The following is a 144,179-nucleotide window of genomic DNA, read 5'->3' as shown; positions in this document are numbered from 1 at the left end:
ATCACAGAACCCCGTGCCTGGCTGTCTCTCTCTAGGTGATGTTAGCAGCCTTTGAAAATGGTTGTCTAGATTTACTCAGATATGCTGAGTTGTGAAACAATGACATTTTAATTCCAAGCTTCTATTTAAAAAAAACAAAAAACACTTTCCCTCATCAACTACTTGTACCTTGAGGTTCAATTTAGATTTTGCGCTTTTTGTTTTATTTTGTTTTAATGTCTTTGTTAACTCATGGATTTAAACATTAGATGTGTTTCAATGCGGTAATTCTCCCATCTTCAGTCGGTGGGGGCCTCTTCAGTGAATCCTTTTGATGTGGACCTGGAGACCTTTGGTGGCTTTCTTGTTTTCTGGTGGACACGATGTTTTAGATGGTGCATTTCCTGACTCAGACATGAAATCTTCCATTTCTCCCAGAAACCACGGATGGTTTTAGTGAGAAATCTACTCACTGGGGGTGACTACTGATCCGGTTTGGTCACTGTTTTCAGTCCTTTTCTGTACCAAGCTAGTCATTTCATATCCATAATTCCCATTCGAATTTAGGAATACAGTGCTTTTACTTAGCCTCATCCATCGTATGACCATCTCCTTTCACTCACACTATTTTGATTCTCAATGATATCAAAGTAATGACTCAATCTGACCTCAACGTAAAAACGTTAGTCTCAGAATAACAATGCCCATGCCCGCTCCCACTTTTAACTTAGTGGTTTCCTTCTGTTATTGTTTCCTTCTGTTATTGTTATAGTTATTGCTATTATGGGTGTGTTTCAATATGCAGGAAGGCCTGTATTTTCCTGGCACGCCTTTATGGTTGGCAGGGAATTGACAATGCTTGTGTAGATTTTCCTGTGATTGTTCATGCTGCTTATTTTTAAAAATAAAACAAAACAAAGACTTTTCCTGAATCGCCAGGAGATAGCAATGGGCTGGCATAGCTTTTTAACTTCGAAGCCCTGATGCTTCCTCTTTTGTTGCTTTCACAAAGCGATGAGCAATTTAGCCTGGGCGCTTTAGAAATCAGCCCGCTTGTCTCCCCTCCCCGGCCACCTGCGAGGTGTCTTCTCCTCTGCCCCTACTGTGTGTCCTGCTCGATTTGGTCAGATTCAGTCCTCACGAGTTTCTCCTGAGGGAAGGAATCTGGGTGTTGGGGGAGCTCTGTTAGTTTTGAGTTTATAGGGTTCAGACTGTTCCAGAGCTGTGGGATCCTTGGGTACTGAGTGGGTATCGGGTTCTCAGTTTTGCTTTCAAATCTAGTATGTCTATTTCTGGGAGAATTTGGGGGAAATACAAAAGCACTAAATTGCCACCGTCTTCCCAGACTCCTCCTTAAATGGGCTTTCAACTTTCTAATGAGACTTAGAACAGGGTCAGTTGTAGAAAAGAATACAATACATCACTGTTATTGTGGACAATAGAATCATTCACTAAAATTCAAAGTCAGTGTGCTTCCTGGTACCCAGGATTCTCTAGAAGGCTGTCTCCAAAGGTTCTGGTCTGTACTCTTCTCTTGAGGTGATGAAATAATTTTCCTGGCCACCAAGCAAATCTGGCCGATATTCCCCTACCCTCTTACAGAGTAGCATATGCAGTTCTGATTACCACACCATGAACTCAGTAAGAAAACTGGAGAGTGAAAACAAGGAAATGGTGATGAATTAGGCTCCCATTGCTGCTGTAGAACATTTCCAAAAATTCACTGGCTTAAAACAGCACATATTTATGATCTTACAGTTGTAGAGGCAGAAGCCTGAAGTGAATGCACAGGCAGTTCCTTCTGGAGGCTCCTGGGGGAACCTCTTCCCTGTCTCCTTCCAGCTCCTTGAGGCTCCTGCCCCTTCCTCCACCTTCAAGGCCTCCGGGCAGCTTCTCACATCTTCCTCTGACTCTGACCCTCCTGCCTTCTCCTCAGCCACCAGCAGGGAGTTTATGGGTGGAATTCAGACCTGAAGAAAGGGCCTGGGCGAGGAAGGAGATGTGGAGCTTCTGGCCAGGGCGGGGGCCCTGGTTCCGGAGGAGGGTGGGGAAAAGGAGCCCAGGGGTCAGCACATGCCAGCTGCCCCCGAGCCCGCACCCCTGCGTCGGCCACTCGCACTCCTCCAGTGAGTTCTGAGTCTAGGGCCCAGGACCCGAGTGTGACATGATTTGAAAGATCCATCACTGAGAGACAAGAGAATGAAACGACTGTTTCCATCAAAGCGCTGGCAGCTGAGATGGGTTCACACTCAGGTGGGGGCAGACTTAGCCTGGGGGGACGGAGGCCACGGCAAAAGAGGCAGGGCTCCCGGTCCTGGTGCGGCCGTGGCGTGCTGGGGCCGCTCTGCGAGGGGAGAGCGTCCCTCTGAGCCCCTCCCATGGGCTGAGTGTTCAGGAGAGGGCTCTGGGTGGCAAGCTCCTGCTCGGGATGTGGGCCCAGCAGCTCCCAGCACCTGGTCCCTGGGGTCCTCCTGCTGAGGGGTGGTCTGAGCGCCATGGCCCTCAGAATGGAAGTTGCCCCGGGGTCATTTCTGGGTAATCCTGCTTGTTACGTTTCAACCACACTGTCTTCCGCCTGTCGAAAAGTTTTACAGAAAATGTTGGTCTGGGGCTTCCCTGGTGGCACAGTGGTTAAGAATCCGCCTGCCAGTGCAGGGGACACGGGTTCGAGCCCTGGTCCGGGAAGATCCCACACGCAGGCTCAGTAGTTGTGGCGCACGGGCTTAGTCGCTCCGCGTGCACAGGCTTAGTTGCTCTGCTCTAGCCGCGGAGCAGCTAAGCCTGCGCACCACAACTACTGAGCCTGCGCTCTAGGGCCCGCGAGCCACAACTACTGAGCCCATGTGCCACAACTACTGAAGCCCGCGTGCCTAGAGCCCGTGCTCCTCAACAAGAGAAGCCACTGCAATGAGAAGCCCACGCACCACTACCAAGAGTGGGCCCCACTCGCCGCAACTAGAGAAAGCCCGCGCACAGCAACGAAGACCCATGCAGCCAAAATAAATAAATTAATTAATTAAAGAAAAAGAAATTGTTGGTCTATTGGGTAAATCCACCCCCACGACCCCAGACCATACACGCAATGATGCATTAACTTTAACTTTCCAGAATCTCCCACTTGTAGAGATTCACAGGTAGCCTTTGGCTGGTTTGTTGTTTTACAAGGGACATGACCCAGCTCCCTGGCGGTGGCCAAGGGAACAGAAGAACCAGCCTGTGGGCTGCCCTTAGCAGGAAGCCGCCAGCTTCTGGGCTGGGCTGATTAGAAATTGGGTCTTATGTTGGGTTTGACCCCAAGAATTGAACCCACGGAGGCAACTCTGCAGACTGTTTTCCACTGTGAATTCTGGAGATGAGCTGGAGATTATTGGGCAAATAAAACTGGAAAATTCCTGATACTCTGCCCCATTCAGCAGGGCAGAGTTTAGACACCTCCAGAAACAGAGCAGCTTGGAAAGACTGTCCCTTGAACAAAGCGCTTCCTTCCAGGACTGCAGGATTTTCTCCTCAGCTGCCCTTTTGTATCGCCTCAGAGATTGTTGGGACTTGACATTCTAATATCCCACTGTCTGGATAGACCAAGTTTATTTGTGCACTCACCTGCTGAAGGACATCTCGTTTGCTTCCAGGTTTTGGCAGTTATGGATAAAGCTGCTGTAGACATTTGTGTGGGCATAAGTTTTCAATCCCTTTGAGTAAATACCAAGGAGCATGATTGCCGGATCACATGGTAAGGGTATGTTTAGTTTTATAAGTAATCACCAGACTGTCTTCCAAAGTGTCTGTGCCCTTTTGCATTCCCACCAGCAGTGATGAGAGTGCCTGTTGCTCCACGTCCTTGTCAGCATTTGGTGTCAGTGCTCTGGATTTTGGCCTTTCTAATATGTGTGTGGTGGGATCTCATTGTTTTAATTTTTATTTCCCTAATGACATATGATGTGGAGCATCTTTTCATATGCTTATCTGCCATCTTGATGAATTTTAACATAATTTCTAAAATTCATAGAGGGGAAAAAAGGTGATTTTGGTTAAAGTTTTCTGGCAAATGGGAGAAGTAACATATATGTGTTCGTATGGCAAGTGGTTTTACCTCTGAAACATTGATACAAAAACTCCACAGACATCTGCAGAAGGAGTTTCCATAAGGAGACCCAGCACGTTAAGCTTCAAGTATTCTGACTTTGGCTAACAGTGAGAGGCTCCTTTGGTGTAAAGAAATAGAGTGCAGTTGTTTTAACCTCACGCAGAAGGAGGCTTTCTGTAAAGTCTGTCCATGATGGACCTGGACTGTTGAATAAAATGTTCTCTTTCTTTAACCGATCATCTCTTGACAAGTAGAAATATATATAGATATAGATATTTAAATTATAAACATCTCTCTCTATAAAATATCTATATCTATATCTATATAAAGCACAGACACCACTGCTTCAGATTTGTTCAGACTGGTTCAATGCTGCATTTCAATTCTTGTGTCAAATGCTGGTTTAGAAAGATTTTTGGTGACATGTGTAATCTATGGTCTAATGATCCAGGCTGACTGAATGTTGAGTCAGTAAGAATTTCTCATTTCTTGTTACATGATGTTCACTTTTTTGAAAGCAGATGGTTTTTTTTTATAGAGAAAGAAGGTAAATGTCACACATTTCAATTTAAAATGTGAAATGAAGTATATTTTCTTGCTAATGGACACAGCAACGTGGGTTTTTTTTCTTTTTCCCAATCAACCAATTTTATAGAGCAGACCCATTGTTTCTGTTGAAGCCCCACTAAGCCTATGTACTGGACACACGGTGAGTCCTAGGACCTCATCACCCGTCCGCCTTCGCAGCCTCTGCCGCATACCCTGCAGCCAAGGCTCTGTGGCCCGTTGCTGGGTGCCTTCCGTTTATTAGCCTCAACTTAACTTCGCACGATTTCCTCTTCCTACTTCTCTGATGCTATGAAACTCTTCTCTTTTAAATTCCATCAGCACGTTTTGTCTATTTCTGCACCCGCGCATCTGTTTTTGCTGCTCCAACACGAATGCCAACCTCTTTCTCTCCAACAATTAAAATAGGGCCTGTGCCTCAAGGTCGCTACAAGGTTACCTGCCCGATGTGTGCACAGCTTCTACACTGCTTTGTCATCAGACCACTTACTAAAACTGCTTCCATTGCTTAACCCATCCCAGCTTCAATTTACCATAATTCATGCACAGAATGTCCTTAGCACCCACTGCTGCCTCAGATGCCTGGATCAGCCGAGGCCCCGAGCTCACGGCACCTGCAGCTCCTCTGGTCACAAGACGGAATTGGCTCAGACACGCGGCCCCTCAGGCCGTGAGGACTCCCAGGAGGGCAAGAGGACGGAGTAACAGGGTGGGCTCAGGGTCACAACAACTCCAGTATCCACGGCCTTCAAGTGGACAGCTGAAGAGAGCCTGGAGAAGAGCGTGTGACCAGCTCAGAATATTCGTCCCGGGGGGAAAGGCTGACGACTGGGCAAACAGCGCCAGGAGAAGGCGGGAAGGACAGAGTTGGGCCTGTTGGGCACAGCCGGGGCTCTGAGCTCAGCCACGCGGGTTACTGGAGGGTGAATGCTGGCTGCTGTGCGGGGCTGGGTGCAGGGAACAGGGCTCCAGGCTCCCAGAGGCCCGTGGAGGCTCGGACCCCGGGAATTGGCCAGACTCAGGACTTGCTGACAGACTGGGCTTGCGATGTAAGGAGACCGAGTTTTTTGCTTTTGTTTTTGTTTTGTTTTGCGGTACGTGGACGCCTCTCACTGCTGTGGCCTCTCCCGTGGCGGAGCACAGGCTCCGGACGCGCAGGCTCAGCAGCCATGGCTCACGGGCCCAGCCGCTCCGCGGCACGTGGGATCCTCCCGGACCGGGGCACGAACCCACATCCCCTGCATCGGCAGGTGGACTCCCAACCACTGCGCCACCAGGGAAGCCCAGGAGACCGGGTTTATAGAAAGTTCCTGATCCTGGGGCCTGAGCCAGTGCTGGTCTCTGTCACACTGAGCAGGGCAGGGCAGGGGCAGGCAGGGGTCCTGTGCTGAACCTTTCCATCTGAGCTCCCGGTCAGAGATCCAGGTGAGACGTCCAGGCAGAGGTTGGGTATGTGAGCCCGGAGAGCAGGGCTGAGCATCTAAATGTGGGAACCTGTCAGCATTGTGGTCATGCTTAAACTCTTGGGATAGGGTGCGACCCCCTGAGTATGGAGACAGACAAAAGAATTTCCATTAGTTCCAGGAGTAGCAGAGGATCCAGCCAGGTGGCCAGGGGCACAGCAGGAAAACTGCAAGTTCCCAGAAAAATCACTTCAAAACCTGGTTTCTGAAAGGTCAGCAAAAGTGTCCAAATACTGTTGCAAGGACCAGGCAGATGAGGCTGACATCTGCCAACAGGAAGTTGACAGGGACTTTGTCAAGAGCATTTCAGAGGCGCCGCCGCCACCCCTGGGCTGGAAGCCTGGTCAGCAGAGTGGGGGCGGGGGAAGCCACGCAGTAACGGAGGACAGAGGAGTGAAGTGGAATCCGGAGGCTGACGTGTGCTCGTCAGAGGGGGTTCTGATTGATTATTGTTTTGCTTTTAGATCAAGACCAGCATGTTTGCATGTTGATGAGTTGACTCAAGGAGGGAAAGAAAAAACAAGCCCCAGGTACGAAAGGCCGCCTGGATGTGCGTGGAGATTCTCTTGGGAATGGGCAGGCCCCACCTTCACTCGGGGCTTCCTGTCTGGTTCACTCGTTTGATCTGTTGTGGGAGCCATCGTCTATGGTTTGTTTTTCTCAGATGGGTCCCTGTGGCTCTCTGCTTGGTCCAAATGCAGGACGCAGGAGCTGTGCCATAGGGACAGCCACCCCACGTGCTGGGCACTTTGCTAGCACAGGGCTGCATGGTTGTGAACCCGGACCGAAGAGTCCTTCAGGCGAAAACATACGATCCCATAATTGGCCGTGTCAGGTGGCATTCACAATGAATGCCAGAAATAGCCTGTATTTTTAGTGCAATCAGCCACCTCATACCTTTTTTCTTAAACCTTAAAGGAAACAGAAAGGCACACACAGCCTCAACATTTCTTTGGTGCAAGGTGTTTGTGTCTGAGACCCAGACCACCCAGGAGGGAAGTGTTCTAGAAAAGTGAGGTGTGCTTATGTTTTCAGCTGGATCAGTGGGCTCCCTGTATTGTGCAATCAACGGGGAAACTGAGCTTGAGATCCCAGAATGAGCATCTCGGAGACGGGCATCTCACCTGGGTACAATGCACCGACCCTTCAGCTTGCAGAACTATCCTCCCACTTCAACAATCTTGGCTGAGGGAGGCCCGTCCTTGGTTTCTGGCCGCTGTGAGCCATGTGTGCCCTGCGCATGAGTAGAAGAGGAGGGTCCTGCTCGCCCCCGCGTGACACATCGGCCAGCCCACTTTACAGGACCGTGGACGTGACCTGGGGTCCCCGTCCCCACCGCAGGGAGAGTCAGCTGCTCCTGGGCTTTCAACCTGTGTAGTGTCTGAAAAGGGACTGTGTTCGGAGGAATTGGCTTCTGTCCATCTTCCCTGACAGACAAGCTATGTCTAAGTCAGTGTGGCTTTTAAGGCCATAAGCTTTGGGCGCTGTGCCAAAGTCCAGCCGCATACCCACCGAAAATGCAGCACACGCTGCAAAGAGAGGGAGTGACTTTGCCTTAATAGTGCTTCACGGGCACCTGTTTGTGGGCTGATTCCCAGGTATGGTTCCTCACTTCCTGTGGGATGAGGCCGAGACTCCTTCACATCATCCATCATCTGGTCCTGTTTTTCCACCTTCAGCTCTCTCCTCTCCCCACATCCCTGCCAAACACTTCCTATGTTCTAACTTAGTATTTTTTAACTTATTCACAAAGATTGCTCTGCACTAACAGCAAAGCCTATGCCTACAGTATTCTTCTTTGCAGAAGGTTTTGTTTCTGTGACAGAGTCGCAAGTCTGCACTCTCTCAGATTTTGTTTCCCTCTGCATACAAAGTCTGAATACCTCATTACTGTCTGGTGAGCTCCTATTCATACTTCAAAGCCCAGTTCAAATGTTATCAGCTTTGAAACCTGCAACCACTCCACCCCGAACCAGAGTTGTTGCTCCACAGCCTTTTGCTGTAGAACTGATTATATCTGTGTATAACTTTAGGCGTTTTTGTTAACGTCTTTGCCTTCAACATTATGTAGTGAGCACCTCAGTAGAGGGACTAGCTATGATATGCCTGGGTGTTGCATATCACAGTGCTAGCACCAAGAGGGTTTACTAAACATGCTCTTCTTTGTCCAAGGAAAGAAGGATGAGGGAGGCACAGCGCTAATGAGTGCCATGTTCTTAGTAGGTCATGTTTTAGTAAAAGCCAGCACAACTGTTCTGGTGAACTGGCAGATGGTCCCCCGCCCTGCTTCCTAATTAGAATTGACAACTGTAGGGGCACCTGCTCTGCTTGTCTGTCCAGCACCCTCTTTCTCTTCTTCATAAGGGCACCCTGTTTTCCTCTGGGGACTCACTCCTCTCCAAGGCGTGTAACTTGGGTGACACTCTTGAGAGTGTGACTGGGTGGGGCTGCCTCACCTTTTGTCTCTAGGGGAGGCCCACAAGCTAGGCCTCTCCTGGGAGGGTCTCCCATCCCCGACTGCTGAGACGGGTTCAAGGTGGGCACCTGACTCTAGCAAGACCAATACATATTATACCCACATCTGCTGGGATTATTGAAGGAAAGCCCCTCTTTTTCTGATGACTGGATGCAAAGCGCATGAAAGCCGCAAGCTTTGGGAGTCATTGTTGCTGCCACATGGAGAAACCAAGCCAGCAATGAAGCCTACTCAGAAGGAGCGACCAAAGATGGGGACAAATTTCCAATATGGCCGCCCGGATCCAGCCATGCCTGACGCTCACACCTGGGCCTTGGGCTGCATATCCTAAGCCGTTTTGAATTGGGCTTCAGTCCATTGCAATATATGATGTCCTGGCCATTCCCTGACGAATCTCCCCGTCAGAGAAGAACCGACTCGGTGGCAATGTAGCGATGGCAGATGCTATGCAGGGAGGAGAAGGGGGAATTCCTGCCGAGGGTCATTGTCAGCTTCCTGAAGGCTGCGGTCCTAGAACCCAGGCAGGGGCATGTCCTCACGCAGCAGTGGTCAGAGCGTTCCAGGCCAGCCACGGCTGGGAGAACAACACCCAGTATCAGACGCAGGAGAACACTTGCCGAGCCCCTGCCTTGCACCCATGCCGGGCAGAGGACCCCGGGCCCCAGGGTGCTGCTACCCTTCTGCTTTTGCCTCACAGACTGACCGGCTCTTCAACTTGAACTTGCTGGAAGGTGCAGTTTCCAGAACAGCGACCACTCCCGGGTCAGCCACCAGGTTACAATATTGCTGAGAGCTGGATCACACACATGCATATGTGTACATGTATACATGTTTGTGTACATAGTAATATATAGCCTGCGTCTCTGACTCTGCCTCTCAAAAGGCAATTTCCTGTCTCCCGATCTCCTCCTGGCTAGGGGCTTGGCTGCCCACATGGCTGCTTGGCGACCTCAACACAGGCCTACTGGCCCCTCTGCCTGATTCTTGCCACGTTTTCATGGGATGTGACAGAAAGAAAACAGCTGTTTGCTCTAATGAATTCTCCTTGGCAAATGAGAGATTACTTTAAAATCAAAGCAGCCAGGGCTGATACCCCAAGTGGAAATAATTAAATTTCATGCTAGAGAAAGATTAGAAGCCCTTATAGAGGGATGAGAAAAAAGACTTTAGAAATCCAAGTTCAAGAGCGTTGTAAAGAATATGGAAGTGCGCTCATGCTGCAGAGATGGGTTCTGCTTGCGTGTTTAGGGTTTGGTGCATCCCACACGGGCAAGGGCACCAGTTCCTTCCAGCTAGACTGTACAGTCAGCACTGCTGAGGGGAGGGAACTGACCACAGACACAACAAAGTGGGGACGGATGTGGGTGGAAATCTGGGCTCAGGGAGTGAGAAGTAGGCACCACGTCTGAAGTGCTCATGTCGCCATGAAGTGTCAGCAGGAAGGGCCTCTGGCTGGGTGAGGGGAGAGACGGTGGGAGGGGAGTTAGAGAGTGCGAGGAGAGTTAGGTAGGCGGCCCGGGCTGGGACAGGGCAGGTGGGCACATCCTCAGGGCCCACTGCCCTTTTCCTGACTCAGCATCCAGTGAAAAGGAGGTGATGAGGGCTCCGAGCTCCCTTCCCCGGCTCCTTCAGATTCCTGGTTATAGCCTCATGGGGGATGCTGTAGGCAGGAATGCATCTTCCCAGACTCTGAATCCTCTGTAGTAAACAGTGCCCAGGAAATCAGCCTGAGCTGGGGGGAATCAGAGCCCAAGTCATTATAATGACAAAAGATTTCAGAAGGCTCGGAGGAGCACAGCTCTTCTCCACGTGAAGGAGCCTTTCTGATTGTCATGGACCACTAACTAGCTCCGTGTTCCTCTCCAAAGCCCTGTAATCCTAGAAATCAGAACTGATAAGAAGACTAAGGCAATTGCTAGGTAGTTTCAAAGGCTTGAGGAGGCATGTCCAATAAACCAAGGATGCAGATTCACGGGAGAACATGGACACGTGTGGAAGCTGTGGACCACAGGGTATTGCAGATACCACGCAGTGGGAGGTGACTGATAGCCACTTTGTGGAGATTAACTTGTCAGTCAAGATGTGTGTTGACTTTTTGACCTAGAAATTTTAGTTTTTAGGAAACTAGGCTAAGAAAATAATTAGAAATACAAATATTCATATTTGAAGATGTTCATAACAGTGTTACTTATCATAGAAAAATTATTAAAGGTATCTGAGTTCAAAATGATGAACTGGTTAAATATAAATGCAATGAAATGTTATTAGTCATTAAAATTGTTCTGGGGCTTCCCTGGTGGCGCAGTGGTTGAGAATCCGCCTGCCGATGCAGGGGACACGGGTTCGTGCCCTGGTCCGGGAAGATCCCACATGCCGCGGAGCGGCTGGGCCCGTGAGCCATGGCCGCTGAGCCTGCGCGTCCAGAGCCTGTGCTTCGCAACGGGAGAGGCCACAACAGTGAGAGGCCCGCATATCACCAAAAAAAAAAAAAAAAAATTGTTCTGAAATTTTTTAATCTATGGTGTAAAGAACTTTAAAAATATGTATTTATTTATTTATTTTTGGCTGCATCGGGTCTTAGTTGCGGTGCGTGGGCTCTCTAGTTGAGGCACGTGGGCTTAGTTGCCCCGAGGCATGTAGGATCTTAGTCCCCCGACCAGGGATTAAACCCACGTCCCCTGCATTGGAAGGTGGATTCTTAACCACTGGACCGCCAGGGAAGTCCTGTAAAGAACTTTTTTTTTTGGCTTTGTTTGGTCTTCGTTGCTGTGCGCAGGCTTTCTCTAGTTGCAGTGAGCGGGGGCTACTCTTCGTTGTGGTGTGCGGGCCTCTCATTGCAGTGGCTTCTCTTGTTGTGGAACACGGGCTCTAGGTGCGCGGGCTTCAGTAGTTATGGTTCGCAGGCTCTAGAGCACAGGCTCTGTCGTTGTGGCCCATGGGCCCAGTTGTTCTGTGGCATGTGGGATCTTCCCGGACCAGGGCTCGAACCTGTGTCCCCTGCATTGGTAGGCGGATCCTTAACCACTGAGCCACCAGGGAAGCCCCCAAGCATTTCTTAAGCTATTTCGTTGCACATATTCTCTAAAATCAATTTTTTAAGTTCCCCATATATTTTGATAGAGTTTTGATTGAATTTTCATTGAATTAAAAGATTTTGGAGAATTCACTTACAAAATTGAATCTTTCTATCCACGAAATCGGATAAAATTTCTAACCATGAAATGTTTCCCCATTTATTAAATTCTTCCTTTATATCTTTTAATAACTTTTGTTGTTTTCTCTGTGAAGATCTTGCACATTTGTTAGATTTTGCCACAACTATGAATGTTATAGATTTTGCTGTGACTATGAGTGACGCAGTTTAAATTATAATTCCCACCTGGTTATCGCTACTGTAAAGAAATGATATGAGTTTTGTGCATTGCTCTTGTCATCTGCAAATCTTGCTAAATTTTTATTTTTTTATTGTATTTTTTTATAAATTTATTTATTTTGGGCTGCATTGGGTCTTTGTTGCTGCACACGGGCTTTCTCTAGTTGCGGCGAGTGGGGGCTACTCTTTGTGGCAGTGTGCAGGCTTCTCATTGCAGTGGCTTCTCTTGTTGCGGAGCACGGGCTCTAGGCATGCGGGCTTCAGTAGTTGTGGCATATGGGCTCAGTAGTTGTGGCTCACGGGCTCTGGAGCTCAGGCTCAGTAGCTGTGGCGCACGGGCTTAGTTTCTCCGCGGCACATGGGATCTTCCTGGACCAGGGCTCGAACCCATGTCCCCTGCATTGGCAGGCAGATTCTTAACCACTGCACCACTAGGGAAGCCCTAAACTTTTATTAATCTGAGTAGTTTATTCATAGATTCTCTTGGATTTTATAGGTAGACAATCGTATCATCTGCAAGAAAATGATAGCTTTGTTTTCTCTCATCCCTTATAACTCATGGTTTTTACTGCAAAGCCTTGTCTCCGGTGAACTGTTGAGAAGAGTAGTGATAACTGACTGTCGTGCTTGTCCCTCACGTCCGTGGCTCTTGTACATTCCCCATCTGCCTAACATCTTCTCCCCGCCCAGCTGGGCAGCATGTCTCCACCTGGCCTCCAGCTGACTCCGGGCAATCAGCATTCATCTTTGAGGGAAGCGGGTCTGCTGAGCCAGCCTGGTCCTGAAGGCCTGTGGGGGCAGGGACAGGGCTGAGCTGCAGAGAGACCACGACACCGCCTGGGTTTGCTGTCGTCCCCTGCAGGATCCCCTAACTCACACAGGGTGACGGTGGCCACGCCCTCCCCGCCCACCTCCCCTTGGCCGAATCGTAGCTAAAAGGCTGGGTCATAGGCCAAAGAACTAGCACGCAGACCGGCCTTCAGTTTTACCTCCCGCCATGTGAGAGGGGTCTCAGCTCCCCCTTCTCAGGCCCATCAGCCCAGGGAACCCCCCTGCACCCCTACCTCTGGGGCAGAGCCAGAGTCCACGACCAGTTCAAATAGGGGTAGGCATCCCCAGCCGAGCGATGCATGGATTTGCCCAGGACCTCATCCCTGATGCATGACGGGTCCCCGAGACTCTACCGCTTTCTCTTCCCTGCCCTGCTCTTTGCCTTCGGTGTGTGGCAGGGACAGGATGCTCAGGTGGGGTGAGGGGCAGGCGAGCCTGGGGTGTGGGAGACCCTGGGCGTTCATGCTTCCTTAGCTCCTTCCCCTTCCTGCCCCTGATTCCCAAAGTTGTAAAACTAGGTTCCACTTCCCAGCTTCCTGTACAGTGATGTTGAGAGAGCCCAAGAGTCCGCTTTTCCATATTTTCACCTCAAGACATTTGAACAGTTGATACTTTAGCAGCAGAAAATAAGCCACCACATAAGCGGTAAGTTTCTTGGCTAGAAAACGAGCCATCAGAGAAAAAATATTTTTTGCAGAGAAGAAGAAATAGTGGGTGGGCTGAGTTTTCTATCTTTCGCATGGTAGATGAGTGATTATATGTCTGCACAGTGGCAGCTAACATTTTCAAATAGGAAGGCATATGATTAAATCTCTTTTGATGTTATCTGCAAATTGTTTCTCTGAGCTCTGCTTCCAAAGGGTAGCTCTCCAATCAGAGTCAGAGAGGATTATTGTGGAGTTAGCTCTCACTGTCTACTGCTTAGACAGGTGACTTCTTTAAAGCGCTAATTAGCCCTACATGCAGCATCTTGTATCGTATGTGACCTTCAGCATTTTGTTCTTTTCTAATTAGAATCATCTCTCCTCATGCTTCTCCAATAAGATGGAGAAACTGTTGGGAGTTCTTCTCCCAAGGCCCCTGTGATCTGCCACGAGGCGTGGACAGGCCTGCGGCTCCCCTGTCCCCGGGCAGTTCATTCTGTCCCTGATGATTTCGTAAGTTCATTTCCACTCAGCAAATTTACTAACCCCTCTCTTGAAGTAATAGATTCTTCGCTCTTGACGACTTATTATTATTGAAATGGACCTTAAATTAGGGTCAGGGATCCCTAAACCTCTAACGGTCACTAGTGAGCAAAACGAAGGTTAAGGTTAAGGTTAAGTGAGGACGTGTTAGGTACGATGTCCTCACACCTTCGTTTTGCTCACTAGTGACCCTTAGAGATCAATTTAGAGACTCTTGACATTAGGTCCTTTTTTGAAGGGTTAATTAAAGGACATTACATAAACCACCTTGACGTGCTTTAAAAAACATTTCCATCCCTCTTTTCCAAGTGAACTCCAGTTCCTGGCCGGTCCACGGGTGACGGCTGTGCTGTGGCATCGGCGTGGGGACTTCTGACAGCTGTGCTGACGAGGACAGTGTGTGGCTCTCGGGGACACTCACAGTGCACCGGGCTCTGCCCAAGTCCGAAGGAGACTGATCACCGTGCACTCAGCCATCACTACACTGCTGGCGGGGAGGGGAGGGCGGGGCAGGTACCACTACGGTGTTTTGCAAAAGAGAAAACAAGGAGGCACGGGGCTTACGGGTCTGCCGCGGGCGGGCGAGCGGGGGCTGAGCCTGTTGGTCTGGCCCCTTCACCACGGTCTTGTGAACAGTTTCCACTGATGAAAACAGAGGCACTGTTGGGTAGATCCTGCATCCTGATGACGTCAGCTTCGGTCATCAAACCTGTGTCTCCTGCTGTTCCCCGTCCTCTGTAAACCTCCTCCCATCTCGTTTTCATTCACTGGGAAGCTCGTTCGTTCCTTCGGCAAACATTCCCGGAGCACCACGTTAAGTGTGGGTTCTTAGAACTGTGTCACAGCTCCGATGGGAAACAGGACAGGACTGCGCTCCCCCATGGAGATTACAGTGCAACTCGGAGAGGCGCACCTGAAGTCACTTGGTAATGAATTAAAGGTTGTAACTGCGACAGTGGCTCAGAGGGACAGAGGGGCTGGCCTGAGAGTTCCGAGGGCCGAGGGGCACCAGCAAGAAATGCCTGTGCAAGCTGAGTAGATGGTGGCGAGGAGTGGGGATGCAGCGGTCCTTTTGGTGGGAGCCTGGAGCACCAGTGGGGTAGAATTCACAGATGGCGCAAGTCGGGACGGTCCTGCTTCCGGTGGGCGGCGTTGGTGGCTCGGCGGCAACGCTTGTGCCTTTGCCCCCACACTGGACGATGGCACAGGATCATCTGCCTGTGCAGAACCCTGTGAAGACCGGTAACCCATCTGTGGGCATCAGGGTAAGGCCCCAAAGATGTCCAAGTCCTAATCCCCAGAAACAGTGACTATCTTAGGCTAAGCGGTAAGCGTTGCTTATCAGCTGCCCGTGAGGTGGGCCGTCAGCCAGGATCACCCAGGTGGGTCCAGTGTCATCAGGGTCCTTATGAGTGAGTGCAGGAACCAGGGAGAGGGGGGCGGGAAAGTCTCGGTCAGGGCTGGCTTTGAAGGGGGAGGGTCCCGGGAGCCGAGGAAGGTGGGCAGCCTCCAGAAGCAAGAAAAGGCAAGAAATGGGTTTTCCGTGGGACACGGCTCTGCCAGCACCTTGATTTTAGCTCAGAGAGACCCCTTTCCGTTTCTGAGCTCCAGAGCCATAAAGTGATCAATTTGCATGTTTTAAACCATTAAGCTTTGTAGTAATTTGTTCTAGCAGCAGTAGGAAACTAATACTATGATTTTTCTTCCTGAATATTTCGTCTACCACACTGACTTGAGTGTGAAACAATAGGTTGGACTGTGAAAATGCAGCTAAGATTGACCTGACCTTCAGCCAGTCAGGCCCAAGCACGTTTCTGAATAATGCCCAACTTGGCGTTTACACCCTCCCGTTTAAAAAAGTGATTATAATAGAAATATTAAAAGGGCTTCCCTGGTGGCACAGTGGTTGGGGGTCCGCCTGCCGATGCAGGGGACGCGGGTTCGTGCCCCGGTCCGGGAGGATCCCACATGCCGCGGAGCAGCTGGGCCCGTGAGCCATGGCCGCTGACCCTGCGCGTCCGGAGAGTGTGCTGTGCAATGGGAGAGGCCACAGCAGTGAGAGGCCCGTGTAGCAAAAAAAAAAAAAAAAAAAAAAAAAAAAAGTGTATCTTTGCTTTTCTCTTGGGTTTTAGATAAATATATGTAGGATTTGGCATCTCTTATTTCATGTTTCTCCTTTTTATTCAAGATGAAATATTCCCAGAAATGTCAAAATGACACAGACGTGTTCAGCGTTTGCTGTTTCCAGGCCATGGGGCAGGCAGAACTCCTGGCACCTGTCTTAGTATAAAAACTGGAGACCCAGGACCAACTCCAGGGTCTGTACTGGTTTGGTTGTTGTCAGATTATATGATCTAAGCATGACAGTTTATGTTCACTTCTTTACTATGGCTTATTGGTTTTCTTCCCCCCTCCAATTTTTTTTTTTAATGAAATTGTGCTTACACAGATTACTAGTTTTATAAAAGTACAAAAGGGCTTTCACCTAGTTTCGGAAGAATAATACGATCAGCGTTGTAGGGGCATAAACTGTTGCTACTTAAGAAAGGCCGAGGACCACGCTTCACACTCCGGCCCCCGTTTCTCAGGTCACACAATCTGTTTCACCAGCTCTAAGGTGTTCCTGACGGTAAGACTCATCTTTATTTTTCTAAACCAAGAGAGAGAAAACACTTCCAATTAAACTCTGATGAGCTGCGTAACTAAAGATACATTCTGGCTCCAGAAATGTTAAAATGTGAAAACACAGGTACCCGGAATTGCGGAAACACGGTGGTCCTGAGAGGGGACACATAGAGGCACCAACAGGAACGGGCTGGGCCCCGGGACAGCCGGCGGGGCGACCTGGGGCACAGGACAGCGATCCCACGGGTGAGACATCCGCCAGGTAAACGGACTTTACCGGCCACACACCTGAAGGCACTGGAGGGGCAGCTTCCAGGGTGCAGCTTCCCCTCCTGGGCCCCGGCTTTCCCGCATGGCTGAGGCTCCTCCTGGGAGCAGTGACCATGCCAGACTGGCCGCCTGTCCGGTCCGTGGGCCACCTGCCTCATGTGCCTTCTGTGGTTTTAGCTCTGGTTCCCAAACGATGGTTTGAAAACCCACTTTACCCCACAATTTCTCATGAACACGTACTTGATATTATTGTACTCAGAATTTTTGCGTATTGAGAAAGGGCATAATGACAGAAAGGTACTATTCAGTAACATTTCAGAAATGTGTGTTTTATTATCACAGATACATCTAGGTACATGTGTAGACAAGAGGCCACGCGTGAAAGACGTTTGATTTTTGGACCACGCTGAGTAGAGGGTCCTTATGAAACACGCCTCCAAAATGTGGTTTACGGCTGAGCCTGGGGTGCAAGCTCTCGGCTTCGAGTGCCCTTCAGAAGGAGAACTTTATGTATTTATGTATTTTTTATTTAAGTATAATTGATTTATAATACTGTGTTAGTTTCAGTTGTACAGCACAGTGATTCAGTTACATGCATATAACTGAATGTATATTCCTTTTAGATTCTTTTCTGTCGTGGTCCAAACGCAGGTTGGAAAAGAATTTCCAGACACAAAGCAGAATGTAGAGGATGGAATTTATTAGAGGGAATGGTTGCTGCCAGAACACCGGCCGACTTCCTAGTAGTCGGGGAGAGCCGCCCCTGAACATGTGCTATTAGTCGGTTTTTATAGCCAGAGAACAAAAGAATGGTCCGAGGTGAAAATTTCTTTTCTCAATTGGTCGAGGTACATACATATACCTTCCTTCTATAGGGTGGGTGTGGGACAAGGCAGATGCCTTTCCTTATTTGGGATGAGAGAAGAACAGTCCTGTTGCCCAGGTGGGCTCAGGAATTTGGTTCCCCTCGCAACATGGCACGGAGGGCAAGAGAGTCTGGTGGGGTGTGTAACACAAACTTTTTCAGGCTGGGCTGTCCTTTGTCCTTGAAACACCATTGTCCTTGGAGCACCACATTTTCCCTCATAGGTTATCGCAGAACACTGAGTAGAGTTCCCTGTGCTACACCGTAGGTCTTTGTTGGTTCTCTATTGTATATGTAGTAGTGTGTATCTGTTAATCCCAACCACAAAAGCTGTATTTAAAACCACCCTGCGCCCTCCCAAGCTCTAGCCTGAACTCCACCCCAGCCCCCACCCCCGCCCTCGGCCATTGTGCAGCTAAATACAATCGCTTACTGTGTTTTAAAGAGCGCCAGATGCCTCGCTGTCATTTATTGTAGTCACATACGTGGGCCTTTGCTTTCAGTAATATTTAAAGCTGTGCCTAATTAGATTTAACTCCGTTTGCTTGAAGATGGATTAGTGCTCCAAACTCCTGTGAAGTCTGGACTTTTATTTATCCGCTTATTTTAAAGGATGGAATGCCTACCTCACACTTTTAGGTTTTATCCCCCTCTTCCCACTGGAGATTGGAAGGAAGACTAGCAGGAAAGAGTCTGCGGTGAAAGAACTGTTCCCCCAGCCCTGTGCTCTCCGCGGGGGTGTCTTAACCTCATCTCAGGGCCCAAGGGGATTGTTCAAAGCCCCAGAGCTGCCTCCGGAGTCGGGAGTCCGGTGAACTGACCTATGAAGCAGCCCTCAGGGTGGTCTTTTTTCTTTTTAAAAAATCTGCTTTCGCTTTATTTGTTTCCATTGGATTTGGATGGCCCATAGGGGAGGGTGAACGGAGAGGCACACAGCATGCTGGCGGGCATGCGAGCAGGTGGCCCAGCACGGGCTCTGTCCCTGACCGAAGGTCTGGCTGATGCCGAGGGCTCGAGCGGCCAAGGGCCTCTGCTGAGAAGTCTGCTCCCTCAGAGGGGGGCCGACGGCCCAACCCAGAGCCCAGGAAGCCGCGAGCCCCAGGGGCCACGGGTGGGCTCGCTGCAGCTGGGAGCTGCCCGCAGGGAGAGCATTTACCCGCCACCCAGCCTCCTCCACTCCCACCCGGCCCCCCCCACCCCCCACCCCATCATCAACCCCCTTTATCTTACAGCTCGGGAGGTCAGGGTCCTACTACGTGTTGGCAGGGGACGGTTCCTTCTGGCGCCCAGGGGAGAATCCACGTCTTTGTTTTTTCTAGCTCTCGAGGCTGTCGGCACGCCCAACAGGCAGCACCCACAGCAGGCAGCCAGTCGGGGAGCAGGGTGGGGCCCCAGGGCTGTGCAGGGCCGGACCTGCGGGCGCGAAGGAGGACGCAAGTCTACAGCCTTCCAGAGTCCCCAGGCCCGGAGCTGAGATGCGCCTGAGCTCAGGGCATGGCCTGCCAGTCTCCAGGGTCCAGGCTGGCAGGTAAGCAGCCTGGATGGTGCCACCCCTGTGGTTTTCCAAGTAAAACGCGAACAAATTGAAAATCAATGATGCCTCTTAGACCCCTCAGAGAACTGAGATCACAGGGCAAACCCAAGGTCTCACCTGAGGTGGGGCGAAAACAGAACTGAGAGGCTCTTGTGAAGGTCACGGCTAGGGCTGGCACCGTCCAACCTGAGGTGTAATCACACTCCCCCCGACGCCCACATCCCCGCCCCCTGTCCCCCACACCCGTGTCACTGCCCCCCAAACCCACATGCCTGCCCCCATGCACCCTCGTCCCTTGGACTGGGCTCCTAGGCACAGGAGAGGCCAGTGGAAAACACTGCACATCTTGATCTCAGGTGGCCGTGGCCTGAGGCAGCCTGAGGCAGGATTTCGGCTCCCAGCCAGAGATTGAAGTCGGGCCGCGGCAGTGGGGGTGCTGAATCCTGGCCACTCGACCAGCAGCCAGTGACAAGGCCTGGCCCTTCGGCTTTGTAGAAATGAATTTCCACAAAGAGATGGAAACGAGTGAAACAAGTAAAGTGTTTATTAGGAGGAAGAAGAGTACGTGTGGAGAGACACATGGATGGACTCAGAGGGTCGCGCCCTCGTGGTAGTTTGAATCGCTTATATGCGGCAGTTCTTCCGGGTTTCCTCTGGCCAATCATCTTGCTCTATCTGGCTCCGAGTCTGTATTTGGTTTATCTCAAGGTCCTGCCCTGTGTGTGCGTGTATCTCTTAGCCAAGATGGATTCTAGCACAGAGGCCTATGGGTAGGTTGACATCACCTACTATGGGGTGGCGCCCCCTCCTGCTGACCCCCAGGAGCCTTTCTGCGCGTGTGTAATCGGGAAGTCTCCTTGACCTCGAGAATGAGGAATATGAGGTCTCGTTACCTCTTATCTGGGCTGGGCTGAGGTCCTCCTCCCTCCTGCTGCTGACTTCGTCTTGGAGTATCTGTCCAGGGTGACAGACCCCAGCTGCTCAGCCTGGGGCCATCTATCTCCTGCCTCACCAGCTCGCCCCACACCCACGTCCTATCGACAGGGCTCCGAAAAACAGGGGATTCCAGCGAAAAACACTGCACGTCTGAGACCTTGTTTAAAGGGAACTGCTTCTCCTATGTCTCACTTCTAAACGGTAAACTGTTTAGTTATACGTTTAACAAACCACCTTGTGAGAGCCGTAAAAAGAATGGAAGTTCACCTGCAAATCCACTTTAAACAGCATGGTGGCATCTACTCATCAGCAATAAGGAAACGGTACTATATTTCCATAGCCATAAACCGCTTTTCCGGGGTTGTCGGGAGGTCTTCCCTTCTCACCAGGAATGAACGCGGTGCCACCTCTGCGGCCTTATTCCCTGGCATTGACTGTGTCACCCAGGGTGAGCACAGGACTGGCACTCGCTCACACCCCCTGCCCCAGGGACTACACCGTCCCTCCTGGCTCTCCTAAACCCTGTCCACACCGGTGTACATAGTCCCTTTATTAAATCCTCCTTCAACTAGCCCAGTTCGAACGTTCCATCTTCCCTATGGGGATCCCGCTACATCTGAGGAGGTAGAGAGGGATCTAGGATGTAATACAGACCTCTTTCCACTGGCTTTGTCAAGATAAATGCCCGTAGTTGCTACACAAAGCGTGTGGTCTTCTGTACCTTAACCCGGATGGTATGAATGCGTGAAATTTCATTGAGCCGTCTCACCTCTTCTGGGGAGACTGGCGGGAATGCCAAAGCACAGGTTACATTAAACCCCAGGAAGCCCGAAGAGCCAGAGAATTCTGATTTGCTGCACTTTTGGCAAGGCCCTGCTGTAGAACGCTATTTTCTTTTTATTTTTGCACTTTTCTTAACCAAAATACTGTCTGAAATACTTTTACCATTTTCCTGTTGCCACTGTGAAAAGCACTGTTGGGGAACTGACACTGGGTCAAGCGGGCAAGGGTAATTTAACATTTAGTTTTGTTTTAGAAACCGTGGTCCCGTTCTCTTGACGCCACTCCCTGGAAAAGCCCTCGTTTGCACTCGGAGACCAGCATTGCACGGGACGTCGAGCAAATGTTTTCCACGCGCACACAGTGTTTACAGAGCAGGTGGGATCGCGTTTTGATCCTGTCCTCTTGTGTCACATTTGGCGCTGACGCTGGGCTGAGTTCCAGACGCAGTGGACGTCTGCGTGAACTGGGCCTGGCCCCTCTTAGACCTCAGCTGTTCTGTGAAAGTTCGTGGGTTGATTATGAGATGCCAGCCTCTCTGCTGTGTCCCCTGTGGAACGTCAAACACATGACAACTGCAGACCGCAGAGGTCGGGCCCTGTGTGCCGTTCCCCGCGGGGTCTCCCCCACCCAGCAGCGGGGTTTAGGCTGCAGGATGGGGAGCCCTCTGGCACCGCGGGGAGCGCAAGTTTTGCCCAGATTTCTCTGATTCAAACAGTCATTGTTTTCGCTTGTTTTACACATTAATTGAGAGCCCAGTCACCGGAACAAAGAGTTTGAGGTCTTAACAAAAATAGGAAACAACTGATCTAAAGCAGGGGCTTCCAAATCTGGCTGCAGAGCATCAACGGGCAAGACTTTGGGTGACAGAAGTGTGTGGGTTTTACCGTGATCGAAGCGAAGAGAATCTCATGGGGACGAGACGGCAGCTTTCACGAGCTCGTTGGGTGATCCTCGGGCACACGTCCTGGCGAGCTTGGGAAACGTTCGTCTGGACCGGCAGTTGAAACCGTACTGTGCCTTAGAATCTCCTGAGTAGCTTGTAGATTAGCAGCTGCCCAGACCTCAGCCCCAGAAATTCTGACTGAGAAGCCACAGGTGTGCCTGGGATGCTGCATTTAAATAAACGCACCAGACGATTCTAATGTAAGTAGTTTGAGGGCTGCATTCAGAGAAACAGGTGAACACAGTTAACGGCACATGCGCCCCCATGGGGGACCTTCCCTCTTCCAAAGGTGAACGTTTCCTGCATAGCTATCTGAGGCTTAAAAACAGGGCTTCTTTTAAAAACAACTGTGGTTGTTTCCGCGTGGTGGAATTATGGATGGTTTGTAGATATTTATTCTCTACGCTTGTCTGTATTTGCTAGTTTTCGTTAAGCGTATAGTATATTCCATCTACTGTATTGTTTCAGTAATAAAATAATAGTGATCAATAATTTTAAAATATGATAAAGGGGCTTCCCTGGTGGCGCAGTGGTTGAGAGTCCGCCTGCCGATGCGGGGGACGCGGCTTCGTGCCCTGGTCCGGGAGGATCCCACGTGCCGCGGAGCGGCTGGGCCCGTGAGCCGTGGCCGCTGCGCCTGCGCGTCCGGAGCCTGCGCTCCGCAACGGGAGAGGCCACAGTGGTGCGAGGCCCGCGTAACGCAAAAAATTAAAAACAACAAAAATGATAAAGAGGAATACAACTGAAAAATCTGTCTCCTTTCTAAGCAACAAGTTTAGAAAGACATTCTTGCCCATTTTTTAGAGTTTGGTTCTTGATCTCCTTTTCCATAGTACTCACGTCATGTGTGTTACGTAGATTTCCCAGGGTAGCTCATTACAGCCTATTTAACCAGCAGCAGCTGACACGAGTGTTTGATCTTTCCATGTGTGCTGTCTGCTTTATGAACCGCAAGCTGTGTTTCCCTGCTCCACCTTTTTGTCTCCTATTGTCTTTTTATTTTCTTCTGCCTCTTATTGTTTGTGCTCATATTTCCCTCATTCCTCATCCTCTCCCGCCATCCCCACCTTGAATCTCTAGTTAATACAGGAAAAGCTTCAGGCAAAGCACAGACAATGGTAGCTTTACAAGGCACTAATCCCATTCATGAGAGCTCTGCCTTCGGGGTTCAAGCACCTCCCAAAGGCCCCACCTCCTAATGCCATCACATCAGGCATTAGGATTTCAACTTGTGGATTTTGAGGGGACAAACTTTCAGGCCATAGTAACATCAAACTTTATCAAGTAAATAAGCAACATAATCTGGAAATATCTCCATTTACCAACCCTCCTGGTATATTCCTTCAATTCTGTTGTGAGAGCAATAGAATCTTCTGGTCTAGAACATGAACATGCATATTTAACATTTCTTATATGAAGGATGTGTTTCATTGATTTGTTCATTCACTTATTTATTCAGCAAGTATCTAAGTGTCTAGTGTGTACCAGGCACTGTCCTGGGAGCCGGGATGCATTGGTGAACAAAAGAGAAAAAAGAAAATTCTGCCCTGGTGAAGCTTACATCCTGGGGTGATTAATAAATTAATAAATTTATTAATACATTAATAAGGGTGAAAAATAGACCAGTGTGAGGGGGGTTTCTGAGTGTCTGGGGGAGGTTGCAATTTTAACTGAAATACTAAGGTAGGTCTAATGAGAAGGCCACCTGTGAGCAGAGGCTTGATAAGGTAGGAAGCCATCATATGTAAACGTATGATACTTGCAAGTCACCCGAAGGCCCAGCTTTCGCAAGATCTTGTGCAGACACTGTCTACCGGGCAATTTTCCTTCCATCCCAGGATAAGACAAGGGAGAGCAAGGGGGCCCTTCACTTGTAACAGCAGGAATCACAGCAAATCTGTGTTTCCTTCTTATAAATGCCCTATTAAGGTTTTATAGCTCTAACAGCTATTGTAGACAGCACAATTGTCCTTCAGTCAAAGGAGAAACATCTATATAAAGTAGCTTATTTATTTTCCTCTCAAGATTTTTCTTTAAAATACGTGCAATTTCCATGGACCTATGAGGCTCTCTGGCTTAGAACTCTGGCTGAATATTTTCCATCAGTACACTTTTCCTCCTGGTAGGGAAGGATAATATCTTGAACTATGAATCCCCCTGACTTCCGTTTATCTACTCCCTTCTATGTGACTTTGCACTAGTTAGAACATCCACGTTGCCTTGAAAAGAAGTAGGAGTTTCAGAGCTGGAATGAGAAGCAGAAGAAAGGGTAAATGTTTGATTTATTTTGCTGCAACAAGTCAACATGAGGCAGTGGAGCCGAGAACCAGAAAATAAGCTCCTGTCTCTAGACTTTGCTGCATCACTGGGGCAACTTGACAGGGTCACTTAAGCAGCCACGCTAATCCTTGGGATTTCCATCGGCAGCTGCCTACACATCAGACCCATGGGTCACAGAGACAAGAGACCCCAGCTGTGCACAAAACCTCACCACGTCCCAACCAAGTAGCTACACTGGGGACCCTCCACTGCCCTCCACAGCTCCGGACACGTGTAAGTTCCCTCCTCGGTTTGGTTGTGCCTCAAGATTTCCCCATTATATCTCTAAAATATGCACCCGGGATTGGGCTCCCTGCCTAAGCATGGTCCTAGCTTTGGCATTTGCTTTTCTTTACTTCTGCCCACTCAGACATAGTAGAGAAGTTCTTCTCGGAAGAATGACTTCAGCAGAGAAGTTGCAGGCAGTTATGTGCCATACCTTAGGTATTCCTCAAATGTTAGGCTTTCAGTGATGCTACACCCACCAGTGGCTCACGTCACTTACGTTGCTCTGGGTTTCATGTTGCAGCAAAAGCAAAGAGCATTTTAGAAAGACTGAGCAAAATTGTTGGTATTTTTGCTGTTCTTTGCTTCTCCTGTCCTTGGAGGTGGGTTGAGACACCTGGAATGAGGTTCTGTGGGCCAGCAGATAGAAAAAAGGTGAGCCGTCACGGCTCCAGGAAGTGACTCCTCTGTTTAGACATCTCTGTGAGTGTGGGTCCTGGTGTGCACAGAAACAAATTCTGGCCCTTGTACACACCTACTGTCCTGGCTGTGGCTGCCTTTATCAACTCGGTCCCACAGATGCAGACTCCCTAACGGCGCGAATTCATCCTCTTTCTGTCCTGCCATCCTCAGCATTTCAGATGAAGCTGAGGTTTTCATCTGAACAGAGAAGCTAAATTTCTGTATTCTGGTTATAGAGTTCCACGTGTGCATTAGACACTTTTTCCAACAGATGAGAATCATTTCTGTTGACATTTTCAACCATTCAATTCCACTTGCTTTCCTAAATTAGATTTGCTTTAACTTCATTTTCTCCCAGACATTATTGGAAGAATGATTATGGAGCCCATTAAGCATTTCATCATTTTATTGCTAATAGCCAAACCAGAATTAATTTTCCAAAATTATGTAGCACATTACCATAATGATTTACTAAAACCAAGGTGGATTTAAAATACTGCCTTTCTATTGTTTCTGTTTTCTTTTCTTTTTCTTTTAAAAAATTTTTTATTTCATTTTATTTATTTATTTTGGCTGCGGTGGGTCTTTGTTGCTGCATGTGGGCTTTCTCTAGTTGTGGCCAGCAGGGGCTACTCTTTGTTGCCGTGCATGGGCCTCTCATCGTGGTGGCTTCTCTTGCTGTGGAGCACAGGCTCTAGGTGCGTGGGCTTCAGTAGTTGTGGCATGCGGGCTCAGTAGTTGTGGCACACGGGCCCAGCTGCTCCGTGGCATGTGGGATCTTCCCGGACCAGGGCTGGAACCCATGTCCCCTGCACCGGCAGGCGGATTCTTAACCACTGCGCCACCAGGGAAGCCCCTGTTTATTTTCAATTCTATCAAAAAGCAGTAAACTTCTGCTGACAAAATTGCTTGGAAAAACCCAGTTGTTCATCAGGCAATGATGCTGTTTTCCATTTATTAGGTTTCTACTGTAGCCCTGGTGACGTGGCATCCTTCATTTGTATGACTAGCGACCCTAACCAGAAACTCGGAAAATTCTCATGGCTGGACATGAGAGGATCTGCTCATGCCTCTCCTTTCGAAGAAGGGTCCCCTTAATAGACTTCGTTCATCTCACCCAGAGGCTGCACCTCTGTGCTTCCTCCCAGGAGGGTTTGGTCAGTCGTCCCCCATTCAGCAGAGGCACAGTCATGATGGCAGGAGACGAGGGTGACCTAAGGTGACTGGAAGTCTGGGCCAGTCAGAGAGCAGCCCAGCAATGCTGTTGCTAAAAGGCTACAGACACCTTAGCGACCACGCCCAACCCATGGTGGTCTCGCATTTGGTGGACGTGGGGATCTGGGACTTCCAGGCTCAGAGGACAGCAGACACAGAGACCATCTGCCGTGTTAGGGGAAGAAAACCATGTTTGGCATGGGAGGCTCAGCTCCAGCTCTGCCTTTCCTCCACCAGCTGAGTCTTGAAGGTGTGGCCTTATCTACAAGGACAGATTAGGCTCCACGCGGAGTTCTCTCTTGGTTCTAACAATCTATCGAAGTTTATCTCATTGCTTGGATCTCACAGAAAGCAATTTAGAAACAAGAGGAGCACTTGCCAGCATGGAAATAACCATGCAGAGGACGAGCCAACTTCAATGCCATATCTGAGGTGACTCTGAAGGGGACCTGTTCCCAGTGTTCCAGCTGTGGTCGTGTTGTGTAGATCAAACGATGTTGGCTGGATGGGCAGCTAGCCTCTCCCTTGCCTCTCCACCGAGAGTTCTACTTTCAGGGCTCTGTAAAGTGTCCGACCCTAGTCCCTGCCTTCAGAGAGCTCCTGGTCTTCACGCAAAGCTGAGATGTTTTTATAAGTCGAGGGCAGGGCGAGCTGGGATTTAAGTCGCTGAAAGAAGTTACAGGAAACTGTGGTTGTCTAGAGACTGGTAAAGACTCAAGCACTGGAGGGCTGGGGGCAGGAGGTTCACCTAAAACAGGTCTCTCAGGGGGGCGCCTCCCAGGGAGGTGGACACGCAGTGATGGCGTCAGACAAGCCAAGTCACACCCTGGATCCCCGTCTGCCTACTTGTGGGGTCCCGGCAAGGTTAGTGAGCTTTCTCGAAGCCTCGGGGCCTCATCTTCAAGACACAGTAATAACAGGAGGATTGACCTTTCAGGGTTATTTGGAGCATAAGGCAAGCAGAGTGCTTGAGCACAGCCTGAACAGTAAGTAAAGGTGAGCCATTTACACCATCACTGCCGTTATCAAAGCTGTCATTGTTATCAGCATATAAAGAGAGGGTTGGTCTGAGCCTTGAGGAGTGGGGCCATGCGGGCAGGCTGAGAATAACTCGGGACTTCGTGGAGATGCTCCCTTGAATTCGTGGATGGAATTTCAAGACACCAGAACTGGGAGAGACTTAGAGATTTACCATTTTTGTTTCTAGATTGAAGTGCCTGCTTTCTGAGATTTACATTAGAGGAGAGGGAGCATGGCTCTAAGAGATGTCACTGAAAACGCCTGCCCTGTTAGAGTCCATATTAAGTTATGAAACGATGTTTTTCCCCCTCACCTGCCAAAGTGAATTTTAGTATCTTCTTATGACTGCTCAGGCTAAAGTGATTTCCCTGCACCTGTGACCCCCATCAAAGCTCACTTGTGCGAATGACCTGGCCCTTCCTTGGGGCCTTTTGAATTTTCATTTAAATGTTCAACTGCTAACACTTCTTACACGTATTTCCTGCCTCCATCACAGAGCACAAGCTCCTAGTGGGCAGGGAAGGTTTCTACATTTCTGCAGTTCCCACAACTCTTAATATGATTCTGGGTGTGGGGTAAGCCCTCAACATATTTGCTGGTTGTTTGATTTTTAAAATTCAATATGTTGCATAAAATTTGGCCAGGAATACGTCAGATAGTAATGTTCCTCCCAAAGAAAAAATATGTATTGGCTTATCGAGGTTTAACATACTTCCAGTGAAACGCTCGGTGATATTTAACACAGGCATTGTTTCATCCCAAACCACACCAGACACTCTCATCACCCCAGAAGGTTGCCCTGTCCCTACCCTGGCCCCGCAAAGCCACCACGGGCGTGATTCTATCGCATTTCACACGAATGGAGTCACACGGCATATACTTCCGTGTCTGCATTCCTTTACTAAGATACTATTATTGACAAGTGTCCACGTTGTCGCACGTATCAGCGGCTCATTCTCTTTCCACGGCTTGAATATCCCAGTCTGTTCGTCCACTTCCTTGCAGACAGATATCTAGGTTGTTCCAAGGAATAAACTGCTACAAACATTATTGTACACGATCCTCGTGGCCATGTTTTCATTTATCTTTTTTTTTTTTTTTTTTTTTTTTATGGTACGCGGGCCTCTCACTGCTGTGGCCCCTCCCGTTGCGGAGCACAGGCTCCGGACGCGCAGGGTCAGCGGCCACGGCTCACGGGCCCAGCCGCTCCGCGGCACGTGGGATCTTCCCGGACCGGGGCACGAACCCGCGTCCCCTGCATCGGCAGGCGGGTTCTCAACCACTGCGCCACCAGGGAAGCCCTCATTTATCTTTGATAAATACCTAGGGTGGAACGTGCTGGGGCATCTGTATTAATGTAAACATGTCCATGGGTGGAGTTAGAGACAGCCTTGATACTGTGCAGGGCCCAGTGGGGCTCCTGGGCACAAAATCCTTCCTGTGTCCCCATTTCTTTGATTATATAGGAAACAGGCTTCAGTCAGCCTCCATGACCTTCCATGAGTTCCATGGGGCAGATTCAAGCAGTTGTTAATTAGGGAAGGGAGGGGGTGTGAGACAAGGGAGGAGGAGTCAAGAGAAACAATAGAGCAGCCTTGGGGCAGGGTCCTGGTTCCCCGTCAAGGGATACACAGAACAACGTCTTTGAGCTGTTTTGCAGGTACTGAAACCCCCACCACGTGGGAGAAGTTAACGGTTACTGGCATGCTGCCCACAGAGGCCGGATTCGGCTTCAGCTCTTTGCCAGGTGAGCAGAGAGGGTTTGGAGCTGGGTGAGGAGTTGTGGGCTTGCAAACTGGCTGCTCTCGGGGTGAAGCCTGATGACGACACGTCTTGTCCGGCAAGTACAGAGTTTCAAAAGTGGAGGGACGAGATGCCTGCAGGTGGCTGGGCAGTCAGCCTTCCCATCCCTCTGTCCCATGCTTACCACGTGCTCCTGGCCACCTCTTAGTTCAGGATCCTAAGATTCTATTCCCATTCCTATTTGAAAGATAAGGAGGCCCAAGACCGAGAGGAGATCTGAAACAAGCCAGCAAACACAAGCTATCTCCTCTTCTGCCCTGGACCTCGCTGCTCGCTGGCCTGGAGGCATCTGTCAGAGAGGTGCTTTTGCCCCAGGCCTCTCCATATTTTGTACGTCTTTATGGCCATCACCCCATTTTCGCACTGCGTATTTGCCATCCTATATCTGCCTTGAACAATGAGCTCCTGAAAATCAGGGATTTCAACTTCACATCCTCACCGCCTGCCATGGTGCCCAGCATGTGGTCTGTGTGGTCACCCTCATGTACCTACTGCTCTACCAAGTCTGCACCAAGGTGACAGGGTTTTGTTTGGTTTTTATTTCGCACCCCAGTATTATCGTTGCATAGAAAATAGAATTAGTCTTCATGTGTTGTATAAAGATGCCATTAAACATCTTATGTGTTCCAGACAGGGTGGAGCATGGAAAAAGAGACAATTCCCTGAGCCTGGATGGAGCAAAGCTGAGCTTGTCTCCAGAGGATCAGGGACACACTCCCCAGCGGTGTAGCGGCCTTCAGGATGCATGGGGGCCCCGTGCTGGCCGCACCCCCAAGCCCCCGGTGAGGCATGGAGACACCAGCACGCCTGTGACCAGTGGCTGCCCCAGCACACTGCTACCGCGGACCCCAACTTTGGGGAGGGGCTGCAACAATGTGTTTAAGTGTCCCCAAATCCTTGGATCGAATCACAATTGGATTATTTTTAGGAAAAATAAAGAACTCGAAATTCTCCCTCATCCCAGTTGATAGACTTGTTAGATGAAGGGACTCCAGCACAGTCTGGTAGGTAGGCCCCTCCTTCTGGGTCACTGTTCCTGAGGCTGCGCCCGCCCCACGGTGGCTCCTCCCTCGCCTCCAAGCTCCCTCCCCTCACTCCTGGGGCTCCACAGCGCCCAGCCACACCCTGTCTTTGCGGAGCATCTTCCTGCCCCTCTGCTGCTTTCTCCTCCCACACTGATGAAGTTTCTAGAGGGCCGTGAACATGCTCCTCTTTACAAGCAGAAAGCTAAGTGCTCTCTCAGAGATATTTGCTGGACGGAATTGACCTGAACCACTTGGGGGGCCCCTGCCTTTCTCTGCGGATGGCTGTCACTTTGCTTCCTCTCAATCCAGCCAGTGGAACTCCTTCACAAGGAGCTATGTGGACGTTGGTGCCGGGGGGGGGCTCTCGCCCTGGCAATGTCGACCACAACTCCACTTGCACTTGTCTTTGGCCCAACAATTCCAATGGTAGTAATTTACTCCCAAACACACAACCTCACAAATTTTAAAAAGAAACCACAACCGCCCACGAGTACAGCTACTCATTTATTTTTAACGGCAAAATGTTGGAAAGAACCGAACGCTCATCCATGGACGATACCTAAAGCTAGGGAAAGAAGGGGGCGGTTCTTAAATTGGGGATATGCAAGCAACACTGCTGACCTCTGCCCATAATCACTTTCCCATTATTTTAAAAGCATGTAGTCAAAGAACACTATTGTAATAAGCACATGAGGAATAATTTACAAAAATATTTTTCTAATATATGAATACCTACTATATTTTACACATTTTACAAAAAGAAAAATACTAAGATCAAATACTTACGTCCTGCTCACCATACCCCAGGTACTGTTTTGAATGTTTGACCATGTTAATTCAATTTTCAAAAAGATCCTGTGAGGTAAGCCCCGCTGCCGGCTCCATTTTACTTGCGGGAAAAGTGAGGCAGAGAGAGGTTCAGGCCTTAGTTAATGCCCACGCCTCTCGGCAGCCGGTCCTGCTCCGACCCGGCCGAGAGCTCGCACTGGCCAGAACCGGGGGCCCTGCTCCTAGCCTGCCCTCCGGAACCCCACATTCTTGTCTCCTAAATGGGAAAACCCCACTAAATCATTTATAAATACAAAGTACTTGGGCCTTAAAATTCAGTATACAAGGTAATAAGGTGCACATGGGGATTGGGGGCAAATCGAAGCTGCATTCCCGAAATTCAGGTTGGGTTGTAAAGCTGAGCAGGTTGGGGTGAGCGGATTGGAGTGTCTGTCTGCAGTCGACCCGCCAGTAAGGACTCAGGTGACCCACGCCTTCTCTGCTCCCTCAGCACCTTGGGCCTCTCGGCGCTCGGACGCGCCTCCAGCCCCACGGGCCGCACCCATTGCGCACGCGCGAATGGCGGCACGGGGGTGGGGGGGCGGGAGCGACGCCCACTGCGCACGCGCGCGCCGCCGACTCAGGGATCAGCGTAGCAACACGGCCGCGCGGAGCCGTGCTGGCCAATCAGCGCGGCCGGGGGCGGGGCTTCCCCGCGGCACTCCAGGGTAGGCGGTGGGCTATTTCCGGCAATAAATCCCGACGGGCCGCCGTCAGGTGCAGGCTGCGGGTTGTCAGTGCGCCAGGTGGAACCCGGACCGTCGGCGCGCCAGGTAAGGACTGGGACGCCGCGCGCGCTAGGTGGGGAGTATGGGCGTCCTCGCGTCAGGTGGGGACGGAGGCAGTCTGCCCGCCACACGGCGCGGCCCACCAGTCCTCAACCCCACGCCCACCCTCCGTGTCCCGCAGCCCAGCTCCCCTCCCGCCCCCGCCTGAACCCGCTCCTACCGGGTCGGCCCCCTCCTCCTCCGGCCCAGGGCCTCCCGCACCACCCCTCCCCGGCCCGGCGTCTCCGGCGTCCGCCCTCCGGCCTCGTCCTCCCCAGCCCCTCCCGCGCGGGCATCTGCCCGGGCCTGATCTCGTCCTCCGGGCGTCCGTCTTCTGCCTCCGTTCTGCTCCGGCTCCGGTCCCTCTTCGGTTGCCTTTCTTATTTTTCTTGAGCGGACGCGTTTCAATTTTGCGTCCTTCTCTTCGCGGTAAGCTCCGTTTGGCCGCTTCTCCCAGCCTTGGCCCTGCTCAGACTCATCTTGAAGGAGTGTGGGGAATCGTGCCTTTTCCTGCGGAGCCCTCCTTTCTTGCCTCTTCCAAATCCTTACCTCCAGCCCTAACCACAAAAGACACGCTTTTTCTTACTCTTTCGTGTTCCACTTTCCCCTCTTAACGGGAAGGTTTTCCGTTTCCGTGAGGCATCTGTGATTATCTCCCAGGCCTTCTTGCAGTAAACCCATTTCTGATTCTCAGCCCTCGGTTTACCATTTCTTGATGGTCTTTCTGGATCAGATTCTTCCACATTTATAAGCCATATATTCATGTTTGACCCTCAATTATTTGGAAATCTTGTGAGGAAGAGAAAGCAATAGAAAAAGCCAAATGCTTATCAAATTGAGCATCAGTCATTCTTATCTCAGAACAATGCAAATTATTTTCTCAAAATTTATGATGAAATTTCCAGTATAAGAAATACTGGAAGAGAAACTCCTTTGCCAGCTTTTTTCTCTGAATATGAAAGTGCCTTTTATTTTCACTGTAACTTGTTTCACTGTAACTTGTATAAGAAATACTGGAAGAGAAACTCCTTTGCCAGCTTTTTTTCTCTGAATATGCAAGTGCCTTTTATTTTCACTGTAACTTGTTTGTTTCTTATCTGTTTGTAATGTGTATAGCCATAGCTCTTGCTCTACAGGTATGTAGTCTTTATTGTTCTGAAAATCAGTTTAGTAACTGAGGAGAGTACTGTTATACATGTAACCTTTTCAAATTTGTTAGAGCTGTTTCCTGTCATGTTTTCCTTGTCTTAGTGTTTTTATATTTAGATCAAATCTGATGATGTATGACATAAGCTAAAAAATGTAAGAAAAAAAAAAGACTCCTGCAGTTTTATGACATCTGTTTCTAATAGGGTGTTCAGGAATTGCTGTTTTAAAAATATAGTGGTAGAGCATGGATTGTGGATTGAGATTCCATGACTGTAAATCCCAGCTCCACCAAACTTTTTGCCTCAGTTTCTCCATCTATAAAATAGAGATTTAAAACTTTTAACTGCGGATTGCAACATTTCCTACCTTATACGGTAGTGTGAGGACTAAACGAGATAATAGAGGTAAATTGTCTAGGGTGATGCCTAACCCATACTGAGATCTAGTAAATGTTTGCTGCTGTTATCATTAGTTAACGGAAAGTTGTGCTTGTTGAAGGAAAGACATTTCTTGTCTTGTGCAGGAGTTTCCACTGGCAAATGAACTTCATGAAGCCCTGTTCTCCCGCAGTGCTTCACCCCCATGTCCTGCCATACAAAATAGAGATTGAGGGAAGATCTACAGCAGATGGCCCCATATGCTCTCTGACATTAGTTGGCATGAAATGTGCACAAAATTGCAGATTGTACCAGCTATTTTACAAGAGTAGCCACTTTTGAGTAGTTGCTCTTACACATTTGATAATTTTCAGGAGTAATTTCTAATTCTTATTTTTGTATTTGGAAATTATCAAAACAAAGGTGATTTTAATTAAATTTATAACATGATAGCAATTCAGATCTTTTAGCAGAACAGATAAATCCATTTCCCTAAAAAGTGATGCGTTGTCATCATTCCAAAAGTTTAACAGTATTTTTCGATTTGCAGCCTTGTTCGATGCTTCAGACTGGGACTATTTTTGAAAATTTGAGACCCAAACCTTTCACATTGCAACTCGTGTGTTTTTTCCTTTTCCCTGATGGCTTTTTTGTTATTGGTTGTAATAACTGTGCTTCCGGAATCTCTGCTTTAGTTCATGAACTAAAGCATAAAGTATAAAGATTACATATAAGTATTATGTAAGTATATATTATATAAGGTTATATATTGTAATAACCTATGATGGGAAAGTATGAAAAATAATATGTACATAATTGAATCACTTTGCTGTACACCTGAAGCTCACGCCACATTGTAAATCAACTATACTTCAATTTAAAAAAAGGTTATATGCAAGTGTAAAGCATACGTATAAAGATTATACACCTATATGGAATGGAATACACACATTTATTTTGAAACAAATCTTTTCCTCTGTGTTGAAAATAAAACTCTTGGAAATGTACTATTTTTATTTCCATGGTCCATTTAGCTGAACTTCACTCCTTCCAACCCATGGAAATATAAACACTTAGCAGCTGAAAAATTCAGGCTAACTATATTTGTTTCTCACAGAGTTGTTAAAGTCAATACGAATGATCTGTAGAGTTTTGGTAGTTGTAAAGGAATCAATGATCTTACAGGAAACCCCAAACTGACTCTTAACTTTACGGCAGAAACTTAGTGTAAATGTTATAGGGATTGCTTGTGAGGCCTGACGTTAAGTGATGAGTGGGCATGGTGTCTAAATAGGCAAGTCCAATGTGTGTCATCAAGTCTTAAAATATCTTGTTAGCTGAGGTGTTGGTAAGAAGTTTCTGTTGCTTAAGTAGTAGTTCTTTCTGTCTCTGTTTTCCCCTTCAGTCTGTCCTTGATACCCTGGCAAATTATTGTGAAAATAGCACTGCTCATGTTGCTGGATTGCTCAAAAACTTTTAATTATTTAGAGAATAAAGTCCAAACCCTTTTGATGTTCTGCATTCTCCTAGTCCCCTTTCCCTTCTGTTCTCTATTTCAGCCAGCCTATTCTGCTTATTCTCAAACATGTCACATGTATTCCTGTCTTCATTTTTTTTACCTACCATTTCTGTGATTGGTATTTTCTTCCTTTCTTCATTCACTTAAGATCTAACCATGCTTTAAGGCCAAGCTCATGTTCTAGTTTCTCTTCAGAGGTTTCCCAGGTGGTTTGCTTTTTACTCTGAGTTTCTTTTAGTTATTCTCTCTTTACCACTCATTTAGTTACGCATATTACAAGATTGCATGTATGCACGTTTATATATATATGTATATATTTAATAAGAAACCAATTTTATTAATTTAAATATATGAAGACTTCTAAATTCTACAAGAAAGGAAAAAACTAAAATAATAAATTTGTAGAATCGGTGAGCATACAGATCACAAAAGAAAAAAGGAAACATCCTGGGGAGAATTCTTCAACTGCACCAGGAAGCAGATAATATAGGTCAGCAATGTCACCATTTCTGCCTTTCAGATCAGCAAGTCGTGTTCTATAAAAATTGTCACATGGGTAATACATTTTCATCTCATAAAAGAAATATTAAAAATAAAAATGCCTCAAATAAAAAATAATGTAAAATCACTTGAAATTCAAACATGCAGAGATATTCACTGTTCACATTTTGCTATATCTGCTTTCAGATTTTTTTCTATACACTCATGTATAAACTTGTGCCTGCATGTAGAAATACACAGAAGTATCACATATATTTTCCTAAAACTTGCTTTGCTTTCACTTAATATACTGTGAATATCTTTTCATGTTAACAGATATTTGCACAATTGTTGTTAATAGCCATTTACAATCCCAGTGTAATAACAAATATACTGAACAAAACCTCCTTTAGATATTTTAATTGTTTATAGTTGTCACAGTTTGCTCCTGTTACAAAGAATTCTTCAGGGGACAGTTTTCTACATAACATCCCCCGTGCCCCGGTTTTATTGAGATATAACTGACATACAGCACTATGTAAGTTTAAGGTGCACAACTTGATGATTTGACTTACATGCGTCATGAAATGATGACCACAATAGGTTTAGTGAACATCTATCATCTATAGATACAACATTAAAGAAGAAGAAAAAATATTTTTCCTCATGATGAGAACTCTTAAGATTTACTGTTTTAATACCTTTCAAATATAATGTGCAGCAGTGTTAATTATCATGTTGTACATTACATCCTTAGTGCTTATTTATCTTATGACTGTTGGTTTGTACATTTTGACTACACATATGCATATATTTTAATATATTTTAAATAGACTTACATATATTGTGTGTGGAGGGGGTTTTCATTTGTTTTTTTAGTTCCTCAAGGGTTTACCGGTATACCCTTAGGGAAGGGACACATAAGGTAATAACACATTTAGTCTGTGTTTATATGTTTGTCATTGAAGTAATACTGTATTTGACCTATTAGCAATATTCTGCACAGTTGCCACTTGATTTTTTTTAAACGCAGTTTAAATATGATATTGAGAGATACTTTGGCAGTTGTCACAGGTGGTCCTCACAGACATTCTTCTCTGTTTGTGTTTTATGAGTCTAAATTTGCCGTTTAAGCATCATCTACTACATCATGGTACTTGCCTTCTTTTGTGAAAGTATTCTCTGGCTTCTGTCTGAAGCTTCGTGGAAAAGTATCAGACACCTGCTATTGGAGACTACCTTAAATAATCTGAATGGACTAGACATGGGTGGTGGCTTTTGCATTTTAGCGTGGTCAGTAATTGTGAAACAAGAGCGTAAGATGAGGCTTATCAAAATAGTTTTGAAATTTAAGGAATTATTTTTAATTATCTTCTAAAGAAAGAATATCAGTTAAACAATATATGACTGAAAACGATATGTTCTGATTATTACTTAGATTAGCAAGGTTTTGAGATCCTCTTGGTACAAAGGAAAATGACTTCATCATACGTTTCATGTTGAGCACGTGTAGTCGACACAGGAACGTTGTTGAAGAGTTATAATTTCCGTCTGAAATCTTTATGTCTCTTCTAAGCCAGTATAAATGCCTATTTAATAGCCTATTTTTTGTTAGTTATATTAAATATATTTAGGAGATGGTATTTAAACACTTTCATCTCTTGTGTACTCTGTGATATGATGTGATATGATACTTCCACGTTAGTGAAATATCACAAATCTACGCCGTTGGACATGAGATTAATATAACACATTACTCTATGGAAACTTTTTGTTGAGTTATCAACTACCTTTTTTTTTTTTTTTCCTTTTTGCGGTACGCGGGCCTCTCACTGTCGTGGCCTCTCCCGTTGCGGAGCACAGGCTCCGGACGCGCAGGCTCAGCGGCCACGGCTCACAGGCCCAGGCGCTCCGCGGCACGTGGGATCTTCCCGGACCGGGGCACGAACCCGCGTCCCCTGCATCGGCAGGCGGAGTCTCAACCACTGCGCCACCAGGGAAGCCCTCAACTACCTTTTTGTAGCTAAATACGATGTGTACTCTTTAATTCTTACCGTACTGGCTTCTTTATAACGCTTTCCTCTCTGTTGATCATTTCTTTCTTAAACCCATTCTTCTCTCGCCTTCCCACTTCCCCTACATCCATGGCTCTTCCTGTTCGGTGTCCTTTCTTGGCTCGTCTTCACCTGCTTGTCCCTTCAATGTCAGTGACCCTTGGAGTTGGCTCCTTGGTTTTCTTCTGTCCCCGCGCTGTCTGGTCTCTGTCTGGACAGTCTAGATGCGGGTGGTTTTCCTGCCTTGCTCTCCAGCCTTACCCTCTCCTCTGAGCCATTCATTCATTCAGTGATTGTTGAGCTACCGTTGTGCTCCGGGCAGCGTTCCAAGTGTTGGGATACAGAGTTGAACAAGACATCGCGTTTTCTTGAGGAAGGCAGACTGTAGCCATGTAAGTAATTTCAGACAGCATTTATTACCAGGAAGACACTATGCGCTGGCAGAGACCGAGTAGCCCTGAGGTCTTTGTGAAGCTCAGATCTGGTTGAATTGTGTCCCTGCGGAGTGGAGGTTCCTTTCTTGGCCGCTCGGTGTCCTCAGAGTGCAGTCCAGCTCCTTTGACTTTGCCCCCAGTGGCCTCTCCATTCTCACTTCCAGCCACTCCCCACTCTCCCTTTACATGGTCAGCCTCAGGCCGACTGGACTGTGTACAGGGCTGAGCATCAGTGTTTCACGTTCTGTTGCTTCTAATTTCTTGCAGGAGTTTTCTGTTCGGTGTCATATTCCTTTTCTTCCTCACTCCCTGACTGCTTGTTCTTCAGGCATGAGCTGAGATGTCAGCTCTGGGAAACCTTTCATGACACGTGCAGGGTTGGGCTAATAAATCCACCAGTCCTCATCCATCTTCATTTTAGTACTACTGAAGTCCTGTGTTACCGTCAGTGTTTCATCTCAGTGTCTAGCTGGCACTTAAGGCATGTGCAGGCATTTAAATATTAACTAAGAATTGTATTCATTAAAGTTAACGAATAAATGTTCTAAATGAAAAGAAACTTACATCAATTACACATACATTTTTAACCTAAATTATAGGAGAGCTATGCCATTTTTGGGCCAGGACTGGAGATCTCCCGGATGGAGCTGGATTAAAACAGAAGACGGCTGGAAAAGATGTGAACCCTGGAGTAAGGGACTTGAAGGAGAGAATAACCGGTGTGGCGCCAGCCACGGCACGTGAGTCGCAGCTCAGCAGAGCCACACCGTCCCCGCCTGACTCTTACGGCTTCACCTGTTGGAGCCCATGACTTACCGCTTGGCTGAGAGTCCCCCCCCGCACCTGCACAAGGCTGGTGTAAGGAAACAAGTTACTAGCCAAAGTCTGAGCCTGGTAGATCTCCTAGTGCCCACGCACAGATGCCGCCGTCTTCTTTTTAATTTGAAATGTTTAACCCTTACAGTAGTCCAAGAGATAGGTATTATTCTTATTAACCTCCCGTTACAGCTGAGGAACCTGAAGGAATTAAAAGGTGTAGTTTTGGCGGACTGCGTCAGAGGCCCATGGTGACAGTGGCTTGCACGAGACAGGAGTATAGTCTTCTCTGTCAGAGGCCTGAGTCGGTGAGGTGGCCTTTAGCTCTGCCATCCCCAGAGGGTAGCCTCGTCGGTGGGGTTCAGGGTGGAGTTCTGCCCCCACCTCCGCGTTGCGCTTGGCAGGGTAGAGGAGGAGGGTACCTGTGCCAGACCTCGCCGGCTGGAGTGGGAGCTGCAGGGCAGGCTGGGGGTTGTGGTCTTTCTCCAGATGAAAGTGAGAGATTGCATGGGTGCAGCAGCAGGCCCGCGTGGCCGTGGTGTGCTCGCCCGCAGTCCCCGGCACAAGTGTATTTGAGCATTTGGAGGATTGGGGAGGTCTGCAGACCTCTTCTTCCAAAGTGTCACGGGTCTAGGCACCCATGTTACTGCATATGTTTATCTCACATGTGCGTAACTATCAATTGTGTATTTCTAACTGACAGGTCATCTGTTTTTCTGATAGGAATTTGGTAACCTTTAGACTGGAGATTGGGGTTTGCGGTATTTAAAGCAGAAATTAATTTTATATTTAAGATTATAGGAAGGATAACACAGTGTTCGTTGAATTTATATTGTGGCATTTCTCTGCCATTCTGAATTCTAAAATGTCAGTTTAAAAAAAGCTGTAATGCATGACATAGAGTGTTACTGCTACTTCTACGCTAAGGAATTTGCATGTGTTTTTTTCCTCATGTACTCTTTATCTCCCCTCATTCCAAACATGTTGTGAGTATCAAAGAATACTTTTTTCTCATATATGCATAGAATTAGAGAAATACAGTCAAGACCTGTTTTCTTTGCATGATAAACTCCGTGTTCTCCTGTCTCCCTTCCCCCCTTCCCCACAGACACTCCCACTCACCCACTCCTATTCACACTCATTTGAAAATCCTTTGAAATATAAGTGGTGCTGGCAGAGGCCTGTCTGTGTGGGTGTCCTCACTGGGACAGAGGCTGTGTCACAGCAGCTGTGGACTCTCCACCGCGGGTGGAGTGAAGACACCTTGCTCCCATCCAGGTGCCTCGCAAGTCTAGGTGCCCTCTCTTTATACTAATGGTATATGTGATTACCAACCTTACATAAACGTTACAAACAGGATGGGACCGTAGGCAACTCACTCACTCCCTGCCAGAGAACATGGTGGGACCGTTGTAAATGAATTGTTCTCAGACCCTTGCAGTTGGACGTTTTGTTTTCATCTTTATCAAGTTCATCCTGAATCTTTATCAGCTTCATCCAGAACACACAAAGATGTGTGGAGCGGAGATGTTTTTATTAATTACCTTCTGTGAACGGAAAGTGTGTTGGTGTTCCCAGCCCAGTGCTTACTCCAGACCCTTCACAGTGAGGGACCAGGAGAAGCTGACTTTGCTTTGCTTGTCCACAGAAAGGATGCGGCCGTCCCCGCCTCCAGAGGGGGCTCCTTGGAAACAGAAGGGGCCTGAGGCCTGCCTGTGCTCCTTTGGTGTGTAGATAAATCCCTCCATGAGCCAGACCTGAGATGCCTCTGGTTTTGTGATTACACATGCTGTTGTATGTGCTCGGTCTGTACCGTATGTCAGGCATTTACTGTGTATTCCCAGTGCTGGGATCCAGCAGTAAACAGAAAGAGGCAAAACCCATGCCTGGAGGAGCTTGCATTCTAGCGGGACAGTCAGACGAAGGACAAAAGGAGCTCCGTGTGGTCTGTTCCGTGTCCTAAGTTCTGGGAAGGAAAAACCTGGGGTGGGAGGGAAGCCCGTTGGGTGGGGATGGTGCGTGGAGGTGTCGGGGGGGGGCCCCTCTGAGAAGGGTCAGCTGAGTGACACCTTGGGTACTGAGAGGGCGGCCCAGGTGGGGAGGGAGAGCAGAGACCCCGAGGCAGGTGTCGTGAACTCAGGAGCAGCGGGGACAGCAAGATGGGTGGGCTGGGGCCAGCGGGGGACCAGATGCCAGCGTGGCCGTGGCCGGTCATGAAGGGCCAGCTGGGTTTTCTCAGAGCTAGGTGGGGGGTCAGCGGTTTGGAGCAGAGAGGGGGGGGTTTGTTCAGGTTTGTGTTTTAACAGGCTCCTTCTGGCTTTTGTGTTGGAAATGGGCTGCACAGAGGTGGGGCAGAGCAGACAGACTCATTCCTAAGAGCCTGTGTAATGACCCAAGTGAGAAATGACCGTGGCTCAGAGAGGATGGAGGTGGCGGGTGATGAGAAGTACTCAGATACAGATGTTTTGCAAGTGGAGCTGGCAGGTTGCTGAGAGGCGGAGTGGGTGGGCCGTGGAGGGGGGCGTCGGCGAAGGCAGGCGGGTGTTCGGCCTGTGCAGCTGGGAGGGTGGCCGTTCGTCTGATGACAGTGGAGTCTGACTGTGTACCTTCCTGTGCACGCGCGAGATCCTCGGGGCTCCTGCCCGGGCGTGGAGCTGCTGGGTCACGGGCGGGCCCACCTTCCGTTTTCCAATGACGTGGTATCTGTTTCTGCTCCTGCTGTCAGTGCAGGTTCATCTGACCACGCTGCTCATCCTTTTTTCCCATTTTTTAATTTCTTGGAAGTAGATCTGGGCAGAGAAGAATAAGCTCGGCATCATTAGTCAGCAGGGAAGTGCAGGCAATCTGGGAAGACACACGTCGCAGCGAGCCTGAGATCACAGTGCGGTGTGGGGTCAGCAGCAGACCAGCTAGAAACGTAACGGAAGTTCCAGGGCAGTGAGACAGCCGAGGTGGCCTAGACAAAAGTGTGGAAAAGAGTTCACCTTCCAGATAAGGTGCCATGACACACCTACCACAGCGGCTACAATTAACAAACAACAGAGTGTTACAGGTGCTGGTGAGGGCAGTGCCGAGTGCTGGCAAGAATGTCCTCTCCTAAGCTCGATGGGAGTGTAGAATGGCACAGCCACTTTGCTGACTAGTTTGGTACTTTCTTATTAAGTTAAACATATAGCTGCCGTATGACCCAGCATCTCAGTCCTAGGTATTTACCCAAGGAAAATGGAAGTTTATGTTTATACAATACCTGTATGTGAACGTTAATAGCAGCTTTTTCCCAGTAATTGCCAGAGCTTGGACATCACCCATGCTCTTCAGCTCTCCAGGGGAGGGCCGCTCAGGAGCGAAAGGAACGAACCGTTGATTGACACAACGTGATGAATCTTAATTTCATCTTGCTTAGTGAGAAAAACTAAACCCAAGAGGCTTCATAGTGTGTGATTCCATTTATATGGCCTTCTGGGAAAAGAAAAACTATAGGGACAAAGGGGTGAAAAACAGACCAGTGGATGCGAGGGGTCTAGAGGTAGGGGAAGGAGTTGATTACACAGATGGCAGGAGGCTTTTTGGGGAGTGGTAGAGCTGCCCTGTAGGGAAGGCGCCGGTCCCTTTATGACTCTGCATTCGTCAAAACCCATAGAGTTGTGCAGCACAAAAAGCAAATTTTGCTCTGTGTAAATCTTTAAAAAAAAACAACCAACCAGGATGTGCGTGATGGAGAGCTGGTTACCCAAATGATCTACACTGTGACAAATGGATGTGATTGTGTTACAGATGAACCCCATAACCACACTGAGGTGGGTGTGGAAGAAAGGAGCTGACCTGGGAACTTGGGAAAACCATGTTGACAGGATATTGTCAGGCTATGGACAGACACTCTGGGTGGTAAATGTGTTTCTCATGCCCCAGAGTGTGGGTTAGCAATTCTGAAACTATTATGTGTACTAGGGTGAAGCGGGGTGAGTGAATAAAATGCAGATAATGACAGCCAGATCTCTCACTTTGGAGAAGGAAGTCACAAAATCATGCTAGACTATACCTTGTGCTGGACTGTTGGTGGTAGCGTCAGTGTGTACTCCGGCAGTTGTTGCTCTTGTGGGTGGGTGGGTGGGTGGGTAGATAGGGATCAGTGTGTAGGTGAGTTAATATAACATGTTCCCCAATTGTGTCTACTGGGAGGCCAAGAGCGGTGGTGCCCCAGTAGCAATGAGTACACGGAACACCAAGATCTTGGTTTTGAAGGGTTCCCGGAGAAGTGGTTGATTGCAGAGCTGGGGTAGGGAAATATAAGCTGAGCCTGGAGCATCTTGTGCTGTCCAAAAGTAAGGAAATACTTTAAAAAAAAAAAGGCGGGGGGGACGGATGGGAATATGTCAGATGTCGAAAGGGCAGAGGCCTGAGAGCAGTCCAGTGGCCAAAGCTGGAGCCATTTGAGCAAAAAACAAATATTGGTGGTATTGGATTCTAACTCAAAGGAGAAGATAAATACCCCTGAGTTTATGGGGATATAATACATGAATAAGTGGGGAAGAAGGGGCAGATCTTCCTGACAGAATAATTCCAGTTAGTGAATGTGGAAGGAATAGGGAAGTAGAGTGTCACCATTAGGACACCACAGTGATGATGGCTGCAGGCAGAGTCCACTGATAGATGCTGAGATTAGTGGCGAGATGTTTAGGAAAAACAATATTTGCAAAGCGTCCTCCAAAATATCTATGAATTCACAAAGGGAAAACGGTAGCTTTACAGTTGAGAAGCCTGGCAGATCCCACCTTAACCGAGTGATCCAGGTGACGTGACCAGGAGCAAGACACGGGGGCAGCGTGTACCCTGATCGCATAGGTCCGATGGGGTCCTGGAACAGTGACGGGCCACCAGCGGGAGGCTGGCGAGACACAGGTCTGGGGGCGAGTCAGCGGTACTGTGCCAGCATCCGCTCCCGGCTTTGGTCGCCGTCCTGCGTTCATGTGAGATGGTGGGGAAGCTGGGGGAGGGGACTTTGTTCTGTTGCTGCAACTCTTCTTGAAGTCTAAACCAGTCTTTGAAAGTTGCTTTAGAAAGTCACCATTGAGAACAGCAACAGGCAAGCCAGTGACTGGGAGAAAGTATCGTGTTTTGTAAGCTGTCACTGAGCTGTTTTCTGGGCTCCGTTCTACCTGCTCACACCTGCCTGTGACGCTGCAGCCGGTGGGCCCTGCTAGGCCCTGCCTGGGGAGGGGGCCAGGGGGCCTGTGGGGCGGGTCTGTGGCAGCTGCTGCCGGGGCCTTTCTGTACCTGTCCCCCCAGGTCAGCAGCACTGGACTCTCCCTCCCAGCTTTTCTGACATTTGCAGACCTGGCTCATCGTGTCCCTTCAACACCAGATGCTGGTGCCCCCCCACCCCCACCCCGCAGGTGGACCCCAGGCCTCAGGGCTTCTCATCTGAGCTCAGACTCCAGCACCAGCCAACAGTGCTTCCTCCTGCCGGTTCCAGCCTGTGCCCTTCGCGCTCCCCGTGCAGTGTGGTGTCGGCTGTGTGCAGTCACTACCTCCGGAATGCTTCAGTGTTCTTTTCGGCTTTTAGGTTACCTAGTTAACAATGTTTTGTACATATTTGTACATCTTCATTTTAAGTTTCTCAGTTAAAATAATTGATGTGGCTTCTGTGTCCTGATTGAACCCAGCTGTTATACTGACAGAGGCTTTTCTTCCAGGATTTTGGCAACTTAGTAAAGAGACAAGCAACTCAATTAGCAGCTGGGAGAATGACTTGGACAAACGTGCAAATATGGCCAATAAGACAAAGTTCAAATCTTTAGTTATCAGGGAAACTAAATTAAAACCCCAGTGATATGCACCTTCTTCTTGGTTTTGTTGTAAACCTAAAACTGCTCTAAAAAATAAAGCCTTTTAAAAAAGCCTCAGTGAGGTAGAACTATCCACCCACCAGAATAGCTGAAATTAAAAAGGCTGACAATAAATGGTGATGCAGATGTGGAGCAAACGGAACTCTCCCTTTCAGCTTTTCACCATTGAGTATGATGATAGCTGTGGGCTTATCGTATATGGCCTTTATTATGGTAAGGTACGTTCCCTCTGTACCCTCTTTTTTGAGAGTTTTATCGTAAATGGATGTTGAATTTTGACAAATGCTTTTTTTGCTTCTATTGAGCGATCATGTGATTTTTTTTTTTTTACTTCATTTTGTTAATGTGGTGTATTACATTGGTTAATTTGCAGATGTTGAACCGTCCTGGCATCCCTAGAGTAAATCTCACTTGATTATGGTATATGACCCTTTTAACGTATTGTTGAATTCACTTTGTTGGTGTTTTGTTGAGGACTTTTGCATCTGTGTTCATCGTTGACATTGGCCTGTAATTTTCTTGTGGTTTGCGTGTGTGGTTTTGGTATCAGGGTAATGCTGGCCTCACAAAATGACTTTGGGAAGTGTTCCCTCCTCTTTGATTTTTTTGGCAGACTTTGGAAAGGATTGGTATTAATTCTTCCTTAAATGTTTGTTAGAATTCACTAGTGAAGCTCTCTGGTCCTGGACTTTGGTTTGTTGGGAGGTTTTTGGCTACTGATTCAATCTCCTTACTCTTAATCAGTCTGTTCAGATTTTCTCTTTCTTCATTATTTAGTTTTGGTTGGTTGTGAGTTTCTGGGAACTTAACCATTTCTTCAGGGTTGTCCAGTGTGCTGGCATATAATTGTTCCTAGTAGTCTCTTAAGATCCTTTATTTCAGTGGTATGAGCTGTGATGTCTCCTCTTTCATTTCTGACTCTGAGTCCTCTCTCATTTTTCCTTGGTGAGTTTTGCTAAATGTTTGTCAATTTTGTTTATCTTTTCAGAGAACCAACTCTTAGTTTTATTGATCTTTTCCATTGTCTTCCTACTATTTTTTTCCATTGTTTTTAGGCTTTGTTCTTCTTTTCTAGTTCCTTGAAATATAAAGTTACATTATTTAAGATTTCTCTTGTTTCTTGGTGTAGGCACTTATCACTATGAACTTTCCTCTGAGAATTGCTTTTGCTGTATACCCTAAGTTTTGGTATGTTGTATTTCCATTTTCATTTGTCTCAGGTATTTTTTTTGATTTCTCCTTTGAATTCTTCTTTGGCCCATTGGTTGTTCATTAGCATGTGTTTAATCTACACATATTTGTGCATTTTCCAGTCTTTGTCTTGTAATTGCTTTCTTGTTTCATATCATCAAGGTCAGAAATGTGCTTGATATGATTTCAGTCTTTTTTTAATTTATTGAGACTTGTTTTGTGGCCTTATAATATGATCCATCCTGGAGAATGTTTCCTGTGCTCTTGAGAAGAATGTGTATTCTCTTGTTTTTGGATGGAATGTTCTGTATATGTCTAAGTCCATATGGTCTAATATGTCATTTAAGTCGCCCCCTATTGTTGTATTGCTGTCTATTTCTCCTTTTAGGTCTGTTAATGTTTGCTTTATTTAGGTGCTCCTGTGTTTACAAATGTTATGTCCTCTTGTTGGGTTGATCTGCTTATCATTATATAATGACCTCCTTTGTCTCTTATTACAGTCTTTGTCTTAAAGTCTATTTTGTCTATTTCTGATGTAAGTTTAGCTACCCCAGCTTTCTTTTGGTTTTCATTTGCCTGGACTATCTTTTTCCATTCCTTCACTTTCAGTCTTAGTGTGTCCTTGCATCTGAAGTGAGTGTCTTGTAGGCAGCATATTTATTGGTCTTGTTTTTTTAATCCATGCAGCCACTCTGTGTCTTTCAATTGGAGAATTTAGTCCATTTACATTTAATGTAATTATTGATTGGTATGTATTTATTGCCATTTTGTTAATTTCTGGCTGTTTTGTAATTCCTTTGTTCCTTTCTTCTTCTCTTGTTTACTTCCTTTGTGGTTTGATGGCTTTCTTTAGTGGTATGCTTAGTTCCCTGTCTCTTTATCTCTTGTGTATCTACTATAGATTTTTGTTTTGTGGTTACCACAAGCCTTACATAAAACAACTTGTATTTGTAATAGTCTGTTTTAAGTTGATAACATCTTAGTTTTGAATGCATTCTAAAGCTACATTTTTACTCTCCCTCCATGTTTTATATTTTTGGTGTCGATTTACATCTTTTTTTTTTGTGGTATGCGGGCCTCTCACTGTTGTGACCTCTCCCGTTGCGGAGCACAGGCTCTGGACGCACAGGCTCAGTGGCCATGGCTCACTGGCCCAGCTGCTCCGCGGCATGTGGGATCTTCCTGGACTGGGGCACGAACCCATGTCTCCTGCATTGGCAGGCGGACTCTCAACCACTGCGCCACCAGGGAAGCCCTAAATTTATATTTTTAAAAAACTTGTTTCATTTCTTCCCATTTATTTACAAAGAGTTTTACAAAGTAGCCTTATATGATTTTTTTTTTTTTTTTTTTTTTTTTTTTTTTGTGGTACGCAGGCCTCTCACTGTCGTGGCCTCTCCCGTTGCGGAGCACAGGCTCCGGATGCGCAGGCTCAGCGGCCATGGCTCACGGGCCCAGCCACTCCGTGGTATGTGGGATCTTCCCGGACCCGGGCACGAACCCGTATCTCCTGCTTCGGCAGGCGGATTCTCAACCACTGTGCCACCAGGGCAGCCCACCTTTTATGATTTTTGAAATTTCCTGTCTGTGTTTGTAATTTTCTTCTTGTCATTAATTTTATATAGTGTACTTTCTCTATTTTGTCTGATAAGATGTCTAGTGGTTTATCTTGCTGGTTTATTTTGTCCAGTGAACCAGCTTTGGGGCTTATTTTTCAGTTCTATTCTTTTACTATTTATTAATACCTGTTTTGTCTTTTTATTTTTTTATTTTTATTTTTTAATTTGGCTGCACTGGGTCTTAGTTGCAGAACACAGGATCTTTTAGTTACAGTATGTGGGATCTAGTTCCCTGAGCAGGGATTGAACCCGGGCCCCCTGCCCTGGGAGCGTGGAGTCTTAGACACTGGACCACCAGGGAAGGCCCCACCTGTTTTTATCTTTAACAATTCTGTCTTTTTGTTCACTTACTCTTTTTCTAGCTTTCAAGTTGTATGTTTATATCATTTACTTGTTTATCTATATATGTATTTAATGCTATGAAGTTTCCTGTCACAGTTGTCTTTCTCGGGTCCTGTAAATTCTGCTGTGTGCTTCCCCATCCTTTTACACGTGTGCGTATTTGCTGTGGTGTTTGTTTTGCTTTGTGAGCCAACCTCAAACACTTTTCCTTTAAAAGTGAGCCAAGCCCTGTCACACTTACTGCTCCGTTTGGCCTCAGTTCTCTGAATTTAATGTTTTGGATGTACAGTACACGTTTGCATCTGTATCTGTCTGTCTGTATTTATGCTCACCTCTCTCATACACACAACACAGAGTCTGGCCCCTTGTGTTTTGTTTTATTTGCTTTCACTGTTTTGATATTTAGGAAGTTTTTTACCTCTTATTTTCACGTTTATGCTAATACCTTTGTGTAGTACCCTTGGTTTCTTCTTTTTGAACACTGACTGTTGGCTCCGTACAGTGTGTAATATTGCAGTCAGCTGCTGACCTGTCTCCCCTGCCCTCCCCTACCTTGTTAGTCATTGTTCCCTGCTATGTGTCTTACAGCCATCATTTGCTGTGTCTTTTCTGTCATCGTGGACCCTTCGTGTGCGTGTAGAAACATGTAATTCTACAAGTACATACACGTTACTTGTTTAACACCAGCCTTCTTGCCTCTGCCTCTCTAGTCCTGGTGGCTTCCTGAGCTCATTCTGTAGTGGATTCTGCACTAATTTCCTGGTTGCAGTACTTCCCTGTTCATGCACCTTCATAACGTTTGTTGTGACCTTTACCTTTAAGACTGGGTTTATCTAAATGATAAACCCTTGGCTCACTTGAGTATGTTAAATACGTCCCCTGAACCCATTCCATTCCTGGCCTGTGATTCCTCCTACAGAACTGCTGTCAGGTCTTTGTGTCTTTCTCACGTTGTGGACGTGCACTCTTAGAGTAAGCGCGAGTGTGACCGTCATGAGGTGCTCGGTGGGTCTGTCATTCAGGCGAGGCAGCAGGTGGGAGGCAAGCCGTCAGAGCACGCCTGCGGGGCGTCGGTGGAGTGCAGAGGGTGGCCGCTGTGCCCTCGCGCCTTCCCGGCTCTCGCTCATGGAGTCTGCAGCTGCTGTGGTTGGACTTCTTACACGGCCCTTCTCCAAGAGAGCTCCGTCTGGAACCTCTGAAAGAGGGTGTTCCCCTCGCCAAGTTGCATGGGGGTGTCCCCTGCTTCTCCCGCTGGCGGAGCCGTGGCGCTGCCTGGGCCGCTGTCCACCTTGGTCTTCAGTATCCCATCCTGCCGTCTGCCTGCTGCATCATGTCTGCCTCCGATTCCTTACGCATGTCACATGAGATATTTAGGACAGAAGTGCTAACGCTAAAAACAAACAGGTTTTGCTTTTTTTTTTAACTTAAAAAAATTGGACCTTTTTAAAATATCATTTTTGCAAGAGAGGCTAATAATACACTGATGCAAAAGTGACTTTATATCAGGAAAACAAACATGAACATTTGGCCAGCAGGAGAAAGTAATATAACCCTGACCCTTTGTGGGTAATGTGAGGATAAAAAGCTAAGTTTAATAGGTGACCGACATACAACTGAAAACAGTAACCTGGGACTGTTAGAGCAGAGGCTGTGGCCCTGCTGGGAGAGAAGTTTCTTTCACTGAGAGAAACGCCCGTGCAAGTCAGCTTGGCAGTCAGTTACTGGTGACTGTACCTGAGGGGTTCCTCTGTTTTGTTTTTTGGTAAAATGATCACATTTTCTTTGTCATGTTTACTTCGGTATGTTAAATATTTCATTTCACTGAGTTTTTCTAGCCAGAGTTTCCTCTATTTAAATGGTAGAATTGATAGCCCATATGTGCTTTCAAGAGCAATACCAACTGAAGTAATTTAAGAAGATAGAGAATTGTATTAGTTTTGTAGTGTTGCCATACTGAAAACCCAGTGGTATAAGACAACAGAAATTTTTTCCTTGCAGTGTGGAGGCCAGAAGTCCGAAATGCAGGTGTCCGCAGGGGTGATCCCTTCTGGAGGCTCTTTGGGAGAATTTCTAGCTTCTGGGGTTGCCAGCAATGCTCGCCGTCCTTCAGCTCCAGTCTCTGCCTCTGCTGTCACTCGGCTGTTGTCCCTTGGCTGCTGTCACCCGCCACCCCCCCATGTCTGTCCTGTGTGGCCTCTCCCCATATAGGATTTAGGGCCCATCTGGTTAATCCAGGATGATTTTGTCCTGAGATCCTTCACGTAATTATATCCGCAAAGACCCTCATATTCACAAGTTCCGGGGGTTAGGACTTAGATGTATTTGAGGGGCCACTATTTAACCCAAGGCAGTAATAAATATTTCTGGTTTAGTACAGTTTTTAAGATTCTGATTTCAAGCAGTTGGGTGGGGATGGATGCTGCAGTTTCGCCTCCTGTGCAAAATCCTATAAATGATATAAGAGGTATATATTATCTTAAATACTGTAAATATATATTGTACTTGAGAAAAAATGGGGGGGCGCAACTCTCAGTGTCTTGGTGCACCCGAAAGGATAAGGAGTCTACGAGACATGCTTGCATGGTCTGTAGCTGAAGGGCTTCCCGGAGGGGAGAGTGTGGGGTGGTATCGCCAAGGAGGTGGCTGCAGCAGGGGGCTCCTCCCAGGGACAGCCTCGGGGTATTTACTTGAGAAATGCAGTAGGAGCGACCAACAGAACACATGCTGGGCACCCCTCCCTCCCCCAGGCCGCTGGAGGCGTCTGACGCCAGCACTGAGCAGTGATGTGGTCAGGGCAACAGCATAGGTGGCCGGAGTTGCCCGCAGTTCCAGACCTGGTGTACACACGGGCCAACAACACAGCCCACCTGTTGCCCGTCTCTCACTGAGGTCCAGGCAGGGGCACCCAGGCAGCAGTGCCTGCCCATCCCCCAGCCAGGGGGTAGTCCAGCAGGAGTCCCTGCCTTCTGGGCACCTTTAAGAGACATCGGATGCTGATGGGAACGCCCCGAAGAACTCATCCCTGAAGAAACACTGATCACACAAATCACAGCAGGACTAAGTATCATCCTGAGACGTTTACACCTGAAATGATAGCCTGTCTGGGATTTATGTCAAAATAATTGAAGTGGGTCCCCAGCCAAGAAATGGGTGGAGAGAGAGATGAGGTAAGATGGGTCATGAGTCGATGATTGTTGAATGATGAATTGCCAACCAGAATGGAGAGGAGGGTAGTAATGAGGTTAATTCCTTGTCTCTTACAGGCAACTCAAAACAGAGGTATGTGCCTGGGTTTTTTGTTTGTTTTGTTTTGAATTATAAAATTAGCAACCAGAACAAATGAAGATAGAAATAATGAAAATTTACCCAATTCTCAGGCGTGAGATTGGCAAGGGAGACGTTTCATTTTATACTTGGTTGGTTTTTTATTATTAGCACAAATTACCTTTATAAATATTAAAATGTAAATCATTCACAAATGTTGGTAATTTTTCTTACTAATTAAAAACTTTTGTGACTTGTCTTACAACATTACAGTTACGAACTGCCGATTAACCATTTTCAAAACCGGAGGTTTACCCTCCCTTGTCTTATTTCCTAGAATTGGGTGGAAATGGTTGGAAGGTGATAGCCCATCACAGAGTATTGCATTCAAGGCTGTGCTGACCTGAGAAAGGTCTGGGGATGAAGCTTAAGACCTGTTATGTGACTCTTGAGGAAAATGTCACCAGTTGTCTAATGGGTCATCACTAGGGTGAGGGTCATAAGGTGGGAAAAGGTCAGGTCACACTTGGACAATGTTAAAAGCTGCAGGCTGACTTCAAGGAGTGAGTTAGGAGAAGAGCGTAACTTCTTTCCTTGGCCCTTGGTTATTTCTTTCAGGAGATTTTTTTTTTTTTAATTGAAGTATAGTTGATTTACAGTATTGTGTTAGTTTCAGGTGTACAGCAGAGTGATTCAGTTACACATATATACATATGTATCTATTCTTTTTCTAATTATTTTCCACTATATGTTATTACAAGATAGTAAATACAGTTCCCTGTGCTATACAGTAGGCCCTTGCTGTTTACCTGTATGCCAGGAGATGTTTTTGATGGTTCTTCTCCACAGGCATCCTTGTCTTGGTTGGAAATGGACGTGGGGTGTGGGGAAGCCATGCACCTTTGGTGGGTTTATCAGAATAACATTCCCGAGAAAGAGGGTGACGGGGTGCTGGTGGAGTGCTGAGCGGTGGCCGTGGAGGGCTGAGAGTGTCGCCTTCGTTAAGTCAGCATGGTTGAAACGTATAGATGTCTGTGCTTCCTTCCGGTACGTCTGTCCCCTGGGCCTGTTGCCTCCCTTCAGATGGCCCAGCCCTCCCAGGGCAGAGTCAGGGCAGAGCACACGTGTGCGCTTGCCCGGTGCCCCTGGCTTGCCTGCGCCTAGCCGGGCACGGCTCCCTCTCCCGGGAGATAATGGGCAGCTCCCTCCTCGACTGGTGCCTGGTTTCCTTTCTGTGATGCTGTTTCTGGAGAGCAGTGTACTTCTGCTTTCCCTTGATGCCTTTGTGATTGTAGTTGGAAAAGCTGTTCACATTTGAAATCTTCTACCTTCAGTATTTGAATCAATGACAACAAACCAATGTGAGATACAGCCAGGATCAACCCATTTCTATGAATTGGTATTATTTAACGCCTGCCACTGAATGATAAGTTGTTTGTTTCTTCTAAATGCACTTGTGCTTGTCTTCATGATTTACTTTAAGTCTATTCTGATGGTCGTAAATGGATTCATTTGGGAAAATCAGCTGTTTTGATTAAAAGTGAATACAGGTTAGTGGAAGGAGCTTGTGTACAATTTTCTTGTCAGAGAGCGGCGACGAGGCAGCAAGCAGGGTTATTCCCTCGGCTTTGAGTATCAGTCCCTGGCCCTCTGCTAGCCAGCTCATCTCCTCAGAGCCCCTCCTTGCTGTCAGACTGAAAACAATCCAGCTGTCAGTGTGCTGAAAATAAAATCGTGTGCATCTTTAGTTTTGAGGGGGTGGACTGCTTTTTGCATAGTCTTACTTATTTATTTTTTACTACGAGGAAGAAATTTTTTTAAAAAAGAGTGTGTTCAAGTTGTTTAGTTATCACCTTATGATTTTATTTTCTTATTTCATCCAAAAGAAAAAAAGAAAAAAATGGGAAAGCTTTTAATTAGATGTATTTAAGTGGAAAAAAATGTTTTACTTCATCTGGCTTCAGTTAAGCGCCTTAGCGGGTAGCATTATTTGGTTGATGCTTAGTAAGGACATACAGTAGTAGTTCCAGTTAAGTCTTTGGAAGTATGGGGACAAAGAGAAATGTTGAGTTTACTCAGCATTGGGTCAGGGATATGGCAAATCATTAGTATTAGGTATCATGTTGTCACATTAACTTTTGTTAAAACTATAAGTTTTAAAGTCTGAAACTACCTTGGTTGAGCATTTCAGAATCCTTAGGCGATTCTAAAACTTGTGCATCACTTCCCGATACAGCATTCTGATAAGAACCAGGATAAATCTCAGGTTTCTCAAAGCAAGCAAAAAACATAGACATTAGTCTTGTAATTTCAAACCTGTGATTTGTTGCTTTGAAAATTAAGGATTGCTTTCAGAATTTAACATGATTAGTATTTTGGGCTCCTGAATTGCAAACCAAATATTTCTTTTTTCTTTTTTCCTTTTAACAAAAGAAAATCCAGATGAAGAAACCCCTGTAAAAATATTTTAATAAAATGTATCTTTATTTCAGTATCTTAAATAGTGAAGATGAAGAAATATTCAATAATGAAGAGCATGAATATGCATCCAAAAAAAGGAAAAAGGACCATTTTAGAAATGACAAAAATACTCAGTGTAAGATCATTTTCATTAATAATTTCATATTTACTTGTTGAATATGTTGATAAATTGAATTGCATTGACAGTGCTGTCTTATGACGTAAATGCTGATACAGTTATATAAGTAGCAGCACTGTATCCAGAGTTGCCCAGTGACTTAGTGGTCAAATATTTGCAGCTCAACCATTTAGTTGAGTAAGTCATTAGTAAGATTTGCTACAATGAAACCAAAGACAGGAAAACCTACAAAACAGCCTCTATATCTGAATGTTGAATAGCAGTCCTGAATTCAGGTCCATTCACTCCCAAGCAGTGAGGCCGAACCTTAGGGATCTTGACGTTGGGCTTTGGTGCAGGAGACGCTGCTGGTTCGGAGCAGAAGGTAGACATGGTCAGAGCTGTAGCCATGCAGGCGGATGGGGATGGGGACGGGGATGGGGAGGCTCTGAAAGGGCCCCTGTGCAGATGCCCAGACTTGAGTCAGGGCAATGAAAGAGGAAGAGAACTGTTTATTAGGGTGTATACTAAATGTACTTTTATAGCCATTTATGTTTGGATATGACTGCAGTCACTTGGTGACACTGTTTTCTTCCAAGTTACCTAGATGTGGTACTGTCATAAATCACCTTTCATGTAAAGATATTTCAGTACCTCTTACATTGATATTAGGAAACGAAGCAATTCTGGTTGCATTTAGCCAAGTCAAAGCATCTCCTATCTATATGATGTCAGATAATTTTGTTAGCATGTGCCACTGTTGAAGTTCCTTAAAATCTTCATTTTGTAATGATTCACCAGCTTTTAAAAACAAAGTTAATTTTTATTCTAGGTTTTTATCGTGAAAAATGGATCTATGTCCATAAAGAAAGCACAAGAGAAGTAAGTATTCTATTATAAATAAGAGTATATTTTGTATTGTTACTGTTGAATATGTGCTGTTACGTTAAATTGTTTCTTTTGCAATATCAGACCTGTGTCCACATTCTAAGAGGTGAAAGCATAAGAGGGTCGTTGAGACAGTGTTTTGTGTGTGTGTGGTGTATGTCAATGCCCCGTACGAATCTGAATCAGCAGAGGGCTGTTTCAGAAGAAGTGTGGACCCCCAGGTACTTTGATATTTTCTCCCCGGCCGTCCCCAAAAGCTGCTCATAATGAGCCTCTGGTACTAGTAGGGCTGTGTCTTGGCTCTCCTGTGTTTTGCGTTGGTGAGAACAGTTTGTAAACCCCTCATTTATTTTGTAGAGTAGCAGCTAAGGTGATGTTGGTAGTTAAGCTGGAATCTGCAAAAAGCAGTTCGAGCCCTGCGCGCCTTTCTTTTGCAAAAGGTCTGTTCACCTCAACTCTGCATGTTTCCTTTTTCTCTTGGTATCTGGGGAAGCTTGCTTCCATCTGTTGTCTGAGAAACTGCATTTGCCTTATTTTGCAACAATGGGGGAAAATATTCAGGGAGCAGTTGTTTAGCATGTATTATGTTAGCGTAAGTTAAAGGTTCCAGAAGTGTTAATAGTGGGTGTTCTGAAACCAGCTCAGCTTCCTAGAAGCCTAAGGATTAGATTCTGAGATAGAAAATTTATCCGACCTATTTGGCGATGGTTAACGTTGTTAAATGGGTATGAAACCACTCTAACCCGTAACATACACTCCAGTACACCATTGGAAGGTGTTTGGCGAATCTGACCTATTTTGAGCTTATGAAAAACTGTTAGACATTTGGACTTCCCTGGTGGTGCAGTGGTTAAGAATCCACCTGCCAGTGCAGGGGACACGGGTTCGAGCCCTGGTCCAGGAAGATCCCACATGCCGTGGAGCAACTAAGCCCGTGCACCACAACTACTGAGCCTGTACTCTAGAGCCCGCGAGCCACAACTACTGAGCCTGTGTGCCACAACTACTGAAGCCTGTGCGCCTAGAGCTTGTGCTCTGCATCAAGAGAAGCCACCGCAATGAGAAGCCCTTGCACTGCAACAAAGAGTAGCCTCGGCCTGCCGCAGCTAGAGAGAGCCCGCGCGCAGCAATGAAGACCCAATAGAGCCAAAAATAAATAAATAAAATAAATAAATTTATTATTTTTTTTTTAAAAAGAAAGATTGTTAGACATTTCATTTGCTGGGTGTCACCACACCGATTACAGAAGAGAGGTCGAGCTTCGGCCGCACACGCGGCAGAGGGGGAACTTGCTGTGAGTCTGCGGGGTGTTGCATGGGTCCTGGGAACCGGCACTGGCAGGCACAGGAAGGGGCCAGGACTCGGAGCGGGTCCCATCTCTCCCCGCATCACATCACGCCTTTGGGCTTCTCACCTGGGGCCCGCCAGGTGTTTGCTGCTCGTGTGCTTCAAACGTGTGATTTTATTTCCCCCCAAAGAAGAGGCTGTTGTGAGACGGCTGGCTGCCTGGAAGGAGCACCAGTGTTTGGAATCCTGTTCACTGAGAAAGAGAATAGTTACCGGCTGTGATTGATTTCAGGTTATGAATGATGTCCAGTTAATCTTGGCTTCCTCCACAGCTCCCAGGAAAATATTTTGTACTTGGTGGATATTCAATAAAAATACATAATGAATGTTTTAAATAAGTGTATCTTGGTGGCTTGTGCACACATTGAGAGTGTTGTTGGGATTGGGCGTAAAACCAAGTCAGCCCTCACGGTGAGTCTTCTGTCAGAGACAGGATTTCCCCTCCAGCTCCCCCTCTGGCCCTTCTCCTGTCCTCTGTTTGAAATGTGAGGCATGTTTGTCACCTCATGTTTTCTGTGATTATTCCCCACTTTGTCTATACCCACAACTCTGCATTGAAGATCTCTTTATGTTCTAAGTCTTCCAATACAGAAGATCGAGTTTAAAATGTCTCCTGAAACCTAGGGTAGAGATCTGTGCGAACCAGTATGGAATATAGGGCATATCACTGCCCACGGTCCCGTCCCGTCACCTCTAGCCCTTTGCACCCACACGCTGGTTTTCAGAACCCCACCCCACTCAGGTGCCCTCGGCCTTGATCCTGAGCGGCTGGGCGTAGGTCCAGGCCTGCAGGCACATAGGACTCCCCTCAGAGGAATCAAATTCCAACGTGTAGTTTATAACAGATGCTTCTTCATAGTGGCCAGGCATGATTTATGTATTTGTAGTTGCACAGCCTAGAATACATCCAGTTATTTTATGATTTTAGGCTTAATTTTGTCCCCCCCCCCAAATGCATGCCAACAAAGGAAATTGACAAATTTTTAATCAGTATTTATCCTTGTCATTAAGTGGTGTAGAAATGTCAATGCATAGTGTCTTGATTACACATAAATGACTTAAATTTAGCATTGTTTTAATTTTACTCTACTTTCAGCTAAATGTGGAATAGATCATAGTAAAAACGATACCCTTTGCCAAAATTAAAAAAGAAATTGTGCAGACTAATTCATGTTAACTGTTAGCTCATTTTGACTCATGACTCATTTGACAGATTTTCGCTTGTGTCTGTTTTTCCAGAGACACGGCTACTGCACTTTGGGAGAAGCTTTTAACCGCTTAGACTTCTTCAGTGCCGTCCAGGATGCCCGGAGGTTCACTTACGTGGCCAGAGTGAGTATTTTATTTCAGAGACACTTGATGACACTTTGGAGCGACTGTGTTTTGAGGATTATCATGTGAAATATTTAAGATGCTTTTGACAGCTGCGTACAGTTGTGCTTGTTCGCTGGTAGAGAGCCCCCGGGGGCGGGCGGCCGAGGCTCCGGGCTGGCGCTGGGGCTTCTGCAGGCTCCCGCGGGGGCAGGGGCACACTCCCCACCCGTCGCGCTGTCGGAGATGCAAAGAGGAGGCAGAAGTTACGCTGGGAATCCTTACCCGGTGGTTTCATATGCATTTTCTACTTTGTGTTTTTCACGGAGTATGATCCCTGCTTAATAGAGGGACAGTGGGTTAACAGAAAGAAGGACATTTATACCGAATGGAACTCCACAGAAGCCTTATTTTGTTAATGACATGTTTTTAGAGGAAATTTTTATCTTGGCCTACATTTAGGAAGGAAAGGATCTTGCCATATATTCCATTTACTGTCTCCTTTTATTTGCCTAACAAATTTATTCACCTTCTTACTATTATAGGCAAAGAGTAATTGATGGGTCACAAAGCTGTTAATTTTGGATTTTTGATGGTGCTGTAGGACTCTGGAAAGATATTCCTTGTAATGGCTGCTAGGCATTTGGAAGTGCTACCGGAAGGACAGAAAACTGGGTGGTTAAATGATTTTAAGCCCGAGGGTTTGGTTTCGTCCCGGTCAGAGTTTGCCGGGCATCCATGTGACCAGCAGCTGGGGTTCCTAGCCACGTGCTCCCTGCAGCCTCGCCAGGTGGGGGCTGTGTGGAGGCCGTAGTTCTCCCAGGTGCCTGCACACCAGACAGGGGCCTCCACCAGCTACCTCTTCCCTCCAGGTGACTGAACCAGGATTTGACTCCACTTTGTAGAAATGCCAAGATTTGGGTATCCAGGAAAATGTGTGTCAGCAGAGAGGTCTGTTATGCAGTAAGCGTTTACCCACATGCTTTTTGATAGTTCAGATCATGCTTAGTTGTCTAATACCGGCCGCTCTGGACCGCGATCCACACAAGGGATTTTACTCTTTGGGGCATGAGAGAGACTCTGGGGCAGGATGGAGACACGGGAGGGAGAACGGAGACGTGGGAGGGAGGACGGAGACGCGGGAGGGAGGACGGAGACGCGGGAGGGAGAACCGAGCCTCCTGGTTTCAGTGCTGGGCTTTCTGCTCATCTTGCTGCTTGGTTTGCTGACCAGAGAAGGTCGGAGCGTTCTGTGCTCTGTGTCCTCCTGAACCTGGTCACCTGAACAGCTTTGGGATCTTTGTTTTGTCTTCATGCTGATCTCTTTTTCACTGAGGAGCCTTTCTTCAGACGTTGTCCTCATCCTAGACAGTAGTACCTGGCAGATCGTAGACTTTCTCTGCTGGTCCTTTTGTAGTACGTGTAAAAAAATACGTAACTAAAAAGTAAAACGTGTGGTGTGTCCACGTGCTAATGCGTGAAGTGGCATTTCTCTGCATCGCCTCTAGAAACGGCCACCGGGGCTGGTGGCTTTGGCAGCTGCTGAGGCCACTATGCGAGGCCTGCCAGCACCACTGGGCCCTCCCACATGGCTGGCCTCTCTCTCTGTGGCACTTCCATGATGGCCGAGTGCTCCCGCCAGGTGGGGCCTCCCCATCAGGGATCCTCACCTCCTCACCCTCCTCCTGCCCCTGCTTCCTGCTCCTTCAAACCCTTCCCGAGGCCAGTTACCTTCCCAAACTGATCTGCTTATGTCTACCTTCTCCGAAAGACAGACAAATGAAGCCAGCCGTCAGTGACTCTGTGATCGGGTCCACGTGCCGTGGCCATGGCGACCCGTCCCCTGGCCCTAGTGACTCTTTGGGATTGGGTCCACTTGCTGTAGCCATGGTGTGCTGTCCCCTGGCCCTAGTGACTCTGTGATTGGGTCCACGTGCCATGGCCATGGTGTGCCGTCCCCTGCCCTAGTGACTCTGTGATTGGGTCCATGTGCTATACTGTCTCCTCTCCCTTCCCTTTCCTCATGTTGCCTCCCCAGCAGGCCTGATGCCCTCACTTGCTTTCTTTTGATTGTGCTCTGTGCCTCACCTCTGGGTGACATGTCCCCCGGCACTTGCTGCCACCTTGTCTGTGGGGGTGGGATCCCCTCTCCCTCAGCACCCCGCCACTGGGGTGGAAGCACTGCTTTTTTCTGTTAGTGCGTCATCGTGCGGTCAGTACCCCTGAATCGCAGTTGGCCTCAGTGGCTGGAGTGGTGTCCTTGGCACCTCTCTGCTGCTTTCGTGTTTACACCACACTTACCAGAATGGTGAGGGTCTCTTGCAGTTCTTCTCAACAAGACAGCTTCCCATAACTTGTGCTGTGTTGTCCAGACGGCCACTCATTAATATTAGAAGAGCTGTAGATGTACACGCAGTGGTATTTTTTATTTATTTATTTTTTTTGCGGTACGCGGGCCTCTCACCGTTGTGGCCTCTCCCGTTGCGGAGCACAGGCTCCGGACGCGCAGGCGCGGCGGCCATGGCTCACGGGCCCAGCCGCTCTGCGGCATGTGGGATCTTCCCGGACCGGGGCACGAACCCGCGTCCCCTGCATGAGCAGGTGGACCCTCAACCACTGTGCCACCAGGGAATCCCCCACGCAGTGGTTTTGAAATGACTGATGAAAGAGTTTCCTTACATTTCAGGTGGCATGCACTAATATTTCCTCTAAGGATTTATATGAAAAAAATTAGTAGAATGCATCTTTTAATTAACATTTTATATGAAATCCCTTTGTTTATCTAAAATTAGCATTTTAAACAGGCTAATCTATAATTACTACATAGTTTCGGCATAAAAATTAGTATTAGGGTTTAGTGTTCAGTATAAATTGTTTTAGTTGTCAAAATAAAAATAAGTAGTTTGGAATGGAAGGTTAGTCTTTATTCTCCTATACTTTGGCAGGAATGGAAATTTGCCATCTTCTAATTACACAAATCCAAATTAAATTCTCTCTTCCACATCCTGTATATGAAATAAGCCACTTTTGGTATAGTCTGTTAAAAAATATTTGAAACATCTTCATACCTAGGTTACTTTTATAAAATTTCAAAATTTTAGTCTGATTTGGAGGAATAAACATTGTTTTTCCAAGCTGCATTCACTCAACTTTTTAAAGGAGAATAGAGAGCTAATTTCATGTGCCGTGTTCCTCAGAACACGGCGCCTAATCTAGGGTCACTGTTGGATCACATAGGCGGCGCCTGGCGGCACCGGTGGGCGTCATAAAGAAACCTGTAAACGGGGGTTGTGAGCTGCTCCTCAGCACTGTGGTGGTCTCCCACACGCTCCTCGTGCATTCGGCCTGTTCTTCAACCTCATTCACGTTACATTTTGTCCATCTGGCCTCGGATAAGCCCAAGCACCACTTCCTGCTCTGGGCTAACACGTGCGTAAACACACACACCCCGCCTCCGCTGCTGAGCTTCCTCAGCACGCTTGTAGACAATCGTGTTCTTCACCACCATTCAGCAGAATTTGTGTTACAAATGCAATGCTGTATATTTAGTTTCAGACTAGTTGGTTGTCAGTGATATGGCTATTATGTTAAACTGCTATTAAAACTATCTTGTAATTCACAAAAAAATGCTTATTTATAGATTGAGAATGTTGTCTTGGCCGGGTACTGAAAAGCCCTTAGCATAATTTATTGAACTATTAAATTTATTTCCAGAAAATCAATAAAAACTGGTCTTTACTTACTAGTAATTTTTCTCTCCTTAACTGATTATTTGCAGTTATTATTTTATAATATGTGCTGAGAAACTTCCTTATTGGGGGAAAAAAAAATGACAGTCAAGATGTAGTTTAGATTTGGCCCTGGTGAGTGGACAGTTCTTAATATCTGGTCCATAATTGAGCTTACTTTTCATTCCTCCCATTTATATGTAATGTATAAGTAAATTAAAAGCATTTTTGGTCAGTTTTAGGACCTTATGTTCATTAAGGTAAATCAAAGACTTAAATTTGGTGGAATTCTGAAAATTTTAAGTAGAAAAATTAACCAAAGACATGGAATTATTAGCACATATGTAGTTATTTCGCCGCAAAGGGGGAGATTTATAGCAGTCAGAGTTGGTATTTTAAAAGGCCTTTGAAGTGGGCTTTTAGCTCGGTGTCATGATTGGAGACTGAGTGCCAGCATCTTTACCTCCTGTCTGTCTAGTAGTTGGTGCCCCCTGGTCTGAGGTGGGAGGGATGAGAATGTTGGTGCCATATTGCTGAGCACCCTTAGGAGAGGTGCACGGTCACACCCTGTAAGGTTGACTTGTCTTTCCAAACTAACAGTGTCAGGGAATCTTCTAATTCACATTCCAGCCATAGACCTTGTCCCGTCTGTCCGCGATACACACTGACGTTTCAGCAGTGCAGAGAGGTGGCGTCTGTCTGTGGTGTCAGTGCCAGCCCTTCCTGGGGGAGAGCTGGGTTGTGTCTCTCTGTGGGCCGTGTAGCTCATGCGTGGTGGCTCCCTGGAGTCCGAGGCCCCCCAGCACTGTGGGGACAGCAGCTGCGGGTGCCCTGGGAGAGACAGGGTGGGCGCAAGGAGGTCATGGCCTGGAAGGGTCGGCATCTGGGGGCGGTGGCCAAAGAGGCTGTCAAGAAACTCCCTGAGAGCAGCACAGGGCAGCAGCTGAAATGTATAAAAATGCCAGGTGTGCTGTGCTTCCTAAAGTAGGTTCCCCTTAGGGGAAAAACTCTCAGAATCGTTACGTTTATGTACCTTTATTTGGGTTATTTGGAAAATGAGTTTATACTTCATTCCCTGCCTGTGGTCAGTGAGCTTTGCTTCCGTCCGTGACACATTATTCACTTTATTTGGCTTGTAAATAGTGACTTTTTTTTACCTTGGTTACCTTAACTTCCTCACATGAACTTCCCTATAATTGGAATGTGTTACTCACTGACAGTTTGGTTTCTCTCGTCACAGGAGCATCAGGTTTTATCTGTGACAGTAACTCGGCCTCTTGACGGCCCTTCCAGCTCTCCTGAGGCTCCTCCCTGAGCTCGGGGAAGCCGCGCCCGGGAGCAGCACGGTGTCAGATGAAGCCTGTGTGCGCTGCGCCGTCGTATTCATAGCGTTAGGATAGTTGAACTCTGTAGCTTAATTATTAATATATTTGTTGAGAAGCATTTTAACAGACGTTACTACTCACTGCTAGCATTCACGGCCTGTTTATAGAATAGGTGCTGCCTGGCAGGGCCGGATCTGTGAGGTTTAATAATTGATCAGGCCTTTCCAGCGGTGCTGGTGAACCTGTTGTCTGTGACGTATTTAAGTCCCTTCTTGTACTCGGGGTTGTACAGAAGGAATCTACTAACCCCCTAGTCACAGTATGGGATCAGGAAATATTAATAAATACAGGGTGTGCTTAGGATGTAACAGATGCACTTATTAGGGTGCTTACGAGACGTCGGTCATGGAAGATTCATGTTTATACAAGGTGGGATCACGCAGAATAGTATTTCTCCATTCAAAACGTTTCACTAAAGGCGTAGGACTTTGCAGAAGCACATACGATATTCTGAAAGGATATTTCAACAACTGTATGACTTAGAAGGAAGTTTGGCAGTGGAAGCCGGATTTCTAAGAAGGATTGTTGGGTAGGGGTAGGGGATTAAGAGGAACAAACTACTATGTATAAAATAAACAGGCTACAAGGATATATTGTGCAGCACAGGGAATGCAGCCAATAGTTTATAATAACTGTAAATGGAGTATAAGCTTTAAAATTGCCAGTCACTGTGTTGTGCACCTGAAACTTACACAAATGAATAAAAGGATTGTGGAGTGACTTGGCCAGGAGGGTGCAGCAGGGCCGATTTCCTAGTTTTGCGCTGTGGCTCTTGGAAGTGAAGGGCGCCAGGGACCAACGGTCAGGCTTGGAGGCGGCCCCATGGACGCCAGGGGAGCTCTGAAAGGCCACAGCGAGTGCAGCCCCTCTGCAGCTCAGCCCGGCCCCCAGGGACTGCCCGCGTTTTGTCACAGACGTGTACGTGCAGGATCCCCCCCCTGAAGAGCCAGAGGCGAGGGTGTTGGTGGGAGCCGGAAGAGGGGCAGTGAAAAGGCCTGGTGACAGGAGGCAAAGGGGACGAGTGCGGATGCGCGACTGGATCTGCTGGACAGACCCTGAGTTCTCACTGTCCTTCGAGATGGCACACCTCTCATCCCTTTCTTTCCGTTTTTTGTCCTGTGTCAGGATTAACTGCGGGAGGTGGTGCTCAGAACGGGACCTGGCCTCGGGCCGAGGAGTCGGGCCGCTGAGTGGTGGGCCCAGCCCTGCTCCAGGTGCACAGGGGCCACCCCGGGAGACCCGACGGCTCACAGAGCACCCTCCCGGCTTCTTGACTTCTGATCCTCTGCCAGCTCGATGGGCTGGGTCACCGTGCGTGGCAGATGTTGACCTGAGCCACAGAGGGGTTCACGTCTTGCGCATGGGTTGCCTGCATGAAAAGTTTAGTTGTAGAGTTTTGCTTAAGTCTTTTCACTGTTCCACATTCCTATATTAGAGGAATTCTCATGTTTTTGAGGAGTTACTTCTAATTAGCGAGTCTGCGGGCCTGAACAGTGTCCCCCAAGGTTCATGACCACCTGGAGCCTCAGAACGTGACCTTATTTGGAAGCGGGGTCTTTGCACGTGTAATCAGTTAGGATGAGGTCCTGCTGGAGTGGGAAGGGCCCTAAACCGATGACTGTGTCCTTAAGAGAAGAGGAAACAGAGACACAGTCACAGGGAGGAGCCATGTGAAGAGACTGGCCCAGGGACTGCTCAACACGAGGAGTTGAGTGAGGCAAGGAGGTCCCCTCCCTGGGCCAGAACGTAAGAGGGCCCTGCCGACACCGGGGTCTGGACCTGCGACCTCCGACCCCTGAGAGTGGTGGCCGCTGACGTGTACCCCACGCGGCGTGGGGCTGCCTCACGGCAGCCGCAGAAACCGTGCAGAAGGGCCGTTACTTCTCCCCTGGGGCGCCGTGTGCTTTTCTCCTTGAGAGGAGTGGTCATGCTTGTTCAGGTTTTGTCTTCTGCGGAGGACCAAGCATACTTCTTTACACGATAATCAGATATTCTCGTACCGTCTCACTTTGAACGTGTGGAAAATGAGCCTGTGTTAACGGTGGGTTAGGTGACACGATTGCAAACTAGTCAGTGGAAAAAATTACAAGCAGCAGAACCCGGGAGGCCTTCGGCTTTCGGGCACAGGTTGGAAGGAGACCCTGCTGCCCCCGGAGTGCTTACGAGAACACATTTTGCTGAGGAATTGTTGAAATTGACTGACGGTGAAAAGAGCAGGGGGCCTCAGAGCAGACGGTTGTCGCGCACGTGGGTCTCCTGCAGACTTGCCGCTGGCCTGCATGCCCGGAACGCAGGCAGCGTCGGGAGGCCGCACGGGGAGGGCTGTCCCTGTGCCACTGAGGTCCCCCCGGAGGTGCCCGTCATAGCGACTCCGGGTGAAAAATGTACCTGATGCACCTCCTGCGTGTTAGCGACACCCTTTCCTTCTGTTCGAGGTAAGGGATTGGTGGTGGTGGGGTGTCATTTGGGCCCCTTACCTGTCTGTCAGCCCCTCTGGGAGGTTGTGCCTCCTCACCACGGGGCACCAGGTGCAGTGCGTGCGGGGCTGGGGCCACTCAGGTATTCATGTGACCTCTGCCCTTGAGCCGGGGAGCTGGTCTGCGCATCTTTACGCGCCTCCTTAGGTCCTGGGACTTTGGCCCCAGGAGTTTGTTTCCCAACATTCCTCAGTGTTTGGATGTGAACTCCTGTTTCCCAAGTGCTTCCTGGGTCCTTTAAATAGTGGAAAACAAGGGAAAGGACGTCTCCCGCTGGACCGACTGGTTATGTGAAGATGTTTAGCTTCTTCCTGATCTCTGCCAAGGACCACGTGGCGTGAACAGTTCACGAGGAGACAGGATGGGGGGAGACCATGGTCGTGGATGAGCTTCCAGGGACCCGCGAGGCAGCAGCGGGGCTGGAGGGTGGAGGGGCCAGACCTCTGTGTTGGGTTCTGTCTCGTTTTCTCCGTTTACTGACCAGGGATCTCCTCTTCCACGACACGTAACAGGATTTGTATCTGCCCCGAGGCTGCCATGACGAGTTCGTGGTGGGATCATACCAAGCTCTTGATCGTGCTCAGCTCAGGAGCGCTTGCTACGCTTGGCTGATCTTTTGAGGGTGGCTTAAATGGAGGGACAGCAGCCTTGCAGGTCCAGCTCCGTCCCCAGATTCAGGGAGGAGAAGCGGGAGAGATGTGCCTCAGGTCACAGGCGCTCCTGACAGCAGAGATGCGTGTATTAAAGGTCCTCTTTGTCTTGATCCTGTAAGCCTTCTCCTCTCGTGGAAAGCAGTGACTTCCTGACATGCGTGGAGACATTTTGAAACAGTGGCCTTTTGAGTTCAGGGCGACTGTTGAGAGGGACCGTCCGTAGACTCTCTGACCTGAGCCTTTGTGTGCCATGTTGCAGTGTCTTGGGTCACAGCCCAGCTTGGTCCCTGTCACGTGCCTACTCCCTGGGCACCCCCCCCTCCCTACATGCCCCCAGCACCTGGCACAGACCTGGAGCTGCTCCACTTGCCGTGAGGGGACGGATGAGCAGGTTGTTCTGTGAGTTGTTCTGGTTAGTTTTTCCATGGTAGACATTCTGCACAAATTCTACCTGAATCTGAACTGGCTCGTAGGAGACTCTAAAATAATTAATTTACCAGTCATTCTACTGAACCTACAGGCACCTCCTCTCTTCAAGAAAACTGGTATTTAGAAATTGAGGAAGTCCCTTATTAGAAAACAAATTCTTCACAAAAGGAATGCCCTCTGAGTTCCTCAGCACAAAAAGATATGTTTACATTTTATTTTTTTAAAAACGTCCTTCTTGTTGCTTCAAGAATTGGCTGTAGGCTTCTTACTCCAGGAGTTTCCTCTATTTTTTCCCCTTAAAAAGTGTTGGATTAAAGTGAGCTAGCAAAATATGTAACTGCTCCTAAGAACAAGATTCACGAAGAAGAGACCATGTGGGACCTCCCAGGGATGCCTGCTTCCAGTCGAAGGAAACGCTACTGGACGCTAACTGGACAGTTTGACCTCAAGAGAATTAAATTAGATGTTGTAGCTCTGACGTTTTATGGGATGTGTGTGTCCAGCCAGCAGGAGTGCGCTGATTAGATGGCATGTCCTCTGGAAATTTGAAATGTCACTAGCGCAGAGTCTGCAAGTGTCCAGTACCATCTTCATTTTTCTTTAACTTGCTGCATATTTATGCTGCCAACAATGTAACTTGTAGAATGTGACCAAACGCGAGAACTAAGAATTCTTTTAACAAAACTGAAATTATAGAGTGTGTAACAATTCAATTCACAGAAGGTAAGTTTTTCCTCCTGCCAGTATTAGAAGTCAGTGACTAGGATGAGAGTCAAATGAGGTGTTAATTCCCATGGAGGGTAGACAAGAGGGACAGTCCGAAAAGAGGTCACTTCTCACAGGCCATCTGCCCGAGCTGGTCCCCCAGGTGGGACCCTTGTTCTTGACGCAGCCTGCATTCTCTCTGCGTGAGATACCCTCATCCCTGGGGGAGGAATGGGGCCACAGACCTTGGGAGGACCTGATGGAAGCTCCTGACACTTCCCAGCGTTATAGCAACATGGACGCAGTCTGCGAACAAGCCTGGGTGCTGGCACTGCTCCGGCTTTGTGAACGTCTAGGTGAGAATCTGCTGTTGCAGAGTTTAGGTCTCATTGCTTTTTCATTAAATACAGTAAAACTGAGAAGACCTTTTAAAATCAGCTAATCAGCTTGCACATCGCTGAAGCCTGTGGAAGCTGTTTGCTGCGTCCTGACACGCATGAGGTGCACGGGACGCAGCGTGGCAAGAGTTCGCAGTGTTTCAGTCCTGAATCCGGTCCCTGTTACTGTGTGACTTTGGGGTCATTTTCCTCGTCTCTGGGCCTCAGTTCTCGCTGTGCAGCGTGATAATACAGTACGTCTCCTAGGGGTGTTGTAAGAATTAGGCAGTCACGTCCAGCCCTTCCAGTAGCGCCCTGGTAATAACGGTTCAGTGTGGAAATCTGCGTGAAGCCAGGAGTGAAGACGGCACGGCCCCTGGCCTCTGCCCATTGAGGGTGCCCTGTGCTGCACGAGAGAGTGACCTGAACACGAAACCGTCACCCTCTGTCCTTCCCACACACCCACACTGTCATCCTGACCACGTAACGCGTGCGCTCGGGCATTCCGGACGTGCCTGGGAGCTCAGATAGCTGAGGTTTTCTGTACTTTTATTTAAATCTAGCTTTAGTGTATTAGCATCAGAGAGTTCAGCCTGTACGATCTCTGCTTTTTTGAAATGCGTTAAATTTTCCTTTGTGGCCATTTTCATAGTTGATTTTTATAAATATTCGATTGACACATAAGAAAAATACAGATTCTCTATTAGAAGGATGTAAGTTTTTCTGCTTATTTATTCAACAAGGTTTGGCGGTTATATTATTTAATTCTTCCACATCCTTACTTGTTTAGAATTGTTAAATTTGAAGAGACTTATAAAAATCTCCCACAATATTTGTATTTTTGACAAATTCTCTTTAAGTTTCCAGCAGATTTTGTCTCATATATCTAGCTGAATAGAGGCTAATGCGTGGTTATATTTTCTTTGTAAATTGTCTTCTGGGGGCTTCCCTGGTGGCGCAGTGGTTAAGAACCCACCTGCCAATGCAGGAGACACGGGTTCAAGCCCTGGTCTGGGAAGATCCCACATGCCGTGGAGCCACTAAGCCCGTGCGTCACAACTACTGAGCCTGTGCTCTAAAGCCCATGAGCTACAACTGCTGAGCCCATGTGCCACAACTACTAAAACCCACACACCTAGAGCCCATGCTCTGCAACAAAGAGAAGCCACCGCACCGCAATGAGAAGCCCGCGTACTGCAATGAAGAGGAGCCCCCGCTCGCCACCACAACTAGAGAAAGCCTGCACACAGCAATGAAGACCCAAAGCAGCCAAAAAATAAATTTAAAAAAAAAATTGTCTTCTGCACTTTTATGTTAATTACCGTTTTAACCTAAAATTTCACTGTCATCTATTAACATGGTCACTCTTTTGTTTGCACATCCCACTGTGGTGGTTTTTCTGGTGGGTGCCCTGTGAATAACTAGCTCACCCACCGTGCCAACCCCACGCCTTCTGCCAGTGAGTTCAGCCTTTTTCTAAAGGATTTTTTTTTTTTTTTTTCGGTATGCGGGTCTCTCACTGTTGTGGCCTCTCCCGTTGCGGAGCACAGGCTTCGGACGCACAGGCTCAGAGGCCATGGCTCAGGGGCCCAGCCGCTCCGCGGCACGTGGGATCCTCCCGGACCGGGGCACGAACCCGCGTCCCCTGCATCGGCAGGTGGAGTCTCAACCACTGCGCCACCAGGGAAGCCCTCTAAAGGATTTTTTTACGTGGTATTAGAAAACTGTAGTTTTTGTTGATGATAGGAGGGGGTCGTTGGAATCTTATTCCCTTTTGTGACAGAATATCCATTCTCAGACTAAGACCTGGTGTCAGGGGTCCTCCTCACTTTGAAACTACTGAGGACCACAAAGAGATTTGCTTATGTGGGTTTTGTCTATTAATATTTACCATATGGAAGTTAAATAAGTTTTTAAAAAATTTCTCGATTTAAAAATAAAGAGTGCCTGTGTCCTCCCATGCCCATCTTCGCAGCGTCTGCCGTGGTGGAAGATGGCGCGTTCTCAGGGCTGGATTCAGCGTGTGCAGCATCCTCGTGGGGCCCCGGGACCCTGCACTGTACACGAGCGAGGCGGCAGTGGTGCCAGGGAAGTAGCTTAGATCTGGGGGTCCCGGGGGCTCCCTGGACGGCTCTCTGGCGGCCACGGCCCACGGGTTCCGCGCTCTCATTTTTCTTTGCGGAGCAGGAGAGGCATGTATTTGCATATTCTGGTCTGTTTCTCTCAGGTCCTGAGGGTCTTGAGAGCAGGGAGCCTGTCAGGGAAGGTTGGTTGTTACTTACTGCCCAGGGCCGGTGGCTCGGTCTGTTGGGTCAGCCCTGGGAGCCCCACCCCTTCCGGCTGTTGCTAGCAGTGAAGCTGGCCTCAGGTCTCTAATTTGGTTGTAAATGCAGGCAGGGGGAAAGGATCTGAGTCAGCGTTAAAGTGGTGCTGATTGTGATGCTGGTCGAACACAGAAGACGGAAGATGCTAACATTTTGCTTTGTGACGACCTAGAGGGTGGGAGGGAGACGCAAGAGGGAAGAGGTATGGGAACATATGTATAACTGATAAACTTTGTTATACAGCAGAAACTGACACACCATTGTAAAGCAATTATACTCCAATAAAGATGTTAAGAGAAAAAAAAAGATTGAGGAGCAAGGGGACTGACCTTGTAGCCTTGGGCTTCTCAGGTGTTCTCTGGCCAGGGCCCTGGAGTGTTATTTCTGTATTCACTGCAGTATAGGACACTTTTATGTAAATATACTGGAAGTTGCAGAATGATTTTTTTCCCAACAATCATCATGTGATTGTTGTATTTGTAATTTTTTTTAACTTCCACGGTCAACATGGCAATGTGAGTATGTGAGTTAGCACTTTCTTTTCTCCCTCTGGAAACTCACAGAGGCAGCTAGGAGGATTGAAAAGGAGGGATGGAAAATTCCTTTTTCAGAGAAATAGGCAGATGTAATTCACAGATTCTAAAATCTGTTTAAGGCTTACCCAAAGTGGCTCAAATTGGGCAGAAACAGTATGGGAAGAAGTGAATGGATGTGTCCAGGTGGCGGGGACTTGGCAGAGGCAGGTCTGGACCACACCACAGACACGTGTGGCCCAGGGCGAGGCCCGGCGCGGGCGGCGGAAGTTACAGGACGTGAGGGGACGCGGGGAAGTGGCTGACACGGGACTCCTGAGACCCAGTTTATACAGAGGGGTGGGCCATGGGTTCACCGAGGACTGATACTGATGAGCCGTGTTTGTGACAACCAGCTTTCCCCGGAGCAGCAGAGGGGAGGGGAGAGCACTGGGACAGAGAAGCGGGAAGGCTGTCCCGTCCTTCCCAGGCCTTCCCCGCCGGATGCCGGCATGGGGGCCGGTGTCGGGGGCTGAGAGCAGCCGAGCCACTGACGGAGCGGGAGCCTGGGACGGGCAGCAGCTGTGGGAGGGGCAGGTGTGATGTGAGGCTGTCGGGGAGGGTCCGGCTCGGCTCCTGTGAGGCTGGGACGTTCAGAGGAGAGGGCACAGCAGGGCGCTGGGTGGACCCTTAAAGATGTGCCGTCGTGGGGAGGGTGTCACGGCCTGCAGCCTGTGCTCTCCTTCCCTGTCACTTGGGGGCGTTTCCCTTCAGAGGTGATGCTCACCTGTAACCCCTCCCCCCACAGCTATTGCAGCTGATCGCAAAGTCCCAGCTGACCTCGCTGAGCGGTGTGGCCCAGAAGAACTACTTCAACGTTCTGGATAAAATCGTTCAAAAAGGTAAGGTGATGACTGATATTTTTAATAATCTAAATCTTAATTAGAAATTCGGTACAAGGAGATTGGATTTTTCTTTTATTTCCCCCCAGTGTTAATGGTGTCAGGGCAAGGGCAAGGGCTCGGGTTGGCTGCTCAGTTCTTCATGTTATTGTTGTTCTTTAAAAGGTGCTTTTGCATACAGAAGAACATACTGTAATGAGAAAGATAATTTTTTTGTTGTTTTGGGGCCACACTGCGTGGCATGTGGGATCTTAGTTCCCCAATTAGGGATCAGACCCATGCCCCCTGCAGTGCAAGCGCAGCGTCTTAACTGCTGGACCACCAGGGAAGTCCCAGAGAAAGGTAATTAATCCCTGAGTTTTAAAAAGACACGTACTGTTTCATGGGTAACTAGTCACAGCTCACCTTAGCTGTGTAGTGTTTCTATAATTAACAAGGTTCTGACTTAGTTCTTAGGCATCAGATAAGCCTGTAATTTTAATTCAATGTTTGTCCTGATTAGTTAGTGGCCAGTAATACACAGAACTTTGAGTTTATGCATATATATGCCATTTTAAATATCCATTCTCATGATTAAGTATAAAAGGAAACAGAGACTGACAGGTTTAAAGGCAAAACTGTAGACTCAACCAAAAATACATTATCAGACAATATTTTGAAGTTTTAAAATCTCATCACACTTGTGATATCTCAGAAATGCCACTTTGGAGTTGCAGTGAAATTAGAGCATAATTTTTTATTGTGGTTAAATATACATAAAATTTACCATCTTAGCCACTCTTAAGTGCACAGCTCAGTGGCGTTAGGTACATTCACATCATTGTGCAACAATCGCCACCATCATCTGCAGAGCTCACCTTGCAGAGCTGACACTCTGTCCCCATAAACACCAACCAGCACGACCCTCCCCCCACTGCCCAGCCCCTGGGGCCCACCGTCTACCTCCTGTCTCTGTGAATTTGACTATTCTAAGGACCTCATATAAGGAGAATCACACAATACTTGTTCATTTGTGGCTGGTTCTTATTTTTTGGCGGTATGTGGGCCTCTCCCATTGCGGAGCACAGGCTCCAGACGCGCAGGCTCAGCGGCCATGGCTCACGGGCCCAGCCGCTCCGCGGCATGTGGAATCTTCCCAGACCAGGGCACAAACCCATGTCCCCTGCATCGGCAGGCGGACTCTCAACTACTGCGCCACCAGGGAAACCCTGTGGCTGGTTCTTATCATAAGGCCTTCAAGTTTCATCCATGTTGTAGCACATCAGAATTTCCTTCCTCTTTAAGGCTGAGTAATATTCCATCGTGTGTATATATCACACTCTGCATATCTGTGTTATCTGTTAATGGGCCCTTGGGCTGTGAAAGCAGGTCATTCTTAACAGCGGGGCTTGACTGTATCAGTGCATTGTTTTTGTTTTTGTTCCAGTTCTCGATGACCACCAAAACCCTCGCCTAATCAAAGATCTTCTCCAAGACCTAAGCTCTACTCTTTGCATTCTCATTAGAGGAGTGGGGAAGTCCGTTCTGGTGGGAAATATCAACATTTGGGTTTGCCGGTTAGAAACTATTCTCAACTGGCAACAACAGCTACAGAATCTTCAGATGACTGAGGTATGCATTTCTTGGCCTACAAGTGAGTACGCTCTGTTTTTCTATTACGAACACTGTTGTTACTTCTAAGCGTATGTGAAAGACTATTACAGCTTTCCCAAAGGTTTTTTTCCTTTACATTTCATAAATATTAAACTGTTGTAAGATGGATTAAGACCAGAAGACCCTTTAATGGGTTATAGGTGTCATTGGAAAGATGGTGGGGATGGTAATTATTAAAAAGAGCTGATCCTGTGGATGATGAGGTGGTGAATTAATTTACCTTTATAGGCGATTAGGTATTTCAGGCTAAAATAACGTTCAATGAATTAAGGCTAAATTGTATAGTAGTGACTCTGTTCATCTGCTGTTGCTTCTCTAGGGTTGGTGTGTTGTATGTTGCATGGTGTGTACATGTGTTTATAGTTCAAAAGGAGCATGCAGATCACTCCAGTTGTTCTGATGTTTTTTGTTTATTCTGGTAACTAGTTTCATCAAGAAAAATGTTGACCCTGTTGACTAAAGTAAGTGTTTTAGGTTGTGTTTTATTTATCTCTGGTTGCTTTCAAAGGTGGCCCTGGAACACCGTAACTTTGGGCCATTTATTTGCTATCTAAACGTGGGATTTACAAAGAGCAATGATTTCCTAATTAAGGCCCTGCAGTTACAAGGGACGATCTAACATCCAGTGTCCAGGCGGCCTTGATGTGAGCGCCGCACAGACCCCACCTCGTTCCCACGGGCAGGGGCTTGGGCTGTGAGGGCCACCTGCCTGAAGACACATGCACCTGGGGTGTGTCTACTATCCAGGCCTTGATAGACGTGGCCAGGTGCCACGTCCCCTAGTAGCTGACGCGTGGTGACGCCTCGTCAGCTGGCGAACTCGGGGAGCGTGGGTGTCAGTGGTCGGGATCCCCAGGGAAGGGAATGCTTGTCGCGCAGGTCCAGGCAGGGCCGCTGCTGGGCGTTATCTGGAGAGAAGTGGGGAGGAAGGAGGGGCGGGCCGCCTTCCCGTCGCCTGGGCCTCAGACGTCAGCGTGAGCGCCGCGCTCCCGCGCCTTCTCACTGGAGTAAGTGCGCGCGTCCTCCCAGCAGGTGGACAGCGGCCTGACGCTCAGCGACCTTCCCGTGCACATGCTCAGCAACATCCTGTACAGGCTCTCGGATGGGTGGGACATCGTCACTCTGGGTCAGGTGACCCCGACGCTGTCCGCGCTTAGCGAGGACCGGCGGCTGTGGAAGAAGCTCTGCCAGTACCACTTTGGCGAGAAGCAGGTGAGCACGGGCTCCGGCCCCCGCGGCCAGGCCTGGCCACTTCGGGGAATGGACTAGAATCACTTACGGGAAAGCTTGTTCTTCATGTTGAGAAAGAGCTGTGATTCTAAACACAGCCCAGAACAGAGAAGCAGAACAAGAGCAGGTTCTTCCCGTCGGGGACGGGCCCCTCGTCTTTCTCGTAACTCGAGGCCTCTCTCCGGGTGGTGTGTCACCTCTGAGATCATGGGTGGCCATCCGCTCCCGGCACCCCTGTCCTCCCAGGACCGGGACTAGCCACGGGGACCGGCGGATTCCTGTGTGTCCCCCTCATCGTCGCCCCCTCCTCATCCCCTGCCCCGTGTTGTTTCTGGAGGGAAGCACCGACAGCTGGGCGTCCACGACACGCACGGCAGCGTGAAGGGCAGGGGACAGTCTCGGACGAGCCAGGATGCGATCCTGCCCCAGGGGCTCCTCGCCGAGGGGACAGACGTCACGTGTCTCTTCAGACACAGGCTCGGGGGACGTGTGGGGTCACGTGCCTGTCCCCCAGGTGGACACGGCCATCCCGGAGGGCATGGCGGGCAGGGGTGTCCTGGCGACGAGCAGGTTCAGGCCCTGAAACGGAGGAGTGCGTGCTGGCGGGGGTGAGGCTGGGCGCGGCCAGGCCACGGGGCCACCGTGGTTCCCCGTCTCGGGGCGGGGTGGGGGACGGCGCCCTGGAGTGGAGTCTAATGTTCTGAGGAACCGAGAAGCTGTCTCTCAAAGTCTCTGCCCCATCGGGCAGCCCCCGACTGCTCCACGTCCTCGTCCCCACCTGTTGTTACTCTTGAGTGTTTGGTCACAGCCTCACGGGGGGTGTGAGGTGCTGCCTCCTCCCATCCCTGATGCCTGAGGTGCTGAGCATCTTTTCATGTGCTTGTTGCCCATTTGTATGTCTTTTCAAGTCCTCTGCCCATTTTGTATTTGGATTGTCTTTTCTGGTACCGAGTTTTCTTTTTGTGTTCTAGTTACAAGTCCCTGGCAGATACATGATGTATGTAACTTATTTTTAGCTTAATAGTATGTCGTGGACATCATTCCAGATCAGAACCTTTAAGTCCGTTTAACAGTTGCATGGTATTCCATTGTACAGACTGAATTATATTTGAAATTTAATTGCAAATAATTGAATGTTTCATGCAGTATATTACTTTTAAAATTGTTATGCTATGAAAACCATCTGATTCTGAACAGAATTTTGTTTGTCTAGTTTTGTAGACACTTGATCCTTTCAGAAAAAGGTCATATCGAATGGAAGTTGATGTATTTTGCGCTTCAGAAACATTACCCCACTAAGGAACAGTATGGAGACACGCTGCACTTTTGTCGGCACTGCAGCATCCTCTTTTGGAAGGTAAACATTTCAGATGTACTCTTGGAGTTTGAGGATTAAAATTTGGAGAAACAAACTATTCACCTAACGGTAATGGTTTTTAAAAAAAAAAAAAGGCAACTTGTATTTGTGATAAGATAATGATGTATCACCAAGGACTGGGGCGGGGGAACAGGTTCACAAAAGTAGAACAACTTGCGGTTGGACCTGAACGTCGGGCCACCCACCCCGCCGCCTTGCACTGTGGTAGCAGGTGGGGGCCTGTCCCCGAGGGCGGTGAGCGCGCTGGCTGGTGCCTCGGCCCGAGTCCTGGTGGGGCTACTTTCTGCTGTTGTTGAGGCTCAGTCTGAGATGAGGCTCAGGATCCCCCACCCTCTTCTGGAAGCCGAGGGGGACCCCTCACCTGTCCTCTACACTTGGCCTTAGCCTCCACTGTTGGGACCCCTGAAGACGGCGCCTCCAGGGGGCTTCTCCTCACAGCCCTGTGCCTGGAGCAGAGGCGAGGCCCACGAAGGTGCCCGGGTCTCTCATGTGTTCGAGCCACACGTAGCAAGTCTGGTCCTCGGTGCAGACTGAGCCGTGTCCGCAGTTGTCTGGGCCCATCCCCTCCCTCTCTGGCTCCCTTACTCTCCTGTCCAGATGCTGATAAAAACAAGTTTCCAGGGCGGGGGAGTGGGGTGCTTCCGTGCACCTCCTCTCAGTAAAATCATTTCCATAGTTTGCCTTGAGTTTGAATTTGCTTATTAACGTTGTGAAATTTCACTAGGGAGAAAAGTGGCGAAACTGGCAGACGGTCTGCGCCTGCCCCTCCGTGTCCTTGGGTGTGGCTGCAGGGCCACAGGCCTTCCGCCTGGTCAGCACCTTGGCTCTTTGTGTATTTCTTTTGCTCTTCGTTTATCTGTAATTTGTTGCATGGATTACATGGCAGACTGTAAACTGTTGGAAGAGAAATGACTACTTTAAATTGTTTTCATTTCAGATTATATCCGTGGTAATGTGGCTCTTTTTTAACTATAACCCGTGGTTTTGGGGTGAGAGTCCCTGTGTCAACAGAGCTTTACCTCCTGTGCTGCAGGCGAGCAGGTCTTGCTGTCCCCACTCATGACCAGCAGGAGGTCACGTTATTGGTAATTTGTTGTTTTGTATTCTAGTGTAGCTTTTCCCACACAATTAAAAAGGAGAAACGTGTTACGTGGCTGCAGTGGCTGTTGTGTGGAACCTTGTTCCTCTGGGGCGGGGGCACGTCGCGCTCCTTCTCGCCGGTGTGCCGGCGGCGTTCCGCGGGGACGCGGGCGAATCAGCGGGATGACAGTACATGGAGCGGAGCCCTTATTGTGTGCCCTTGGTCCCGATCCCAGGGGTAGAAGCGCACACCCGGGCAGGTGCCCGTGGAAAACACGTGAGGAGGCATCTTCACGGCTGAGTCAGAGCAGATGAGACCGTCTGGTTGCTGCTCTGAACTGGCGCTCCTCCCCAGGGTTTTCTGTTCTCCTGAGCAGACCGCTTTATCCCAGAGAGAGACTGGGAGGAGCGGTGTTTCTTCCTGGGGCGGAAGTCTCCGCCCTTGCGTGTGACGGGTGTTTCTCTAAGAATGCCGTTGCAGAGTGTGGGAGCCCTGTCTCCGAAGTAGTGAACAGAGAAGCACCCTCCTTAGGCTCCCTGTTGTTGGTGTAAGAATGTGCTGCTGAGGCATCGAGAAGCACGGAAGTTCTGGATTTTTTAAAATTGAGAGGTGATTTTTTTTTAGGTTTCCAGAAGAATTGGCCTGCAGATTCTTTTGTTTATGAAAATTCAGAACAAGTGTCTCCTGCTGGTCTTTTGGTTCTGCAATGTTCAGTCTTGCCTTGAAGGCTGAGCACCTCGATGTCCATGCAGCCTCAGGCCTCAGGGCCTGGCTCAGTCCACCCATGGAGTCACATTGCAGCTTTTTCTCCTAGAGGCCATTCCAACTTTATTCTGAATCTGTGGGTGGAAATTTAAAAAAAAAAAAAAAAAAAAAAAAAAAGATGAGTCTCTGGAATTTCTGGTGGAAACTGCTGGCAGTGTCAGCTCCCGAGGAAGGCCCCCTGCGTTGCCCCAGCTGACCGGACTCTCCCCTCAGCTCGTTCCGCACCATCCCGTGGCCTCACCCCAGTTCCCAGCCTCATGGAGCCTCCTGTCAGGGCAGACCTGCCATGCGGAGTCGTGAAGGTTAAGCAGTGGGGGCTGGTGCTCAGAAGTGGCCCCCGCGCTTTGACTCACCTTCGCCAGCACTTTCTGCTGATGGGGAGACGGCAGCGTGACACCGTCAGATGCCGCCGGGTGCTGGTGGGGACCCGCCGTGGTCCGGCTCCTGCACGCTGCCAGACTTGTCCTCTTCCGCCCACGTGGGCCTGGGCTCTGACCTCTCACCTCTCAGCTGCCCCAGCCGTCCTGTCTGTTCTGGCTTCACTCTCTGGAGTCTGGGGGTTAGTTTTCTACCTGCCTTTGTGGGAACTCCTCCAAAGTGAAAGGAGGGGAAATACTGGGCTTAAGAACTGTGCACCACGGTCCTGGAGTCACTGAGCCGAGTCACCCGGGTGAGCGCAGGTGCCCGGCTCGGGGTCTGGCTTCCGTGGGGCGGCCCTCCCAGGTCGCTGAGTAGTGACGCGAGACCGCTGTGTTCCTTCCACCTGCCCATCCTCCAGCTGAGTTTCTCGACTTCATGGAACTTCGGTCAACACTGGGGGTTGGGTGAGTTGGAAGCCGGACAGGATGAGTCCAGTTAAAGGCTGGGAATCAGGACCCCGTGTCCTGTTTTGTCTCGGCGTGTCCACTGCCAGGTCCACACTGTGGGTCTGTGGCCGGAGCAGGGAGGCTGCTGGCCCCAGCCCACACTGATGGGGGCTGCGCCAGCCCCCGTCTCCGGCGAGGGTGAGGAAGCCGGGCCAGGTGGCCGGGCCGGCAAGAGGCGAGAGCGGCAGGTTGGTGCTGACCTCGAGCTGAAAACCGTGGATGAGCAGGAGTCCGCGCGGGAGCCGGGCTCGGGGGCGCCTGGGCTCACATGGAATCTGGCTCGCGCGCTGAATTCCACGGAGTTGACTCTCAGACAGTGAAGAGGGAATGAGGGAGCTTCCGAGAAACCTGCCATAAATTTTTTTTTTTTTTTTTTTTGCTGTACGCAGGCCTCTCACTGCTGTGGCCTCTCCCGTTGCGGAGCACAGGCTCTGGACGCGCAGGCGCAGCGGCCACAGCTCACGGGCCCAGCCGCTCCGCGGCACGTGGGATCTTCCCGGACCGGGGCACGAACCCGTGTCCCCTGCACCGGCAGGCGGACTCTCAACCACTGCGCCGCCAGGGAAGCCCGTGCCATAAATATTTGCAGTGTAAACCGTACGCGTCAGGGTCGCTCTGCGCACTTTCAGTGAACAGTTCCGACAATTATTTAGCTCTGCAGCCTCATCAGTTGTCAGTCCGAGACTCGAGGAAGTGGAAACTGTGGCAGTGTCCCAGATGGCCTGCGGGTGCTGTGGCCCTTCAGGTGCTGGATGGTGCCTCTGATTCAGCTACCCGATGATTTTAGCCATTTTCGTAAATAATACGCGTCCAGCCTAAATGCTAAGTACAGTCTGGCTTTTCCTAATAACCCTGTTTTCCCTTTTTTCCTCCCTTCTCTGCACTCCTTCCTGACCCTTTCTCCGCCGTCTCCAAGGACTGCCGCCTTGCTTTATTACTCGAGGTACCTCCTGCTCCGCCCGCGTCTGCGCGCGTCCCCAGGAGGCCGGTGCCCCTCAGGCCGCACCCTCTGCTCATGTGCGACTGGCCTGCTTGCTTCGCCATGACCGGGGGGTCCCATGAGCTGCCCTGTAGACCAGAGGGAGGGTGTAGACTTGGCCGCCAGGTCCTCGGCCTAACTGGCCTCCAGTCCCGAGGCTGCTTTGTCTCCTGACCTGAGCCCCGTTTCTGCTGCGGGACGCAGTGCTGGGCCCTTGGGTGAGTGGGGGGTGGTGGTGCCGAGAACAGGTCCTGGGGTGGACCCTGACCCTCGGCGGGAGGGGAGGAGCGCGGCCAGGACGGGGGCGCAGAGCCCAGGGCTCCCTCTGGGGCCCCAACTCAGGGCGGCCCGTCTCCGCATCCACTGGAGCGGGAATTCCTTCGGGAAGTCTCTCCCCTGGGGAGCCGCGTGGCTGCCTTCGTTTTTGTAGTTCTCATCGCTTGCTGTCCACGCACCTTTGTGGTGGGGTCCGGGGCGCGTTTAAACAAGCAGCTGGCGACTTCTGAGCTGCGTTCCCTCCAGAAACGCGCCCTGTATGGTAACGACCCACTCCTCCCGCAGGACTCGGGCCACCCCTGCACGGCCACTGACCCCGACAGCTGCTTCACGCCCGTGTCCCCGCAGCACTTCATCGACCTCTTCAAGTTCTAAGGGCCCTGCTGCGCTGTGGCCTGGGCAGCGTGGTAGGACGTGTCCTCCGTGACTGAGCCGTGACCTGGTGCCCAGGCTGGAGGGCGTGGAGAACTGCCCTGGCGCCTGCGGGCAGGAACACCTGTTGTTTCCACCTTTGAAGCGGGATCGGGGAACCCAAGGAGAATCATTTCTACTTCCTTCTTTAAAAAATTCTTTTCTTCTCCGCGCATTAAAATGGGCAACTTTGCATGTTTGTGAATGTGGTTCAAAGAGAGTATTTTCAGCACCACATTCTGTGCTGAACTGACACTAACAGCCAAGCATACGCTTCTTAATTGTCAAATGATAGTTTCCTGATTTTGTAGTGATTGGGGGCGGGGATAGGTCATTGATCCTTGTAAGGACATTGTGCAGACTATTTATTTTTCTTGAGATGTATTTTAACTGTATTGGTCGTGTCCATGTGAATCCTCTTGGATACAGAAGGAACCCAGGGAAGTATGTGCATGTCGTCTGAGTGCTCAGCGTTGGGTTGTGAATTGTGCAGACATCCGAGACCCACAGAGGCGTGAGTCTGGGGCTGTGGTCCTGGGCTCACGGCCCGATGCTGGCAGGCAGGCACCCTGACCCGGGGGCCAGCCCAGTGTGACCTGCACTGTACTGCTCTGAATCCCCTTTTGCAGGCAAAGTAATAAATCATGTTTATCTACCGATTTTAACTTCCTCAGTTTTGCATCTTACTGAAGGAAGTAGTATCAATGATTTTGATATCATTTATTGAAACCTTTCAAAGATTGTTTTATTTTAAAAATATTGCATGTACATTTTAGAAAATTTTGAAAATAAAGGTTTATAAAAGAATGAAACTTGCATATAACCCTGCCACCCAGGGATAGCTGTGCTTGCCAGAAGGAATGCAGGAATGGCCCCGGTGGGTGTAGGGGAGACTGAACAGGGTCAAGGACCCAAGCAAGGTCATTTCTACTTCCTTCTTAGCACATGGAAATTTGCTGTTTTGCATATTTGTAAATAAAGAGTCTGTATTTTCACTACATTCTGTGCTGAACTGACACAGCCAAGACTATGCTTAATTGTCAAATGATAGTTTCCCTCTGTGTGTATTGGGTGAAAGCTTTCATAAAACCGTAAACATCACATATACTGTTTTCATTTTATAACCAGCCACTTTTTCAAAAGTGTTTGTGAAAAATACGGTTTTTCCTGGTGACGTGGTACCACACAGCTGGGACAGATCACTTCGTGATCAGCATCACCACGTGTGCACTTTTGTGCATCTGACGATCTCCTACGATAAACGAGAAGCAGAACCAGGGAGACGAGTCAGTTGTTTGTAAGGATGTTTCCAGAGCACTGGCGAGGATGGAAGGCAGCATCTTTCTCCCCCGAAGATGGACGTGAAGAGGCTGTGAGGTAGGACATGTCTTCTGAAAGGTTACTGGCGAGTTGTTTCTGTATTTTTTTTTAATATATAAATTTATTTATTTATTTTTGGCTGCGTTGGGTCTTCGTTGCTGCGCGCAGGCTTTCTCTAGTTAAGGCGAGCGGGGGCTACTCTTTGTTGCGGTGCACGTGCTTCTCATTCTGGTGGCTTCTCTTGTTGCGGAGGACGGGCTCTAGGCATGCAGGCTTCAGTAGCTGTGGAATGCGGGCTCAGTAGTTGTGGCTCGCGGGCTCTAGAGCGCAGGCTCCGCAGTTGTGGTGCTCGAGCTTAGCTGCTCTGCGGAATGTGGCATCTTCCCCGACCAGAGCTCGAACCCGTGTCCCCTGCGTTGGCAGGCGGGTTCTTAACCACTGCGCCACTAGGGAAGCCCTGTATTTTGTTTTGCTTTGGCAAATTACCTAATTGTGTTCTTTGCCTGTTTTACTTTTGGGGTGTTGGTCTTTTTTGTATTAGTTTCTTCTTAGGAGGACATTAACCTCTTGAAGTGAGTTCTTTTCCCCAGATAACACTAAAAGTCTTGGGAGAAGAGTCCAGCTGTTCCCCTCTATTAATTAGCCCGTTTCCAGAGGCAGCAGATGTGCTTGGACCCAAAACTGCACACAGGCATTGGCAAAACCTATAGCAGGTGTGCCTGAGGCCCGCAGCGCTGGGAGGGGGCGTGAGTGGGAGACATTTGGGGGCAGGCAGAGAGTTCCAGGCACACAGTTCCCGGGCCCTGATCACTCATTTACGGAAGATCAGATGACGGACGTGCACAGGAAGAGAGGGGTCGTCGTCCTGAGCAGCAGGTTCGTGTGGCATTTCTGAGTGTGGCTCCACCAGAGGGCTCACCAGACTTGGGCTGCACGGCGTCACTCCCCGCGATGCGTCATCTGCACGCCCTCTATCCTCTCAGGACGGCCAGGAGTGGGCCCAGAGCCGCCCCTGCGGGAACGGCCACCCCCAGGAAGCGGCGTCTGGAAGTCTGTGGCGTCTTCCTTTGCCTTGAGGTACATTTTCTCACCCGCGTTATGACTCCTGGGTCAGGAGGAGCCACACGAGGTTCTGCAGCAGGTCCAGGTGCTGGCCTGGGAGTTTCATGGCATCTGTTGTGCGTTTGCTCAGGGCTGTCCCTGGAGAGCCATGTCTCCTTTAGGGACAGTATTGAAGGATTTGACGTTATTTCTGCTGTAAATGCTGCTTTTAGAATCATATAGATTCCAACAAACATACAGAATCAAACAAAATGCCCACGTAAGGTGTTTGTGTACTGATTTTGTGTCCTGTAACTTTGCTGAAATCACTAATTAAACCTAGTGGTATTTTTTGTAGATTCCTTAGGACGTGGATATACATCGTGTCCTCTGCAAACAGAGGTGGCTTTTCACCTTTTCTTCTTCCCTCCCTCCGTCCCTCCCTCTCTGCCCTCCTTCCCAGCTTTCCGGTCCGAGCCCCGTGCGCATGGGCGGCAGTGCACACACACCCTAGCGTGCTCCTGGGAGAGGCTCTCCACCCTTCGCCTGTGGGCGTGGTGCATGCTGGGCATCTCTGTGGACGCCTGTTTCAGGGTGAGGTGCTCCCTTCCAGCCTGGCTTTGTTGACGTGTTTGTTTGTTTTTTTTAAATCATGAAAGGGTGTTAGATTTTGTCAAGTGCTCTTTCTGCGTCTACAGAGGTGGTCGTGTACTGACTTTTGTATGTTGAACCAACCTTGCATTTTCAGACCAACGTCCCATGTGCTTTCCATACACGGTTGGTGAGTTTAGTTTGCTGGTTTTACTGAGCATTTTCACAAGAGAGATTAGCTTTGCTTTTCTGGTGAGTCTTTGTCTGGTTTTGGTATCAGGGTGAAAACAGCCTCCTAGAAGGGTCTTGCCTTGGGAGCATTCCCTCCCATTTTCTGGGAAGGGTTTGTGAAGAATTGGTGTGAGTCCTCCTTTAAGCATTAGGATAATTCCTTGGAAACTGAAGTTACCGAGGAGAAGCGTCTGTTTTCAGTTGAGTGACATCCTCCCTTTTGGAAAATCCTTTGCCTCTAACGGGATAGGGTAGTTTTGTCTTAGCTGAGACATATCTTGGTTAGAGCTCATTTTCTTCATCATGGGGCCTAACCTAGCAATAAACGGGCTGTAAACTTAATCTGCCGCTTTCCTCCGCAGTTAGAGAAGGAAGTGTGCTGAAAAACCATAGACGAAAAGGCAGAAGCTGTCTTGACTTACGACATTTCTTTCTTTGATTCACGGTGAGCAGATGCATTTGCTTCACTCCTCTCCCTTTCCTGTGTTCCCCACCAAATGCAGCATCACCCCCACCCAGTGAGATGCCCAAGGATCTGCAAGCCTGGGAGGGAAAACCCTGGGGGAGCCAGTGATTTCCTGCTGCCAACACCTGCTCGGCCGAAAGCCCCGACATCCACTTCCTTCTCAGCTCGCACTCCCCTGCTCCTATCTGGGTGTGGTCATGTCTTCTGACCTCACTCCAGACGAGCTCTGCGTTTTGTCCCTTTTTGCAGAGGGAGCAGACCCTCACTTCTGGAGAACAGTATCCCCTGGGCGCCCCCCAGAATCCCAGCAGGGACTTGCCACGTGCACCTTCCCGACCCCCTGCTACGGCTGGTGCGGCGCGCTCCTTCCTGCCGCACAGGCGTGACTGCAGCACCCTCGCCAGCACCTTCTCGGTGTCATCGGCACACGCATCTCTCAGGTGTATTCCTGGGGGGCCTGCTGCCCTCCCCGTCCCCAGCACTGACTCGGGCCCACATGGAGAACAGAGGTGCTCAGAGCATAGCCACCTGAGGACGCGAGAGGGCTTTTCCTGTGCCTCTTGCTCAGGATGGCGAGATTCTCCACACACAGTGTTCTTCTGTGTCAGACAGGAGAGACACCTCCACTGTGTTGTTTTTATTATTTGGATAAAATTTTCACTTTTCTTTGATAGTCATTTGAGAAATTTGCACAGACGAGTGCAAGTAGCTTTTTACTATTTAATCTACATAGAAAATTCAAATGTCATTAAACATTTTTAATTGCAGTAAAATACACATAAAATTGCCATCGTAACCGTCTTTCAGTGTCCAGTCCAGTGGCATTAGGTACCTGCACATTGTTGTGCCAACACCACCACCATCATCTGCAGAACACTTTTTATCTCTGCAAACAGAAATTGTCCCCATTAAACACTAATTCCCTTTCCCCATCCTCCAGCCCCTGGCCCCCACCATCTACTTTGTCTCTATGGATCTGACTGCTGTAGACACACCATGTAACTGGAATCATGAAGTAGTTGTCTTTTCATCCGTGTTGTAGCATCGCTCAGGATTTCCTTCACTTGTGAGCTGAATAGTGTTCCACTGTGTGGTTGGACCACATTCTGTTTCTCTGTCTGCTGATGGGCACTTGGATTGCTTCCACCTTTGGGCTGCTGTGAACATGCTGTACAAATCTCTCTTCTAGATAAAGGTTTCGTTCCTTTTGAGTGTATACCCAGAAGTGGAATTGCTGGATCCTGTGGTAATTATATAGTTGATATTTTGAGGAACCACCATACTATTTTCCATGGTGGGAATGTAAAATGGTGCAGCCTCTAACAGTGCCCAGGGGCTCCAATTTCTCTACATCCTCACCAACACTTGTTATCTTGTGGGGTTGGGCTATTTTGTTTGTTTTTTATAGTAGTAGTTGTCCACATGGTTGGGAGGTGACATCTCATTATGGCTTTTTCATTTCCCTGATGAGAAGTGATGTTGAACATCTTCTCCTGTGCTCGTTGGCCGTTTATATGTCTTACTTGGGGAAATGTCTATTCAGGTCCTTTGCCCTCTTTTTGAGTTGTACGTGGCTTTGTTGAATATAGAAAGAACTACTACAACTCTGGACACTAAGTCCTTATCAGCTAGACGACTTGAAAATGTTCTCTCCGATTCCCTAGGTTGCCTTTTCACTCTGTTGATTGTGTCCTTGGATGCACAGAGGTTTTTAATTTTGATGTCCAATTTCTCTATTCTTTTTTTCTGATGCCTGCACATTTTGTGTCATATCCAGGAATTCATTGCCAAATCCAATGTCATGAAGCTTTCTCCCTATGTTTTCTTCTGAGTTTTATAGTTTTAATTTTTGCGTGTGGCATAATAAGGTAAGGATCCAACTTCGTTCGTTTGCATGTGGGTATGTGGTTTTCCCAGCAACATGTGTTGACTGTCCTTTCCCTACTGAACGGTTTTGGCACCCTTGTTGAAAATCGTTTGACCAAATATGCCATTATGACTTGGGTGGGGATTGTATTGACTCTATATATTGCTTTGGGTGGAAGTTTTCCAATCCATGAACATGGGATGTCTTCCATTTATTTGTCTTTTTCTTTCAGCCTTTTTCACTCAGTTCATTCCTAAGTGTTTTATTCTTTTTGTTGCCATTACAAATGGAATTTTCTTAATTTCCTCTTTGGATTTTTCATTGTTATTGTATAGAAATGCAACTGAACTGATGTTTGTATGTTGATTTTTTTTGTTGTTGTCTTCAGGATTTCCTACATGTAAGATCATGCCACCTGCAAACAGAAAATTTTAATACTTCCTTTCCAATTTGGATGATTTATTTCTTTTTCTTGCCCAGGTGGCTCTGTCTGGTGCAGACTTCCAATGTGTGTGGAACAGAAGTAGTGAGAGTGGGCATTTTGTCTTGTTCCTGATCTTAGAGGAAAGGCTTTCAGTCTTTCAGCATTGAGAGGATGTCAGCTGGGACTTTTTATATGGCTGTATAATGTTGGGGCAGTTTTCTTCTGTTCAGAATTAGTTGAGTATTTCCATCGTGAAAGGGTGTTGAATTTTGTCAACTGCTTTTTCTGCATCAGTTGAAATGATCATGTTTTTCCTTTGTTCTGTGTATAATAACGTGTATTAAATTGATCTAATGGTGGATATTGTCTCTTCTTGAAAGTGGGGTATTGGGGTCTCCTACTATAATATAGAGCTGGCTCTTCTTTCCTCAGTGTTTGCTTCATATGTTTAGAAGCTCTAATGTTTGTTCACGTATGTTTATGATTATTATATCTTCTTGGTAAATTCTCAACTTTTAAATTTAAACAACATGAAGATGATGAAATTATAGGATTATGGGATTTACTTTAACATAATTCTCTTGGTTGAGGCTAGGGGGTGACTAGAGATAAAACAAGATTGGCCAGGAGCTGAAAACTGTAGAGGGGGAAGGATGTGTACATGAAAGAGTTTTCACCAGGGTTCAGCAGATTTTCTGAGAGGAGGCATGTGTTAAGTATATTATTCTTTTAAGTTCTACCATTTGAAAATATAAACATTCTTAACTTGTACGCCATATAAGTAAGTACAGAGGGACAGCCACATTTGTCCACCAGGCTGTAGTGTCCCAACCCATGATTTATATAATTTTGTTTCTTCTTTTGGATATGTTTGATATTTTCCATTTAAAAAATGAGATGTTACTTTTTCAACATTTGTCGCCGTTTTTTAATCACAAAAGTAATGTATATTCACTGTAAATTTAAAGTTTTGTTAAAAAGCCAATATACAAAAAAAAGGAAAATGCGACCCATAATTCTACTTCAAGGTAATTACTTAAATTTTGATATCTTTCCAGTATTTTATCTCACATTGCCTTTTGAAGACCTGTAAGCACCCAAATTATGAAGTGAGAGAAACAGCGAAGTACTAGAATAGAGCTGTGTATCTCCTGGGGGAGAGCAATGCCCTCGTCTGGGTCCTGCTCACTGGTTCCCAAGGGAAACTGGTCTTCCAGACGCTTCTGCATGTTGAGCTTTGGAGATTTCTTACAGAACAAAAATTTTTGGCATCCTCCTGCTAGCTTACTGAGCCAGTTCTAAGTTTCTAGGGAGAAGAGAATTTTGAAACCCTAGCCTCTAAAGAAAAAAAATACTTCTCAAAAAGAAAACTCAAAGCAAATGATATTTTTCGCATCACCACCCCCTTCCAGATTTATTCAACTCTCTTGAAAGCTAAAATCCTACCCTGCCTTTATCACTAAATTCTGCAATTCTGAAAAGTCATGCTGAGACATTAACTTCTAGTTACATAAACTTGTCCACCACTTCACTGAGGCCAAAGACGCTGGAGGGAGACTGGCGACAAGAAGACAGATGACAGAGGCCTGGGACAGAATCAGAAACTTGGCCGATACCCAGAGAAAGGACTCTGAGTATCGGAACCCAGCACAAAGCGGTGGATTTGTACAGAAGCAAGTCCCCAGACACACATTCCTGCAGGAGGAGAGAGGCAGCTGCAGGCAGGTGAGGAGGGAGGGAACTTGTCATCCCCACGCCATTTCACACCTACCTCAGTATCGGCTGAGCCCCTGCAGCAGGCCAGGCACAATCCATACACCATGTCGTGGTCTTGAGGACAAAATTAAAAGCAGCTAAAAAGACCTTTTCCAGACAGTTGGGAAAACCTGACTGTATCTATGGGTATTGGATGATGTTAGGGAATGTTTAATTTTGTGAGGTGTGCCACTGACATAGTAGTTAGTTATGCTGGGGGAATAGCTTCGTTTTTAGAAATGCATGCTGTACACATTCAGGAGTGAAACGTCATGACGTCTGTAATTTACTTTTAATGGTAAATATATATCTCAGCCTTGAAATCGTTTATTAGGTAAACACATATGTGAAGCAAATAGGACACGTTCAGCAACTGGAATCTCAGTGGCTGAGTTGCCCACTGCACTGTTTTTACTTTTGCATAGATATTTTCCATAATAACAGTTTTTAAAAACTGAAATGCTTGTCACTTCCAAATTGAAATGTGCCAGGTTAATTATGAAAAATAACCACCACTTAGAGGTTTAGGTGTAATCTGGCCTCCCTTGCACATGCCTGCTGCTACCGGGCTCCGGAGCGGTACACGCTGTACAGAAAAAGCACAACTCTTAACACTCCCCCCCACACTGAGACCCGGGGGCCCCCAACTCCTCCGGACCCCCAGAGCGACCGAGGTGTGGGGACCCTTGTTCATAGCCGAGCATGGCCTTTACTGTCGTTAAAAGGAGAACGACTGTTTCACTGGGGATGGTTCTTCTCCTGGACGAGCTGTGAATGCACGGAAGCTGGGCGCTGGCTTCCTCACCATCGGGACCCTGGGTGGCTGACAGGTGCGGAAAGCATAGTCCAGGAGGAGCCCCTTTCCTTGAACCAGCCTCGCAGAGCCTCTAGATCTGGAGTAACTTCCCGCCCCGAGGCCCTGGCACCCCTGGCTGCCCCAGGATCGTCTCCCAAACTCGGCCAGCCTCTCAGCTTCCCGTCCGCCAGCAACACGGCCTCCTCACCCCACTGAATCCCATTCTCCGTCCGCTTCATGAAAACGTTTGCCCTGTGCATACGGGCAGGGGGCTTCACCCGTCTGAGAGGGACCTCCAGGTCGGGGGAACACCTGCCCAGACACCCCGCAGCCTCGCCTGGCCCTCACCACCGCATCCCACGCCAGCCACGCCTTCTGCGACGAGGGACAAACTGTGGCCTCCCGGGGTGTAAGCCAGCATTTAGACCCCATCCCTGTGAGTCTGAAGCCAGGCGCTGCACCCCCAACCAGTCCTGGGGACACGCCAGACCCCTAGGAACAGCAAGTGCCTCTGGCTTCCCCACCTGGATCTCAGCTCCTGGTCCAACGAGTGCCTGGGCACAAACACCCTCGGAGCCTCACTCCGATCATCCGCGAAACGGGCGCAGCGGCACCGCCTCCGGGAGCCCCGATGGGCGAGGTGCCCTGCAGGAGGCCGGGCGGCCACAGGGGGTGGAGTGGACGGCGCCCAAGACCCTTGCCCGACGCCAGGGTCTGAGGTCTCCTCCCTGTCCTCCCTCTGCGAGGCAGACGCACACACCACAGCCATGTGCCATCTCTCCCTTGCTGTTCTGTTTAAAGCCACCATTTCTAAATTCAGAATCTCTGCACGAAGGCTGGAGTCGCCACTTGGGAACTGGAACACAGGCGCTCGGTCAGAAAAGACGGCCTCTTCCTCACAGGGAAGAAGCCGATTTTCGGTTTATTCCCCCCATGGCTTCACTGCCAAGTCCCCATCTCATCTGTGCAGCTGGGGGGACTCGGGGGCCGCATCGTCCCTGCAGGCCACATCCCCACTCTCGGGAGGACTTGGGAGCCGTGCCCGGGTTATTGGTAGCCTTGGGTGCGGCCCCAACAACCGAGCGGGTCAGGGCCCCCCACGGGGCTGGCCCGGCCACACCTCACCTTCCCACGGCCTCAGGACCAGCCGCGGCGCCCTGACCTGTCCTTGTGCGAACACAGCGGGGAGACGACATGGTTAGAAAAACCCAGGGCGGAGCTGGTTTGCTTGTTAATATGGTCTGTATGCTTGTCTAACTGATTTTTCAAAATATCCCAGAAGGCATGAAAAACGGAGGTGAAAGTCACCTGTAATCCCTCATCCAAACGCAACCGTTAAAAGGTCTCATCTGCCACGTCATTCTCCCCATGGGTTTGAGGAAAGTCGGGTGCTGGGCCACTATCTCCAGGGTAACACGATGACCTCGTCAGGGGCACCAAATCCGGGGTGCTGCCCAGCCATGCGGGGCTTTCCTTCTAGACCCATTGTGACACCTCACACCCTGGGGGTCAACCTTTGCATTCGTCACCCTGTTACTAAAAGACACAGCTCAAATATTTTCCAAATCCCGAGACGGCTTCTTTCAGTAGAAATTTTACATTTTTCAACAGTGGGCAAAATCTATCAATAGTTCATCACTTTGTTCTGCTATTAGTGAAGATTGGTAATTTTTCATTGCAACGTGACTTCACAACATGAATCGAAAGCCATTCAGGTTACAAAGTAGTGCTTTTTCTGAAAACAGGTGCATTCAGCTGGCTGAATGTAACAGCTGGCCGGCACCGAGTGGACCAGGCTGGGACGGGACGTGGCCGTCCACCACCCTACGCCACCCCCTGCCCCAGGAGCCCCGAGGGACCCTGCGACCCAGGAGGTGCCCTGCAGACAGGTCTGGACCAGGCTGGGCCCTGTATCCACGATTACACACTACAGAACACAGCCGTGAGGACGTGCACTCACCACGACGGCGTCACCTGCGGGTCACAGCCCCATCAGACCCTTGTGGTAAAGCGGCAACTACTAGGAAGTGACAGTGCCTGTCCTCAGGGCACAGGCGCTGGGAAACCCCCCTGGAGGGCGTTCCTGCCCCGCATCCATCACCCAGAACCCAGAACCGCTCTCCTGCGGTGGTGGCAGCAGGTCCCTTGGTTAGTCATTCAGCACCATCTGTACCCCCTTTGGACTATTTTACCACAAAGTTAAAAAATTTTTAGCCAATTCATTTCTTTAAAGCTTATTAAATAGTGTTCTGCCCTTCTTCTGTTCAATCAAATATCAACTGAGAACCATAAAAACTAGAAAGTAGATAAACGACTAGAAGTAAATGGGGAGAATGAAGAGAAAGTCCACCGGCCTGTGACAACAGTCAGAAAATATCTGGTGACGTACATCCGCGAGTGAGCATCGGAGGTTCAGTGTCTGAAACCACCAGTGGAACCACACGCCCCCCGAGGCAGGTGTAGAGCAGGACGGGAGCAGGAGTGGGTGAGGTGGGGGGGGGGAAGAGGGGGTGAGGGCACGGACAGGCCCGGAGACCAGAGAGGGAAAGGCAGCAACGCACACCAGGGGAAAGGAAGGTGGTGGGACTCCGACGTGTCACCTGGCTTGAGACGGTATTGCGGTCATCCAGTCCCGAAGGGAGGTCAGGGTTTCTCTCCAAAAGAGGCCACTGTTTGGGAAAAACAGATGGAGACCTTTTTACAAGATGAAGATGATTAAGTAAAGAATGTACTCCTATCAGCTGGGTGCTGAGGGGAGGCTTGCTTCCGGCTCTAAGTCGTGAAGTCACTGCAGTAAAATCGGAAGCGGGGGCCCAGGGCAGGGCAGGCACAGCGCCTGCTGTTCCCAAACAACGTCCATTCAAATGCACAAAAGATACATCCCGACAGCTGAGGTTGAAGTTGGTCGTTTATTTATGAGTGTACATATTTTGTTGGCATCTTAAATGAGGTTGAAGGTGTTGAGACAGGTACCACCAGCTCTGAGTGACGGAGTCACCGGAAGCAGATGCCAGTAACCGTGCAAACTAACAGAGTATATAAAGCATGTTTTATTTTTAAAAACCTCAGCATTAGGAATTCAACCTTCTTTGAAGCCAATCACTTTCCTGTTAAAAACGACAGTCGAAAGAGCAGACACTTCACTCTTCACACAGAGAAGCTACGTTTTTACAGAATTCAAACAAACCTGTTCTCTCATCAGCCAGTGAACAAAAGAAAGCTGCTTCGGTAAATTCTATCAAGAAAAAATATCTTTCCCCCAAAGCATACCAATAAATATTTATATTAAAACCCACATATATTTTCGTTTAATCAGATACAACAGAAGAAAAATTCATTTTTACGTTAATTTTTGTAGATAAGTGTGATTTATGTGCATATTCCAGCCCCGGTCTGGTTTTGGGGGACAACGGTATGAAGAGCTGTGCTGCCGGCTGTGGCGCGTCACAGGCACTGAGCGTCGCAGCACACGGGCACGGGCTCCCCACGGTGAGGACGCTGTCCCCACCCCCACGCTGAGCTCCCTGCCTAGAGCCTCGGACACGAGGTCTGCGTGCCTGCACCTCAACACAGGATTAGCCCAAGACAAGCCCGCGGCTCCTGCTTTAAAATCCTCGCATAAATGACGGTCTGGAGCTCGTCTGCAGCCACAGCAAGCGTCTGTTTGGGGAGAAGGACTACAGTCTATGCGCTGAACTGTTTACCTGAAGAAACACGGTTTTCAGTTCTGGTATTAACCATTTCAAGGTTCTAATGCAAACTGGATTTTGCCACCACTTCCATGTCCCCCTTTCAAGGCTCAGTGAAGTAAACTTCTTGTCTCTTAGAAAAAGATGGACATAGATGACTGGTGGACGCTACGTAGACAGAGATGGTTAGAGGACAGGTATACATTGTACATAGATGGCTGGAGATGACAGAGTGTAGACAGATGACTGATTGAGAAATGACAGATGACAGGCAGACGCTGTCACCCCCCAGAGGCCACAGAAACGCTAAATGACACCCCCTTACGTGGAACAGCACAGAACTGAACACTGAGGACAGTGGCTTTTAAAGAGAGGAATGCACAGTGTAACTGGAGCTTTTTGTTTTTAACCAAAAAACCCCTATACCTTCTCTGTGAAGCCACCGTGACCTGAGATAGACACGCACTCCTGTGGGTCAGAGCTGTCCTGCTGAGGACACACGTGCACGGGTGCCCGACCAAGGGGCCAGTCTGTCAGGGAGGCAGAAAGCAAGTCTGGAGACACACGAGACGCCTCAGTGACGTGCCCAAACCAGCCAGTCTCTCACTTGGAAAAACAAAACCCTGGGTGTTAGAGAAGAGAGGCACTTTCATCATTTTACGTACAGTTTTAACTCTTAACGAGCGAGTTACTAGTTTCCAAACAAAACTATTGTTACTAAAGCTGATCCATGCTTTATAGCATTCTCTAATCTGCAATCAAAAACAACAAAGTTTTAGAAGAAAATAAGATCAATATTTAAAAGTTCAGGAGAAGTAAAAATAAAACCTCAAGATAAGAACCACTGTCACCATCTAATGCGCTTACAGGAGGGAGGCTGGAGATGAAGATGCGTTTGCAGACGGTGCATTCACGCTGATCAGGTACAGCCTTCGCTTCTCCAGGGTTTATTCTGCTTGCATATTTTAAAATTTAGTACAAAAGAAGAGTTAACACAATGTAACACGACCTTTGGAAGATTCATTTTACACCTGATTGCAGGTTTCTGGCAACAGAAGAGAACTGCGCAGCTGCTACATTCTTGTGTCATAGACTACACGTATGTGCTACATGCAGAGAAAGGGATCAAGTCACGGAACAAAGAACTGCAACGGAGGACACAGGAAGACGGTTTTGTGGCAAAATGCAAGTTACCACTGCGCTCCTCCCGGACAGCAGCAAACCTCACGTCTCCAGTCTCAGCAACACGTGGACGACAGGAGGACGTTTCCACATAAGGCAGTCGATGTGCGGTCCCTGTTCATGTCCACCGAGGAATTTCCTAAGTAAGCATTTGAAGAGGAGAGTCCAAATAAAACGGCACAGGGCAGATTCTCTGCACTTTTCATCTGGGAAAGACCAAACTTGGTACTCTACTAAAAAAACACCGTGATACAGCAAACTCTAGGAATCTGAATGAAATGAGATACAAAGGTGCAAAATCAGGCAGATCTTGGTTTGTGAACTCGCAGGAGTGGGGCTGTCACTCCAGCTCCTCCCACTCGTCCGTCAGGTGGCCTCTGCTCTGCCGACGGATGCTGACCAGCTTCCCCGCTGACCTGAGGCTCCAGCGCGAGCTGTTCCCGGCGCCGGCCAGGCTGGTGTACTTGGTGGAGCCCCTGGCGTCCTCCTCCCAGCCCGGCCCAGACAGACGGTCACTCATGGGGTCGCCCAAGTCGGCTGCCACGTCTTCAAGAGCAAGTTTTGGAGGCTCCCAACCTTCGATCTCATCTGGTTTCTTAGACTGTGTGTTCTGTTTCAAAACCAAATTGTCCCAAAATCCAGACTTCTTCTCCGTCTTCAAGTCTTCTTTTAATCGTAAGTTAGTTCTACAGGAGACGAAAGAGTTAAGTGTTGGTGATCAGTCATCTCAGAGCCTCAAGTCGTGTGTATTTTATAAAATAAAAGGTTCTTTTTAAAAAGTTTTGTTTGGAAAACTCACAGATTTATATGTAAAACTTGAAATATTTATATTAATAAGGAAAAATCAGTCACTACACATGATTAGGGAAACTTGTGAATGCTGTATGTAAGGTACCGCACTTGGCAAAGTGCAAAGTCACTCTCAGACAGAAGAGAAAAAAGCGGACTGTCTCAAGGCCACACGGAAGGCGGAGCTCGTCTCTGAACCAACCTGAGAAAAGAAGCCCCAGGTCCAGATTCAGAAACGGGCGGTTACATTTACCACGTCCGTTTTCCACAGGTTTATTCAGAGCTGCAGCCTCAGACGTTCAGAGCTCAGAGCACCGTGTGCTCTGAGGAAAACACGGCCGACTGTGGAGGCAGATGCTCACACACGACTCAGGGCTCTGGCCGCGGTCCCCCATCCTGGCGGCCGGGAGCATCCCCAGGACACGGGTAAAAATGCCGGCGTCCAGGCCTGACCCCTTCAGAGTCTCATTGAATTGGACCGAGGGGCCAGGACACAGGCGTGTTTTCAGGCCCCCCCCCCCTGCCCGTGAGCTGCCACCCTGACATCCAAGAGGACTGACTTACACAGTCCCTGCAGAGAGGGCGCATGAGGTCACGACCACGGGGTCAGAGGCAGGGGAGGGCCAGACAGCGCTGGCGGGTCATGACTGCTGCCGAGGCACCCGGTCCTTGGAGGAGAAGCCTCTCTACGGTCAGACTCACCAGGAGTCACCTGCCGCTGGCAATTCCTCTAGGTCATCACTGAATTTATATTTTCATCTTTACAAACATTTTTTTGTTGTTGTTGGCCATGCCACATGGCTTGTGGGATCTTAGTTACCCAACCAGGGATCAAACCCGGGCCCACAGCAGTGAAAGCACAGAGTCCTATCCAGTGGACCACCAGGGAACTCCCTAAATGTGTTTTTTAAACTTTTAAAATATTTATAATAAACTAGCAGCACTGTCAGCTTAAATATATTCAATTTTCTAAATTTTTTTTTTTTTTTTTTTTTTGGCTGTGTTGGGTTTCTGTTGCTGTGCGCAGGCTTTCTCTCGTTGTGGCGCACAGGCTTCTCATTATGGTGGCTTCTTGTTGCAGAGCACGGGCTCTAGGTGTGTGGGCTTCAGTAGTTGTGGCACATGGGCTCAGTAGTTGTGGCACACGGGCTCTAGAGCGCAGGCTCCGTAGTTGTGGCTCACGGGCCCTAGAGCGCAGGCTTCAGTAGTTGTGGTGCACGGGCTTAGTTGCTCTGCAGCATGTGGGATCTTCCCGGACCAGGGCTTGAACCCGTGGTTCCCTGCATTGGCAGGCAGATTCTCAACCACTGCGCCACCAGGGAAGCCCCAATTTTCTAAAATCTTTTACAGTTTACAATCAATCTTTGCATTTTTAACTGTTTTTTCTTGATTTTCTGAAACTATTACACACCTTAGCATGGCTACAAGCTGCTTTAAGGCTCGTAAGTTCTATTTACTGTTAAGTTTGAGAGCTGGTCAGAGAAGCTTTTTTTCCACGCTTCCATAATCTAAGTGCTTACTGTCAACATCAACACCACTCACTTCTGTCTCCTCACCCGGGGAAGGAAGCCCTCAGCGTCCCCGCACACGGCCCTGCTCTCCACTGCCTCTGGCGCGGCCGCCATCCAGGCAGCAGCTACTCACCCTCTGGACTTGGGGGATTTACATCCTTCCAGCAGGTGCTGCTCGTCATCCTTGTTAAACAGCGAAGTCACTTCTTTCCAGCCTCGGAAACTCGCTCCCTGGACCTAGTAAAAGGTTAAGAAAAGATCACATCTGACATAGTAAATAAACAGGTCACAACTGTATTGTGCAGTAGCTGCGGGGCTGACATTCAGCACAGAAGCTGGCACCGATTTCCTTACCTGCCGTATCCGCACGGCGACTTTTCCCATCAGTTGCAGGTAATCTCCGTCACCCAGTGAGGACAGTGGGTAAACCCACCCACGTTTAATAACGGACGATCAGTGACCACACTTCAGCCAAACCAGGTCGGGATGGTGGGGCTCCTGACACGAGGTGGGGGGCTGCACCAGCCTCCAGGTAGACTTTGAGAGGAAACCACGCATTGTTGTTTATTCTAAGACAAATGATTTTGTACTTTTTCATTTCTGAAATCAGGATGTAATGAACGCCTGGCATCTTATTAGATTCAAAGAGACACAGTAATAAGGGAGGAATGGAGAAAAGGAAGTACATCTCCAGAAGTCTCGTGTCAAGCGCCTTTACCGTGAGCCACTCTGATGTCCCTGGAGCCCCAAATCACACCAACTGCAGCTGGTTTTCTTTGAAGGGGACGGAGGAGGGCATCTCCCATAGGGAAGACCTGGCTTTAAATGCTTTGAAGTGTTACAAATGCAGCAGCACTGAAACCTGAACCAGGAGGCCGCGAGTGAGCGAGCACTGGTGTGAGACCGTCCGCAGGACAGGAAACAAAACAGCTTGTGGCCCTGCTGCGCTCGCCCCTCCAGGGCTGATTATGTGTCGCTGAGGGCGCAGATGAGAGCTGGCATGGTTTTTAGCAATTAAGCGTTTTTTAATTACGGTGTCTGTGTTTTTAAAGACATAACACTACTGCACATTTAAGAGACTACAGTCTAGCATAAACACAACTTTTGTACACGCTGGGAAATAAAAAACTTGGCGTGACTTGCTCTATCGCAGTGATCTGGACGGAGCCCACGCTCTGCCTGTGCGGCAAGTTGTTAAGAGAGTACGTCCTACGTTGTCATTACAGGAGAGAAACCCGTTTCCTTCTTTTTCCTGTATCTGCATGAGATGATGGGTGGTAACTAACCCTAGCGCGGTCACCACTTCCTGACGTATGTCAGTCACAGCATCATACTACACGGAATTTATACAGTGAGGCGTGTCAGTTCTCAATAAAACTGGGGGGAAAAAGAGTTCTAGGGCAACCACTCTGTAGCCTACAGGAGAAGCTTACTACCAATCACTGAGATGGTAAGTCTTAGATGTGGGCCCCAGAGCTTGCGGGAAACTCGGGATAAAACCACCACCAATAGAAGCATCTAAAAACATTTAAAATAATAAAAACCAACACAAACCACCTGTGCCCTTCAGTCCGGGAGGCCCGCACTGCGGGAACGGGGCACCGGCTGAGGGCATTCTCCCCCTTCTCCCCTCTCCTTTCCTCTAAACCCTCCCCTCCCGGCTTCTTCTCACCTGTACTTGGGGAACACACTTGCGCTCGCCCTCGGCAGGTGCAGGGATGCACGTGAGGCGAAGAGCTCTCTGGGTGTCACCCACCACCTTCCCGTGGAGAGCATAAGGGCCCGTGTCAGACCCCGAGCTCTAACAAGCCTCACCCACACCTCCCACTGCACACTGCCCACCAGGCTTGCCTCCAGCTCGCTGCCCCTCGAGGAGGGCAGCCTTCTTCCCGCCTCTCCCTCCATGGGCTGGGCTCGGTGCCCCTAGTCCGGCCGGGCTCAGAACCTGTAGGTGACCCCGCCCCCTCGGATGCCACATGTGTCCCTGGCGTGTGAATCCAGGCCTCTGGTTGTGGGGACTCAGGACACCTCTCCCACTGCCACACGTCACTCAAGGGCTGGCAATACCTGCCAGGTGACGTGAGAGTGAGGCTCCATGTCCCCAACAAGCAGACGTCCCAGGTCACAGCTGACACAGCACCTGGAAGAAATCAGAGACCAGGTGCGAAAACCTCTCTCTGCTGGCAGGTAACTACTAAGTGACAAGTGATGGCGCATCTACAGACAGAGCAGTAGGAGTTCTGAGTGGTGAGTGCTCACGTACAGCGTGGGGCAAACGGCCCGCCGGCAGCCTGAGGGAGACCCACCCTGGGCCAGGCACGTCCTCCAGGAGTGCGGCCGTCGCACTGGGCTTAACGATCCCAAAAGAACGTGTCAAAGCCAGACCGCTCCTTCACTGACAAACCTGCTCTGCCTGCAGTGCCCATGCCTACACCTGAACCGCACCCCGAGAGGGACACGGGGATGTCACCCACAGACATGACTGCAGCCATCCAGCAGGTCCAGCCCAAGGGCTCTGCCCCTGATCTCAGGGAGGCTGCCCTCCTCAAGTGCCACATGAAGGGTGCCCGTGGGCATGGAAGCGCTCCTGAGCTCAACTGGAACCGTGCGCTGTGTGGAGTGCAAGCGCCATTCGCGGTGTGGGGTGAGGAAGTTTCCATCCTCAGAGGGCAGAGGTGACAAACTCAAATGCTTCTTGCGGTCAGAAGGGCCTGGGGTAAAAAGACCTAAATGTAAGGGCAGACACTATCAAACTCTTAGAGGAAAACATAGGCAGAACACTCTATGACATAAATCACAGCAAGATCCTTTTTGACCCACCTCCTGGACAAATGGAAATAAAAACAAAAACAAACAAATGGGACCTAATGAAACTTCAAAGGTTTTACACAGTAAAGGATACTATAAATAAGACCAAAAGACAACCCTCAGAATGGGAGAAAACAGTTGCAAATGAAGCAACTGACAAAGGATTAATCTCCAAAATTTATAAGCAACTCATGCAGCTCAATATCAAAAAAAAAACCCAATCCTAAAATGGGCAAAAGACCTAAATAGACATTTCTCCAGAGAAGATATACAGATTGCCAACAAACCCATGAAAGAATGCTCAACATCATTAATCATTAGAGAAATGCTAATCAAAACTACAATGAGATATCATCTCACACCGGTCAGATTGGCCATCATCAAAAACTCTAGAAACAATAAATGCTGGAGAGGGTGTGGAGAAAAGGGAAACCCCTTGCACTGCTGGTGGGAATGTAAAGTGATACAGCCACTATGGAGAACAGTATGGAGGTTCCTTAAAAAACTACAAATAGAACTACCATACGACCCAGCAATCCCACTACTGGGCATATACCCTGAGAAAACCATCATTCAAAAAGAGTCATGAACCAAAATGTTCATTGCAGCTCTATTTACGATAGCCAGGACATGGAAGCAACCTAAGTAAGTGTCCATTGACAGATGAATGGATAAAGATGTGGCACATATATACAATGGAATATTACTCAGCCATAAAAAGAAATGAAACTGAGTTATTTGTAATGAAGTGGATAGACCTGGAGTCTGTCATACAGAGTAAGTCAGAAGGAGAAAAACAAATACCGTATGCTAGCACATATATATGGACTCTAAGAAAAAAAATGTTATGAAGAGATTAGTGATAGGACAGGAATAAAACACAGACCTACTAGAGCATGGACTTGAGGATATGGGGAAGGGGAAGGGTAAGATGTGAAGTGAGAGAGTGGCAGGGACATATATACACTACCAAACGTACAATAGATAGCTAATGGGAAGCTGCTGCATAGCACAGGGAGATCACCTCTGTGCTTTGTGACCACCTAGAGGGGTGGGATAGGGAGGGTGGGAGGGAGTGATGCAAGGGGGAAGAGATATGGGGACATATGTATATGTATAACTGATTCACTTTGTTGTAAAGCAGAAACTAACACACCATTGTAAAGCAACTGTACTCCAATGAAGATGTAAATAAATAAATAAATAATTCTTTATAAGTGAGATGAGAGCCAGGGAGAAAGGGACAGCCCCAAAATGAAGACAAACATGATATGCTATGAAACTCTGAGTGGTACCCAAGCAGCTGTCCAAAAGAGATGAGAAAATGAATTTCAGCTCTGAACAAGGAAGAATTACTTTTCCCTGTGCCTATAACTCAGTTGAAAAAAGTACTTCACGCTCCATGGGAGGAAAATCTATGAAATCCTAGAAAGAAAGTTGTCACCCATAACTTACCAAAACTCGTTCTGTTGGAGCAATTTAGCAGGAGGTTCTCGTCACACCTCATCTACTGCCCCGTGTGAGCACAAAGCCCGACTGGGTTCTCCGGGCTTCCCGCTCTGCCTGGGCAGAAAGTGAATTCACAGCACTTCCCACGGCTGAGTAAAGCTCCCAGCCTTGCCAACCAGAGTCCAACAGGCAGAGCTGATCACCCACAAAGCACCATCCGACAAGGGAACTTGGGGCGCGGGTCAGCTTGAGTCAGGACCACAAAGAGCCTTACCATCTGCTGCCCCTGGGAGGGGAAACTAACCCATGGCCCGCCCACGGCTGAGTACAGCCTTCAGCCCACCTGACCAGGGGCCCTGAGCAGAGCACACAGGAGGCTGTGCTGTCTATCCAGCAGCCCTGCTTACACCGGCAGCTGAGGGGAGGGCACAGCCCGAGGTTTTTCCCTTCTGCAGAGCAAAACCGGTGGCCCCGTCTAGCCAGGGAATTCAGGCACAGTCCAGTCTGATTTGGGATCCCAAACATTGAGCTGGGCAGACCCTGAGGCCCACCCTGCTGCCCCACCAGGGCCTGGAAGCTAATGCACAGCCCCCTCTACTGCTGAGGATAGCGTCCCATCCTGGCTGTTTGTGAAGCCTAACCAGAGAACCCAGGCCCCTGCAGTCCCTCTTACAGTCTCAACTTGGGCAGAGGACCAAGCCAGCCAACCTGTCTGAATGCTGTCAGCCAGCAGCATCCCCCCGACCCAACACGACCTCAGGGCCCAGGGCTCAGACAGTGGCCTTGCCCCAAAGTAAACACGCATAGCCAGCCCCATCTGCCTAAGCATGTTAGCAGCTGACAGGTCCAGAAACCCAAACTAAGCTGGTCAAGTACTGTCTCTAGCAAAGAATCTATAAGGTCTGGAAGAGGAACCCACTCACTCAAAAGCACAGAAAACAACATAAGGAATTAAGCATCACAACAGCAGGTACATGTCACACCACCAAAGGGAACTAATAAAGCTCCAATAACTGACCCTAAAGAAATGTGATATCTATGAACTATCAAAGAATTCAGAATAACCCTATTAAAGAAGTTTAGTGAACCACAGTAACACAACTAAATGAAATTAGGAATACAACACATGAACAAAACAGGAAGTTCAACAAAGAAGTAGACTCCATGAAAAACAAAAACAAAGAAAACCACACAAGAGAAATCTTGAACTGAAAAAATTTCAATAGAGACCTTCAAAACTAGCCTTCACAATACAGAGAAACAATTGAAACGATCAGTGACCTGGAAGACAGGACAGCTGAAATTATCCAGTCAGAGGAGCAAAAAAAAAAAAAAGAAAGAATGAAGAAAGCCAGAGGGACTTGTGGAACACAGTCAGAAACAACAATATCCACATTACAGGAATTCCAGGAGAAGATAAAGGGACAGAAAGAATATTTAAAGCAATAATGGCTGAAAATGTCTCAAGCCTGGGGAGAGAAATGGATATCCAGATCCATGAAACCCAAAGGACCCCAAAAAGGTTGAACCCAAATATATCTACATTGAGACATACAATTAAATTGTTAAAAGTCAAAGACAAAGAAACAGTTTTGAAAGCAGCAAGAGAAAAGAGACAAGTTACATACAAGGGAAACCGCTACCCTCCCCCAATAAAACTATGGAGAGATTTCTAGGAGAAACTTTTCAGGCCAGGAGAGGATGGGAGGATATATTCAAAATATTTTTAAATTATTAATATTTTTACTTTATTTATTGAGTTATAATTAACATACAATATTATGTTATAAAATATTAAAAGAAAAAACTGTCAACTAAGATTTCTATACCAGCAAAACCGTCCTTCAGAAATAAGGAGAGGTAAAGACTCTGCCAAACAAACAAAAGCTGAGGGAGCTCATCAGCAAAATAAAAAGACTCTAATTAATATCATAAAGACATGAAGGTAGTGTAACACTCACTAGTACAGGTAAATTTATAGTCAGAGTTAGAGTCTGTAATATGGTAATAATGGTGGTGCATAAATCACAACTCTAGTTTAAAAGTAGAAAAAATATACTAAAAATAATCATAACTACAATCATCTGTCCTTGGATATACAACATAAAAAATATGTAAACTATAATATCAGTAACCTAAAATGTGAGAGGGAGAAGAAATATAAGTTAAATACCACCTGCCAATGCAGGGGACACAGGTTCGATCCCTGGTCTGGGGATCCCACATGCCACAGGGCAACTAAGACCGTGCGCCACAACTACTGCGCTCTAGAGCCCGCAAGCCACAACTGCTGAAGCCTGTGTGCTGCAACTACTGAATGCTGCACGCTTTAGGGCCTGCGTGCCGCAACTACTGAAGCCTGTGTGCCTAGAGCCCGTGTTCCGCAACAAGAGAAGCCACCTCAATGAGAAGCCTACGCACCACAACGAAGAGCAGTCCCCACTCGCCACAACTAGAGAAAGCCAGCATGCAGCAACAAAGACCCAACGCAGCCAAACAACAAACAAAAACCACAATAAAAGAGAGCAGGATAAAAAGCAAGGAACAATGGATCTATGACACAGCCAGAAAGAAATTAACAAAGTGTCTTGCCTATCAATAATTAAACATAAATGCACTAAAGTTTCCAATGAAAAGACACAAAATGACTGAATGGATTAAAAAAACAAGACCCAACAATATGCTTCCTACAAAGAGACTCACTTTAGCCTTAAAGACACACATAGGCTGAGAGTGAATGGATGATGGAAAAAGATACTTCAAGACAAAACAGACTTCACAAACGGTAAAGAGGGCCAAAGAAGGCCAAAGAAGGCCATTACATAATGATAAAGAGGTCAATCCATCAAGAAGATACAATTAATATTTATGTACCCAACACTGGAGCACATAAATGTATAAAGTAAAAAACTAACAGACCTAAGGGAATTCCCTGGCAGTCCAGTGGTTAGGACCCAGCTCTTTCACTGCTACGGGCTTGGGTTTGATCCCTGGTTGGAGAACTAAGACCCCACAAGTCACACAGTGTGGCCAAAAAAGCAAAACAAAACAGAGCTAAAAAGAGAAATAAACTGCAATACAGTAATAGCTGAGGAATTTAATACCCCACTCTCTCTGAACAATGGATATAGATCATCCAGACAGAGAATCAATATGGAAATGGTGAATCTGAACAACACTACAGATGAAATGAACCAAACAGACACATGCAGAACATTCTATATAGCATGACAGCAAAATACATGTTCTTTCAAGCACACATGGAACGTTTTCTATGACAGACCATATGTTAGGCCACAAAACAAGTCTGAGCAAATTCAAGAAGTCTGAAAGCATGGTAAGTATCTTCTCTGACTACAACATATACCATCAGTAAGAGGAGGAAAACTGGAAACTGCGTGAATACATGGAAACTAAACAAGGCTCTCCTGAACAACCCATAGGTCAAAGAAGATATTAAAGGGAAATAAAACTGTTATCTTGAGACAAACAAAAATGGAAACACAGCAAACTAAAACTTACAGATACAATGAAAACAGTTCTAAGAGACAAGTTCACACAGAAACAAGGAAGATCCCAAATAACATAACTCTGTGCTTCAGGGAAGTAGAAACAAAAGAATGAACTGAGCCCAAAGTAGAATAAAGAAAATGATAAAGAGAAGAAATAAATGAAATAGAGAACAAGAAAATGATAGAAAGATTTACAAAACTAAGAGTTGGTTCTTTGAAAACATAAACAAAATTGACAAACCTTTAGCTAGACTCACCAGGGAAAACAGAACCAAAATCAACAAAGTTCTAAATGAAAGAAACATTACAATTGATACCACGTAAATATAAGGATCATAGAAGCTACTATGAAATTACGACTCATATCACAGAAAAACAACCATAAGAGAACACTGTGAACAGTTACATGCTGACAAACTGGACTACCAAGATGAAATGGAAAGATTCTCAGAAACATAGAACCTACTGAGACTGAATAAGGAGAAATATAAAATCTGAACAGACCATTTACTAGTAAGGAAATTGAATCAGTAATTTAAAAAATCTCCCGAAGAAGAGAAGTCCAGGACCAGATAGCTTCACTGGTGAATTTTATCAAATTTAAAGAAGAATTAACATTAATTCTTCTCAAACTCTTCCAGAAAATCGGAGAGGAAGGAACACTTGTAAACTCATTTTTCAAGGCCAGAATTACCCTGATACCAAAGTCAGAAAAGAACAGTGCAAGAAAAGAAAAATTATAGGCAGGCCAATTTTCCTAATGAACACAAATGCAAAAATTCTCAAGAATGAAATTGGACCCCTACCTTACACCATTCACAGAAATTAACTTGAAATAGATTAAAGACTTAAATGTAAGACTGGAAACCATAAAACTCCTAAAAGAAAACATAAGAAAATAAAGCTCTTTGACATGGGTCTTGGCAATGATTTTTTGGGGAAATCACTAAAGCACAAGCAACAAAATAAAAAATAAACAATTGGGATGACATCAGACAACTAAGCTTCTGCACAGCAAAAGAAACCATCAACAAAGTGAAAAGACAACCTACAGAATGAGAAAAAATATTTGCAAACTGTATACCTGATAATATCCAAAATATCTGAAGAACTCATACGACTCAATAACAACAACAAAAAGCAAACAATATGGTGTAGAAATGGGCAGAGGATCTGACTAGAAAATTTTCAAAAGACGACATACAGGTAGCCAACAGGTACATGAAAAGGTCCTCAACGTCTCTAATCATCAGGGAAATGCAAATCAGAACCATAAGGAGATATCACCTCACACCTGTCAGAATGGCCATCATCAGACAGACAAGAAGTAACAAGTGTTGGTGAGGATGTGGAGAAAAGGGAGCCCTCGTGCACAGCTGGTGGGAATGTAGATTGGGGCAGCCACTGTGGAGAACAGTGTGGAGGTTCCTCAAAAATATTAAAAATAAAAATTACCATATGACCCAGCAGTTCCACTTCTGGGTATTGATCTAAAGGAAACAAAAATACTAACTCAAAAAGATACATGTACCCCAATGCTCACAGCAGCACTATTTACAACAGCCAAATATGGAAACAACCTAACTGTCTGTCGGCAGATGAATGGATAAAATGTGGCATATATACAATGGAACATTACTCAGCCATAAAAAATAAAATAAAATCCTTCCTTTTGTGACAGCATGGATGGAGCTGAGGACATTATGCTATGGAAAATAAGTGAGACAGAGAAAGACAAATGCCATATGATCTGAGTTATCAATGGAATATTGAAAAAAATTAATTTGTGGTTACCAGAGGAGAGTGGGTGGAATTGGGGGAAGGTGGTCAAATGGCACAAACTTACAGTTATAAGACAAACAAGTACTGGCCATGTGCAGCGTGGTGACACGGACGGCAATGCTGTAATGTGCATTTGAAAGCTGTTAAGAGCTCATCACAGGAAAATAATGTTTCCTTTTTTTGTATCTATGAGACCATGGATGTTAACTAAATCTACTGTTGTCCTCATTTCAAAATATATATAAGTCACTACGCTGTACATCTGAAAGTTATTCAGCGCCGTGTGTCAGTTATATCTCCTAAAACTGGAAAATAGCAAACTAACTAGACCTGTGAACTTCGTCTCTTTGGATCTGGAAAATAGAGCCCTATCTGACCAAGTTAAACACTCTAAGCTGCCATTCCTCCAACTCGGTCTCACAGTTTGTAATCTTAAAATACTGAACAAAATGTCCCAAAGTTAAAGACCAAAATATAGTACCATTTGCATTTACTCTTGTTTTTCCTCAAATATAAAGCTTTAAGTGTGTTAATTATCCAAATGCGACAGATGCAAGTTTCTCATCTCAAATTTTTCTGGCAAAGTGTGTAACCGAGTTATTAGAAGTGTCTGATTATACGTGCACTGTGAGAAAGCATTAGCTACCTGCCCCCAGGCTGCCAGGGCAACTCTTGGTCCAAAAGAGGATCAAAACACAAATTTTACCCAAGCAAGAAAAATTACATGCAAACTACATGGTGATAAATGAGATGCACCATTTCAGTGATGGGGGCAAAGGAAATATGATGCCAAGATATCTCTGAAAATCAGACACTAATGCAAGGGATGGCGAGGAAGAATGCAACATGGTGCTCTGGTGGGTTCTGTGGCCGCCACGTAACCTGAGGGCACTGGTCCAGCCCAGATCCCATGGCATGTGAATGCTTTCATAAAAGCAATTATTTTTTAAAGGTATTTAAGGTCAAACATCAGGAAAAACATGTTGCTCTTCCTTAGGTCAGGCATCCCAATCTTTCAGCAGGAAAGCACTGCTGTCACCCCGCAGGGGTGGAGTTCAACTTCAGCGCTGCGGTCGTCTGCAGCAGGTGACGTTACTGCAGTGCTGTCACCCCGCAGCCACCCGCCCGGGAGTGCGCATAGGGCCGGCCGCCTGCAGCCGGAGGCCACGCGCTGAGTCAGGGCAGAGCCCAACTCCCGAGTCATCCTGTCGGCGGGCTGAGGGCCATCGCCGCCCCAGGAAGGGCTCGGATCCATGTCGGGAAGCTGCTTTGGAGTGAAAAGTACTCAGGTTGGGCAGGGTGGGGCGGCTTGGGGCCGGGCGGGAGCCTCCCCAGAGCCCCCCCGCAGCACCCCAACTCTGCCCGGGGACTCTGGAGGCAGTGGGTGCTGTGGGCATGACTTCCAAGCCACCAACCGGGGCCGAGGCCCTGCCCTCAGTACCCCGCACGGGAAGGGGCTCAGTCTGGTGTGTCCCAAAGCACAGCGACGGCCAAGGTTCCGAATAAAGTGTAATTTTAAAAGCCTAATTTCCTAACCCTTCTAAATTTTAGAACTCACAACCCCTTTATGTTTAAACACTGAATTTATTGAGAAACTGGTAATCCTGGAGGAAACTGATTTCACAACCCAGTCCAGGCCTCTAGGTCAAGCTGGGAAACCGAATCCCAGGCCCCGTCGCCGGACTAGAGACCGTGAGGTCTGCGAGGGAGGCGGTCCCGCCTCTGCCGGCAGAGACAGAAACGCGAGGGAGGGCGCGGAGCGGCCACTGGTGTGAAGGGGGACCGGGGGGGCGGGGCCCGCGTGACGCCGAGCGGACTCCCGGCCCTCAGCCCGGCCCATCAGACACTGTGCAGCGCAGGGAATGTGGCCAGTACTTTACGATGACTATGCCTGGAGTATAACCTTTCAAAACGGGATCGCCGTGTTCCACACCCGTAACTCATATAACATGGCACATCACCTGTACCTCAATTTAAAAAACCCTTCCGATGACGCACACACGCTTCACGCGCACTCGTCAGACCTGAGGCAGGACGACACCCGCTGAGGACCTGGGGGGGCCGCCCCCGTCCCGGGTAGCGTGAGCCAGGTGTGCTGGCTCGCCCGTGTCCCTGTGCTCTCCCTCTCCGAGGCAGGGACGCGGCGGCTCCCCGACTGGTGCGCGGAGCTTTAGGGGCGGCTCGGGTGAGCCAAGGGCCTTCCGGTCCCTGGACTGAACCCGACCAGAGGCAGCCACTCCGCAGCCGGGGGCTCTGCATCCGTCCGGCTGACACTTTTAATCTGTCGGGACGGCACTCACCAAAGAACTCGACACAAACTCCTTGGACTAAGTAGAGAAACAGCTACGGCTTCACGTGGCTTGCTCTGGGAACTACATTCTGTACCACGGTCTGCTGTGGAAATGCTCCTTGGTGGGGACACGCACTTGTTCCGGAGTGTGCAGTGTTACAGCTGCGCTCGCCGATGGTAACAAACACATGTAGTAGTTGCTAAAATATGAAAAATGTTCCTGATCAACCACCAGTTCAACTTTGGTTACTTGGTTTGTTTGGTCACTTGTTCAGCAATGTTTAAATCTTTAAAATACCCTAATCATTTGACAGTCAACTAAATTATTCATGCTAATGGAAGAAAAGAGAGAGGTTCGTGGTGCAAAGCGAAGTGCATCTTTGTGCCGAAAGCGTGAGCAGGAAAACACACTGCAGAGTCCCGAGGGGGGGCGACCCGAACGCCTGTCTGCTGAGGCCTCATTTGGCAGACACGGTGCATCCACACCTGGGGGCAGAAGGGGCCGCGGGGACTAACACCAACCCACCGTCACGATGCCAGCGGTGCTGCCGGCTGCCCGTACAGATCTGGGGACACACACACTCTTTGTACTTAGGACATCTGGGCACGTATGTGTGTACTGACGTCCTTCTGTGTTTATGTGTTACATGCAGACAGGATCTCTAGAGGGAAGAGCAAAAACTGTCAACTGGAGAACTGGGTGGCAGGGAGACACGAGACTCAACGTGTCCCCTTTAGTACAGCTACAGTGGCAGGCCATGTGTCCTAGTCGGAGAGAGCAGGGAACAGGGCATCCCTGAAGGGCTGGCTGGCGGGGGCCGAGGCGGGAGGAGCCCCCAGGAAACTAAAAGGCAGACGGTGCGCAGAAAGAGTACGAGGTGTTACCAAGTAGATACTGAGTCTTCTGGGAGGAGGAGACCTCAGTGCGACAGGGCAAGTCGCCAGATAGAAACTGATGCAGGGCAGAGCTCAGCCAGAGTCAGGGTGCTACCCAGCTAAGATGGGTTTCACGAGGAAAGGCAAGAGCATCAAAGACAGACATGCAGTGGCCACAGCAGCAGCTCCCGTGCAGGACAGAGCTCCCTGCTGGGGGGACCATGCCTCCCCGACGCTGTGGAGAGGAACACTTGCAGCAGCGCATTCTCAGGTGTCGGAAAACGTCTGCTCCGCAGCAGAGGCCACTGAGGGCACGTGGGATTCTGCCCCGGAGGTAACAGGCCAAATGAGACACATCTCAACCCCGTACCCGTGGGAAACGTCTCCCTAATGCTGCAGAAAAGACTGCTCGGAAAAGTGCTTCCCTCTGGAACTCGGAAGCAAAGAGCAAACAGTTAATACACACGGGGGCCAGTCTCTACAGAGGCTGTGTTCTACAGAATATCTCTCTGCAACGTAAGATAAGCACTGAGCTTGGAAACCTGCAGGCAGGTATCTTGAGAGAGAGCTTCAACATTAAAAGGGGTAACTTCTGAGACCAGAACTCACGGTGGGGAAGGGAGAAATGGGTACTGCTTCTTTTATTTAATTATAAACTTTACAGTTCTTTCCGAATTTCAAAAACAAAAAAACAAGCTATTTTTCTAGGAAAGATTGCAAAAGTTTTTGGATTTTTAATGATAAAAATCCAAAGTCCTCAATATAAAGAGTTTTATAAAACAATAAAAAAAAATCAAAACAACCTAGGAGGAAAATGGGCAAAACGAAAGAAAACAGGATCTTCTCTGACTAGGGAAGGCCGAGTATATGGGAGAAGCTTGGTCATGTGACCAGGTCTTCGGCTCAGGAGACACAGGACCCGGTCAGGTGAGCCTTCTGTTCTACAGCCAGAGAGAAGGGGAGGATTCATGGCCTGAAATGACTCGGATCTTCTGTCATTAAACAGCTCCCAGCAGCTCTGTGCCCCCTGCGGCCGGCAGGCCTCGGGCTTTCCTGCCACACATGCCCTTCTTTTCCTTCAGTTTTCTTTTGCTCGTTTAGCCTTGGGGTGCAGCCATGAAGTGTTATTAAAAGTCCTGAAGCTAGAAACAAGGCCCCAAATGAGGTGCGAAGTGAGATCTCTTCAGGAGGCACAGGACCATGGACGCTGTCCCCACAGAGGTGGCCCGGGTCTCTGTGCCTGCCCTGGATCTGCACACGCTTGGCCACCACCTTATTATTACCCAAGCGTCTCAGGAGGAGAAGCTCAGCACTCGGCCCTCCCACAAACACCACCCGTTCTCACTCCCCGTTCACTGACTTCTTTGTGCTCTCCTATCTCAGGAAGTGAACACAAAGATCTTGGAATGTTTACATTCTAACACACCAAAAACTATTCAAACACAGACAATGGTTAAGACAAAAGAACTCTGCTCTTGGCTTTTGCACATTTCAGAACAAAACAAACGTAATAAATTCATTCAGAGCTTTTAAGCTGCATTTTTAATCATTTCCCATTCTGAAAAACTTCCACCTTATGTCCTTTTTAAAAGAGCTATTTGAAAACTAACCGGCTGATTGTATATTGATAGTGGTAATTACTTATTTAGAGCAGGGTTTAGAGAGTGGGGAAAAGGGAATTTTTCCTTCCCACCCCAAATTTTTTAACAAAGTATTTACCCGAAATAAAAATTAACCTTAAGTGATGACTGAAATACTCAATTTATGTAACCAATATAAATTATAACCTTCATATAATCTTGTAGGCCTGATGAAAACAAATATTAATACATGTGGAGTACTTATGTAACTGGAAAATCAAAACCCATACACACTGCCCACTACAACCTTCCTTGGGACAAACTGTGCAACAGGTTTGCCAAGTGCTGAAAAGGACTAATCCAGTAGGAGCGTTAACCTTTCCATACAAATCCACGCACCCCAGGCGCTAAGTGCTAATCGGCTCTGATAACAGGCTCAGTATGCAGTCCTTCTGGTAAGACTGGGGCGAAGGGCCTTCAGGAGGGAGGAATGCTATTCGTCAGCACATGGAAGGCCATGGTCTAAATGTATGTTCCCCCCCCAAATTCACATGTTGGAATCCTAAACCCTGACGTGATGGTATTAGGAGGGGGGTCTTTGGGAGGCGACCAGGTCCTGAGGGTGGAGCCCTCGTGATGGGATTAGTGCCCTTAGAAAAGAGACCCCGAGAGCTTCCTCAGACCTTCCTTCACAGCAAGCCTACAGCCAGGAAGGGGTCCTCACCAGAGCTGCGAGAAACGAATTTCTGTTGTTTAAGCCACACAATCTGTGGTGTTTAGTTATAGCAGCCTAATCACACTAAGACAAAGACACTTAAAAGAAACTGGAAAAAGCAATCCCCGTGAAGAAACATAATCCGTCACTTTGCCAACCAAGATCCAAAATATAGGGATTTTTTTTTGCTAGAAATATTTCAGATGGATGAACTTAACCTGTTGCCAGAAGCCAAAGGAAAATTCCATCTACTCCCACCCACTTCCAATGACCTTTGAATATCCTCTTCAATCACAGCAATGGGAATAAAAAAGCTGCCCAAATCCAGTATTATCAGATAACCAACACATCAATGAAGCTTAGGTTGAGAAAAAATAAAAATGATTATTCACAAAGCCCAGCCTTCTTTATAGCAGCACAGAAATCACTCAAGGAAGTGTGCACACCCTCCAGTGAAGAGGCCTGGGAGGAGGAGGCCTCGCCAGGGAGCAGCGGGGCCAGGAGAGCTAGAAACCTGAAACCAGGCCCCAAATGGGGATGCTGCCCTCCTGCTCCAGCTGCAGCTGGCCTTCCTGCCAGCCCCCCTCCCCCTGCCCGCCGTCCCAGGAAGAGGGGCAGGCTCCAATGCACGTGGTCTCAGCTCCGGGTCTCCTTGGCCCGGGGGGTAGCCATTCCCACACTTCACCCTCGTGTGGTGAGGCCACTGCCCCACCTTCACACGCGGGCACCAGGCTATTTGCACTTCCCTCCGGCCCCTGATAGCACCACCACCACCACTGTCCCGGCCGTTCCTACTCTGCCGCCGCGGGCTTCTGTCCTAGGAAATGCCAGTTTTGGCCGCCTCCTCGAGGCCGTTCAGCTCTCACCGCCAGAGAGGGGTGCCAGTGAGCCACCAGCAGCAGGCACAGCAGGAAGGGAAGGCTGATGGAGGGCCCGGTTCCTGTCTTCCTCCCAGGCTCCCGTGTGGGTTACATGCGTGGTTTCCAGGGCAGAAGTGACAGAACAGCCCATAATCCTACCAGAAATTTAGATTCAGTTCTCCACTCCCACGGCGGGATGAGAAGCTAATCATCGTTAACCATATAACAATCACATAATCATCAGCTATTCTAAAATTTTAGGTATTTGCAATCATACTACTCAAAATAGTAGTAAGAACCTAACTTGTTCTAAGTGTCAAAACAGAGCAATTACAAATTGTATAAAGATGCCAATAAACACATGTAAAAATCAGACCAAAGGTAGCTAGTATTTGTAAGTCACGGCAGTATTCTAAGTTGCTACTGCAAAAATAAACTTAAAGGTAGACGCGTATATGTAAGAGTCAGAGATAAGAATCAGTAGATAAAAGAAAAAAACTCTCATCTTAACTCAATCCCTCATTCCTTTTGAAAATTATTTGAGACGTATAACTCACTAAATGGCACTGATCCTAAACACTGATTTTAAACAGTGGCTCCTGAACTGATGGTAAACGACGGGTCCAGCCTCGGAGCAGAGCTGCACCCTCAATCACCACGTTGCTGTAGCGTGGCAGCTGCTGTGTCCTCTCTACACAGGCCTGGAGAACGCCAGAAACAGCAAAAGTAACACAGGACTTTTACCTCGTGCACTCCCACCCTTCATTCACTTCTGTACCAAATACTTCCTATTAGAAGGAAGAGGAGGTGGAGGATTTGACTTCCGCCAAGAAATGAGCAAAACGAGAAACGGAGACAGCACCGGGGGTGGGTGGGTCATGCTGACCCTGCCCCTGCACAACGCAACACCTACTTAAGTGGGGCTTTAAAAATTAAAGCAAATATTATCCTCCACCACGACGGCCTGAAGAGACCAGGATCCACTCCCCAGTGAAACTACTGAAATGTGTAAACCAACAAAACCACAACCATTAAAAGCCTCTGGAAATGCTCCTTAGGGTGAAGAGTAAATGAAGAAATATCTACTCAAGAAAATCGACGACCACTAAGATCAGGAACAAGACAAGGCTGTCCACTCTCACCACTCTTATTCAACATAGTTTTGGAAGTTCTAGCCACAGCAATCAGAGAAGAAAAAGAAATAAAAGGAATCCAAATAGGAAAAGAAGAAGTAAAGCTGTCACTGTTTGCAGATGACATGATACTATACATAGAGAATCCTAAGGATGCTACCAGAAAACTACTAGAGCTAATCAATGAATTTGGTAAAGTTGCAGGATACAAAATTAATGCACAGAAATCTCTGGCATTCTTATACACTAATGATGAAAAATCTGAGAGTGAAATTACGAAAACACTCCCATTTACCATTGCAACAAAAAGAATAAAATATCTAGGAATAAACCTACCTAAGGAGACAAAAGACTTGTATGCAGAAAACTATAAGACACTGATGAAAGAAATTAAAGATGATACAAATAGGTGGAGAAATATACCATGTTCTTGGATTGGAAGAATCTACATTGTGAAAATGACTCTACTACCCAAAGCAATCTACAGATTCAATGCTATCCCTATCAAATTACCACTGGCATTTTTTACAGAACTAGAACAAAAATTTCACAATTTGTATGGAAACACAAAAGATGCCGAATAGCCAAAGCAATCTTGAGAAAGAAAAAGGGAGCTGGAGGAATCAGGCTCCCTGACTTCAGACTATACACAAGGCTACAGTAATCAAGACAGTATGGTACTCGCACAAAACCAGAAATATAGATCAATGGAACAGGATAGAAAGCCCAGAGATAAACCCACACACATATGGTCACCTTATCTTTGGTAAAGGAGGGAAGGATATACAGTGGAGAAAAGACAGCCTCTTCAATAAGTGGTGCTGGGAAAACTGGACAGCTACATGTAAAAGGATGAAATTAGAACACTCCCTAACACCACACACAAAAATAAACTCAAAATGGGTTAAAGACCTAAATGTAAAGCCAGACACTATCAACCTCTTAGAGGAAAACATAGGCAGAACACTCTATGACATAAATCACAGCAAGATCCTTTTTGACCCATGTCCTACAGAAATGGAAATAAAAACAAAAATAAACAAATGGGAACTAATGAAACTTAAAAGCTTTAGCACAGCAAAGGATACCATAAACAAGACCAAAAGACAACCCTCAGAATGGGAGAAAATAGTTGCAAGTGAAGCAACTGACAAAGGATTAATCTCCAAAATTTATAAGCAACTCATGCAGCTCAATATCAAAAAAAAAACCCAATCCAAAAATGGGCAGAAGAACTAAATAGACATTTCTCCAAAGAAGATATATAGATTGCCAACAAACACATGAAAGGATGCTCAACATCATTAATCATTAGAGAAATGCTAATCAAAACTACAATGAGATATCATCTCACACCGGTCAGATTGGCCATCATCAAAAACTCTAGAAACAATAAATGCTGGAGAGGGTGTGGAGAAAAGGGAACCCTCTTGCACTGCTGGTGGGAATGTAAATTGATACAGCCACTATGGAGAACAGTATGGAGGTTCCTTAAAAAACTAAAAATAGAACTACCATACGACCCAGCAATCCCACTACTGGGCATATACCCTGAGAAAACCATCATTCAAAAAGAGTCATGTACCACAATGTTCATTGCAGCTCTATTTACGATAACCAGGACATGGAAGCAACCTAAGTGTCCATCAACAGATGAATGGATAAAGAAGATGTGACACATATATACAATGGAATATTACTCAGCCATAAAAAGAAATGAAATTGAGTTATTTGTAATGAGGTGGATAGACCTGGAGTCTGTCATACAGAGTGAAGTAAGTCAGAAGGAGAAAAATACCGTATGCTAACACATATATATGGACTCTAAGGAAAAAAAAATGTCATGAAGAGATTAGTGGTAGGACGGGAATAAAACACAGACTTACTAGAGCATGGACTTGAGGATATGCGGAGGGGGAAGCGTAAGCTGTGACGAAGTGAGAGAGGGGCAGGGACATATATACACTACCAAATGTAAATTAGATAGCTAGTGGGAAGCTGCCACATAGCACAGGGAGATCACCTCTGTGCTTTGTGACCACCTAGAGGGGTGGGATAGGGAGGGTGGGAGAGAGGGTGACGCAAGAGGGAAGAGATATGGGAACATATGTATATGTATAACTGATTCGTTTTGTTGTAAAGGAAAAATTAACACACTATTGTAAAACAGTTATACTCCAATAAAGATGTTAAAAAAAAAAAAAGAAAATCGACGAATATTTGAAAATCCAGAAATTAAGAAAATGTACAAAAGGCAAGCAAGCATCGGTGGCATTTGAACCTGACCACGGCCCCTGGGTTCCCCAGCTGCAGCCGGCAGCACTGAGCCTGCTCTCCCCCAGGCCCCGGGCAGGGTTCAGGGCTTCTGCATTTCTCATCCCGAGGCTCCCGAGTGGGCCCCAGAGGTGAGGGCTCCCTCCTTCCATCCAGTCCCCACTCAACAGACAGAGACTCACACTGGGTATGGAACACTGGAAACCCTGGACCCTGGTCTCCTGGTCCAGCTCATGCAGTGGCAGCTACTACACACCAGGAGACCCCAGGCTGCTCCCCACCCCCACTAGCGCTCAGCTCCGAGAGTGGGGTGCCACTCAGAGAGAAGCTTGTCATGGTCTCCACCCCAGCTCCAGAGCCCTGGCTCAGAGACCCTGCCAGGGGAAAGCAGGACACAAGATGCTGTGTGCCAGAAAGAGCTTTGGAGCCATGGAAGGACTCCCCCCAAAGGCACCGACTTCATTTGTGACACAGCACAGGGGAGGGTGCTCTCAAGAACAGGGGGTGGTGGAGAAAGGTAATCAAGAGAAGACTTGAGGTGCAGCTAAGCTGAGCAGCGACCTTGCAGGAGAGAAGCGGGGAGGAGAAGCCAGAAGGTGCCCCTTGACGTCAGAGCGATGATCAACAGGGGCCTCAGAAATGCTTCCCTCAAAGAAGCCAGTCAGAGTGCATGCATTTGCAGAGCAATTTATGCCCCCGAGTATTACTGGAAATAATAGAGTAGCCAGCTGGCAGTCAGTGGAGTTTAACAGCTGGACACCGTCAGGGCAAGAGGAAGGCAGGCCTGCCAAACCCACCGCAGCCCAGGCGATGTGGGTGCACCCAGAGGAGGGCTTCCCTGAGGGGCAATGCCCAACACTCAATATTGGGGGGCATGGGGCAGACCTCACAAAGATAATCCAGCGGGACACAAAACAAGGAGGCGATAAGTAAGTTATGAAGTAAGCAACAGGAATGGGGGGGTACTGCCCAGATTTACTTACATATAGAACGAACAATCCTAAAATTTGTATGGAACAACAAAAGATACCAAATAGCCAAAACAATCTTCAGAAGAAGAACAAAGCTGAAGTCAACATGCTCCCTGATTTCAGACTATGTTATAAAGCTACAGTAATTAAAATAGCGTGTTATTGACATAAAAACAGACACATGGGTCAGTGGAACAGAATAGAGAAGCCAGAAATAAATCCATGCATGCATGATCAGTTAATTTACAACAAAGGAGCCAAGAATATACAATGGAGATAGGACAGTCTCTTCCATAAATGGTGTTAGAAAAACTGGACAGCATATACATGCAAAAGAATGAAACTGGACCACTACCTTACACGGCACACAAAAATTAACTAAAAATGGAGTAAAGACTTGAGTGTGAGACTGGAAACCATAGAAGAAAACACAGCTGAGTAAGCACCTTGACATCAGTCTTAGTGATGACTTATTGGATTTTCTACCAAAAGCACAGACAAAAGCAAAAATAAACAAGCCAGACTAAATCAAACAAAAAAGCTTCTGCACAGCAAAGGAAACCATCAACAAAACAAAAAGGTAATCTACTGAATGGATGAAAATATTCGCAAATCGTATATCTGATAAAGGGCTAATATCCAAAATATATAAAAAACTCATACAACTCAACAGAAAAAAACCAAACAATCCAATTAAAAAATGGGCAGAGGATCTCAACACTTTTTCAAAGAAGATGTACAGATGGCCAACAGGTATGTAAAAAGATACTTAACATCACTAATCATCAGGGATATGCAAATTAAAACCACAGTAAGATATCACCTCACACCTAGGAGAATGGCTATTACCAAAAGACAAAAAATATCAATAACGAGTGTTGCACGGTTGGTGGGAATGTAAATTGGTACAGCCACTATGGAAAACAGTACAGAGATTCCACAAAAAAAATTAAATAGAACTACCATGAGCCAGCAATCCTACTTCTGTGAAAACACTAACTCAAAAAGATACATGTACCCCATGTTCAGTGCAGCACTATTCACAGTAGCTAAGACACAGAAACAACCTACACACACACACACACACACACACACACACACACACACACACACACACACACGACTATTACTCAGCCATAAAAAAGAATGAAATCTTGCTATTTGCAACAACATGGATGGACCTTGGGGACATTATGCTCAGTGAAATAAGTCAGACAGAGACAAATACTGTATGATCTCACTTATATGTGGAGTCAAAAACAAAACAAAGCAAAACAAAAAAGAACCCAGTTCAGAGAGACAGAGACAGAGACAGACTGGTGGCTGCCCAAGGCAGAGGAGGGATGGACGGAGTGGGTGAACAGGGTCAAAGGTACAAACTCACAGTTATAATAAGTTGTGCGGTGTGATGTCCAGCACGGTGACCATAGCTAATAACACTGTGCTGTACTTTTGATGGGTATTAACTAGACTTACTGTGCTGATCATCTGCAGTACACATATAAAATCATTATGCTGTACACCTGAAACTAATATAATGTTGTATCTTAGTTATACCTCAATTTTTAAAAATTTAAATAAAATAAAATGTCCATTTTCTAATGAAAAATTCTGAAGCAGCCAAAAAAGGGGGAAAGTACGACCCATAGACACCTCCTCCCCCCAAAAAGTGGGCAATACAAACTGTGAGAGCAAACCAGATGTCTGACTTAACAGAAAAACACTAGAAAATAGCCATCATAAATATGTTCACAGGATGGAAGGAAACACCGTTAAAGAAGTAAATGAAGGCATGCTGGCACTGCTGCACCAAGGAGAAAACAGGAGTAAAAAGGCAGAAATGACCAAAAAGAACAAAGTGAAATGCTAAAGTTGGAAAGTACAATAAACAAAATTAAAAATTTACTACGGGGGCTCAACAGTAGGTCTTAATTTGGAGAATAAAGAATTGAACTTGAAGCCAAAAACCAGAGAGGAAAAAATGATGAAAAAAAATGAAGAACCTCAGAGAAATGTGTAATACCATTAAGCACATCAACATATGCAAAATGGAGTACGAGAAGAAGAGAGAAATTAGCAACAACAACAACCAAAAAAATTCAAAGAAATAACAGAACATTTCCCAAATTCATTGAAAAACAAAAATCCATACATTCAGGAAGATCTAGAAACTCCAAGTAGGATGAACACAGAGACCCACAAACACATACATCATAATTAAACAAAGTCAGAGTCAACATCAGCTGTTTTACTGTAATACAATTCTGAGGCTAACTACCTGGAGTTAGTCTCAGACTCAACAAGTACAAGGCTCAGTCCTCCTCAAGACTGTCTTTAATGAAGACACCAGCCTCATTTCAGTGGCCCCAGGCAGTCAAATAGGTATAAATTCAGAGGCTGGGGGGAATGCAGAGCTTCCCTGCCCTCTGCCTGTGGATTCAGAGCCAGCTTCTCTCTCTCTCTCTGTCTCAAACACACACACACACACACACACACACACCCCAATGTGTTTACCAACCATGAAGCTCCACTGTCTTTACTGGAATTTCATTCTGTTGGCATGATTCATTAATTAAATCATTGACCATGTGATAGAACTCAGTCTCTAGCCCTCTCCATTTCCTGGGGGATCCCAAACCTCTATTCCTATGCCTGGTCTTTCTGGTAACCAAGCCCCATCCTGATGCTGTGGAGGGGCACACCATGAGTTCATGTCTCAGCGTAACAATGACTCCTGACCCTCAGGAATCCCAAGGGTTTGGACCCCTGTGCTAGGAATGGGGGGGTGGGGTGGGAAAGACCAGACATTTTATTACACCACACAAAGACAAGGAGGAAGTCTTGAAAACTAGAAGGGAAAAACAACCAGTCACTTACCAAGGGACCCCCCCCACCCCAAGTAAGATTAGGAGCTGACTCTCAGAAGAAACAATGAAGGCCAGAGGCAGTGGAATAACATACTCAAAGTACTCCATGAAAAAAGTGACAAACACAAATCCTGTATCCAACAAAGCTATCTCTCATAAATGAAGATGAAATAAAGACTTCCCCAGATAAGCAAATCTGAAAGAATTTGTTGCTAGCAGACCTGTCTTACAAGAAACACTAAAGGAAGGTCTTCGGACTAAAAGTAACTCCAAATGGTAATTCAAATCCACATGAAAAAACAAAGAGCACTGGTAAAAGTAATTATGTTATTATAAAACACAGTATAAATGCTTATTTTTTTTTACTTCTTATAACTAACTTAAAAAGTGTATACAATAACATGTATCTAATGTAATGTTGGGCTTATGTAATGCAAGTGTAATACATTTGCCAATAATAGCATAAAAGAGGCGGGTGCGGGTAAAACCGTACTGAACTGTGAAGATGACTACAGATGGTAAAATAATAAGATATTAAGATTTTACGTTAGAAAGTATACACTTAACACAAAAGAAAGTAGTAAAGGAAGAATAGTGGAACAAAAAAGACATGAAGAAAACAAAAAATGGCAGATGTAAATTCAACTAAGCAATAATACTATTAAATGTAAACTGATTAAACAATCCAATCAAAGGCAGAGATTGTCATACTGGATTTTAAAAAGTGATCCAACTAAATGCAGCCTACAGGAGACATACTTTAGATTCAAAGATAAAAACAGACTGAAAATAAAAGGAAGGGAAATGATAAATCATGCAAACAGCAACAACAAAAAAAGCTGGAGTGGCTATATTAATGAATAACATAAACATTAAAAATTGTAAAGTTAATAAGATAGAGATTATTTCATAATGATAAATGGCTCACCATCAGGAAGATATAACAATTAAAAACATATAGGCACATAATAACAGAAAAAGATATAAGAAGCAAAAATGTAGAAAAATAAACAGAGAACTAGACAATCCAACAATAAAAGAGACTTCAGTATGCCACTACCAATAATGGATAGAACTAGACAGAAAATAAACAACCGTGAAAAACACTACAAACTAACTAGACCTAAAAGATCTCAATATAACACTGTCCGACAATAGAATACACATCCTTGTCAAGTTCACATGGAGCATAGACCCTATGCTAGGCCATAAAATAAACTTCAGTACATTTAATAGGATAAAATTATTCACAGTAGAGCCTCCAACAACAGAGGAATGAAATTAAAAATCCATACCAGGAAAAACTCACCATGAGGTGGAAATTACACAACACATGCCTAAATAACCAATGAATCAAACAAGCACTCAAAAGGGAAATCAGAAATAGTTTGAAATGAATTAAAGTCAAGACACAACATTCAGGTTTCAAGTATAATTTACATATATTGTATAGTTATAATAGAACTGTCACTGTATGTTCTAAGCATGGTAGCAATAAGTTTTAAATGTTTGTTTTGCTTGTTATGCTATTTAAAAAATCAATGATTTTTTTTTTAAAAAAGAGAACATCCTCAATCTGATAATGAGCATCTATGAAAAACTCACAGCTAACATCAGACTAAATGGTAAAATACTGAAAGCTTTCCCCCTAAGATCAGGAATGAGTCAAGGATGCCTATCACTATTCAACACTGTGTTGAGGTGCCAGCAAGGCAATCAGACAAGAAAAAGAAATAAAAAGCATCCAGATTGGAAAGGAAAAAGTACAATACTTCTATTTGCAGATGACATCATATTTTACATAGAAAATCCTAAGGAATCCTCTAAAAACCTGTTTGAATAAACCAGTTGAATGTGGTGACACAATACATGATCAATATACAAATAACAGTTGTGTTCCTATACACCAGCAATGAGCAGTCAAAAAAATAAAGAAAATAATACCACATACAAACATCAAAAAGAATACTTAGGGATACATTTTACAGAAGTTCAAAATTTCTTCTCTGAAAACCACAAAATATTGTTGAAATAAACTTTTAAAATATCTGGATATATGGAAAAATCATACAATGTTCATGGATCAGAATACATAACATGGTTACAGATTCAATGCAATGTAATCCTATCTGACTTCTTTGTAGACACTGATAAGGTGATGTCTTATCAAACCATGAAGCAACTGAACTTCATCAAAATTTAAAACTTTTGTGCTTCAAAGTACACTATCAAGAAAGTGATACAAATAGCCAATAAGTACATGAAAAGATGCTCAATACATCAGTCATCAGAGAAATGATACAAATCAAAACCACAATGAAATACTACTTCACTCCCACAAGGATGGCTAGAATCAAAAAGTCAGGTAATAATACGTGTATGTGCGGAATTGTAGAGAACAAACCCTCATATAAGTGGAATCATGTATATTTATGTTTGTGTGGTGAGCTTGTTTCACTTAGCATAATATCCCCAAGGTTCATCAATGTTGGAGCATGACAGGATTTCCCTCTTTTTAAAGGCTAAGCATTAGTCCATTCTGCGCATGGACCACATTTTCTTTATGGAAGGAAGGAGTGGAACTACTGAATCATATGGTACTTCTCTATATTTAAAATATTTTTGGAAACTCCAGGCTGTTTTCCACAGTGGCTGCACCATTTTACATTCCCACCAACAGTGCACAGGGTTTCAATTTCTTCAATTTCAATTTCATCTTTACCAACACTTGTTATTTTCTGGGTTTTTTTTTTGATAGTGGCCATCCTAACATCTGTGAGCTGATATTGTGGTTTTGATCTGCATTTCCATGCAAACAGAATAGAGTAAATTTGCATAGTTCTTTGGAAAAATGTATACTCAAGTTCTTTGCCCATTTTAAAAATCAGGTTTGTTTCCTTGTTTGTTTTTGGTGTTGAGCTGTAGGAGTTCATTTCTATATTCTGGATATTAACCCCAAACCTCAGGTATGAGGTTTGCAAATATTTTCTCACATTCCATAGGCTGCCCTTTTTACTGTTGTTTCCTTCGCTGCACAGAAGTTTTTAAGTTTCATGTGGCCTCACTTGTCAATTTTTGCTTTTATTGGCTGTGTTCTGGTGGCATATCCAAGAAATCATTGCCAAGACCAATATGAAGAAGATTTTTGCCTGTTTTCTTCTAGGAGTCTTATGGTTTCAGGTCTTATGTTTAGGTCTTTAATTCATTTTAAGTTATCTTTTGTACATGGTATAATGTCAGGGTTCAACTTCATTTTTTTGCATGTGGATAACCAGTTTTCTGCATTTCATTTGCTGAACAGACTGTTCTTTCCCCATCATGTGTTCTTGTCACCCTTGTCATAGATCATTTGACCATATAAGTGAGAGTTTATTTCTGGGCTCTCTAGTCTGTTTCACAGGTCTGTATGTCTGTCTTTATGCCAGTGCCATACTGTTTATATTACAGAAAAAAGTTACACATTACCTTGACAAATTATATTTTAAAAAAAACTTGAATAAATGAAGATTAAAAAATCATTACCTGAATGACAAGAATAAATATGAGGAAATAAAATTTTTTCTCATATTACTGGTCTGGTAGCATGATTTCTACCTAGGATGGGGGTAGAATATGTGGCAGCTCTAAGTCCTATGGGCCTCAGAAGATGCAGGTCTAAGCCCCTTGCTTCTCCCCAAGTCCCTCCAGACAGTGAGCTGCTGCCCCCATCAGCATCAAATCATGGTCCTCAGGAATGTGGAATACAACAAGAAAAGGTGAAGATTCAAGAAAGTGAGAAGAAAATCCACAGACCTGAAGAAAATATTTGCAAAAGACATACCTATCAGGTATTTGACTGTTGTCCAAAACATACAAAGACCTCTTAAATCTCAACAAGAAAATGAAAACCCAATATAAAAATGGGCAAAAGACCTGAACATACCCCTCACCAAAGAAGATATACACGGTGAAACCAAAGAGGTGAATTCCTATTTTCTCATACAAAAACAAACCTGTTTTCCACTTTCACATGCAAAAGTGAATCATCAAAGATGTCAGCTGTAACTGGTGTCCCAGCCAGAGTGAACCTGTGTACACTCATTAAATATCAGGGGGTCCACAGCACATTTATTTCACAGAAAACAATTAAGCATTAACTAAAACATGTATAGACAGTGACTAAACATATGAAAAGGTGACAAACAATGTATGTCATCAGGAAATTGCAAATTAAAACATTTAGATACCACTATGCAAGTATGAAAATGGCCAAAATGCAAAACACTGACAACACCAAGTGCCGGTGAGGATGTGGAGCAACAGACCCCTCATCATTATGGGCAGGAACGCAGAATGGAAAAGTCACTTTGGAGGACAGGTTGGCAGTTTCTTATACAAATAAACATACTCTAACCATAAGGTCCAGCAATCACATGCCTTCGTATTTACCCAAAGGAGTCAGTCAAAAAGTTATGATCACATATCAACCTGCATGTGGATGTTTATACAGAAGCTTCATTCATAATATCCAAATCTTGGAAGCAACCAAGATGTCCTTCAGCAGTTGAATGGATAAATTAACTTGGCCAATCCAGACAATGGGGATATTATTCAGCTAAAAAGAAATGAGCTATCAAGTCACGAAAAGACATGACAAAACATTAAATGCATTTAACTGAGTGAAAGAAGCCCATCTGTGAAGGCTACAGACTGTGTGATTCAACTCTATGACATTCTGGAAAAGGCAAAACTGTGGGAACAGTAAAAAGATCAGGGTTTGGGGGAGGGAGGAACAGGTGGAACACAGAGGATTTTTAGGGCAGTGAAACTACTTTCTATGACACTATAATGGTGGATATCTGTCATTATATATTTGCCAAACCCACAGAATGTTCAAAGCCAAGAGTGAGCCCTGATGTAAGCCAGGGACTCTGGGTGGTGATGATATATCAGTGCAGGTTCATGGATTGTAACGAATGTCCCATCTGGTGGGGATGGTGACAGTGGGCTGGGGGAGGGGACGGGGAGGAGTACATGGGAAATCTCTGTGCCCCACCCTCAATTTTGCTGTGAACCTAAAACTGCTCTAAAACATAAAGTCTTATTAAAAACAAAAAAAGAAGATAATAACCTAGCTCAATAAGACACATACATACAAAAAGTAAACAGGAAAGTGTCGACTGAAAAAAAAAAGCACAACCTAAAAGTTGACAATTGTTTTATTTCTGTGGACTTCAAGCCTGGGATGCAGCCTCTTAGATGGCTCTGAGGGACTGCTCTGAAGAGGTAAGGGAGGAACTAGGATACACAGAACTTTTCCAACAAAGACCAGGTAGTGGGAACATCCAAAGAGTACTGTTAATTAAAGAAAACCAAGTTAAGGAATTTAGTGCTTTTCTACGCATGGCAAGATGCAAGAGTCTGGACTCACTGAAATCATTTCTTTGCTATGCACCTCAGCTCTCTGGGGCCAGCATCCTGTGCTTTCCCACCCAGAGTTCCCTCAGGATGCACAGTTTGCGGGGAGCGGGTGTGGGGGGGAAGGGCTGCAGTGGCTGAGTCAGCCCATCTGTCTCCAGCGTGAGTCCCCTCAGGGCTCACCATCAGGAGCGGCTATAGTGGTTTGATGGCAGCAACATCCTTTTTTCAGGATGTGGCCAGCAACATTTTTCATTCACAAAAAGGAAGACATTTTTAAGAGTCTAATAAAAGGCAATTTGTGCCACCAGTTATTAAACATATTATAAAACTTCAGCAAGTAAACTGTGGAAATGTAACAAGAATAGGCAGAATTCAAGAGAACAGAATGGAAAAACCCAACAAACCATAACACACAGCAATTTTAATGAGTGATGTGTCAAAGAGGGTAAAAGAACAATGATTAAAAAAAATAAAAGATTTAGAACAACTGGTTATCTACTTTTAGAGAAAAAAACTTAAGTTCTTATTTTCACAACAGACAGCAAAATAAATTCCACACAGATGAAAGAGTTTTTCCTTTTAAATGAAGCCATAAAGGAACTAAGGAGAATCTGATCTCAAGGAAGGAAATGCCTTTCTCAGCATAAAAGCAAGAGGAAAAACACAGAGAAAAACTGAGAGATTTTATCATTTTTTTAAAGTTTTTTAAGAAAACATTTACGTATTTTAATAAAAAGTCTAGTTTGAAATCCATATACATTTACAACAAATCAAATATTGGGGATTTGGTAAAGATAAATATTTGGTCTTTGTCTCTGCTTCCTGGCACAAAGCCTAAAGCCTTGGAATTTACAGTCTTTTGTATGCTAATAAGATGACGCATGGGGGTCTTGGTGGGGGGGGTGGCTAGAGAACTTCAGGATGGGGGCTGGTCACCAGAAAAGCAAACTCCTATAGTTAGAACTTTCTGTCTGTCCATCCATCCAGTCCCATCACCACCCCCTCCCTTGACCTTTGTTTGGGAAAGGCTAAAACTGACTCAGTGACCAATGCCAGTGATTTGATCTATCCTGCCTGATAGGAGGAAACAGAACCTCCAGATAACAGGTTCAGGAGCCTCCAGGCTGGTGAGGGCACGTGCAGGGAAGACAGCAGGTCCACAGAGGTCAAGGAAGCCCCTCCCCACGCACCTGGCTCCATGCATCTCTTCCATCTGGTTGTTCCTGAGTTTTACCCTTTACAATATACCTGTAATTCTAAGTAAAGTGCTTTCTTGAATTTCCGTAAGCTTTCCTAGTTAATTACTGAAACCAATGGGAGATCATGGAACCCCTGACTTGTAGTCAGCTAGAGAGACGTGTGGGTAGCCTGGGCACCCCACTTTTTTATTATGGTAAAAAACACACAACACAAAATTTACCATTTTAACCATTTCTAAGTATATAGTAGTGTCTTAGTCAGTTTGGAATTACCATACACAATACAATAGACTAGGTGTCTTATAAACAACAGAAATTTATTTCTCATAGTTCTGGAGGCTGGAAATACAAGATGAAGGGGCCTGCAGGTTCAGTGTATGGCGAGACCCATTTCCTGGTTCACAATGGCACTTTTCCCACTATGTCCTCAGATGGCAGAAGACAGAAGGGAGCTCTCTGGTGCTTCCTTTCTAAGGGCACTAATCCCATTCATGAGGGTTCCATCCTCATGACCTATGACCTCCCAAAGGCCCCAACTCCTAACACCATCACCTTAGAGATTAGGTTTCAACATGTGAATTTGCAGGGAGACACAAACATTCGGTCTATAGCAAGTACAGTACTAACTATATGCACATTGTTGTGCAAGAGAGCTCTAGGATTTTTTTCATCCTGCAAAACTGAACTCCTAACCACCAAACAGTAGCTCCCTGTTTTCTGCCTTCCCTAGCCCTGGGCACTCCAATTCTACGTCCTGTGTCTGAGACTTTGATTATTTCAAGACCTCATATAAGTGGAATCATATATATTTATCTTTTTGTGGTGAGTTTGTTTCACTTAGCATAATATCCCCAAGGTTCATCAGTGTTGGAGCATGACAGGATTTCCCTCTTTTTAAAGGCTAAGCATTATTCCATTCTGTGCATGGACCACATTTTCTTTATGGAAGGAAGGAGTGGAACTACTGAATCATATGGTACTTCTCTATATTTAAAATATTTTTGGAAACTCCAGGCTGTTTTCCACAGTGGCTGCACCATTTTACATTCCCACCAACAGTGCACAGGGTTTCAATTTCTTCAATTTCAATTTCATCTTTACCAACACTTGTTATTTTCTGGGTTTTTTTTGATAGTGGCCATCCTAACATCTGTGAGCTGATATTGTGGTTTTGATCTGCATTTCCATGCAAACAGAATAGAGTAAATTTGCATAGTTCTTTGGAAAAATGTATACTCAAGTTCTTTGCCCATTTTAAAAATCAGGTTTGTTTCCTTGTTTGTTTTTGGTGTTGAGCTGTAGGAGTTCATTTCTATATTCTGGATATTAACCCCAAACCTCAGGTATGAGGTTTGCAAATATTTTCTCACATTCCATAGGCTGCCCTTTTTACTGTTGTTTCCTTCGCTGCACAGAAGTTTTTAAGTTTCATGTGGCCTCACTTGTCAATTTTTGCTTTTATTGGCTGTGTTCTGGTGGCATATCCAAGATATCATTGCCAAGACCAATATGAAGAAGATTTTTGCCTGTTTTCTTCTAGGAGTCTTATGGTTTCAGGTCTTATGTTTAGGTCTTTAATTCATTTTAAGTTATCTTTTGTACATGGTATAATGTCAGGGTTCAACTTCATTTTTTTGCATGTGGATAACCAGTTTTCTGCATTTCATTTGCTGAACAGACTGTTCTTTCCCCATCATGTGTTCTTGTCACCCTTGTCATAGATCATTTGACCATATAAGTGAGAGTTTATTTCTGGGCTCTCTAGTCTGTTTCACAGGTCTGTATGTCTGTCTATGCCAGTGCCATACTGTTTATATTACTGTAGTCTGTAATATGTTTTGAGGTCAGAAAATGTGAGGTCTCCAGCTTTTTCTTTCTCAAGAAAAAAACTGGGGGCTAGTCAAAAAGTATTTTAGCTATTCATAGTTCTTTAGGATTCCATATGAATTTTAAGATGGATTTTTCTATTTCTGCAAAAATTGCCCCTGGATCTGGTAGGGATTGCAGTGAATCCATAGATCACTTTGGGTAGTGTGGCTATTTTAACAATATCAAGTCTTCCACTCCATGAACATAGGATGTCTTTCAACTTATTTGTGTCGCCTTTAATTTCTTTCAGCAATGTTTTCTAGTTTCAAAAATAGCATTTTTGTCCCCGTGGTTAAATTTATTCCAAGTTTTTATTCTTTTTGATGCTACTGTAAATGGGATTTTTTTCTTAATCTTTTTGGAATTTTCATTGTAGTGTATAGAAACAAACCTGATTATGTATCCAGCAACTTTTCTAAATTTGCTCATTAGTTATAACAAGCTTTTTTGTGGAATCTCTAAGTTTTCTATGTATAAGATCATGTCATCTGCAAAAAGAGATAATTTTATTTCTTTCTTTCCAATTTGGATGCCTTTTCTTTTTCTTGCCTAATCTGCTCTGGCTAGGACTTCCAGTACTACATGGAACAGAAGTGGCAAGAATGGGCATCCTTGCATTATTACTGATCTTCAAGAAAAAGCTTTCAATTTTTCACCACTGAGTAGGATGTTAGCTGTGGGCTTTTCATATATGGTCTTAATTATGTTGTGGTATTTTCCCTCTGTTTATAATCAGTTAAATGCTTTGTCATGATAAGGTGCTGAATTTTATGAAATGCTTTTTCTGTATCAATTGAGATAATTATGTGGTTTTTCTCCTTCAGTATGTTAATGTGGCATGTTACACATAGATTTTCCAATCTTGAACCATCCTTGGGTTCCAGGAATAAATCCCACTTGGTCATAGTGTATCATCCTTTTAATGTGTTGCTGAATTTGGTTTGCTAAATATTTTGTTGAGGATTTTTGTATCAGTATTCATCAAAGATACTGTTCTATACTTTTCTTGTAGTATCTTTTTCTTTTTTTTTGGCCACGACACGCAGCATGTGGGATCTTAGTTGCCCGACCAGGGATCGAACCCACGTCCCCTGCAATGGGAGAATGAAGTCTTAACCACGGGACCGCCACAGAAGTCTGCTTGTAGTATCTTTTTTCTTTTCTTTTTTTTTTTTGTGGTATGCAGGCCTCTCACTGTTGTGGCCTCTTCCGTTGTGGAGCACAGGCTCCAGACGCGCAGGCTCAGCAGCCATGGCTCACGGGCCCAGCCGCTCCGCGGCATGTGGGATCTTCCCGGACCGGGGCACGAACCCATGTTCCCTGCATCGGCAGGTGGACTCTCAACCACTGCACAACCAGGGAAGCCCTGCTTGTAGTATCTTTTTCTGGTTTTGTTATTAGAGTAATGCTGGTCTCATAAAATGAGTTTGGAAATGTTTCTTCCTCTTCAATTTTTGGGAACAGTTTAAGAAGGACTGGTGTTAATTTTCTTTAAATGTTCAAAAGAATTTTCCAGTGAAGCCATCTGGTCCAAGGTTTTTCTTTGTTGGGAGGTTTTTGATTACGGATTCAAACTCCTTACTAGTTATATATCTGTTCTGATTTTTGTTTCTTCATGTATAGTCTTGGTTGGTTGTATGCTTCTAGAAATCTATTCATATCTTCCAGTTTATCAAATTTGTTAGTGTATAATTGTTCATAGCAATCTCTTGTAATCCTTTTTATTTCTGTGACATCAGTTTTAATACCACCTTTCATTTCTGATTTTTCTTTTATTTCCTCTGAGAGTTTGTCAATTTTGTTAATCTTTTCAAAAAACCAACTTTTAGTTTCACTGACTTTTTTTTCTATTGTTTTTCTACTATCTAATCATTTCTCTCTGCTCTATTCTTTATGGTTTCCTTCTTTATGCTAACTCTGAGTTTAGTTTGTTCTTTTTCTAGTTCCTTAAAGTGTAAATATACTGACTTGAGGTCTGATTTTTAATGTAAGCATCTGCCATTATAAACTCCTTCTTGGTACTGCTTTGCTACATTGGGTGTCTTGTGTTTTTGTTTTCATTTGTCTCAGATATTTTCTAATTTCTCTGGTGATTTTAGCCCACTGGTTGTTCAAGAGTGTCTTACTTTCTACATACAAATGAATTTCCAGTTTTCCTTTAGCTATTGATTTCTAGTTTCATTCCATTGTGGTTCAAAAGATCCTCAGTATGATTTCAATCTTACTAAATTTATTAAGACTTGTTTTGTGGCCTAACATGATTTCCCTTGGAGAATGTTCTTTTTTAATCTGAGAAGAACATGTATTCTGCTGTTGTTGGGAATGTTCTATATAGTCGGGTTAGGTCCATTTGGTCTATAGTATTGTTCAAATCTGCTGTTTGCTTACTGATCTTCTGTATGTTGTTCTACTCATTACTGGAAGTGGGGTATTCAAGTTTCCTACTATTATTATGTTGTTGTCTATTTCTGTCCTTAATTCTGTCAATGTTTGCTTCATATATTTGGGAGCTGTAATATATGTATTATATATTTAATATATATGTAATATATATAATTTTATGATGACCCTCTTTGTCTCCTGTGACAAATTTTTGACTTATTTTTTTGTCTGATGTACTTGCATACTTATTTTAAAAAATCTATTCAGCTACTCTGTATCTTTTGATTGGGGAGTTTAATACATTTACACTGAAAGTAATTACTGATAGGGAAGCACTTACTATTTCCATTTTGTTGATTGTTTTTTGTATGTCTTACAGTTTATTTGTTCCTCTTTTCTGTTCTTGCTTCCTTTCTTTGTTTCATTGGTTTTCTGTAGGGACATGCTTTGACCCCTTCCTCATTTTCTATTGTGTATATTCTATGGGAATTTTTTTGTGGGGGCTACATAATATATTTTATAGTTACAACAATCTTTTAAACTAGTAACTTCAATCACATACAAAAACTCTACTCCTTTACATCTCCCCTCCACTTGTTATCAATATCACAAATTACATCTTTACATTTATTTATAGTTACTATATTTACGCTTTTATCTTTTAAGTTCTATACCCAAATTAAGTGATTTACATACCACCATCACAGTATTACAGATTTTATACCTGTCTATATATTCACCTTTAACAAAAAGCATTATGTTTTCATGTGCTTTTATGTTACATCAAGCATCCTTTCATTTCAACGTGAAGGAACTCCCTTTAGTATTTCTGGTAAAGCAAGTCTAGTGACAATGTAATTACCCCCTCAGCTTTTATTTCTCTGGGAAGGTCTTATTTCTCCTTCATTTTTGAAGGACGGTTTTGCCAGATAGTTTTCCTGGTTGGCATTTTTATTTTCTTTCAGCACTTTGACTATATCAGCCTACTTCCCCCTGGCCTGTAACGTTACTGCTAAGATATTCACTGAGAATCTTATGGGTGCTCCCTTGTATGTGACAACTCGCTTTTTTCTTGCTGTTTTTAAGATTCTCTCTTTGGCTTTGCCTTGTGACAGTTTTATTATGTGTCTTGGTTTGGGCCTCTTTTGAGCAACTTGAATTTGGATATTTATCTCCTTCCTCAGGTTTGGGAAACTTCCTGCCCTTTCCTCCTAGTTCTCTGACACTGCATGTACTGGTTCACTTATTCGTGTCCCATAAGTCTCTTAGGCCTTCTACACTCTTTGTCATTCTTTTTTCTTTTTGTTCCTGACTCGGTAATTTCAAGTGACTTGTCTTCAAACTCACTGATTCTTTCTTCTACTTGGTCGATTCTGTTATTGAACCCCCTAGAGAAATTTTCAATTTAGCTATTGAATTCTTCAGCTCCACAATTTGGTCCTTTTTTATACTTTCTCTTTGTTGATATTTACATTTTGTTCATGCATCATTTTCACAATTGCAGTTAGTTCTCTATGCTCTCTTGTAGCATACTGAGTTTAAGACAATTAATTTGAATTTTTAGGTAATTCACAGATCTCAGCTTCTTTAAGGTCAGTTTCTGGATATTTATTTTGCTCCTATGACTAGGCCATATTTCCCTGTTTCTTCATATGCCTCATTATGTTTTGCTGAGATCTGGGCATTTGAAAAAACTACCACCTCTCCCAGTATATATGGACTGGCTTCATACAGGGAAAGACCTTCACCAATCATGCTGGCTAGAGATTCTGGGAGCCTCTAAATATTTTCTGGGGATGTGTCTCCTCTGAGGTTGTGCATGTAATTTCCCAATTAGAGAGTTTTCTCAGTTTCTCTTTCCAGAGCTTGTAACCTCTTTTTCCCTCTGGCATCTGTCTGTGGGACTGTAGGTTCTCTGGCACTGCAACAAGCAGCTGAACTCTCATTTGTTCTCAGTGGCCACAGGTGTGCCAAGTATGCCAGTCAGGTGAGACAAACTAGTCCCTTGGGCAGCTTCTCAAAAAGCCAGAACGTAGGGCACATGCTCTACTCTTCTATTACCTTCCTGATGAAGAAGTCATGAGTTTGGCGTTTACACTTGTGGGAATGGCTATTGTGAGTGAAATGAAGCAGCCTCCTTACCCATTTCAATGCAACTGTTCTCAGCTTTGTGCTTACCTGGCTTACTGCAACTTCTTAATTGGCTTCTGGAGTCATAAAGGCTTTTTTGGACCATATATCGTTAAGGCAGTGTCTCCGAGGGGAAACAGGTTTGGAGCTTCCTTTTCACCAACTTGCTGGCATCACTCCTCTTATGTTTGCCTGGGCACCCCATTTGTGGCTGACTTCTGACATGGCGGCAGTCTTGTGGGACTGAGCCCTTCACTTGTGGGGTCTGTGCTAACTTCAGGTAACGTCAGAACTGAAATGAATCGCAGAACACCCACTTGGTGTCAGAAAATTGGAGAACTGCTTGGTATCAGGTAAAAACAACATGGAGATATATATATTCCTTATGATAAAAATGGAAAGGTGTGGAGATGATCAGTCTTAATTATAGTTATAGACTGTCTTTTCTCTGTAAAATTTCTTAGCACACTTTCTTGCCACATCGATCACTGTCTAGAACATCTTGGGGCAGAACTTCTCCATTTATTGTTTAAAACACCATCACTATAAAACTTTGTTTTTAAAAAGTATTACTGGTCTTCAGTCAACAAGCTTAGTATTTAGCTATAGCCAAATACCTGGCAAAGAAGATCTAAAAAGAGATATAAATAGTTACAAGGAAGCACTAAATCACATCAGGTATTATTTTAAAGTTTAACTGATACAGAAGGGGGAGAATGAAGTAACTGATACGTGACTTACAGTAGGTCACTGGGGGGAATTGTGTAATAAAGCCTCTTGGTTGTAATAAAATTTGCTGCTGTAACACAGCACAACACAACCCAACACCACCTCTGGGGTGGAAGACAGCCCGCCACCACTGACCTATGTGACGAGGGAAAGAGAGGAAGCAAGGCAGGTGCACACACAGCTTCCTCTCACATGACAGGCCAGAACCTGGACACAGAGCCCCTGCTGGTGCAAACGATGCTCTCTGGTTAGGGAGCTGTACACCCAGTGAACACTTGCCACTGGGGGAAAGTCAGCAGTCTCCCCCAAAGGGCACCTGCTGACCCCCAGGCTCCGCAGAACTAAGATGAACACCATCACACACACAGTTCTTACTGTCTACAAAACACCTCCCGGTCCCTTTTGCCTCCACGCTCCATCTGGGTTAAGATAATGCGGACAATCACACGCTGTTCTTAATGTCGTCTTCTCCTTGACCATAAAAGCATGACTCATTTCATCATGGAATGAGATAAAGGACCAACCTAGACAATTAATTTATGTGAAAGCATGGAAAGCTGTACAAATGCACACTTGTTAATTAATAAAATGTAAGCCCAGGAAGAATATAAATGAGCTCTAGCACCCTGCCATTTATTTCCAAGTTTAGCAAGTAAGACTTCCTACTTGTACCTGAAATCACAACAAATTCCACACTGCAAACCTCTAATGAATCAAGTTGCCTTAGAATTAGAAGAGACTTCAAAGATCCTTTAGTCTAAACCAGGGGTCAGCAAAGAATGGCCCAGCCCTGTTTGTGTAAATACAGTTCTACTGGAATGCAGCCACACTTGTTCACTTACACACGTCACAGCTGTTTGCACAGGACAGCTGCAAAGTTGAGCAGCTGTGATGGAGACTGTATAGCCCGCACAGCCCAATTCCTGCTCTAAACCTCTCACTGAGAACAGGGATTCTGGAGAGGGAATAACTAACTCATCTGCCCCTAGTCACACAATTAGTGACAAGTGGGCCCAGGTCTGCCTGCTCACACCCGGCTACCTACTCCCTTTCCCCTGGGCCCAGTTCATTCATCAGCTGCCGTGTAAGTTCTGAAATGGAGAGCCAGGTCCTTGCAGTTTTTCACAAATGATGAGCCCTTCAGCGCCTCCCCCCAGCACCGCACCTGCACGGCTCGTCCGTCAGGATGTGCGATGCCGTCCCCAAGTCACACGTCCACAGTCAACTAGTTAAGCTGCTCCCAAAGCCACAGCGCCCTGGGCTTCCCTGCTGCTCAGAGGTGACATCTTCGTCCTGATCACTCTGAGTGCCCTTCAGCCTTTGACCTTCACCTCAAAAGGCAACAGCTCTCTTCCAGCGGCTTTGGCAAGCTCACTCCTTCCCGCTTGTCCTGACACTAATCCATCTAGAATTCAGGATCTTATTTCACATCCGAACTCCTACACCAGAATCCTGTTTTAAATGCACCTTGCCTCTAGTCCCTCCTCCTCAGACAAGTTTTTCCTGTCAAATAGCATGAAGCCCTGACTCAAAGGCCCTCAATATTTGTCTAAAAGGTGAAGTCTGAAACCCTTAATGGGGCTTCCCAACCTCCCGTGCCAGTTAAACTGGTTTGTTCTCTATCCCCCAAACCTCTTTTGGATCCAAAGCGACACCATTTCCCCCTTTCTCACTGTCTTTCCTCAACAACCGGCTTAAAGTCTACCTGCTCTTCCTCCAATAATTAAGCTGAAAAGGAGGTGAATAAAGAAAAGGGTGCGTGTATGTGTGACAGCTCTGCTTTTCTCACAATGTTCTAGTAATTTTCACTTGCTAATTCACCAGAGAACCATCTATCTCCCATAGTAAAACTTCGATAAATACACTCATTATTACAATACTTAAGCATAGCAAAAAGTAAAAGTATCCTAGGGTGTTTGTTTTGTTGAAATTTGAGGCAAGACACAATTTTATCAATGCTTTTTAAAGCACTAATTGTTGAAGCCCTAGAATTTTTTGAATATAAAATATGAATGTTTCGAAAGTGAAGAAAAATATCACAAATTTATGATAACCTGTAAGGTAAAAGAAAGAGGGTAGCAAAAAAAAAAAAAAAAAAAAAAAAAACCTCAAGAGAAACCTGGATTCAAATTCCTATTAGTGGCTACATAACTCTACACAAGTTTTTTAGCTTCCTTAAGTTCCTCAAATGTAAAATACAGTTGATTCTCGTTATTCAAGGCAGCTGCGCTGTAAAAGTTGCCACGGATGATGAATCAGCAAATACTGAATCACTGCTCTTACAGGAAATACGGGGTCAGGTTCCTGTGAGCCTCTGTCACATTTTCATCAATCATTCAATACATAACCTTGTTTTGTGTTTCTGGATAAAGACACTTTATTTAATATGTATTGTATAGTCATTAACGCTGACCTCAAGCCTGAACAAAGCTCATCTAACATGCATCTTCTCCTTAAGGTACATCACAATCTTCTGTGATGCAATTTTTAATGAGTAGCAATTTTTAAAGAATATTCTAAGTAGTATGACCTTAAGCTCTAGTAAAATCAGTAAAAGTGAATCTTATGAACTAGGATTTTAAACTCTTAGGAATAACAATTTCAATCTAAATGCTTAGTATTAGCATTGACAGGTGAACATTATACAGAGTAGTATGCTGGGGCCTGGGGCCTGAGACAGACACCAGCCTTAACCATTTCCATTCTCAAGTGGCCACTGTGCTAACAGGACAGGGCGGGGGACCCTGGAATTCAACCAGCTCATGCCTAGAGAGGTTCACAGGCCCAGGCACGTACAAGCATCCACAAACCTGAGATGAGCTGATCTGAGTCTGGGGGAAAAGTCCAGAACTATGCCATCCAATTCACTAACCAGCAGCTGAACACAGTTGCCAGGGAGCTGGAACAGGGCCAGCACGACTGAGGAAACGCATTTTAAATTATTTATGTACCAATTCAAAAAAAGACACTCAATTCAGTTATTAGAAAACTTTTATGTATGTTCAGAACAACTTGGATAAAACAATCTACTTTTTCAACTGCAAATTTTATAAAATCTAAATACTGACCACGTATTTCTGAGGAAAAGTGAGTATACAAATTGAGATGTGCTAGTAAATATAAAATAGACACTAGATTTCAAAGACTTAGTATGAAAAAAGTGAAAGTGAAGTAACTCCTTAACAAATTTTTATATTGGCTACATATTGATATGATTAATATTTTGGATATATTTAATTTAGAATATTGCACTGAAATTAATTTCACCTTTTTGGGGGGTGGGGGTACGCGGGCCCCTCACTGTTGTGGCCTCTCCCGTTGTGGAGCACAGGCTCCGGACGCGCAGGCTCAGCGGCCATGGCTCACGGGCCCAGCCGCTCCACGGCACGTGGGATCTTCCCAGACCGGGGCACGAACCCGTGTCCCCTGCGTCGGCAGGCGGGCTCTCAACCACTGCGCCACCAGGGAAGCCCAATTTCACCTTTTTAAAAAACATTTTTAATGTGGCTACCAGAAAATTTTTGCACTGTATTTCTACTGGACTGTGCTACTCTGTCTCATAAACCAGAGAAAATTCAGGCCTCCTTTGAGATGCCTTAAGTGAATCTAGAGGGAAGGAGTATTTTACTTCTGATCTTTTATCTTCTCCTCCTCTTCCTCCCCTTCCCTCAACTAACTGTCTGCTTTTATTTGATGAAAGGAGTTTTGCAGACTAAACATCAGATTTATCATGGGAATGTCCCATAAGACTAACCTCACAAAGAAGTTTCTGCCTAGTCCCAAATGAACCTGTATCCAGGAAGAAATCAGATCTTCTAGGCTAGATGACTCCCACTCATCCTTCCAGGCCGGTGAAAAGAGAACCGACGCTGCGATTCCTTCCCTGATGACCTGCATTAAGCCCCTCAGCACTTTACACACAACCCCAGTTCCCACATCCGGTGGTGCCAACAATCCTGCACCCAGTCCCTTCGCTCCACAAGCACGGACAGGTGTGCACAGCTGCACCTCCAGCCCTTTCTTGGCATTAGGGTCACAGCAGTGGACATAAAATCCTTCTCTGTGGAGCCTCTGGACTAGAGTCTAGATGACTCTTAAGAAGACAGTTAAGTACTCTCTAAATGCTATCACATCAGTAAGATGCAGGAGGTCGGTGTCACTGGTAGGAGTGCAGCCGGGCTGATGCTGGGATCACTGTCACCACCACCCTCAAAGCTCCTGTCAATCTGCAGCCTCCCCACCCCTACCCCGGCTGGGCCACACGGGCAGCAAGAAGATTCCAGAGCTGCTGACAAAGATTCTCAGGGTCAAGACTCATTGACATTGATCAGAAACAGGGCACAAGGGAGCTTGACTCCATTCTGGTCAAGGAGAGAGTCTCTGTAACCACCTAGTAGTAGCTGTCACCCTCCTGCTTTGTGACTGGTTTACACATCTGGCAAATGGTGGCACTAACCCAGTCAAGGGCTTTTAGCAGTGTCTAAGGACAACAGACAATACACGGTAGAGTAGCTTCACCTTATCCCAATTTCACAGATGAAAAACAAACCTGAAACTTGTCTGGATAGGGGTGCCTGCACAAGGGCATCTGGCTAACAAGCAGGAGGGGTGGGACTCAACCAAGGCATATGGATATGGACACAAGTGACAACGTCCATATCTGAACCACCAGGCTGTATCTGCACATAAATGCAGTTATTTTGACTCCAGTTTAATCCATCTAGTGACATGGTAACAGGACTGATGGGGAAGACTTTAGAAGTCTTCATTTAGGCTTATAAACATAGGAAAAGCTATTTAATATCGTCCACGAGGGAAACACAAATTAAAACCACATTAAGGTAGTACTTTTCACCCATCAGATCTAAAACTCTGCAGACATACTGCATTGTATCATATTGGCCAGCCCATCCTGAAAGCCAGTTGCATACATGGCTGGTTGACACACACATTCATGCAACCTCTTTGGGAGGGCAGTTTCGAGACATCTATCAAAATTACAAAGGGAGATTTTCTGATGATGCCTATTTTAACCAGTGTGAGGTGATACCTCATTGTAGTTTTGATTTGCATTTCTCTAGTAATTAGTGATATTGAGTAGCTTTTCATGTGCCTCTTGGTCAACTGTAGGTTTTCTTTGGAGAAATGTCTACTTAGGTCTTCTGCCCATTTTTTGATTGGGTTGTTTGTGTTTTTGATATTGAGCTGTATGAGCTGTTTATATATTTTGGAGATTAATCCTTTGTCTGTTGATTTGTTTGCAAATATTTTCTCCCATTCTGAGGGCTGTCTTTTTGTCTTGTTTATAGTTTCCTTTACTGTACAAAAGCTCTTAAGTTTCATTAGGTCCAATTTGTTTATTTTTGTTTTTATTTCCATTACTCTAGGAGGTAGGTCAAAAAAGATCTTGCTGTGATTTATGTCAAAGAGTGTTTTTCCTATGTTTTCCTCTAAGAGTTTTATAATTGGTCTTGCATTTAGGTCCTTCACCCATTTTGAGTTTATTTTTGTGTATGGTGTTAGGGAGTGTTCTAATTTCATTCTTTTACATGTAGCTGTCCAGTTTTCCCAGCACCACTTATTGAAGAGACTGTCTTTTCTCCATTGTATATCCTTGCCTCCTTTGTCATAGATTAGTTGACCATAGGTGTGTGGGTTTATCTCTGGGCTTTCTATCCTGTTCCATTGATCTATATTTCTGTTTTTGTGCCAGTACCATATTGTCTGGATTACTGTAGCTTTGTAGTATAGTCTGAAGTCAGGGAGTCTGATTCCTCCAGCTCTGTTTTTTTGTTTTTTTTTCTCAAAACTGCTTTGGCTATTCAGGGTCTTTTGTGTCTCCATACAAATGCTGGAGAGGGTGTGGAGAAAAGGGAACCCTCTTGCACTGTTGGTGGGAATGTAAATTGATACAGCCACTGTGGAGAAGAGTATGGAGGTTCCTTAAGAAACTAAAAACAGAATTACCATATGACCCAGCAATCCCACTACTGGGCATATACCCAGAGAAAACCATAATTCAAAAAGACACATGGGGCTTCCCTGGTGGCACAGTGGTTAAGAATCTGCCTGCCAATGCAGGGGACACGGGTTCAAGCCCTGGCCCGGGAAGATCCCACATGCCGTGGAGCAACTAAGCCCGTGTGCCACAACTACAGAGCCTGCTCTCTAGAGCCCACGAGCCACAACTACTGAAGCCCGCATGCCGCAATGAAGAGTAGTCTCCACTCGCTGCAACTAGAGAAAGCCCCCGCACAGCAACAGAGACCCAACGCAGCCAAAAATAAATAAAATAAAATAAATTAATTTTTTAAAAAATAAGCTTTAAAAGAAAAAAAAAAGACACACGTACCCCAACATTCACTGCAGCACTATTTACAATAGCCAGCTCATCGAAGCAACCAAAATGCCCATCAACAGATGAATGGATAAAGAAGATGTGGTACATATATACAATGGAATATTACTCAGCCATAAAAAGGAACGAAATTGGGTCATTTGTAGAGACACCGATGGACCTAGAGGATTTCATACAGAGTGAAATAAGTCAGAAAGAGAAAAACAAATATCGTATATTAACACATATATGTGGAATCTAGAAAAATGGTACAGATGAACCGGTTTGCAAGGCAGAAATAGACACAGATGTAGAGAACAAACGCATGGACACTAAGGCGGGAAAGCGGGGGGGGGTATGAATTGGGAGATTGGGATTGACATGCACACACTAATATGTATAAAATAGATAACTAATAAGAAAAATAGAAAAATAAACTAATAAATGATAAATGTTTGATTAAAAAAAAAATTACAAAGGGAGGTCCCCTTGGACTCAGCAGCTCCACTTCTAGACATCTATAGTCAGATATGTGAAATGATTTATGCTCATGTTTGTAATAGAAAGAGACTAGAAATAACCCCCTAAAGGTCACCAACAGAGGTCTGGCATTTAAAGTCTTTATATCCATACCAGGAAATACCACACAACACTGAAACACACACAAACACTGGAAAGAATAAAGAAGCTCTTCACATAACAATCGGATCCAAAACGTATTGCTAAGTGCAAAAAGCAAGGGGTAAGTGTCTTAAAGTTGTTAATTAAAGCCCAGTCTATCCTCAAAGCCCATGCTCCTCCCAGTATATCTCCCCCAAGAAAGAGTGTGAGACCTTAGAGCATTTGCTTTCTCAACTAAAGCGCTCCCATAAACCTTCAAGCATCTACTTCACTCCTTTCTTCCCATCATCATAAAGCAAACTTAAACAGAGCTCTCACAGTACCCCACAAGAAAGATTCGGTGTCATCTCAACTAAGACTTACTACCCCTTGGTTCTTCCTATCTTCAGAGCAGAGTAAAAAGCACCTGAAATGTTCCCTGATTTCTTTTTTGGAATGCCTACAGAATATGTCTAAGCCTTTTAAAATTTTAACATGAAAATATGCCAAAAATGCCATGAGTTTTGTTTTTAAGGACATTAAAGTACAGCTAGCTAAGTCCCAGTGCAGTGCAGCTCAAAGCAAGTGAAGGCCGGCCCAAACCTCAGCAGGCGGATCTCATCGCAGACCCCCATTTTCTTCTCACCGCTCACAGACCCTGGAGCAGGGCCTAGAGAAGACTCAGCAACTCCATATCCACCAGAAGGAGCCCAGTTAGATTTAATAATACACAGGCCTAAAGATGACTTTTTTCAGCTGCCGTGCTAAGACAGGAAGTGCTCCATGGTACACAAATTATTTATCGAGGGAACAATTCAAAGTGCAGAAAAATGTTTGTAGTGGGAAAACAAATGTATGAGTTTAAACATAATTTATGTATATGCATAAATGTTTCATGGATAGCTATATTAAAAAAGGTAACAATACTTCCAAGAGGAAGAAGTTAAGACCCGGCATTTAATATCCAGAAATCTTTTACCATATGCAAAGCAGATTTGTTTTTTGTTTTTAAATTAGACTCATTAAAACTTGTAAGTCTCTCTTTTTAAATGATTACAATAAACGATTCACCTTAAAATCCGCACTGTTATACTTTAATACAAAATAGATGTGTATTCATGACAAAAAAGGCCAATTGCCTCAAGAAATGCTCAGAGAAATTTATTTTCTATAATGTTAAAGCTATTTTAGTAACAGTCAAGTGTTCCTTAAATCCAAGTAATGACTGAATGCCTCACATTTCAAACTTATTAGAAGCTAACATTAAGCTATTTTTTTCTATTTTAAAAAACAACACAGATTACAGCCATGTGACCTGATTTTCAAGTAGGTCGAACAGACCAGATTTGAATACAAACTAAATGCCTTTCTAGAATAAGACAAAGTGTACTCTGAGCCTACATGTTTAATATGAGCAGGCTGACAGGGGTGGAGGGGTGGTGGCGGGTCTCCGGAGACCGAAAATGAAACAGAATGAGACCATCTTTCTAATGAGACACAATTTAACAGATACATTAAATTCTTCTCGTATGAATTCCTACCTCTTTCAACTTTAAAATAAAATTTTGCCAGCAGAAGTTTTATGGTAGACTTGTTGTGAATTTTAAAGTTTAATGCTAAGTGAAGCTGGTTTTGGGATAAAGATCAAGCTACCTGATGAAATGAACTAAATTTAGAGTATGACTGACTTGCCACAAAAAGTCTGCTTTTCTAGAGCAAAGTTTTCAACACATCAAACTATAGATACCCTTAATAAAGTAACACAGAAGCTGCAGTCAAATCTCACTCCTAAAAGATAATACAGGATAAAATCCAGATGACTTTGGGTGTGCTGATGGCTTTGGGGAAACACCGTCAAAGACATGATCTATGAAAGAAATAACTGATAACCTGGACTTCATTAAAATTAAAAACTTCTGCTCTGTGAAACATAATGTTAAGAAAATGAAAAGACAAGACACAGACTGGGAGAAAATATTTGGAAAAGACATCTGATAAAGGACTGTTATCCAAAATACACAAAGAACTCTTAAAACTCAACAATAAGGAGAAAATCCAAAATACACAAAGAACTCTTAAAACTCAACAATAAGGAGAAAAAGCAAGTCAATCAAAAAATGGGGCAGGGCTTCCCTGGTGGCGCAGTGGTTGAGAGTCCGCCTGCTGATGCAGGGGACGCGGGTTCGTGCCCCGGTCTGGGAGGATCCCACATGCCGCGGAGCGGCTGGGCCCGTGAGCCATGGCTGCTGAGCCTGCGCGTCCGGAGCCTGTGCTCCGCAACGGGAGAGGCCACAGCAGTGAGAGGCCCGCAAAAAAACTAATGTCCACACAAAACCCTGCACATGATGTTTTACAGCAGCTTTATATACAACGGCCAAAACTTGGGAGCAACCAAGATGCCCTTCTGTAGGTGAACAGGTAAACTGGTACACGCAGACGATGGAATATTATTCAGCGTTAAAAAGAAATGAATTACCAAGCCGTGAAAAGACAGGGAGGACCCTTAAATATACTGCTCAGTGAGTAATCTATAAAAGCTGCATATTTTATGATTCAACTCTGACATTCTGGAGAAGACAAAACTACGGAGACTAAAAAGATCAGTGGTTGTGGGGCTGTAGGAAGGGGTGAACAGGCAGAGCACAGAGGGTTTTTCGGGCAGTGAACCTCCTCTGTATGGAACTATAATGGTGAGTTCATGTCATTACACATTTGTTCAGACCCATAGAACGAACAACACCAAGAGGGAACCCTAATGTAAATTGTGGACTCCGGGCGATAATGATGTGTCCGTGGAGGTTCACTGGTTGTAACAAATGGGATTTTGCTAGTATCAGCGGGAGGCTGTGTCTGTATGGGGACAGGGGTATATGGGAACTCTGCATTTTCCACTCAACTGCTGGGTACCTAAAAATAAAGACTATTAAAACACACACACAAATACACAGTGAGAAAAAAAGGTATAGACTGTAATTCTGTAAACTTGAAGATCGGGAAAAAAGTTTTAATAAATGTGTCACTAATGGTTGAGTCTAGGAAATATATATGTGGGTGTTCAATCTCCTATCCTTCCAACTTTTCCCTGTTAGTGATTTAACTTAAGAGGGAAAAAAACGTGTTTTAGGATTCATTAGGAGAAACAGAAGCAGAACATAGGAAGAATCAATTAAAAAATTTTAAGAGTTCATTCAGAAACAACAAATATTGCTTATCTTTGACCAATAATAGTTATTTACAAAATTAAATAACTCTGTAACCACACTGATGGCACAGTGGTTAAGAATCCACCTGCCAATGCAGGGGACACGGGTTGCAGCCCTGGTCCAGGAAGATCCCACATGCTACAGAGCAGCTAAACCCGTGCACCACAACGACTGAGCCTGCACCCTAGAGCCCGTGAGCCACAACGACTGAGCCCGCGTGCCTAGAGCCCGTGCTCCGCAACGAGAAGCCACCGCAATGAGAAGCCCACGCACCGCAACGAAGAGTAGCCCCCGCTCACCGCCAAGTAGAGAAAGCCCGCACGCAGCAACAAAGACCCAACGCAGCCCAAAGTAAATAAATTTATAAAAATAAAGTAACCATAAAATTTTGAGATTTAAAAAATAAATAGTAGGGCTTCCCTGGTGGCGCAGTGGTTGAGAGTACATCTGCCGATGCAGGGGACACGGGTTCGTGCCCCGGTTGGGGAAGATCCCACATGCTGCGGAGCGGCTGGGCCCGTGAGCCGTGGCCGCTGAGCCTGCGCCTCCGGAGCCTGCGCTCCGCAACGGGAGAGGCCACAACAGTGAGAGGCCCGCGTACCGCAATAAATAAATAAATAAATATAAACAAACAAACAAACAAGTAAATAAATAAATCGTAGGGTGAGCACTAATACCACCAAAGCTTGATTTCTGAAAGACACTTCGGAAAGGGACCATATTTACATGCTTAATCAAGGGCATTTAACTCCTATAAAAAACTGTCTTATCAATATGAGACAACTTCAGTTCCAAGGGAAGTTATTTAGAACCAACTGGGAAAGAAACAATCTGGTGAACTATTTACAAGTCCTGAGAAGAAAGATACAGATCCCCATTAACTTCCGTTACAGGCCACCAGCAACAGGAGAGTTTCCAAACATTTAACAAACAAGAAACTGTATGACCACCGTCATTTTAAAAATAAAGAGCTGAATTTCACCGCACATGGAAAGGAACGCTGCGTTGGGGGTGAGGTGGAGGGAAGCATTTGTAGCGCAGACAGGATCCACCTGCGATCCTTTTTAATTAAAAAATTCTAAACATTCCAGGCACATCTCTGAACTTGTAGGGCCAGTGTCTTTCTGTATAAAGGACATCTGCCTTCTTTCTCCAGCCAAAGGTTTAAACATAGGTGAAGGTCTGTTGCTTATCCAAACAAGTATTTAGCACACTTAGCGCGCTGCTTTGGCCCCCACCGGTCCAGGCCTTGCCCGTGAGTCCGCCCCGGCGTGGCGCGGTTCCAGACTCGCCGCGGAGAGGACGGCCCGGCACCATCCACTCGGCAGGCAGGTCCCCGTCCGCAGCAAGGCCACGGCCCGAGGCTCCTGGGTGCGCGCCCTGTGCCCTACCACCTCCGGGGACTGCGCCCGCGGTCCCGAACCCGCGCGAGAGGGGTGGCGGGGCGCGGGGTTCAGTCACTCCTAACGTGGGGGGTCACCACGAGCCACGCGGTGGCCCCCGGACCAACCTGGGGATCCTAACGGGCCTCGCGGCGCGGGCCTCACCTGCGCACCCCACCTGTGCCCCTCTCCAACCGCACAGCGCAGGCCTCACCTGCGCCCTTCCCGACCCGCGCCCTCCCCGACCCGCGCCCCCTCACCTGCGCTGCGGCGGCGGCGGCGGCGGCGGGGGCGACGGAGGGCGGCGGCCCCGCCCGCAGGCCATCCTCCTCCTCGGGGGGCTCGTCCAGGAGCACCCGGCTCCGGCCCAGCTTCCACATGCTCCCGGGCGGGCGCCGGCGTCCGTGCGTCCGTGCGTCCGTGCGCGCCCCTCCTCGGCCGGCCCGCAGCGCGGACGCACCGGCGGCGGCTCCTGCAGGACCGGACGCGGCCAGTGGGGCCGGGCGGGGCCGGACTGTGGGGCGGGCCCACCTCCAGGACCGGGCCCTCCCCACCCCCGCCCCGCCCCGGCCCCTCCCGGACCGGACCCGGTCCCCGCACCCAGCGAGACCCACCGTACGCCCGGGACCGGGCCCACCTCCAGGCCGGGCCACACCCCCCGGGCCCCCATTTCCCCTGCTCGCGGTCGCCCCCCCCAAGTCACCGCCCCTCCGGCCAGGCCCTGACCCCGACCGACCCTCCCACACCTCCAACGAGGCTCCTCCTCCTCTCAGCGAGGTCCCCGCCCCCCACATCACTCCACGAGGTCCTTACCTCGGGTCCCCACCCCAAGCCGACCCCCTCACACCTCACCCCCCACCACGGGGCCCCCAACACCTTGGGATGATCCTCGAATCCTCGGCCGACCCCCTCACCCTCCACCCGGGATCACCTCTCACCCGGGCCCCCTTAACCTGGCCCCCACTCATCTCGGGCCGCCCCCGCTCACCCCTCAGCCCGAGGCCCCCGCAACCCGGGCGGGCCTCCTCACCCCTCAGCCCGGGATCCCCCCAACCCCGAGCTGACCCCCTCACCCCGCGGGGGGGCGCGGCCAGGTCTGCGGGGCAGCGGCGCGGGGGGCGGGGCGGCCGGGGTTCCGGTCACCATGGCGACAGCCGCCGGACGCGTAGCGGGCATAGTGCGCCTGCGCACACCCCTGGGTCCGCGGCTCGAGGGCGCGGGGGGCGGGATTGGAAGCGATTACA

The 144,179-nt window shown here is 46.5% G+C and overlaps 2 protein-coding genes across 7 annotated transcripts; one reads left to right on the top strand and one right to left on the bottom strand.

Annotated features, from left to right (window-relative positions):
* Nucleotides 1-31,373: 31,373 nt before the first annotated feature.
* Nucleotides 31,374-79,923, top strand: FBXO25 (F-box protein 25). 6 transcript variants are annotated; one of them, XM_059049564.2, is made up of 11 exons: nucleotides 31,374-31,586; nucleotides 38,193-38,333; nucleotides 53,164-53,267; nucleotides 54,082-54,131; nucleotides 56,724-56,816; nucleotides 70,193-70,286; nucleotides 71,713-71,897; nucleotides 72,969-73,151; nucleotides 74,383-74,526; nucleotides 78,176-78,202; nucleotides 78,800-79,923. In XM_059049564.2, exons 2-11 carry the CDS (start codon nucleotides 38,200-38,202, stop codon nucleotides 78,887-78,889), a joined length of 1,104 nt encoding a protein of 367 aa, XP_058905547.1. In that variant the 5' UTR covers nucleotides 31,374-31,586; nucleotides 38,193-38,199; the 3' UTR covers nucleotides 78,890-79,923. The 6 variants fall into 6 exon arrangements, with proteins under 6 accessions (XP_058905547.1, XP_066878749.1, XP_066878748.1 ...); XM_067022647.1 differs by having other exon boundaries at nucleotides 31,443-31,586; nucleotides 72,972-73,151; XM_067022648.1 differs by lacking the exon at nucleotides 78,176-78,202 and having other exon boundaries at nucleotides 31,439-31,586.
* Nucleotides 79,924-90,306: 10,383 nt separating this feature from the next.
* On the bottom strand, nucleotides 90,307-143,537 carry TDRP (testis development related protein). Its single transcript, XM_059049569.2, has 3 exons — nucleotides 143,196-143,537; nucleotides 94,721-94,824; nucleotides 90,307-92,973 (listed from the first exon to the last, which is right to left on the bottom strand). The coding sequence occupies exons 1-3, from the start codon at nucleotides 143,313-143,315 to the stop codon at nucleotides 92,628-92,630; spliced, it is 570 nt and encodes a 189-aa protein (XP_058905552.1). The 5' UTR covers nucleotides 143,316-143,537; the 3' UTR covers nucleotides 90,307-92,627.
* Nucleotides 143,538-144,179: the final 642 nt, after the last annotated feature.

This window comes from Kogia breviceps, chromosome 20, assembly GCF_026419965.1.
Source record: "Kogia breviceps isolate mKogBre1 chromosome 20, mKogBre1 haplotype 1, whole genome shotgun sequence".
Taxonomy (NCBI): domain Eukaryota; kingdom Metazoa; phylum Chordata; class Mammalia; order Artiodactyla; family Physeteridae; genus Kogia; species Kogia breviceps.
This window is presented reverse-complemented; position numbering and strand designations above follow the sequence as displayed.

Excerpts from the sequence above, each read along its gene's own strand:
- TDRP (XM_059049569.2), bottom strand. The coding sequence starts at position 143,315 with ATGTGGAAGCTGGGCCGGAGCCGGGTGCTCCTGGACGAGCCCCCCGAG. Across the intron at positions 94,825-143,195 it reads CCGCCGCCGCCGCAGCGCAG|GTCCAGGGAGCGAGTTTCCG; the intron begins GTGAGGGGGCGC and ends ACCTTTTACTAG. Across the intron at positions 92,974-94,720 it reads AAATCCCCCAAGTCCAGAGG|AACTAACTTACGATTAAAAG; the intron begins GTGAGTAGCTGC and ends CGTCTCCTGTAG.
- FBXO25 (XM_067022645.1), top strand. The coding sequence starts at position 51,495 with ATGTTTTTGATGGTTCTTCTCCACAGGCATCCTTGTCTTGGTTGGAAA. Across the intron at positions 53,268-54,081 it reads AAATGACAAAAATACTCAGT|GTTTTTATCGTGAAAAATGG; the intron begins GTAAGATCATTT and ends TTTTTATTCTAG. Across the intron at positions 78,203-78,799 it reads GCCTTGCTTTATTACTCGAG|GACTCGGGCCACCCCTGCAC; the intron begins GTACCTCCTGCT and ends CTCCTCCCGCAG.